Below are 144179 nucleotides of genomic sequence, written 5' to 3'. Positions count from 1 at the left end.
ACCTGGAATATACTACCTCTGGCTAACTCCTATTTACCCATTAGACACTAACTTATATATCTCTTACGAATGAGGGCTGTGGCAACCACAGAAGTACATTACCCAGATTGCCTTCAGGAGGACCAGCAGAAAGCAGAGTTGATGGACAGCCCCAGGTCTCCTGCCACCTTGGATTCACTGCCTTGTCTGTGATAAGAACATGCCTCTGCCTCTTTGGAGCTGCCATTGCATTCACAGTGAGACAATGCTTCCTCCAGGCTGTTCCCAGCCAGTGACTCAGCATGTCAGGGGTAATGGTGCTGGTGCTTTCCTGTCCAGTGCAAGATTCCAGTCTTGGGCATCTTTCCTCGGGGACTCCCCATTGGCCTAGCCAAGACTTTCTCAGCACTGTGCTGCGATCTGAGGCTCTCCCTACCCAGTCCTTCCTCTCTGATCTTCTTTCACATGTCTTAGACCCATGGTGTTGTCTGGAGTCCTTCCCTGCCTACTTATGCCTCCTTCCTCTTTTTCGTTCACAAATATTTCCCCTCCAACATCTCTTGCACATCTAATCATGTTTTAGTGTCTTTTTTTTTTTTTTCAAGTTAGTCTTGCTCTGTCACCCAGGCTGGAGTGCAGTGGCATGATCTCCACTCACTGCAACCTCTGCCTCCTGGGTTTAAGCAATTCTTCTGCCTCAGCCTCCTGAGTAGCTAGGATTACAGGAGCCCACCACAGTGCCCAGCTAATTTTTGTATTTTTAGTAGAGACAGGGTTTCACCATGCTGGCCAGGCTGGTCTCAAACTCCTGACCTCGTGATCCACCAGCCTCGGCCTCCCAAAGTGCTGGGATTACAGGCATGAGCCACCGCACCCAGCCTAGTGTCTTTTTTTTTTTTTTTTAAGAGAATCCAAGCCAAACAGGTTTTCTCTGACCATGCTATCTGTTCCCATCATTTAGTAGGACATCATTAAATGTCTTTCACAAATTGGTCATTCTCTAACTGTGACATCTTGGTGTCTGATTTCTCTCTATATCCTGTGTGCATAGCCGTGACCTTGCACTGATGTGAAAAGCTTATTAAATCAAAATAGAATCCTGGTTGGAGCTTCCAAGGGGGCCCAACGGCCATTGCTTTCTCACCTGTCTGTGATCATGAAGGCCTGTCCAGACGTCAGCTGGGATGCCGGGAACACAGCTGTTCACGAGGTCATATACAAAGACATTCTCCTCCCAGCTGCGAATTTAAGAAACATAGTAGCTGATTCCTCATGGCCTCTTTTCATAGGATGGAGTCAAAAATTGAAAGCAATCCATATTTACCTTCCTGGACCAAAGTAAATAGAGGATATGATCCAATCCGGCCTCCATTTTTCATTAAGTCACCCATATGTGGCCGGTCCTACATGGGCATCTCTGGATTTGAACTATGCCAGTTCAAAGAAGGACTCAGTACTGCTACTCATCCCTAAAAATTTAAATCCATCTCAAAAACACTAGCAAATGAGGTGGATTATATTGAAGATATGATGAAGAGAAAACAAAAGGAGTTTACATTGCATTGCACACATCACATAAATAAATGAAAATTTCCACTAGTCATTCCTGTTCTCTCTCAGAGGCCCTCCTTACACTGCCCATTTATAATATATCCCCTTCGCTCCTAGTCTTTTTTCACATACCATCTCCAAAATCTCTGTTTTCCTGGGAAACTCAGCTCTAGGCTTCAACTTGCATTTCCCACTTAGCAAAACAAAGCCCCTCAGTTAACAGCCCATCATCCTTAGAAGTCATGGGTGTCTTTTGGGGGGATTCTTATCCTCTATTTCAAAGAGCTTATCAAATAATTCACCCAACAAAAGGAATCAGTGGGGGACCCTGGTGACAGTCCACTGCAAAAAACAACAAAGAAGTAGAGATGGATGGATAGATTGATGAATGAATGGATGGATGAGTGGATAGATAGACAGACAAATGGATGAATGGGTAGGTGGATAGGTGGTTGAATGGGAGGATGAATGGATACATGGATGGATAGATGAATAGATAGACTGATAAACAGAGAGGTAGAGAAATGAACACAATTATTTTCATCCTATCATTCAAATGTTTCTTGAGCATTGACTTCATTCCAGGTACTGTGCTGAGTGTCTTACGTGCATGAACTCATTTCATTCTCACAACAACCAGGCACTGGGGCAAATACTACTGGTTGTCTATCCCATAGCCATTCCTAATCCCTTACCCCATTGCCTTCATTATGACCCAGAAAAGCCAAATTTTGTTTTCCTATCTCCCTTTGCAGCTAACATTGGCCATATGACCAAGCATGCCGGTTAGATTTAAGGCAATGTTTGTGGGGACATCTTGGAAATATTTTTCTCCATGATGAAAGGAGGGAGCTATGTGGAGAAGACCCGAGTTTCTAGCACTGCCCTTTCTCCTTAGGTTGTAGCCATGTCGGGACACAAAACTTGGAGCTGCTGCATTGAAGATGCTGAAGGAAAGCCAAGACAACTGCTCATCCAGGGCCCATATCAACGAGCCTGAAACAAGTTGTTTGTAGAGGTTAGAAGAATGGGCAAGAGATGTGACAGCAAATGTGAGCACACTTCACTCAAATCATTCACAGGCCCAGATGACAGATCCCACTGAAAAAAATGATTCCCACTATTGGCTTCCACACGGCACTAAAAGGTGAACTTTAGTATGTCAAAGAAATCAATACAGAATGATAATAATCAGCCATAGGCCTAATACTTCACTTCAAAACACAGCCATGTTGATGTACCTTTTGTGTTGCAACAACATGTATCTGCTCCCATCAGCTTCAATAATTCACTTCAAAACAGGGCTATGTTGAGGTACCCTTTATGTTGCAACAAGGTGTATCTGCTCCCATCAGCTTCTTCCAAATGACTGCTCTCTGAAGGCTCCCACCTTATCTAAAATACCCACCATTAGAAGATTTCTTTTTTCTTGAGGCATTAGTAGTAAATCCAAGCACTCATATTTACTCTCCTTAGTTTTGTGTTAGTGAAGTGGAATTGATTGCCAATCAATTCCAGATTAGAAGCACTTAGAATTCTGGCACTCAGAATTTGTCTTAACACAGTGCTCCAGCCAGTCACATGCAAAGAGTTACTTAACATACACTCTTGGAGGAAAGGAAAGAGAGGAAGGAAAGTGGAAGAGTGAGACAAGCCTTGCTCACTCTCAGAAAGATGAACTGATATGGAATATTAAAAAAAAACTGGCATCCTCGAGGCAGAATTATAGTTTATTATACCTAATAATAATAATAACTCCTACTGCTGGGCATGGAGTTATCCAAGTGCTGTATAAGAACTTTAGAGGCATGATCACCTTTAATGCCTCACAAGTTTAAAAGATCAGTATGAGGCCAGGCACGGTGGCTCATACCTGTAATCCCAGCATTTTAGGAGGCCGAGGCAGGCAGATCATGAGGTCAAGAGATCGAGACCTTCCTGGCCAATATGGTGAAACTCCGTCTCTGCTAAAAATACCAAAAAAAAAAGAAATAGCTGGGCATGGTGTCATGCGCTTGTAGTCCCAGCTACTCAGGAGGCTGAGGCAGGGGAATCACTTGAACCCAGGAGGCAGAGGTTGCAGTGAGCTGAGATCGCGCCACTGCACTCCAGCCTGGCAACAGGGCAAGACTCTGTCTAAATAAATAAATAAATAAATAAATAAAGATCAGTGTGATTATTGCTATTTCCAAGTTGAGAATTCTTTGGCTTAGAGTTTAATTGATTTGGTCAAGATCGTGCAGGTAGGAAGTGATGGAGCTGGGACTAGAGTCTAGAACTGCCTGACTCAAATGCCCTTAATCAATGCTGATACTGTCCCCCACAGTTTTCTTCATTTTGAACATCTGCTGCCCTCATTCCCTACATTTCCCAATCTTTCAAGATCCTGATCCAGGACCAGTACTTCCAGGAAAGCTTCCATGACTATCTTCTATCCAATCCTTGACCACCTGTAGCCCAAAGTTCCTGTTCCCCCAGGGGCTGGCTGGTTAGTTTGGTTCTCCATGTTCAAGGTCCTTCTGATGCAATTGAGGTTGCAAGTACAATGAGGGCTGTCTAGAGAAAAGCCTTGATTTGGAATCACTTTTGCATTCGCTTTTTATTGAATATATCTCATTTTCCTCTACAGGCTAGGGATTCTTTGAGAACTGATGTCTTCTGTCTTTACAAGTGCCAATCCTGTACTGTGCTGTGCTCTCATAGCAGATTTGATCCCTGAAGAATGCCTTTCGTAGAGCTCCATGTTAGCTGGCTTTCAGTTAATGGGAGGCACTTATGAGTCTTTGGCGGATGGGTAGGAGGGAGAAACCAGAGTATTTCTTTCCCCCTCTGCTTGGGAGTCTCTGGCAGGGGCTGCCTATCCTCCATGGCTCCAACTCCCATAGGACTGGCCTGTCCTCCAGCTCAGGCATGGAATTGGCTTTCTGCTCCTATGTATCTCTAGTTTGCCTTACTACTCCCTTTTCAGTTCTGAGCTTCCATCACTTGCCTATATTATCTGTTTTAGACACCTGTAGTGGTTCTTGTTTTCCTGGCTGGACCCTGACTGTCTCAGTATATCCCTCAGCCCCACTGAAAATACACTGGTTGTTCAATACATCTGTTAGAGGAAGAGATGAGTGGATTCACGATGCATTTGGAAACTAAGATAAAGTACTCCTTCTCTTTTTTTTTTTTTTTTTTTTTTTTGAGATAGGATCTCGCTCTGTCACCTAGACTGGAGTGCAGTGGCCTGAACATGTCTGACTGCAGCCTCAACCTCTCAGGCTCAAGTGATCCTCCCACCTTCGCCTACCGAGTAGCTGGGACTACAGGTGTGCTCACCATGTCAGGCTAATTTTTTGTTTTTTGTAGCAATGGGGTCTTGCTGTGTTGCCTGTGCAGGTCTTGAACTTCTGGACTCAAGCAATCTTCCCATCTTAGCCTCCCAAAGGGTTGGGATTACAGGCATGAGACACTGTACCTGACCCCTTTTTTTTTTTTTTTTTTATTTATTTATTCATTTATTTTTTTGAGACAGAGTCTCACTCTGTCGCCCAGGCTGGAGTATAGTGGTGCGATCTTGGCTCACTGCAACCTCTGCCTCCTGGGTTCAAGCGATTCTCCTACCCTAGCCTCCCGAGCAGCTGGGATTACAGGTGCCCTCCACTGTGCCTGGCTAATTTTTGTATTTTTAGTAGAGACGGGGTTTCGCCATGTTAGCCAGACTGGTCTCGAACTCCTGACCTCAGGTGATCTGCCCGCCTAGGCCTCCCAAAGTGTTGGGATTACAGGCGTGAGCCAACACACCTGGCCCCCTTTCCTTATTCTTAACAAAAGTCAGCGGCTCTACACATAAAAAACCAACCCCCTTTCTAAAGTAGTTTCTGAGATTCTTGAAGAACAGAGATAAGATTGTGATTTGTAGCTTGGGTGCCAATGGAACACATCACACCTGGCCTGAGAACACTCACAAATCAGCAGGGAAGTCAGATGCAAAAAAGGTAGCGAAGCTGTGATAAAGGGAGTGTGCCAGGAGAGCTGGGTAATGAGTGTAATTAGGGAGTCAGAAGTGACCTCAGTGAAGAGATGTTGTCAGAGCTGTCTTGAAGATTGAGGAGGTATTTACCTGGAGGAGAAGATAGGGATGGAATTCCCAGCAGGGGGAATATAATGCCCAAGAGTATGGAGAAGTAAAAGAGCTGGACCAAACTGGAGAACTCTGAGATGGTCATTGTGGCTGGGGCTTCGGAGACAGAGGAATGTGGAAGGAGGTCTTGGAGGGTGGGCTATGGAATCTGAATCCACGCGTTCAAAACTGGTTTCTCCCACTTAAGAGCGGTGTCATGTTGAGCAAGTTACTTACCTTTTCAGAGCCTCAACTGCCTAATCTGTAAAATGAAGATACCTATGTAATATGGTTTGAGGGAGTTTTAATGTCATGATGTACATGAAACATGTAGCAAATAAGTGTCAGTTATGATTTCTCATATTCCTTACATCATATTCTTTATATATGTAGTATATCAGTTGTATCACAGGATACAAAACAGAGGACAGCACAAGACTGGCACTTATAAAGGTAGATCTTCCGGCATGCTATTTGCTACCCCTGCTGAATGCTTTGCCTTCTATAGCCAAGGATGGTTTCAATGAGAAATTAGGTTGGATAAAAAGTAGCTTCAATTGGCCAGGCACTCGGCTTATGCCTATAATCCCAGTACTTTGGGAGTGTAAGAGGGAGAATCACTTGAGCTCAGGAGTTCAAGAGTGGCCTGGGCAACATAGTAAGACTCCATCTCCATTTTTTTCAAATAGTTTCAATTACCAAAGAGAAATGCCAGTTGGAAATACCATTCTCCACCCCATTTCCCAAGGGGGTGCTTAGTTGAACTATGGGGGACTGGGGATCCCACTTACCTGTGGATGGAGGCCAGCTTGGCGGACTTCCTGCCCACAGAGAACTCAGAGCAGTAGAGGTCAGCCTCGGCCCAGGTCTTATTGAGAGGGAAGAATCGATAGCAGTGGCCTTTGAACTCCATCCAGAACAGGGGGCACAGGGAAGGCAGGGGCGGCTCTGGCAGGGCTGGGGGCAGAAAGGAAACAGACTGGGAGGAAGGTTGGCAGTGCTGACATTGTTTCCATAGCTTAGTACCTATTTTCTTTTCTTTATAATCTTTTAATTTTTTTTAAGAGACAGGGTCTCGTTCTATTGCCCAGGCTGAAGTGCAGTGGTTTGATCATAGCTCATTGCAGCCTCCAACTCTCAGCTCAAGTCATACTCCCACCTCAGCCTCCTGAGTAGCTGGGACCACAGGTGCGCACCACCATGCTTGCCTAATTTTTTAATTTTTGTTTTGTTTTGTTTTTGTAGAGATGAGGTCTTACTATGTTGACCAGGCTGGTCTTGAACTCCAGGGCTCAAGTGATCCTCCCGCTTCAGCCTCCCAAAGTGCTGGGATTGCAGGCATGAGCCACCGAGCCCTGCCTGTACATACATTTTTTTTTTTTTTTTTTTTTGAGATTGAGTTTTTGCTCATGTTGCCCAGGCTGGAGTGCAATGGTGTGATCTCGGCTCATCGCAACCTCCGCCTCCTGGGTTCAAGCGATTCTCCTGCCTCAGCCTGCCGAGTAGCTGGGATTACAGGCATGTGCCCGGCTAATTTTGTATTTTCAGTAGAGACGGGGTTTCTCCATGTTGGTCAGGCTAGTCTCGAACTCTCAACCTCAAGTGATCTGCCCGCCTCAGCCTCCCAAAATGTTAGGATTACAGGCGTGAGCCACCGCACCCGGCCGCCTGTACATACTTTTAAGAATGAAAGTAAAATATGTCCCATTATGATGTATGCAATTCTATGCTTGAGGTCCAAAAAACATATACATACCTACGTTTTACTAAATTATAAAAATAATATGTGCACATCATAGAACACCTGGAAAATGTGAATGCTTTGATACATTTTTTTCTCATGTCACATTTGTATGCAGTGATGTTTTAATGTAATGTGATTATATGGTACTCTACATACCAGTCGATATTCTGATTTTTAAAAATTAAAGAGTATAAGCATTTCCCCCATGTCATTATACATTTTTGTAAACATTGTTTTAAATAGCTCTTGAATCCTCTACTGAGTGGCTCTCCTAGAGTTTATTTAATCATTCTCTTATTTTTAGATAATTAGATAGCTTCTCTATTTTTTAAACTATTACAAATAATTCTGAGATGAGCAGCTTTGTGCATAAAGCTTTTTTGGCATTTCTGCTGATTTTCTGAGAAGAGATTTTTAAGGCTTTAATACAATTTGCTAAATTGTCTCCTGAAAGCAATTTATCCTCCCACGGTAATGTCTCAGAGTGCCCATCTCACTTTGCCCTTGCCGGAGCTCAGTGTTATCACTTTCATGGCAGTCTGCAAATTTTATAAGCAAAAAAAGGGTATCTTTTTCAATTTGCAATGCTGGACTATCTGGCAAGACTGCACATTTTCCCACACGTTTATAGCCAAGCTATAGCCAAGACTATTTATATCTTTGCCCATCGAACTCCTGGAGTTCAGGATTTGTTCTTAACTCTAAAAAGAAACAAATTTTTAAAAACCCCATGTTTGAGACAGTAAAGTTCTCTCAAGTCTCAGCCCCTCTGAAAGCTTCTTAAGAGATACTTTTTTTGGAAACCACGACTCAGGATGACTGGCAAGAGGAGACAGGCAGGCTGAGAACCTTTCTCATACTAGGTTGGATGGATTATCCATGAAGACAGCCAGTGGGCAGGGGTGGAATCTGTTAGACTGGGGTTGAGAAGCCTGGGTCCTACCCCCAGCTCTGTATCTGACCTGCTGTGAGACGCTGGCTCATTCTTTCCCATCTTGACCTTCAAACTAGATGATCACTGGGGTCCCTTTTGTAGCCATCCACTCAAGGGTGGATGAAGGTCACCCTTTAGTGGAATCTTTGCCTTCAAGCCACTATAGTGGTTGGCTGAGCTCATGGAGTAATAAAGTAGTGAACAGCATTCATTGAGCATTTGTTATAGTTTCCCTGTATGCCAAGCAAATACAGGGAAACTGAGGCTAAGGCAGGTTGAGTAACTCGCCCAAGATCATCCTGTAGGTAAGTGGCATAGTAAGGATTTGAACCTAGGCTTCCCAACTCCCAAGTTTTTGCTCATAAAGTTGGCATGATGCTTCATGATGGGAAATTAGCGGGTCTAAGAATAGTTCATGGTCTTTACAGCACCTACTTCGTGGAGTTACTGGATCAACTGTTTGGGCCAAATAAAGTCACCAAGTACTTGGGATATATGGATTGTGTAATGTACGGTTATTAATGATTAGCTCAGGGTTTTATAACCAAAACTGATGGGCTGCAGGGATCCAGTGAATTTCCCAAAATCAAATGTAAAATCAAAAGTGTGTGTGTGCCTCTGTGCATTTCTCTGGGGAAAGAAAGGGACAGTTGCTTTTATCAAGATAGCTGTGCTAGGCAGGCAGGTTCCAGGCCATGCTTCTCAGGGCTGGTCAGTACCACTGGGCTTTCCCCTTTGACCAGAACAGCCTCTCCCTGACCCCAGCAGCTGTGCTGACCAGGGGTACCTCCCTACCCACCCTGGTCAATCCTGGCCAACTCTCTTTCAATGTATGCCAGTATCCAGACTGGAGCCTGTTGGTGCAGAATTTGCTTTCTTAATCCTCTTCTATATGGCAAAAGGAAGGAGCTCTGCTGGGGGAGGTAAGTGGGCACAGCACCTTGGCCTGTCCCCACCCTTTTCTGGGACTCAGGTTCCTCCTTTCTTGATGGAGAGCATTGGTCTAGGAGACATCATCTTGATGCGTTAAAGCGCCAATGGCCAAGAGAGTTGATGGACCCTTTGTAACGCTGGGTGTTGCTGAGCTCTTTGCAGGGACTTTTGAGCACTGCCTACAACACAAAAAGGCTCCACTGAATCGCTGCCTGGGGACACTTTTTCAGCAGTTTCTCCCTTAGCATGGATGAGAAGCAGCAAATCATTTCTACCAGCAAATCATTTCTACCTTCTTTCCACTCAGTAACCAAGGACACTCATCCGTGAGAACTTGGCTAAGTTTGTCCAGGAGTGACTGGGATGACTCAGTTTTTGCTGGTGATAAGCCACTTTTCTCACTCCCACCTGTCCTAAAATTACTTGGCACCCTACATACTCATATTAGAGATGAAAGTAGGGTGACCAAGCCATCCCAGTGTGACCAGGACCATCCCAGTTTTAAAATCAAGAGTCCTGGCTGGGTGTGGTGGCTCACGCCTGTAATACCAATACATTGGGAGGCTGAGGTGGGTGGACTGCTTGAGTCCAGGAGTTCGAGACTAGACTGGGCAACATGGTAAAACCCCGTCTCTATAAAAAATACAAAAATTAGCTGAGAGTGGTGGAGTGTGCCTGTAGTCCTAGCTACTCTGAGGTGGGAAGATCAATTGAGTATGGAAGGTCAAAATTGCAATGAGCCATGATCATGCCACTGCACTCCATCCAGCCTGGACGATAGAACAAGACCCTGACTCAACACAACAACAACAACAACAACAAAACCCTGAGAGTCCCACATCCTGGGCACTCCTACAGTTCCCAGCAAACTGAAATTGGTTGGTCACTCTCAAGCAGTGAGGGGGAATTTTATCCCTGCCGCTTGCCAGAAGACATTGGACAATGTCTGGAGACATTTTTGGTTATCACCACTGGAAGTGGTGGTGCTAATGGCATCTAATGGGTAGAGGCCAGTAATGCTGCTAAACATCCTACCTATATTGAACAACTCCCCACAACAAAGAATGATCCAACCGGAAATGTCAGTAGTGCCAGGACTGAGAAACCCTGCCCCAGATGGAAGGCAGGACTCCAAAAATGTAAAATAACCCCACAGCACAGCAACACAAAACATCACAGCAAACATTCACATTTCTTAGCCTGTTCCTATTTTCTTTAACAAAAATTAAGACACAGCCCCCGCAACTAATGAGAAGTATAGTGTGGGCTATTTCTCTAATTTTAGAGTTAAAATGTATTACTAATCCTAGCCCATGGCTTAAAAGCATTGAAGACATTGCTTTAACATTGTGTTTAAATTTAACGACATGGACCTCACTAAAGAAGTCTGCAGAAGGGAAGTCTAGCACTTTCTCCCCTGAGTTTAGAATGAGGTAAACTTCTTTGTCATCTCTCTCCGACTGTAGGAGGATTTTTTTCCCCTGTTTTCCCTTCCACTGAAGATGAAACTCTTCATGAGTTTCTGCATGAAGAAAGGGTTCGAGTTTCAATTCCCTGCTTCAGATAGCTCTGACTTCACCTCCTACCCCGTGTGGGTGTTAAAACCCCAGTCCAAGCATTACGGAGGCTGATGCCCTACTTAGGGCTCTGGAGCAATATGCTTGCTTTGCTCTCTATCTCTATCTTGGTTTCTGGCCCCTGGGCACCCCCCTCACTTCCTTAGAAGTCCAGTCTAATTTTAGCAGGATGTTTGCAGATGTTCATGTGACCTTTCTTCACGGCGGTAGTGGGAAGAGCTTGTAGTCTCAAATTCACCATATTGTGTAATCTGGACGTCTCCGCTCTCTTTCTCTCCTACCTCTTTTTTTTTTTTTAAATAAATTTTTTATTTTGGAATAAATTTAGACTTACAGAAAAGTTGTCAGAGAGTACAATGATGGTTACCAGAAGCCAGGAAGGGTAGTTAGTGGGGAAGGCAGGGGAAAAGTGCGGGTGGTTAATGGGTACAAAAATATGGTTAGATAGAATGAATAAGATCTAGTATTTGATACCACAACAGGGTGACTACAGTCAACAATACTTTATTATACATTTAACAAAAACTAAAAGAATATAATTGGAGTGTTTGTAACGCAAAGAAATGATAAATGCCTGAGGTGATGGACACCTCATTTACCTTGATGTGATTATTACACGCTGTATGCCTGTATCAAAATATCTCATGTACCCCATAAATATATACACCTACTATAGCCCATAAAAATTAAAAATTAGGCTGGTCGCAGTGGCTCACACCTGTAATCTCAACACTTTGGGAGGCCAAGATGGGAAGATCGCTTGAGCCCAGAAGTTTGAGACCAGCCTGGGCAACATAGTGAGACCCTGTCTCTTACCAAAAATTAGCCAGATGTGGTGGCATGTACTTGTAGTCCCAGCTACTTGGGAGGCTGAGGTGGGAGGATCGCTTGAAACCAAGAGGTCAAGACTTCAGTGAGCCGGGATTGCACCACTGCACTCCAGCCTGGGTGACAGAGCAAGACCCTGTCTCAAAAAAAAAAAAAAAAAAAAAAAAAATTAAAAAGTACCAAAGATAGTGTGTGGAGAGAGTTCCTGTATACCTTTCACCCAGTTTCCCCTGATGTTAACATATTAAAAAGCTAAGAAAGGAACATGGCTACAACATGATTACCTAAACTCCAGACGTTACTCAGTGTTTTCCTTTTTTGTGCTCAGATCCAACTTGGGATGTCTGTTACGTTGACTCTACCTGCATGTTTTATTTGACATAAACTACTCTATCTAGGATTGGCTGGGATCAGACAAAATTGACAAGAATTGGCTGGAATTGCTCAGAATTTCTTAGCATTGTTGGATAATTTGCCAAAAATAATCTCTTTTTTCCCCTCTTTACAACCAATTTTCAAGTCATGTCTATTCCATCTCCTAAACACATCTCTAATTCAGTTCGTTCTTTCTTCCCCTTCCGCATTCTTTTTGACCTTTTCCATGAAGACCTTCTCAACACCTTTTAGCTGTTCTTCCTGCTTTGTCTCACCTCCCAGGTCCAGAGGCATCCTTCCTCCTTGGAACAGCCTGACCTCACTTCCCTGAAACCCTGTAGGTGTTCCCTTTGCCTTTGGGAACTGCTTGCCCCTAGCTTATTCTGTCATTCAGCCCCTCCTTACTCTGTGCTCCAGGTTTGCCCACACTTTTGCCATTTCTCAAAGACATGTTCAGACCTTTGCAGACGATTCCCTTGACCTGACTTCAGCCAATTCTGTTTCTCCTTTGAGTCTCTGCTGCACAGTGACTTATTCAGGGAAGATGAGGCAGGAGCCTCTGATGAATGCTTTTAGAGCCCCTTGCACCTCAACATTCACACATTCTTCCTCTATCCCCATCAGCATCTGTTGTGATGATTCCTCTTCCTCTGGTGCCTTGGCACGTAGTAGGTGCACAATGACTAGGCTTGAATGCATAAATACATGTAGGGAATCAAACACCACTTCTTGAGGGCAGCCTCTTGGGAAAATGGTGAGAAGGCTATGTGCATAACTCATGCCTTTGAAACCAGGAGTCTTGACACTGCGATGGCATTCCTGGAGATTTTTAACCAAGTCCTGAAAGCAGAGGTTGCCAGATCCTGGTTTTGCATATTGTTTAGGACAATGATTGCTACGAAGGCCAACCTCAGCATCCCCTGGGACCTTCAGACTCCCAGGCCCCACCCCAGGCCTTCCAAATCAGAGTCTGTATTTTCACAAGAGCCCCAGGTGATTCTTGTGCATGTGAAAATCTGGGAAGCCCTGGTCTACAGTGTGCCAGACTGAAAGATGGAGCCTGTAGAATTACTCATTCATTCATTCATTCATTCTCTCACTGAACAGAGCCTGGCAAAGAGGAATTAATAATTAATTAAATGAAAGGAACTGAGTGGAGTGAGAAGGGGAAAAGGGTCCTTGGTCTTAAAGACTGTGGATATTTCAAAAAGAACCCCTGCCTCCAACCCTGTCTGCTCCTCCCAGAGTGGAAAACAAGTTCCTTGAGCCATTTACACCCCGCCTCCCCATTCTGGTCCTTTAGGTTTTCTCCACTGAGTAAATGGTGGTTATGGATGCCAGGGGTGAAACATACCAGAAAATGGGGCCGTGACAGGTCACTGCTCAATTACTCCCCTTTCCAACAGGGCAGGCAAAGGCCTTTAATTGGGAGGGCCTGGGAGGTGGAAAAGAGTGCTGGCTTGCACCGAGATGATCATTAACTCCAGCCTGCATGGCATTTCCCCCTCCTCCTTTACCTCTTGGGTTTAAGGAATTGGGAATAGAAGGCCTTTCATCAGCCTGACCCCAAGCCAGCCTCTGCTAATCTGTCTCTTGTGAAGGGATTTCTTTAGCTTTATAGCTTGACAGTCAGGTAACCATGGCAACACAACAACCAGTGCCAACTCTGACTCAGCATTCACTGTGTGCCAGGCATTGTGTTAAATGCTTGATACAGAAAAATGCACTCAATCTTCACACATCCTACTAGGTAGGTGCCACTATCACCCCCACTTCACAGATGAAGAAACCAAAGCACAGAAAGGTTGGCCAACTTGCCCAAGATCGCACAGCTCCCAGCTAGGATTTGAAGCCAGCTGTCTACCCCCAAACCTAGAGAGTCCTACTGCATTTAAGCCCATTTCCTTTTGCTCCAATCTTGATGGTCTGGTCCTTCATTAATTCCTTTATCCATTCAACAAGTACTATTTGAGCACCTAGTTGGTCTCAGGCAGTAGGTTACAAGCTGAAGATACTGTGTGGTATACTACACAGATGTGCCTTCTGACTTCATGAGCCTTACGGTCTATGAAGACCAAACTAAGAAAAATAAGCACAGGCCAGGTGCAGTGGCTCATGCCTGTAATCCCAGCACTTTGGGAGGCAAAGGCAGGAGGATCATTTGAGGCCAGGAGTTTGAGACCAGCCTGGGCAGTATAGCAAGACTCCACCTTTACAAAAACACTTTTTTTTAAATTAGCCATATGTGGTGGCACATGCCTGTAGTCCCAGCTACTCAAGAGACTGAAGAGGGAGCATCACTGAGCCCAGGAGTTCCAGGCTGCAGCAAGCTATGACCATACCATTGTACTCCAGCCTGGGCAACAGAGCAAGACCTTGTCTCTAAAAAAAAGAAAGAAAAAGAAAAACAAGTGCAAAAATAAAGATGCCATTAACATGTAATTTGTGGATGTGTAACATGCCAGCAAAAACTTCAGGGAGCAGCCCCCTCAATTATTTTAGAAACTGGCTGTTTGCCCCTTTCTCTCCCTAGTTGAATTGGTGGCTGCCCTGTCCCCATCTTCAAGGATCCCACAGGTGATTATGACAAGGCATCATGAGTTCCCTTCCTGGATGGGGGAAAAGAGGGTGTTGCCACAGGAACACCTAAAAGTGGAACATAACCCAGACCTGGAGATCTGGGAGGCTTCTTAGAGGAGGTGCTGTCTCAACTGAGACCCGGAGGATGAACAAGAGTTAGAGAAAGCGTGTTCCGGTGGGAGGGCACAGTGTGTGCAGAGGTCTGGAGGTGTGAGAGAGAATGGAACGTTGGAGAATTAGAAATGGTTTAGCACGGCTGGGAACTTGAGAAGGAGAGGAGGGAAGAGATGAGACTGGTGGTGGGGGAGGGGAAGTGGAGGGAGAGAGGCAGAGGGGAGGGGATGCACAAAGGGGCTGTTGCTCTGGAAACCAGGAGGCCAAACCACATGGTCTTTTCCTTCAATTAGCAGCACCAGAGGCCCCCAGGGTCCCACAGCTGGGGTGGGGGGTCAATGCCTTTGGGAGTTCTGAGCTTGTTAGGAAAAGAAAACACATCAGTGGAACTCAGGGCTCCCCCCCAACCCCCACTCTTTTTAAAGGAATAAATTGTCACCTTCCTACTCAATCTGGCTGCTGGCTCCCCTGGCCCCAATTCAGCCACCCACGAATGCGCTACCCTGCTGCCTCCTGCCCAGATCAGTCTTGGGACCCAGCCAGGAGGGGCGGTGGAGAGGTTCAGGGGCCACATTTGTCCACCCGGTCCCCATACTAGGCCCCAGACACTCCCAGGGGGATGGAAGAAAGTGTCTCACAGACTCCAGGAAGGTGGCTGCTGCATTCTGAGGACTCGGTCACCCTCACTGCCCTCCTGCTGTCCTACGGGTTCCACTGCCTCCTTCACAGTGAGCCCTGGCTCTGGGAAGTGGAACTGGTAGCCCCAGGTCTCTCCTGTCTAAGCTTTGCTGCCCCTTCTGTGAGCCACTCTTGAGGCCACATGAAACAGAGAAAAAAGCATTAGACAATTTCTTACATTGCTAATAATAGCAGCCATTCGTTGGGTGTTTAGTATGTGACTCCTTGAGATCAGCCTAGGAGGGAGTATCGGTATCATCCCCATTTTACAGATGAAGAGACTAAGGCTCAGAAAGGGTAAGTCACTTACTGTCTTGGCTCAAAAGTGGCGGAGCAATGATTGAGACTCTATTGAGACTTGAGTCTGACAGATTCAGAAACTCCTGGACAGACTAGCGCCTCTAAAAGATATCTTCTTTCTGGTCTTAGTTTTCTCATTTGTGAAATAAATCTATTAAGCACCAAATGTAACAATTAATTAAGCAAATAAGTCGATGTTTCCTGGGTACCTATTTGGCTTGAGGTCTGTGTCCTTAGGTTGCTCTCACTCTGGAAGGAAGAACATGCACATGGCAGAGTCATCACATACTAAGTATTCTGGAAGTATGTACAAAGTGCTTGCTCCGTGACCATAGAGGAGGAGTGGGAACTGGATAGAATGTCCAAGGGACACTTTAGGATCCGGGCTGCTCTAGGAGGTAGGAACACTGTCGCCTATGTCTCTACGCTCCAACTTCAGAGCCTGGACTCTGGAGTCAGATGGTCCTAGTGGGAAACTCATCTCTTTGTGCCTCAGTTTTCTCATCTGTACAATGGGCATGATCATAGTGCCTACTTCACAGAAAAGCCAGTTCCAGCTCAGAGGTAGAGATTCTAGTAAGTATTAGATATTATTACAGTAGAAACAGTCTGGGTCACAGAACCTTCCCAGAGCTGAGAGTGCAATGCCAGGCTCTTGGATGGGTGAGGAAGAGGCTACATAACTTGACTCATTCCCCTTCTATGCTTCCGAAGCCCTGCAGAAGCAGATCCTGAGCTTCAAAACACTGCTATAAATTTCCTTTGCTACAGAGAGTTCTTGGGCTCAGGAGTCAGGGAAAGGAAACTTTTTGATGGTTGAAGACGAATAATAAATGTTTACGTAGCTCTTACTGGGTGCCAGACACTGTTCTGAGGACTTTACACTCATTAATCCACTTAAACAATGAGATCAAAGGCAGGTTCAGAGAAAAGGTTTTGGGAAAAGGATTTAGTCTGTCTAAATCCTCCCAAGTCTCTAAGAGGTGTCTAAAAAGTTTTTTTTTTTTTCCCTCCAAAACATAGGGGATGGCCGAGTTGTGCTATTTGCCTATATTTGCATATGCAGGGGGTGGGTGATGAAAGGTCTGGAGTAGTGGGATGAATGACCCATTACCTGTGCCCTGTTATGCATTGTACCTAAAGGCTGGGGGTACACAGAAGAAGATGAAAAACCAAGCCCATTCTCAATAAGGAGGACCTTGGAGGTGCATGTATTCTCATGATCTGCCGGGGCCCAGAGACCCCTAAATCCTCCCTGCAACATGCCAACATGCATGCTCCTGCCCACATGCACCATAAACTCATACACATTCCCTCTGTGTTGAAATCACTTTCCTCTAGAGAATCTATCTGCATAGGCTGAAACTGGGCTTTCCGTAGCGCTGGGAGCCTGGGAAGCAGTAGAACTGCCACTTGGACAGTGATGACTATGGTTGGCTCAATTGGCCTCTGTAGCCTCAGTTTCCATAGCCGTAATATGGAAAGGTTGGGATGAGTGGATTTCTAAGACCCATCCTGCCAATTCCAAACTCTGAGCTCTCCCAGGTAGCTGAGATTGACACAATCTCAGTTCCCTTATCTACAGAGTAGGCATGAGGCTTGGGGACTGATGTTCAGAAGTTGCTTTCAATGTTGAAGACTTTTGTCAGAACAGAAAACTGTCTCCTGGCCAATTCAGGCATAACGTCAACAACCACAGTGACAAACATAGTAATGGTAATAACTCATTTTTCAAATGCTTACTATGTGCTAAGCACTTCACCCGCATGAGCTCATTGAGGATCTCTAAAACCCTTGATAGGGACCCTTGTTATCCCCACTTGGGGCTCAGAGAGGTGAGGAAACTTGAGTCTCAGAGAGGTCCCATGGGCACAAGCTAGTGAAGGACAGAAAACACCCTTAGTTACTCCCACTTTCAAACTCAGTTTTGGCCCCTTCCCACTTTTGCTGGCAGAAAGGCAAGATCTTGGGATATACAAGGTGCAGTCTGCAAGGATATTTTGTTCAACTTCTTTCCTACTTGCCTATTGTACTGGTGAGGAAACTGAGGTCCGACAGTAAGGATGCAGGTCACTGTTATGAATGGAATGTTTGTGCCTTTCCTCTTCCCTGCCCCCAATTCATATGTTAAAGCTCTAACTCCCAATGTGATGGTATTGGGAGGTGGGACCTTTGGGAAGTGATTAGATTTAGATGGGATCCCATCCTCATGATGGGATTAGTGCCCTTATAAGAGGAAGAGACCAGAGCTTTCTCTTACTCTGCCATGTGAGGATACAGTGAGAAGGTGGCCATCTGCAAGCCAGGAAGAGAGTCCTCACCAGGAATAAAATCTGCTGGCATCCTGATCTTGAACTTCCCAGCCTCCAGAACTGTGAGAAATAAATGTTTGTTGCTTAAGCTCCCCAGTCTGTGATATTTTGCTCTGGCAACCTGAGCTGATGAATATACTCAGAGAGTTTAGGACAGAACTGAAACCCCTTGCCCAAATGAGCTAAGACTATCCCTTATTGTTACCATTAGGGATGCTAGATTTAAAAAAAAAAAAAAAAAGAAAGAAAGAAAAAGCAGAAGGATACCTGGTTAAATTTGATTTCAGGTAAACAAACAGATAATTTTTAGTATAAATATGTCCCATGTAATATTTGGGGCATGCTTACACTAAAAAATAATTTATTAATATTCATTTACTGGTATTTTATCTGAAAACCCTATCAACCCACTGTTTAAATTCACCCTAACACTATCACAACCCAATAATTTGGCCTTATGAGAATCTCCATCTAGGTATTTCATTATTAGTTTTACTTGAATGGGGGTTTAAAAATGATATCTCTGCCACTGCTATGATAAGTAAATCCATATATGAACATAAACAAGCCTGAAAAGAACCTGGTAGAGGTGACAGTCAAGACTTTTGGCCACCAAATTATAGGATTCAGAACTCTTCTCATCCAGATGAGGGTCCCCCAGTATCAGTAACCCAGCCTTCCTATTGCAAAGTGGAAGAAATTGAGCTCATCTGAAGACCCTCATCCTCCATATGGGACACTGGGAGGCCACATGCCCAAGGCTGACAGGTTCTCATCCCTGGGGATGTCCCACAAGGCTGGGTGTTGCTGGGCTAGGCCTCCAGGGAGGCCATTAGAGGGACAAGTGTCCCTCCCTACACACCTAACCTCTGGTGGCACAGCAGCGGCTCTGAAAGCTCCCTGGGAAGGCTGTCACAGCCAAGGTGGGATTGGGGCCCAGATGCCAAATCCCTCACAAAACTACCATGTTCAGACCTTCCTGTAGTGCCAGACACTGTGCAAAGCACTTTCCCCATGTTATCTTATCTGCCTTGCACAGTAGCCCAAAGAGAATGCCATTGTGACCCAACTTTCTAGAAGAAGCTGAGGCTCAGAGAGATTGAGAAACTTCCTCTATGTCACACAGCTTGTAAAACTGCAAAACTGGGATTCAAACCCAGGACTTTTTGTGTCTGGGCCTAGAAGAGTGCCCATGACAAAGCTGGTAGGGGGAAAGCTGGCAGGAGACTCGGGTCAGGGCACCCCAACCCCCCAACAGAAGCTGCCGGGCCTCACCGATAGAATAAGTTCCTGAGAGTGTACTCCTCTCCAGCTGCTCCCAGCCCTGGTCCCTGCACTTACCTGGGCTGATATTGATGTCTGTTTGTGGAAAGGCCTGTGCAGAGTGGAGGGTCAGGAAGGCTGCAGCCCACAGTGTCCACCTTTGCATCCTGAGCTCCTAGAAAGCAACCTCCCAGCCTGAGTGGAGGAGAGAGGCTCTTTGGCTGGAGCTTGAGTCCAGGATTGCTCTCCTAGGGTCAGATGGAGCCTGGCAGGAGCTGGGACAGACTGGATGGACTCCAGTCCCCTCCTCTTTTCTTCCTTTTCTCCTCCCTCCTCTTCACACTGCTGGAGACAGCTCAGAATGACAGCTGAAAGCAAAGCAGCCCTAGGCCAGCCCCCCCTCAAAGAACCAAGAGACATTTTAGCTCCCAGTCTTGCCTCTGAACCAAGACAAAGTTTAGCTCTCAGTCTTGTCTCTGAGTCACGCCGTGGCCTTGGGTGTGCACTTCTCTGAGACTCAGTTTCCTCCTCTGTAAAATGGGATGGTAACGAAACTCACATTCCAGCCTGTCACAGGAGACAAAGCATCTCACCTCCCTCAGAGTAAATATGTACTGGAAGGTAAAAATATTGTAAGTCAGCATTGAGTGCAGAGGTCTCCTGGGCCATGGATGTTATTTGTTTGGTCTGCAGTGTTTTAAATTCTAAAAAATTTGTTGAGGTATAAAACCAAGAGATGTTAGGTATAAGTCCGGATTTCTGCCTTCTACTGGAAAATCGGAAGATCTAACAAAACATAGCCCTCATTTCTACAGGGCAACAATTGCGTGGAGCTGAGAAAGAGCGTCTCCTTCAGCCAGGCTCTTTGAGCTTCAGTTCACCAAGGTCTCCACCCCATGGGTCTGATCCTGACAGCATCCACCGCTGAGGAAGCACCAGGAAGCCTGTGTGAGTCAGCCTCCTTTCCTCTCCCTTCACCTCTCAGGGTATCTCAGGGTTACTCCGGGGGTTAAAGGAGGCATCTGTAGAAGATTCAACAGAGTGTTGCACAGAATAAGTGCTCCACAAAGAGGTGAAAGTGTCGTCACTAGTGCGTAGCTCTATTGTGTGGCTTGTTCAGAATTCAATGTTTAAAAACCCCTAGTGTTTTCATTGGGATCTCACCGCACTTTTGGAGAATCAATATTTCTAAAAACCAGAGTCTTTCCCCCCACTCTCTGTGTCCTTAGGCAAGTCACTTTGCCTCTCCGAACCTCAGTTTCCTCCTGTGTAAAATGGGGGATAAGTAGAGTACCTACCTCACAAGGATTAAATGAAGTAATTTGTTTCTAAAACTTGGCATAGATGCTGGCAAGTAGTAGGTGCTCAATAAATGACAGCAACATTTGCTATTGTTGTCATAGATCTAGTGCAAGGCTTTCCTTGGCATCACCCACATCCTCTGCCCCTGCACGCCCTCATTCCTCTCCAGAAATGCTCTGCCAGGTGCCCTGACACCTCATGTGGCTGGCACCCACAGGGAGGACTGGAATGTGTCCGTTTGGCTTCCAAGTCTTTCTGGAACACCTGCTGCTGTGCTTGTGAGGAATAACTTAACTTGTGCCCACACAGCTTGCCTTGCCTGCTGGCACCGGAGCTGAAAGTCTGCCAAGGTCTGACTCAGAATATGAGCACAGCTCGGGCTCAGTTTCAACCTACAGGATGCCTCCTTGGGTAGATCTGTTGCCTCAAAACTAGTGTACTGGTGCATATCCCAGAGCATGCACACTTACTTATTTATAAATGGGATATATTTATTACATGTTTATAAGTGATGTGCAGGTACAACTCACTGTACTAATATATTATTTCTGGTATAAAACACATACACCCACATTGGACATTATTAAACGTTGATAAAAGATATAAATGTGGAAGAAAGTTTGGATATTTTCTCCCTACTCCCTATCATCTTGTGAGCTGAAATTTGGGGGCTCCTGCTGTCATGTTCCTGGGTGCTGCTTGGAATTTAAAAGTGTCTATCTTAGTGTTTTGTGCTGCTATACTAGAACACCTGAGACTGGTAATTTACAATGAACAGAATTTATTGGTTCACAGTTCTAGAGACTGGGAAGGCCAAGATCAAGGTGTTGGCATCTGGTGAGGGCTTTCTTGCTGAGTCATCATATGGTGGAAGGTGAGAGGGTGAAAGAGAGACGAGACACAGAGAGAGAGAGAGCTTTTTAAAGAGGGGATGAACCCACTCCTGCCATACCTGAGCTACTCTTGTGATAACATCTTTGATCCATGTATGAGGGAAGAGCTCTCATAACTCAGACACCTCTTAAAAGTCCTGTAACCTCATCGGACCAGTCTAGTCCAACTTTTACGTAACAAACTTGTGTGTTGTTTTTCATTTGCCATGGACCCTCAGATTGAAGGTCACATAACCTGAGCACGCCCAGATGAACCAAGTGTGCAACCACAGGGGGAACCTAAGTGCTCAGACTGAGGAGCAGGGACTGAATTCAGAAGCAGACACTACATGGCAGGATCCAGAATCCAATCGGACTGAGCTCTGACGTTACCCCATGGCAGGATCCAATCAGGTCATGCCTCCCCACATCACCTCATTGCAAGATCCAATCAGATCATGCCTCATTACCCTATGCTTATAAAACCTGACCCAAACCCCAGCTTGGGGAGACAGATTTGAGCCTTTCCTCCTGTCTCCTTGCCAGCTGACTAGCAATAAAGCTTTTCTCTTCTTAAAAGCCAGTGCCATGATATTGGCCTCTGTGCACATTGGGTAGCAAGCCCATTGATTGCTCAGTACCAGTCCCGCCTCCCAATATCATCACAATGACAATTAAATTTCAACTTGAGTTTTGGAGGGGACAGACATTCAAACCATAGCGATATCTCTCTGAGTGTGGACACATTAAGTGGGGAGGAGAAGAGTGGTCCAAAGCAGGCCACTAGAAATCCTTCTAAAAAGTGGAGAATCCTTTGATTTGGCAAATAAACCTCTGAAATTATCTGTGTTGTATTTTGACACCTGAAGGTTTTTATAAATCAGTTCATGTACCCTCTCTGAATGGAGACACACAAGATATTTGTTACTTGCTCAAACACAAGTATGGTCCATGGACCAGCAGCACGGGGATCTCCTGGGAGCACATTAGAAATGCAGAATCTCAGGCCCCCCAAAACCTGCTGAATCAATTCTGCTCCCCAGATGGATTGTGTGTATATTAAAGTTTATGAAACACTGCTCTAGCCAGGGTAGGGAACTTTTTCTATAAAGAACCAGACAGGCCAGGCACAGTGGCTTATGCTTATATTCTAGCACTTTGGGGTGCTGAGGTGGGAGGATCGCTTGAGGCCAGGAGTTTGAGGCCATCCTGGGCAACATGGTGAGACCCCATCTCTACTTAAAAAATAAAATCTTAGCCAGGTGTGGTGGTGCACACCTGTAGTCCTAGCTACTTGGGAGGCTGAGGCAGGGGGTTTGCTTAGGCCCAGGAGTTTGAGGCTGCAGTGAGCCAAGATCGTGACTGCACTTTAGTCTGGGTGACAGTGAGACTCTGCCAAAAAAAAAAAGAGGTAGACAGTAAATATTTCAGGACTTGTGGGCTACACAGCCTCTGTCACAACTACTCAACTCTGCCAGAAATACAGGACTGGACCAGGCAGTGTGCCAATAAAACTTTATTTACAAAAATAGGCAAGGGGCCAGATTTGGCCCACGGGCTGTCACTTGCCAATCCCTGTTCTAGACCTCAAGCTTCCTGGCCAGAAAGTAGACAATTTCTTCACTTAACAAATATGATCTTTGCTGTCATTTGGAGGTTGTAGGCATCTCTTTGTTACACCGTATGTATTTTCTGGCTTCTTCAAGTTGTATTTATTGAGTGGTGGCCTATCTCTCCTCTCCCCCAATACATACACTGTGTTCATGGCATCTTGAAGTTCCATGAAGATTCTCCCTCTCTCTCTCGTTTATCTCTCTCCCTCTATCTGTCTATCTATTTAATCTCTATTATCTATTTATCTGTCAATCATCTACCTCCCCTAATTTATTAGCTTTTAAAAAATGTCATTTATCAATTAAACAAAATCCCCTACCCCTTCACCACAATTATAAAAGAGGCAATAGATGCCAGTTCATTTCATGGCTTTCAATTCAGATGCATTGTTGTTCAGACTCCAGACCTGTTGCTGTGTGATTATATGCTGATTATTTAACCCCTCTAATCCTTAGTTTTCTCAACTGCAAAATGGGAAGAAATCAATACTTCCCTCATACAAGTGCTTAGAAAAATGTTTGTCGCATGATAAGCATTCCATATATGTTAGCTACCTTTAGATCACTTCAGAACCTTCAAAAATACTGTATAGGAAAGTATCAAGTTGATGCGATGGTTAATTTTAGGTGTCAACTTGACTGGATTGAGGGGTGCCTCAATCCCGGAGGTAGCATTGTTTCTGAATGTGTCTGGGAGGGCATTGCCAGAGGAGATTGACATGGGAGTCGGTGGACTGAGAGAGGGAGACTTGCTCTCAGTGTGGGAGGACACCATACAACTGGCTGGGAGCCAGGTGGAAAAAATGATCAGAAGGAGGGGGATTGGTCCTCTCTCTGCTCTCCCTCTTCCTTCCAGAGTGGGACCCTTTTTCTCTTTTTGCCTTTGGACATCAGATTCCAGGTTCAGCTTTGGGATTCTAGGGATTGCACCAGTGGCCTTTGGGGGCTCTTGAGTCTGACTGGAGGCTGCTCTGCTGGCTTCCCTGGTTATGAGGTTTTGGACTTGGGCTGAGCCACACTCCCAGCTTTGAGCCACACTCCAGCTTCTCTGGTTCTCCAGCTTGTAGTTGGCCTATCCTGAGACTTCACTTCTGACTGTGTTTGCCAATTCCTCCTCAATAAATCCCCTTCCATCTATCCTACTGGCTGTCTCTCTGGAGAACCCTAATATATATATATATATGTATTTTAGATGGAGTCTTGTTCTGTTGCCCAGGCTGGAGTGCAATGGTGCAATCTCAGCTCACTGCAACCTCTGCCTCCCAGGTTCAAGCGATTCTCCTGCCGCAGCCTCCCAAGTAGCTGGGACTACAGGTGCCTGCCACCACGCCCGGTTGATTTTTTTTTTGTATTTTTAGTAGAGATGGAGTCTCACCATGCTGGCCAGGCTGCTCGCAAACTCCTGACCTCATGATCCACCCGTCTCGGCCTCCCAAAGTGCTGGGATTACAGGCCTATGCCACCACGCCCAACCATTTAGAGAAACAATTTTAAGAATGAATTTCCTTACTTGGTTTTGGGGTTTCTGGAATTGGCTCTGTAATCTGATTAAACCCCAAAATGCTAAAGATTCTACTTCTCATAGTACGGAGAGCATTGAGAGTCCATGGCGTGAACTGTTAATAGGGATACACAAAATAAATTCACTTGATACTCCTAGTTCACTACTAAGAAGAAGCAAGGAATTTAGTGACCCTGTGCATGATACTTTTGAGCATCTGTAGAAAGCCAAGACATAGAATGATGTGGGTTAGTTGCTCCTAACATCTGTAGACAAAGTGATAAAAGAAAAGAATGAGGACAGGGACTCAATTTCTCAGCTCTAGATGCACACAATTAGCCTGGAAGCTTCTGAGTGTGCCCTGAAGCGGAATCTTCTCTCCTGTATAGTCATAGGATTGAAAATGCTGAAAATCAAACACAAGCCCTCATCCTGCAATTGGCTGACTTACATTGAAAGGTAAACTCAGCCCCTCAGGGTGTCTACCGTTAAGGTGAGGGCATTGATTAGGAAAGAATGGGCCCTGTAAATTGGGAGGGATGTGTGGGAGGAATCTGATGAGGCTGGGACACTGAACTCCTATTTTATTTTATTTTTTTTTTTTTTAAGAGACAGGGTCTTGGACAGGCATGGTGGCTCACGCCTGTAATCCCAGCACTTTGGGAGGCTGAGTGGGGCGGATCACTGAAGGTCAGGAGTTTGAGACCAGCCTGTCCAACATGGTGAAACCCCATCTCTACTAAAAAATACAAAAATTGGCCAGGCAGGGTGGCTCACACCTGTAATCCCAGCACTTTGGGAGGCCGAGGTGGGTGGATCATGAGGTCAGGAGATCGAGACCATCCTGGCTAACACAGGGAAACCCCATCTCTACTAAAAATACAAAAAACTAGCTGTGCGTGGTGGCTAGCACCTGTAATCCCAGCTACTCGGGAGGCTGAGTCAGGAGAATGGCATGAACCTGAGAGGCGGAGCTTGCAGTGAGCCGAGATCGCGCCACTGCACTTCAGGCTGGGTGACAGAGCCAGACTCCGTCTCAAAAAAAAAAAAAAAAACACCAAAATTAGCCAGGCATGGTGGCTGGTACCTGTAATCTCAGCAACTCGGGAGGCTGAGGCAGGAGAATTGCTTGTGCCTGGGAGGTGGAGGTTGCAGAAAGCTGAGATGGCACCACTGCACTCCAGCCTGGGCGACCCAGCAAGACTCCATCTCAAAAAGAGAGACAGGGTCTTGCTCTGTTGCTCAGGCTGGAATGCCGTGGCACAATCATAGCTTACTGCACTGAGCTCTTAAATTCTGATGAGTCTTGTTTCCCAAGTGAAGTGGCCTCGCTGTCTGCAGTGGTATAGGTCTTATACCACTTATAGGTCTTATAAGTTAATCCCCCTTGTCTAGGGGGATTAAACCCTGCACTGCTTGAGGAAACAGAAGTGGCCTCCTCCGAGGCAGTTACCAGGCAAGACAATGCTGATTCTCCTCTGGACCTAGCTCCACCACCCCTTTTTACTTCTAGACCGATAACCTGTCTCTAATCCCAGCAGGCCCATAAAAGTGTGACCCACGAGAAGGTACGCTACACACCAAAAGAACTACATGAGTTTTCTAATTTATACATGCAGAAATCTGGAGAACATGTGTGGGAAAGGATATTCAGGGTGTGGGATAATGGTGGAAGGAACAGAAAGTTAGATCAGGCCTATGTTGGGCTTAGTGAGCCTAACATAGGCTCACTAAGCAGAGAGTCTGCATTATTGTTGCAGCTTGGGGAGTTAGAAAAGATGTTAATAGTTTGGTTGCTTGACTGGTTGGCTGAAACATGGATCAAAAGATGGCCCACCATGATGGAGCTGGAGATGCCTGATCTCCCCTGGTTTAGTGCAAGAAGAGATTTAAAGGTTTAGGGAGATTTGGATGATAGAGTAGATTTGTCACACACTCACACTGGGAGGGACCAGAAAATATGCCTTTGACTAATGCTTGAGAAATGGATTTGTGAGGGGAACACTAGCATCCTTGAAGAGCTCTGTGATTGTTCTTCTCTGTAGGCCAGACTTTATAGTGGGAACTGCAGTCACTCAACTGGAAAACTTAAATGCAATGGGAATAATTGATTCTGGGGTGGCAGGAGCCAAGTGGCAGCACTAACCATCAAAGGCAAGATGGGCGTGGTTACCATAATGGATCACAAAGGCGAAGCAACAACCAGAATAGTTGGCCTCCTGTTGACCTATGGCACTGGCTAATTAATCATGGTGTTCCTGTTGGCATTGGTTAATTAATCATGGTGATCCTAGAAGTGAAATAGATGGGAAGCCTACCACATTCTTTTATTTGTTTAATTATTTTCATTTTTAAAATTTTAATTTTTTTAGCTATTAAAAAAATTTTTTTAAGAGACAGGATCTTGTTTTATCATCCAGGCTGGGGTGCAGAGGTACAATCACAGTTCACTGCAGGCTTGATCTCCTGGGCTCAAGTGGGCCTCCCTCCTCAGCCTCCCAAGTAGCTAGCACTACAGATGTGTGTTACCTTGTCTGGCCCTGGAAGTCTACTACATTCTTACTTCATCTGTGTAAGCAGAAAACTTTCAGGTCAAGTGAATAAAAGTAATTTAAATCATAAAAACAGAGAATCATGGTCCCTCAATCAATTTCCAGACTTGAGTCAGCCTACAGACCCAGAACCCCTTGAAAGAAGGGGAGGCTGAGTCTCCCTGAGGAAGAACCCTGGTATGCTACTGAAGATTTATGCTGTTAATCTTTTCCCCATCCTTCCCCAAAGGGACCTATGGCCTTTTACTATAGGTAACTGTGCACTGGGGAAAGGGAAATAATCAGACCTTTGGGGACTACAACACTGGCTCTAACTGACATTGATTCCAGGAGACCCAACAAGGGCACTGTGACCCTCCAGTCAAAGTAGGGGCTTTTGGAAGTGTGAAAGAAAAATAAAATCTAAGGACCCCAAACTCACTATGCCAAAGAGAAAAGTTAAGCTTGGGAATTGAGTGATGCAAAAACTGCCTTTCTTTTGTTCCTAACCAGATAGCTATAACTTCACATGCTTATATTATCTTATGTAAAATGTAGATCTACTGAGTGTGAGATGAATACATAATTGACTTTTCCCCTCACTCATTCCTTTTCACATGTAAAATGTGGATTCACTGAGCACTGGTCAGAGCTTCACAAGAATGTGACCACTCCCTTCACTGTGTATCTTCCCCCTCCTTTTTTCTTTCCTCCTTCCCCTCCTGCCCCCTCTTTTCCCTTTAAATATTGAAGTCCTCAAAATTGTCTTGGGAAAAAGCACAGGCTGTAGATTCTACTCTAACTTGTGTCTCTTTTTCCCAGGCAGATCCTCAACCTTAGCAAAATAAACCTCTAAATTGGTTGAGATCTGTCTCACACACTTTTTGGTTTACAGAGGTCAGGTGATTAGTGGAGCTTTAGCTCAGGTCCAACTTACAGTGGGTCCAGTGGGTCCTGGAACCTATCCCATGGTTATTAAACATTCCCTGGTTCCAGAATGCTTAATTGAAATAGACATACTTAGCAGCTGGCAGAATCCCCACATGGACCCCCTTGTGGAGAGAGAACTATTATGGAAAGGCCAAATGGAAGCCATTGAGCTGCCTCTATATAGAAAAATAGTAAATCAAAAACAATATTGCATCCCTGGAGGGATTGCAGAGATTAGTGCCATCACCAAGGACTTGAAAGACACAGGGGTGGTGATTCTCCATTCAGTGTTCAGTTTGGATGGAGAACACATCTCCATTCAACTCTCTTATTTGGCTGGTGCAGAAGACAGATACATCTTGGAGAATGACAGTAGATTATCATAAGCTTAGCCAACTGGTGACTCCAATTGCAGCTGCTGTACCAGATGTGGCTTCATTGCTTGAGCAAATTGACACATCTCCTGATACCTAGTATGCAACTATTGACCTGGCAAACACGTTTTTTACCATATCTGTCCATAGGATCCACCGTAGTTTGCTTTCAGCTGACAAGGCCAGCAATATACCTTTACTGTCCACCCTCAGGGATACATCAGTTCTCCAGCCCTATATCATAATTTTGTTTGCAGGGATTTTGACTGCCTTTCCCTTTTACAAAGTATCACGTTGGTCCATTACATTGATGACATTATGCTGATTGGACATAGTGAGAAGTACTGACCACTCTGAATTTATTGGTAAGATATTTGTATGACAGTGGGTGGAATATAAATTCAACTAAAATTCAGGAACCTTCTACATCAGTGAAATTTCTAGGAATCCTGTGGTGAGGGGCCTGTTGAGATACTCCTTGTAAGGTGAAGGATAAGTTGTTGCATTTGGCCTTTTCTACAACCAAGAAATAGGCATGATGCCTTGTGGGCCTATTTGGATTTTGAAGGCAACACAGTCCTCATTTGGCTGTGTTACTTTGCCCATTCACTGAGTGACCCAAAAAGCTGTTGGTTCTTAGTGGGGCTCAAAACAGGAGAAGGCCTGGTAACAGGTCCAGACTCCTGTTAAAGCTGCTCTGCCACTTGGGTCTTATGATCCAGCAGATCTAGTGGTGCCTAAGGTGTCAGTGGCAGATGGGGATGCTGTTTGGAGTTTGGAGCAAGGCCCTGCATCATCCACAGATAACTCCTCTCCTGTTGAAAGACGGCTCTTGGCCTGATACTTGGCCTTAGTAGAAACTGAACACTTGACTATGGGTCACCAAGCTCTCATGCCACTTGAGCTGCCCATCATGAATTAGGTGTTATCTGATCCACCAAGCCATAAAGTTGGACATGCACAGCAGCACTCCCTCATCAAATGGAAGTGTTATGTATGTGATCAGGCCTTAGCAGGTCCTGAAGGCACAAGTACATTACAAGAAGAAGTGGACCAGATGCCCATGCTCCCCACTCCTGCTACACTATCTTCTCTCTCCCAGCCTGCACCTTTGGGCTCATGGGGAGTACCCTATGATCAGATGACAAGAAAAGAGAAGGTTGGGGTTGGTTTACAGATGTTTCTGCATAATATGCAGGCATCACCCAGAAGTGGACAGCTGCAGCAGTACAGTCAGTTTCTGGGACATTTCTGATGGATAATGGTGAAGGGACATCTTCTCAATTGGCACAACCTTGGGCAGTGCACCTGGTGCCCAATCATGTGCCACATGATTGGAAAATTGGTAACAAAGAAATTTGGGAATGAGGTATGTGAATAGACCTCTCCGAGTGGGCAAAAAATGTGAGAGTATTTGTGTCCCAGGTGAATACTTACCAAAAGGTGGCCTCAGCAGAGGGGTGTTTTAATAATCACGTCAATAGGATGACCTGTTCTGTGAATACCAGGCAGCCTCTTTCCCCAGCCACCCCATCATTGCCCAATGGGCTCATGAACAAAGTGGCCATGGTGGCAGGGATGGAGTTTATGCATGGATTCAGCAACATGGACTTCCACTCACCAAGGCTGACCTGGCTACAGTGGCCACTGCTGAGTCCTCAATCAGCCAGCAGCAGAACCCAGCACTGAGAACCCAATATGGCACCATTCCTTGGGGTGATCAGCTGACTACCTGGTGGCAGTTTGACTACATTGGACCACTTCCATCATGGAAGAGGCAGCATTTTGTCCTTACTGGAATAGACACTGACTCTGAATATGGATTTGCCTTCCCTCCATGCAATGCTTCTGACAAAACTAGCACACATGGACTTACAGAATGCTGTGTCCACCATCATGGTATTCCACACAACATTGCTTCTGACCAAGGAACTCACTTTACACCCAAAGAAGTGTGGCAGTGGGCTCATGCTCATGGAATTCACTGATCTTACCATCTTCTCTACCATCCTGAAGCAGCTGGTTTGACGGAACAGTGGAATGGTCTTTTGAAATCACAGCCAGCTAGTTAACAATACTTTATAGGGGTGGGGCAAGGTTCTCCAGAAGGTACTGAATCAGATATGGTGTTGTTCCTCTGGTAGCTAGTATTCACGGGTCCAGGAATCAAGGAGTGAGCCTAGGAGTAGCTCAACTCACTATTACTCCTAGTGACCCACTAGCAATTTTTTTTTTTGTTTTGCTTCCTGTTCCACGACATTATGTTCTGCTGCCCTAGAGATCTTAGTTCCAGAGGGAAGAATGCTTCTACCAGGAGACACAATGGTGATTCTATTGACCTGAAAGTTAAGACTGCCACCTGGCCACTTTGGGCTGCTCATGCCTCTGAGTCTACAAGCTAAGAAGGGAGTTATGGTGTTGGGTAGGGTGACTGATTGGACTACCAAGGGGAAACTGGATACTACTCTACAATGGAGAAAAGGAAAAATATGTCTGGAACACAGGAGATCCCATAGAGTGTCTTGTTAATGCCTTGGAATCAAGGACAATGGGAAACTACAATAACCCAATCTAGGCAGAACTATGAATGGCCCAGACCCTTCAGAAATGAAAGTTTGGGTCACCATGCTCCATTGAAAACCATGAGCAGGCTGAGTGCAGTGGCTCACACCTATAACCCAGCATTTTGGGAGGCCGAGGTGGAAGGATTGCTTGAGTCCAGGAGTTCAAGACCAGCCTGGGCAACAGAGGGAGACCCTGTCTCTATAAAAACAAAACAAAAACAAAAACGAAAAAATCATGACCAGCTGAGGTGTTTGCTGAAAGCAAAGGGAATACAGAATGGGTAGTAGAAGGTAGTTATGAACATCAATTATGACCTGCACCAGTTACAGAAATGAGGATTATAATTATATGAGCCTTTCCTCCCTACTTGGTTAAGAAACCATTATATATACAGGGCATCTCTCAATCCCTTGTGCATATATATACATATATTAAGCATACATCTTAGTTTTCTCTTCTGCCTTATTCTTTTATCATGTAACATAAGATTTATCAACTTTATTTTTGTTTATTTTTGAGACAGAGTCTCGCTCTGTTGCCCAGACTGGAGCACAATGGCACCATCTCGGCTCATTGCAACCTCCACCTCCCGGGTTCAAGCAATTCTCCTGCCTCAGCCTCCCGAGTAGCTGGGACTACAGGGATGCGCCACCATGCCTGGCTAATTTTTGCATTTTTTAGTAGAGACAGGGCTTCGCTATGTTGGCCGGGCTGGTCTCAAACTCCTGGCCTCAAGTGATCAGTCCACCTCAGCCTCCCAAAGTGCTGGGATCACAGGCGTGAGCCACCACACCCAGCTAGATTTATCAACTTTACATCAGCATTTAAGCATTGTTAATTTTACATCCTAGTATTTCAGTTATGGAATATTAGGAGAAGAGTAAACATCACTTAAGAACTTTACCTCCTCTTCCGGGGGTGGGATTCGTACATTTTTGGTTGTACTTTGGATAGCTGTATCATGTTAGGTGTAATTATGAACTTGTAATTGTCTTTATTTGGAAATTAAGTATGGTTTAAGAAGACATGCAGAAGTACCACAATGACAAGGGGTAGGCTTATGATGGTTAATTTTAGGTGTCATCTTGACTGGATTGAGGATTCCTAGACAGCTGGGGAAGCATTGTTTCTGGGTATGTCTTGGGGGGGTCGTTTACAGAGAAGATTGATGTGTGAGTCAGTGGGCTGAGAGAAGGAGACACCTTCAGTGTGGTGGATGCCATCCAATTGGCTGGTGGTCTGGCTGGAACAAAAGGGCAGAAGGGGGATTGGCCCTTTCTGATCTCTCTCTCCTTTCCAGAGTGGGACACTTTCCCTCTTTTTGCCTTTAAAGGGACATCAGAATCCAGGTTCTTCGGTTTTTGGACTCCAGGACTTGCACCAGCATCCTTCAGGGGCCTCTTGGATCTAATTGGGGGCTGCACTGTTGGCTTCCCTGCTTATGAGGCTTTGGACTTGGACTGAGCCACACTCCCAGCTTTGAGCCATGCTCCCAGTTCTCCAGCTCTCCAGCTTGCAGTTGGCCTATCCTGAGATTTCTCTGCCTCTGTGATCATGTGAGTCAATCCCCCCTAATTAAATCCCCTTCCATATTTCCCACTGGTACTGTCTCTCCAAGAGCCCTGACTAATACAGTTAGGTAGCAAAATAACGACCCCAAGGACCGCTGCTGCCAACCTGTAGGGCATTGCCATCCAGTCTTTTTTCTAGGCCTAAGTTTTCAGTTTTTACCTACAAATCATCCCAGAATTATTTTTAAATGGTATTTTTGATCATAAAAAGGGCAGATATCCCACTGCCAGTGGATGACAGTCCACCCAGAAAGGAAAGGAAAGGAATTTCCTTGCAGTGATTCCCAGCTTTCTGGGACTGAAATATCAGTACCCAGGAAATAGCTATTCCCAGCGCCCTGGGACCCATCCTATGTGAGCAGAGCTGGGCAGGGGTCATTAGCTTCTGCCAAGTCCAAGGTGTGGGCTGGAATCCTGGGGTGCCCTGGAGTCAGCCGTGAGCTCTGAGTCACTGCCAAGGAGGGAAAGGGGGATGTTGCTTCACCCAGGAAGATGAGCGGACTCTTGGAGGGTCCTGGGAAAGTAGAAGTGGGTTTAAAAATCCCCAACCCAGCTTTTTTCCTTTGAACTCAAGTTCCCATTCCAAAGAGGGTGTTTAAGTGGCCTGTGTATCTCTTTTCCCACCTCCTACCTGAAGAGGAGGAGGATGCCCACAACAGGGCACCTTGGGCGCAGGTTTCTACAGAAACTCAGTCCTTCCTTCACCTTTCAACACACCGCTCTTGTCTCCTGACGAGCTCTATTCCTGGAAAGATGAAAGGCTCTGATCTGTCAACCACTGTTACCTCTGATCATCCAGCAAACACTGCCTGATGTGTGCCAGCAATCATCACCATCACGCGGTGTGCCAAGGGTTATGGTAAAACTTTGCAGGCAAAACAACAACAACAACAACAAAACAACAACACAACTAAATAAACAAACTCTCTGCAGGCATTTTCCCAGCTAATCAACCCTAAGGGGTAACAACTGTCACCCTATTTCCGGACATGGTGATGTGTGCCTGTAGTTCCAGCTACTTGGGGAGCTGAGGCAGGAGGATCGATTGAGCCCAGGAGTTCGAGACCAGATTGGGTAACATAGTGAGATCTTGTCTCAAAATAAGAAAAAAAAAAAAAAAAGAATTGTCACCCTATTTTTAGATGACACAGCCCAGCGGAGTGTTTAGCTACACTGGCTCTGACTTAGTTTACTAGGGCTGCCTTAATAAAGTGCCATAGACTGGGGCTTAAACAACAGAAATTCATCATCTCACAGTTCTGGAGGCTGGAAGTCTGAGATTGAGGTGTCAACAGGGTCGGTTCCTTCGGAGGGCAGAGAGGGAAGATTTGTTCCAGTCCTCTCTCCTTGGCTTGTAGATGGCTTTCTTCTCCCTGTCTCTTCATATCTTCTTCCTCTGTGTCTGTCTCTGCATTCAAATTTCCTCTTCTTTTTTCTTTCTTTTTTTGAGACGGAGTCTCACTCTGTTGCCCAGGCTGTCACGATCTCAGCTCACTGCAACCTTTGCCTCCTGGGTTCAAGTGATTCTCCTGCCTCAGCCTCCCAAGTAGCTGGGATTACTAGCATGTGCCACCATGCCTGGCTAATTTTTTGTATTTTTAGTAAAGGCGGGGTTTCACCATGTTGGCCAGGCTGGTCTCAAACTCCTGACCTCAAATGATCTTCCTGCCTCAGCCTCCCAAAGTGCTGGGATTACAGGCATGAGCCATCGCGCCTGGCCAAATTTCCTCTTCTTGTAAGGACTCCAGTCATATCAGATGAGGGCTCACCTCATGACCTCACTTCAACCTGATCACCTTTTAAAGACCCTCTCTCCAAATAAGGCCACATTCTGAGGTTAGGACTCCAGCAAATCACCAACCCATAACAGGGTAGGCAGCTGGGCCCGGGCTGGCTTTTTATCTCTATTGCAGTTACTTGACACTTAAACTTATTTTTTTTAAATTATTATTATACTTTAAGTTTTAGGGTACATGTGCACAATGTGCAGGTTAGTTACGTATGTATACATGTGCCATGCTGGTGTGCTGCACCCATTAACTCGTCATTTAGCATTAGGTATATCTCCTAATGCTATCCCTCCCCCCTCCCCCCACCCCACAACAGTCCCCAGAGTGTGATGTTCCCCTTCATGTGTCCATGTGTTCTCATTGTTCAATTCCCATCTATGAGTGAGAACATGCGGTGTTTGGTTTTTTGTCCTTGCGATAGTTTACTGAGGATGATGATTTCCAATTTCATCCACGTCCCTACAAAGGACATGAACTCATCATTTTTTACGGTTGCATAGTATTCCACGGTGTATATATGCCACATTTTCTTAATCCAGTCTATCATTGTTGGACATTTGGACTTACTAAATCTTGACTTCCAGCTGGGCACAGTGGCTCATGCCTGTAATTTCAGCACTTACCGGAGGCCAAGGCAGAAGGATCACTTGAGCTCAGCAATTCAAGGCCAGCCTGTACAATATAATGAGAGCTCTTTGCTACAAAAAATCAAGAAGTTAGCCAGGCCTATGATCCCAGCTACTTGGGGGGCTGAGGTGGGAGGATTGCTTGAGCCCAGTGCTGTGAGCCGTGATCCCACCACTGCACTCCAACCAGACGGAGCAAGGCCTTGCCTCAAAAAACAAACAAACAAACAAACAAACAAAACTTGGCCTCCCATTTGTAAAAGGAGATTAACATCTCTTCTACACCTCTGAAGGTTGCTGCATGAGGCTTAAATGTGATGTTTGGCACCTCGTGTGGTGCTAGTCAGCCCTCTTGTTATTACTAATGAAGGTGGCAAATGCTGGGGATGCCCTGCCTCATATCCCTCAGTCCACCTGGCTCCCCTGTGGCTGTAGGGAGCTGTGTTGTGCACATACACAGCTGACCTCATCAAGCACATGTGCCTCTTCCTCTGCCCAGAGATTTCTCTGGTGTTATGGGAGCTTATACAGACCACGCTGGACAATTCTGAAGTCCCAAACATTTAATGCTTTCAGGGCAGCCCTCAAGCCATGAGGAGAGACAAGGGTCAGTAATTAAATACTCCAGCTTCTGCATAATGATAATTCTTTAGTGTTTCTCTACAGGGGTCCTCAGTATGACTGAGCTCACAGTACTAATTCATGAAGACTTTTGCTTTTCTCACTTCCCTTATGCTTCACTTATGCTTTCTGGGGTTGTCTGCACCCAAGTCCTCATGTCAAGGTCTGTTTTTGAAGCACCCTGAGACAACGAGGAAATTGAGGCTCAGAAGACTTATGTGGTTTGTGCCCCAGTACACAGTTAAGGAGTGGTGGGCCTGGGATTTGAACTATGGTTTCTTGGGCCCAAAGCCCTTGGGCGTGCGTCATCACCAATGACTCCACCTCTAGTTCTAAATGCTTATTATGTACCTGTCTTCACTCATTTTGTTTGTTCTTTTATGCTTTTATCTTCTACTGTAAACCACAGTAATGAAGCCATTTCATAGAGAAGGAAAACACTTCTCCTTTTCTTTTCTGAGAACTTAACTGATAGCATTTGGATGTTGTTTCCCCTCCAAATCTCATATTGAAATGTGATCTCCAATGTCGGAGGTGGGGCCTGGTGGGAGGCATTTGGGTAATGGGGGTAGATCCCTCATGAACGGCTTGGTGATGAGTGAGTTCTCACTCTATTAGAGCTGGTTGTTTAAATGAGCCTGGCACCTGCTTCTCTTTCTCTCTCACTTCCTCTCTTGCCATGTGACACGCCTGTTCACCCTTTCCCCTCTACCATGATTGTAAGCTTCCTGAGGCCTCAACAGAAGCCACACAGATGCCAGCACTATGCTTCCTGTATAGCCTGCAGAACCATGAGCCAAATAAACCTCTTTATGAGTTACCCAGTCTCAGGTACTCCTTTACAGCAATGCAAAATGGATGAATACATCAACCTAACCCAGCCTTCCTGTTTCTCCCCCTTGACCTCCACAACACTTCCACTCCAGAATGGGAGACACCATGAGGTTCTCTCTGCAATACCCAATGTAGCCTGAGGCATGAAGCCATTTTAGCCCATGGAGCAGTTACCTGGGTCATGCCCTTAGCAGGGTTTGGCCAATAAAAAGCTAAATAAGCTGTGAATCTTGCCCTGAGGAAGTGAAAAGTTTTATAGAGAAGAGCAAAACCGGAATAATTGGCATTAGTACACTGCTCAAGTCAGACAGACATATTGCAAATACTCAACATTCTTGACCCCCAAAATCTATCAGTATAATAAATATCATTGTTTTGAGGCGGGGTGCAGTGGCTCATGCCTGTAATTCCAGCACTTTGGGAGGCTGAGGCAGGCAGATCACTTGAGGCCAGGAGTTCAATTCCAGCCTGGCCAACATGGTGAAACCCTGTCTCTACTAAAAATACAAAAATTAGCCAGGCATGGTGGTGCACACCTGTAATCCCAGCCACTCGGGAGGCTGAGGCAGGAGAATTGCTTGAATGCAGGAGGCAGAGGTTTCAGTGAGCAGAGACTGCACCACTGCACTCCAGCCTGGACAACAGAGTGAGACTTTGTCTCAAAAAAAAAAAAAAAATCATTGTTTTGACTTGTTCAGTATGGTTTGTTACACAGCAGTACTAGCTGCAATGCCCTCCCAACTTCTATGTCCTGTGTTCATGAAGAAAGAGATAACTCGAATGCATGGCACAAATAAATAATCTTTAATTTCAATAAATAGCTCCCCATCACACCAGACATTATGCTGTGGAAAAAGATACAGAAGCATCCAACAGAGAGAGAGGAAAGGGAGAGAGAGAAAGAGAGAGAGAGAGATCTATTCTAACTACACTAATTCCTTAGCATGAGAGATATGACATTGGTTCACAGACAAACACAGAAAGATCCTCAGAGTATGATTAAGGAAGAAGATCATCATGGATGGGGTGTGATGGCCATTTTAATCCATGTATCAGGTCTTTGTATGTCTTTCGTGGGTCACAATCACCATGATTCGGTCAAGAAATGTTACTTTTGCTCTATCATATCCTATTTACTTTACACAAACACACACACACACACACACACACACACACACTACTGTTACCCAAAGTGGGATCTCTGGCAGACAGGAGGACACTGGTTGGACTCTCACTGGACAGGAGAGGCAGACAGAAGGCAGTGCTCAGGGCTGAGGTCCTGGCCCATCGCCATGCTCTCCAAGAGGACACATAGGTACACACGTGTTCGCCTGTGAGGGCACATGCACGAGGACATACACATATATACCCACAGGGAGTTCCCTGGGATGAGCTAACACAAGGACAATTCCGTTAAGCCAGGAGAGGCTTCTGACACTGGAATAGTTTTGGTTGCCATTTGGTTTCTCCAAATGGTCCATAATCTAGTTATCACATTTACTAAGGAGAAGACAAAGATACTTACACCTTTGGAGAAAGGTATCAGGTTTGAAGAACCCCAGGGAACAGCAGCCTGTTCAGAAGTTACCCAGTGGGTGTGTGTTTTGGAAGTTGGGGGTGGTCAAGTCTCCCACACACTGGCCAAACTCTTGGTAAATTTAGTCTTGATGGAGGTTGGCACCCTTTGGGAGGTCCTTTCTCTGGCCTGAGGGTTGAAAGTGCATTTTGGGGCAGGAGTATTGACAAGAGCAGGCACTGCCAATAAGTCCCACGGCAGAGCCCACTGAGCTTGTGATCTATGGATGGGGCTTCCGGAAAGTTCCTAGGCCTCACTCACTGAGGGCAGCCGTTTTGTGATCAATAGCCAGCTTCCTCTCAGTTCTGAGAGGATTTGGGGTGTCTGTGTGTCTGTGTGTGTGGACGTGTGTAGACATGTTGCAAGTGTGTATGCAGGTGTGGATGTAATAGTATGTGACACATTTTTTTCCGTCTTTTTTTTTCAAAAAAACAAATGAAAGCTGCCTTCCCTGCAGCCCTCAGGTCACCTCCAGGGAGGCAGGAGACACGCGGTCACACTCAGCTCGTGACCTCAGGCTATGCCACTGCTCCACAGCTGTGCGGTGCGTGTTGAGCATGCGCCTCCAGTGGTTGGACTCAGAGGGGCCTGAAGAGTACTGGCCAATGACGATCCTCCCGATGAAGTCGTTGCTGCTCTTCATGTTGTGGCCGAAAACTAGGGAGCCAGAGGGTCGAGGGCAGGAGGGAGGCAAGAGGAAGGAGGGGAACAGAACAGGAAGGCAGGGAGAAGACAGAGGCCATTAGTCTACACATTTGTCAACTGCAAACATGGGTGTCATCGTTTAGGACACGTTGTCTTTTTCCTTTTCTTGGTGAGAACTCCATCTCCCTCATCTCATCCTCCTGTCAGTCTCTGCAACAGCTGCACCTGGTTTCCTGCCATCCCATGCCAGCCAGATTCTTACCTCTCAGCCTTGGCACTGGCTGTTCCTTCTGCCAGATAGCTGCACCACCTGCAGTATGCAGCCTTAAACGTATGTCCCACTGCATCACCACACTGCATATAGAGCTCTGTAAGTGGATAGTTCTAGTGGAACAGTGAGCCTGTCAATGTAGTGCAGTTGAGCAATTAAACAAGGGTTTCTCAATCATGGAACTGTTGACATTATGGGCGGGATAATCCTTTCCCGTAACTGTCCTGTGCTTTGTAGGATGTTTAGCAGCATCCCCGGTACCTACCTACTAGAAGCTGGTAGCAGCTCTCTCTACAGCTGTGACAACCCAAAATGTCTTCGGACAGGGCCAAATGTCCCCTGGGGAGGCCAATGCATTCCAAATGGGAACCACTAGGTTAAGCCATGGGCCATGGGACCAAATATCCTGGGGGTGAATCCTGGCTCTATCATTTGACCAAGCTCTGGGACTCTGAGGCAGGCAAAGTAACCTCTCTGAGCCTCAGTTTCTTTATTAGTTAAACAGGAATTTTAATAGTGCTTCTCTCATAGGTCAATGTGCAATTTCTATGAAATAATGTGTGTAAAGCTCTCAGCACACAGTGCCAAGCAAGTGGTAAGAGCTCAACAAATGTTATACTGCTATTTCGATCCTAAATTTCTGTCTGTTGACCTTTTATAAAAGAGACTTCATGTCTCCTCTGTTCCATCAAATGGTGAAAGTTTGCTGAGAGTAATGGCTATGGCAATTTCTTCCACTCCTTGTTGTGCTGCATGTCTCTTTGAAAGGCTTCTCTGTTAATCCCAACTTCAGCTTCATTTGTGTCTTTCAAGCCTAATGAGATGGTTAACTTGATTTATCTTCCCGGCCAAGTTCCGCCTAATTCTTGATCTGTGTGTGGGTAGTCCAGGCATGCCATCTCACTAATGGGAAAGCAGGCTATGCCTGTGTTATAAATGAAGGGCTACAGAATGGGAAATATCACAGATTCACCCAGCGTGAGCCGAGCAAAGGCGGGCTAGATCCCAGGAGGGATGCTGAATATCATATAAACCGACTAAAATATGCAGCCAAAAACAGAGCTTGAATGCTAACGAGCCTCTGTTCTCCCCTGTGGGTTTCACACCACGAATTCCAAATGATGAAAATGAGGGAGAAAAAGAAAAATGGAAAAATAAAAACAAAAACTCCATCCATCGTCCAAAAGCCAAAAAGACTTAAGGAAAACTAGGCTACGTGAAATAATGTCATCTTCATCAAGAGGGATGGGTACCTGTCAGCTCTGTGGAGAAAAATTGGACCATGTATATTTTTTGTACATTTGGTAACATGCTCAGTATGTATACGTGGACCTCATTTACATGCAAATTACTTACAAAGAGAAATAATAGGAATGGAAGCTTTGCTTTATAAATGAAATTGCTAAGGAGCTCTCTGCATTTGAAAAAAATAATTGAACAGTTAACACTCAAGGCTTTTAGGAATGACACTTAGTGGGCAGTGTAAGGTTTGATCTCACCAAATGAGGAGAAGTTACCAGAGTCCCCTTCCCTGTGAGCCTCAAATCTAAAATAAGATACTATTATGAGACCACTTCAGGCCCCATTTAGTTTTCTTCTTTGGGGGAAAAATGTTCTATCTTTTTCTTTCTCTCCAAAGCTCAAGAATGACAATGCAGAAACTCCCCTTCTAAATGGGTATGGGTTCTACTTCTCTGTGAAAGGGATTTAAGAAAGGAAATTCTGACCGGACATGGTGGCTCACATCTGTAATCCCAGCACTTTGGGAGGCTGAGGCGGGTGGATCACTTCAGGCCAGGAGTCTGAGACTAGTCTGGGCAACATGGAGAAACCCCGCCTTTACTAAAAAATACAAAAAATCAGCCAGACATGGCGGTGTGTGCCTGTAGTCCCAGCTACTCAGGAGGCTGAGGTAGGAGGATCACCTGAGTCCAGGGAAGTCAAGGCTGCAGTGATGGTGCCACTGCACTGGCTCTAGCCTGGGTAGCAAAGTGACCTTGCTTGTCTCAAAAAAAAAAAAAAAAGGGGGGGGGGGGAGGAAATCTCAGTCTCAAGTACTCTCATGTGCCACTGGTGGAAAAGCAAATTTTGGGGTGGTTCACAGCATCTGTTCAAAATAAATATGTCATAACTCATGACTCAGCAATTTCACTTCTAGGAATTGATCTCATAGAATTTTCTGCACAAATGGACAAAAATACACATACAAGGATATTTTATATAGCAGGAATGGGCAAACTAGAGCCTCCCAGTCAAATGTGGACTACTACCTGTTTTTGTAAATAAAGTTTTATTGGAACACAGTCAAACCCATTTGTTTACATAATGCTGCTTTTGTGCAAAAAGGGCAGAGTTGATGTCTCAGTCCATTCGGGCTGCTGTAACAAAATGCCATAAACTGGGTGGCTTATAAACAACAAAAACTTATTGCTCACAGTTCTGGAGGCTGGGAAGTTCAAGATCAAGACACTGGCAAATTCGGTGTCTGGTGAGAAGCTGCTTCCTCATAGGTGGTATCTTCTCACTGAGTCCCCACATGGTGGAAGGGACAGGCTAGTTCTCTGGAGCATCTTTTATAAGGGCACTAATCCCAATTATGAGGGCTCCAACCCAAAGGTCCCACCTCCTAATGCCATCACTTTGTGGGTTAGGAATTCAACATATAAATTTGGCAGGGTGGGGAACAACTATTCAGACCACAGCAGCTAAATAATTTGGAGGCCATGTGGCTCTCAAAGCCTCACATATCTGCTATCTGTCTGGTTCATCCATGTTGTAGTGTTACTTTTTATGGCCAGCTAACATTCCATTGTATGGATATGCCATGTTTTGCTTATCTGTTCATCAGATGATGGACATTTGGGTTGTTTCCACCGTTTGACTATTATTATGGATAATGCTACTGTAAACACTGATGTCCAAGTTTTTTTTTTCTTTTTTTTTTTTTTTTTTGAGTTGTAATTTCACTCTTGTCACCCAGGCTGGGATGCAGTGGTGCAATCTCGGCTCACTGCAACCTCCGCCTCCTGGGCTCAAGTGATTCTCCTGCCTCAGACTCCCAAGTAGCTGGTATTACAGGTGCCCACCACCATGCCTGGCTAATTTTTGTATTTTTAGTAGAGACAGGGTTTTGCCATGTTGGGCAGGCTGGTCTTGAACTCCTGACCTCAGGTGATCCACCCACCTTGGCCTTCCAAAATGCTGAGATTATAGGCATAAGCCACCATGGTTGGCCTATGTACCAAGTTTTTAAGGTCATACATTATGATCCATTTATATGAAATGTCCAGAATAGGCAGGTCTTTAGAGACAGAAATTACCATTAGTGGTTATCAAGGATAGAGGAAAGAGGGAATGGGGAGTGATAGCTAATTGTCATAGAGCTCTTTTTGGGGGTGATAAAAATGTTCTGGAATTAGATAGTGGTGTTGGTTGCACAACCTTGAAAATATACTAAAAAGCACTGAATCATATACACCAAAAGGGTGAGTTTTAAGTTATGTGAATTTTATCTCAATTAAACAAATTGCCAAAAGGGAATACGAAAAAAAAAAAAGATTATCTGGCTCCTTATAGAAAAGTTTGCTGACCCCTGCACCAGGGCATTGTTTATAAGAATGAAAAACTGGAAATGGCAAGACTGTCCCTAAGGGAGTATAGCTGGGGCTGTTGGTACCCTGCCTACCCCTCAGCCAACCTTGGAGGCTACTCATGGTTTCTATAGATAGTGTCCTGCCTCAAGCACCTGCAGCTTCCTGCCTGAGCCATGCCAGCTTGTCTGTGCTAACTGTGATTTATGGTGAGGACCTTGGGCCACTCAACATTAGCTTGACCTCTGCAGGAGCTGGAGACTAGGCTCAGCTACCCAGATGGTCAGACATGACTATACGACCGACCTCCTCTAACTATGCTGGACACCAAGGCTCAGGTGAGCCTCCTTGGGTGGCAATACCCTGAGTGTGTTGTCGCACATCCTTGCAAGGAGAATTAGGCACTGCTCATATAACCTCAGTTGAGGAGAACAACCGGAAGCTTACATCTGGTCTCTCTTGGACTCTTTCCTATGACAAAGAGGACTCTTTCCCCTTTCTTAGTTTGCTGGGCTGCTATAACAAATTACCATAAACAGGGAGGCTTATAAACAACAGGAATTTATTTCCTAATGATTCCAGAAGCTAGGAAGTCCAAGATCAAGGTACCAGCAGATTCGGTGTCTGATGAGAGCTTGCTGTCCTTCATAGGTGGTGCCTTCTCATGCAATGGAAGCAGCAAGGCAGTTCTCTTGGGTTTCTCTTATAAGGGCACCAACCCCATTCATGAGGACAGAGCCTTCAGGGTCTAATCACCTCCCACATGGGGATTAGGATTCAACATAAGAATTTTGGGGGAACAAAACATTCAGACCATAGCAGCAATCTTTCACTTTGCTGATTTTGGTCTGTATGCTTTTTCTGTAATAAACTGTAACCATAAGAATAACAGTTTTTCCAAGTTCTGTGGTGAATCACTGGACCTGAGGGTGATTTTGAAGACCCCCTATGCTGCAGATATCCACTCGCCAAACATCCTTGATTTGTTTTCCTCCTTTTCCTGTCTCATTTGCCATTCCCTTATTCAAGCTTCCTGAGGTCACCTCCTAGTAGCCTGCTTGAGCTCAAGTCACTAAGTTCGTCTTTGGGAGGTACCTAGAATAAGACTGGAGGAAACGAATTTAATAACTTCTGAGATAATAATGCCACGGAAATCCATGTTGCCATTAAAAATGAGACAGACTTATCTATATGAAATGGAAAAATCTCCAACACATATTGCTAGGAGAAAAAAGCACATTACAAAACAGTATATGTAAGCACAATCTTTTTGTTAAAAAGAATGTTAATATACGTAAAGAAAACAATATGGATGTGCACCACACCGTTCAGAGTGGCTCTGTCTGGGAAGGGGGAAACAGGAAAATGTCCACTTTCTGTATTACGTAAGTATGTACAGTTTGAACTTCTTACAGCAAGTACATATTATTTTGGAAAGAAAACAAAGGAAAAATAAGTCACCGTTAGAGAATCCACATCTAAACCACCAGAAAGGATGAAAACTAAAAGGAAGTCTAATAGTCTACGCTCCTCATCCCAATTTGTAAAGTAACTTGGCTGGTGAATCACTTGGCCCTTGAAAGGTGGGAGCGCTTGAGTGATTCAGCCTTTCTGATGGGAGGCAGTTCCTGCCATGGCCATCTGAGTTAATTAGCAGGCACTGGAACTTGTAAATCACTTGGTAAAGTTGTGGCAATCTTAACAGTCTTAAAAAAATTTTAAATGCAAATTATAACAAAGTGAAGCTGAAGATAACTAATGACTTCTATTAGAAAAGTTGCCTGGGAGAATATCAAGATTGCCATCACTGTAAATTCTAAGTGTGTTGGAGAAAATAGAGAATTAAAACTATGTCAGGGGCCAGGTGCAGTGGCTCACACCTATAATCCCAGCACCTGGGGAGGCCAAGGTGGGAGGATCTCTTGAGCCCAGGAGTTCGAGACCAGCTTGGGCAACACAGCAAGACCCTCTTTCTACAAATTTTTTTTTTAAAGACTAGACATGTAGAATCCAAAAAGGGGCTTAGGGACAGTGGGTCAGATACCCCAGCCCTCTCCATGTTATAGGTAAGGAAACCAAGTCACATAGCTAATTGGTGATAAAATTTTCAGTATTTGAATAACCTGTGAATGAAGCCAATTCCTTATAACCACATTCCTAAATTCCTTCTCTTTAGAAACATCCATAACTAAAAATTTTGTTGTAAAGTACCTCCACCAAATATTTCTACTGATGGTTATGGGGGACTCTTTTAAATGTAGTCACTAATATATTTCTGGATATTGTAAGCCAAAAATACAATTCTAAGCCCCCTAACCATCTGAATGGGCCCCTTCTCTTGGTCAAGGGCATTCCAAAGGTGACCTGAAAAGCTAGTTCAGGCTGTGATGGGAAGGGGAAGTCAGACATGCCACCATTAACATCAAGACAGATCTTAAGACTGATAGAACTAATTCTTTTTTTTTTTTCCTTTTTTTTTTTTTTTTTTTTTTTGAGACAAAGTCTCACTCTGTTACCCAGTTGCAGTGGCATGATCTCAGGTCACTGCAACCTCTGCCTCCCAGGCTCAAGTGATCCTTCTACCTCAGCTTCCCAACTAGCTGGGACCACAGGTGCACACCACTATGCCTGGCTTTTTTTTTTTTTTGGTATTTTCTGTAGAGATGGGGTTTCACCATGTTGCTCAGGCTGGTCTCTAACTCCTGAGCTCAAGTGATCTTCCCGCCTTGGCCTCTCAAAGTGCCGGGATTACAGGTGTGAGCCATTGCACCCAGCCAGAAGAGACTCTTTAAGTCTGGTAAGAAACATTTACCATCTATTCTCTCTGAAGCCTGCTACCTAGAGGCTTTATCTGCATGATAAAATCTTGGTGTCCACAAACCTTTATTGTAATTTAGACATTGATTTCAGGTCTTTAGATAATAACCAATTGCCGGTCTTTGAATCCACCTAAGACCTGGAAGTCACCCCACACACTCCCCAGTCTCTGTTTCCAGCTGTCCCATCTTTCTGGACTGAACCAATGTACCTCTTACATGTATGGATTGATGTCTTATGTCTCCCTAAAATGTATAAAACCAAGTTGTAGCCTGACCACCTTGGGTGCATGTCCTCAGGACCTCCTGAGGCTGTTTCATGCACAGGTCCGTAACCTTGGAAAACAAACTCCTAAACTGATTGCAACTTGTCTCAGATACTTTTTGGTTTACAAAATGTACACACTATAAGTGTACCCTAGTCATCTGGAAGCAATTTCTCAACAACCTGTACAATCTGTAGTGTGGCAAGAAAAAAAAAAAAAAAAAACCCATCAAAACACTCAGAATTGATGTCACAAGTCTATGTACAAAATCCATGAAGAGGGCTTTCTCTAAGAACCTATTTAATGCTCATGGATTTAGACATAATTCAAATAAACTCAGTCATCTGGTTTTCCCATCTGGAGTAACTTAATATAGTGGATTGTGAGTACCAGACAGATAGAAGAACTCAAAAAACTACAATAGAATGGAACCATTTGGTGAAGAGGCAAATAACATTTTCCTCCTTCACAGGGCTGGGGGCTATTCACAGTGTGATCATTTATTTTTATAATTATGATCATGAATCCATTAGAATGTTCTGCTGAATGGATCAAAAGAAGTATGGGAATTTTGGTATCAAACACAGTTAAAAAATGTTAAGCCTTGTTTAAAGCTTACGGGGAAAGGGATCAGTAAGTGGAAACTTTACTCTCACAAAATGCTTTTAGTTCTCCTCCTCCAATGACTATAGAGTGACACCTTGCACAGTACCTTGCTCTAATGTTTTCTCTTCCGATTTCGCTGAATCTCCAGCACCCTAAGGCTACCCTCTGGGGACAGGCAAGTACCCGGAAGTCCAGTTCCCTTCTTCAGACAATGCATGGACACACCCTGCCTATTCCACTTTTAGGAATTTGAGACCCAACTTACCTGTAGAGTTATCAACATATCTATTTCCACCGTATCACAGCAATTCAAGTTGGGGAAATACAACGAGGAAACGAAAGTGTGGTGGGAGGCACCCACCAGGGCTCAAAAGTCAGGCTTTGAGGGAGCCCGGGATAAAGATCAGTTTATTAAGCACCTACTGTGTATTAGGGCCAGGGCTAAGCACGTCAGTGGATTGACTCATTTAATCATCACATCCAGCCTCCAGAGGAGAGTTTCTTACCCTTGATACTGCTGACATTATGGGCCAGATCATTCTGTGTTTTGCGGTGCTGTCCTAGGCACTCTAAAACGTTTGGTAGCACCTATCATCTCACACTAAATATCAGTAGCAATTCCTCCATCTCCCCTGTTTCTGTTATTTTATTTTATTTTATTTTATTTTTGAGACGGAGTCTTGCCCTGTCGCCCAGGCTGGAGTGCAGTGGTGTGATCTCAGCTCACTGCAACCTCCGCCTCCCGGGTTGTGATTCTTCTCCCTCAGCCTCCTGAGTAGCTGGGACTACAGGTATGCACCACCATGCCTGGCTAATTTTTGTATTTTTTAGTAGAGACGCGGTTTCACCATGTTGGCCAGGCTGGCCTCGAACACCTGACCTCAGGTGATTCGCCTGCCTCAGCCTCCTGATGTGCTGGGGTTACAGGCGTGAGCCACCGTGCCTGGCCTCCTCTATCTCCCTTGTGACTGCCAAAAGTATCTCTAGACATTGCCAGATGTACCCTGGGGACACAATTGCCACCCTTCCCGCCCCCCACCTCCCACATTTGAGGAGTGCTTTAAGGAAGTTGCTTTCACTGGCTCATTTTACAGTTGAGGAGAGTGAGTTCTAGAGGGTGAAAGGAGATCACTCACTGCTCCAGTCAAAACCTAAGTACCCTGAATGAGTCAGGGACAAGTTGAGGCTTTCACCTGTTGATATTTGCTGTGAAAACGAATTTGTTCTTCACCGTAGGAGCTAAATTCTTTGGTCGCTAATTTAGTTTGCCAAGGCAGACGGTTCTGGAAGGGAAGCTGGATGACTTAGAATGTGGGTGTAATAAACACTGCAAATTAAAAGAAAAAAAAAAAAGCATCTTTACCGATGGGAGCAGACTCAACAGCTTCTCATTTTGCATATTTGGTTCACAAGGTAATAAAGGACTCTCATTTGTGCCCTAGGCTCTCACTGCTCCCGTATGCAACTCTGAGTCTGATAGCACAGTGCAGGGACACCCCCAGATTATGGCTGGCACCCCAAAACCTCATCACTGTACCCTGCGATCTACCTCTTTGATGCTGGGTTAAGATGTCCCCCTATTTCTGAAAAGAAAAAATGCACAAAGCCAGCAAGACCACCCTGGGCTGTTTCATAGTCCTGCCTACTTCCTCATCCCCGAGGGGTCCCCACAATTCATCATCAGGTTGTTTATGAGTTAGCTTAACTGTTGGAGCAGACATAACGCAGTCTACACAGGCCTGCTTCTTCCCCTTTTCTTTCTTCCTACAGGGCAGCGCTGACACACTGCAACACAGGTGGTCCTCATTCTCTTTCCAACTTTTGCAAAACCTCTTCTCACTGGAGCACTCTCTTTTTTTTCTTCTTTCAGAAACCTAGAAGCTTTTTCAGGTTTTTTTTGTTTTGTTTTGTTTTGTTTTCAAAACAAGGTACATCATATCCCTTCCCTGGGCCTCAGTTTCCCCCTTTATACAATGAGCGGGTATATGTAGATTTTGAGTTCTTTTTTAGCTATGACATTTCTTTGGTTCTACGAAGTTTCATCCATGACTTAACGGTGATGTTTTTCAAGCTTTTCTGGCTCACTTCGTGATTCACAGCAGCTGCTGGGACAGAACTTTTTTTCATGTTTTTCCTTCCAACAGTCATAATGACCATTCAGTTAACTTTATTATAATAATTAAAAATCAGTAACAGCAAATCTTGATGTCTGTGTACTAGGAACTGAGAAAAGCACTTTATATATGTTGTTGTTTTTCTTTTTTAAACTTAAATCTATATCACAGCCCTATTTTTATTGCCATTTTGCAGATGGGGAATTTGAGGCTCGGAGAAGTTAAGAGGTTGAGTGCTCAAAGCCACCCAGCCAGCACGAGGCACAGTAGAAATTGAAACTCAAAGTCCAGCCTAATTTCTTCCTTTATCTCAAAAAGAAGAGGCCGAGCACAGTGGCGTATGCCTGTAATCCCAGCACTTCAGAGGCCAAGGTGGGAGGATCGCTTGAGCCCAGGAATTCAAGACCAGCCTGGGCTACATAATGAGACTGTCTCCATAAAAAAATTTAAAAAGTAGCTGGGCATATTGGTGCACACCTGTAGTCCCAGCTACTTGGGAGGCTGAGGCGGGAGGACTGCTTGAGCCCGGGAGGTTGAGATTGCAGTGAGGCATGATCACGCCACTGCACTCCAGCCTGGTCGAAAGAGTAAGACCCTGCCTCAAAAATAATAATAATAATAATAGTCTCACCCATTTCCTACTTCCCTTGACCCTCTCATGTGATAAGGGCCAGTTTGGGTAATAGAGATCTATGGTACATGTGTGTATGTGTGTGTCTTTGAAGAGGGGTTAAAACCTCAACCCGCATGTAAGGGAAAAGGCCAACAGTCAGAATGGCCCTGGAAAGTCCCATGAAAATCCTCATAAAGGCGCCATGTTGGGGCCCTTCTCGCCATCTCTCTAGGGTCCAGCACGGTCAGGATTGGCTCTGACTTTTGAATGAGCGGCTGCCTGTTCAGTCAAGCAGCAGATAAGGAAGGAAGATGTCCTATATTAAAGACTGTTGATATGAAAAATACAATGATAGTACCCAACAGTTCTATAGTGCTTATCACATACCATCCCTGTCCTGTGGATTTCAGTACACAAATTTAATCTGCACAACAAATCTATGAGGTTTGTACTATGATTACCTCTATTTTATTATTTCCTTGAGCCTAGAGGGCACATACTGACAGCATGATGCATCGTCCTGGGAACTGACCTAGACCAGCCTTGAGCAGGCCCTGGAAATAGGCTTGGGCTGTTTGGGTGGGAAATTCTGGGATCCCAGTATTTGGAGATGATCTAGAAAGGAAGATGCAGGCTCCTTGATGCCTGGACTCCTCACTCCATAAATTTCTTGCCTCCTCCCATTTACAGCATGAGGCCCAAGGTAGAAGCCCTCTTTGTCCTGGTCTGCAGGCAATATTGGCTTAGAACGAATTATTTAATTTTTATTTTAAGAGAGTACAGTGGAGTGCAGTGGCATGGCATGATTATAGCTAACTGCAGCCTCAACCTCCTGGGCTCAAGTGATCCTCCTGGCTCAGGTTCCTGAGTAGCTGGGACTACAGAGGCACCTCACCATGCCCAGCTAATTAATTTTTTTTTTTTTAGACTAGGGTCTCGCTGTGTTGTCCAGGCTGATCTCAGATTCCTGGCTTCAAGCAATCTTACTCTCCTCAACCTCCCAAAGTGTTGGATTACAGATGTGAGCCACTGTGCCCGGCCTGAATTTTTTAATGCAGTTGTTTTCAACAGGGGCCAATTTTACCCCACAATCTGGAGGCATTTTTTATTGTCATGTCTCGGAGGGAGGGGTGCTGCTGGCCTCTAGAGGGTAGAGCTCAGGGATGCTGCTCACTATCCTACAATGCACAGGACAGGCCCTACAGTGAAGAATATTCCAGCCCCAAATATCAGTGTAAGTGTGGAGGTAGAAAACCTCTGCCTTAAGGGAAAAGCAGCGACGATGGGAGTTCCCTTCATTAAAACCGAAGCCTCCCTCTCCCAACCAAAGGAAAGCCATTGGGACTCAAAAGACTATGGCAGATCCACAGGGTAAAGGAGCTGGGAGACTCAGGAGCAGGTGGGAGGAAAGTCACCTCCACTGAGCTAGACAGAGCTTGGGAGCTCAGCACAGAAAAAAATCTAGAGCGAATTTAAGGGGAGAGAAACGGGGGAGTGGAGGAGAAACTTCTGAGAAATGTTGCTTTGGCTTATGAATGAGATCTCTTTCTCCTTCCTCAACAGATGAAAGTCAAGGTTGAAATTTCTTTTAAAATTCCTTTGGGGCTGTGGGACCCCTTTCTTTATGCCTCAGTGTGGAGCCTGCAGTGAAGATGACATATGGGTTGAAGAATCACTTTCAGATCCACGTGTGAATCACACTGACTAGAAGGAAGCACACTTTATAGCGACACTAAAGGTGTCACTATAAAGCAACGTGCTTGTTTTGACACGAACAACCAAAAATGTATACATCTGACTGAGGGTCCTCTCTACATTTGTTTCAGAGATGCTGGCATCGCTTGGGGGAAGATGTACACTGCAAACTGTCTACAGAGCTAGTTACAATATTTCATCTATGTCATGAAATGTACACTGCAAACTGTCTACAAGCTAGTTACAATATTTCATCTATGTCATGAGCTTTGGGGATGAGGTAAGGCCTGGCCTGCAGAAGGTCTGGAATCAAATTCCAGGTTCACCATGAGCACCTGAGCAAGTGTGGTGATATCATTAGAATGGTATGTTGTGATCTTCCAATTTCATTTTTGTCTTTAGGGGATAATAAATCAGATCTTCCCCCCTCAGTGCCCAGCTTTACCCCCAAGAGATTCTGTTGATTGGTTTGGGGTTGGGGGCCTGGGTGGCAGTGGTTTTCAAATGCTCCCCAAGTGAATCTCATGTGCAGTCAGGTTAGATGCAGAATCAAAATATGAGTTGACTGGTGGCTTAGCTGGGTGGTAGAAAGGGGCCTGATCCTACTATTTCCTCTTCTTGATTTAAAACCCTCTGATCATAACTGTGCAGGCTTTGTCCCTGCAAGGTGAAGCCTGTCCAGCAGGCTCACTCAGGGAGTTGCAGAGGGTGGTGCCTATGGTGGGCAGGCAGGTCCCAGAAAGAAGAGGAGAGCAAGAAGACCTTTAACAACTTAGTCCCATCCCACAGAGATTGGGACCTCTACATGCACACTCATTATGTTCTCCATTACGTAAGTCACCTCTTCCCTGGAAAGAACAAATAAAGAATTGAAAGAGGGCTGGGTGCGGTGGTTCACCCCTGTAATCCCACCACTTTGGAAGGCCAAGGCAGGTGGATCCCCTGAAGTCAGGAGTTTGAGACCAGCCTGGTCAACATGGTGAAACCCCATCTCTACTAAAAATACAAAAAATTAGCCAGGCATGGTGGTGGGTGCCTGTAATCCTAGTTACTCAGGAGGCTGAGACAGGAGAACCTCTTGAACCCAGGAGGCAGAGGTTACACTGAGCCAAGATCACGCCACTGTACTCCAGCCTGGGCAACAAGAGTGAAACTCCGTCTCAAGAAGAAAAAAAAAGGAATTGAAAGAGAGTCCAGAGGTGTTACTCTAGGGCCGGGGTAGACACACTTTTTCTCTTTCTTTTCTTTTCTTAAGAAGCGGGGTCTTGCTCCATTGCCCAGGCTGGAGTGCAGTGACATGATCATAGCTCACTGCAATCTCAAACTCCCAGGCTCAATCTAGAGTTCCCAATCTCTGTGGGACGGGACTAAGTTGTTAAAGTTCTTCTTGCTCTCCTCTTCTTTCTGGGACCTGCCTGCCTCAGCCTCCCAAGGAGCTGGGACTACAGGCACACACAACCACACCTGGCTAATTAAAAACTATTTAATTTTTTTTTTTATATTCAGGGTCTCACTTTGTTGCCCAGGCTCATCTTGAACTCCTGAGCTCATGCTGTCCTCCCACCTCAGCCTCCCAAAGTCTTGGGTTTACAAGCATGAGCCACCATACCAGGCCAACATACTTTTTCTATAAAGGGCCAGAGAGTAAATATTTTAGGCTTTGAGGGCTACCTATGGCCTCTATTGGAAGCATTCAACTTTGCTACACTAGCAGAAAGCAGCCACAAACAGTATGTTGATGAATGCACATGGCTGTATTCCAATAAAACTTTATTTACAAAATCAGGGAGTGGGCTGTAGTTTGCTGACCTCTGGTCTGTCTAAAGCAGTGGTTCCCAAAGTCTGGTCTCCACACCAGCAGTAGCAGCATCACCTGGAAACCCATTAGAAATGCGAATTCTCAAGCCCACTCAGCTATACCAAATCAGAAACTCTTGGGCAGGGGCTCAGCAGTCTGTTTTAACAAATCTCTGGGTGATTCTGATGCACGCTGGAGTTTAGCAGGACTACACATAACCACCTAGGGAGCTTTTTAGACTACAGTGATGGGGGAGGGAATCTTCCTGGCCAGTTGACACAATCTCTGGAGGTGGCACCCAAACATCCATCCCAGCTTTTTGAAGTTTTCCCAGTGATCCTAATGTGTAGCCGGGTTTGAGATTCACTGGCTTAGGGTAAGTGCCTCATGCAAACATTAAGTTGAGGAATAGAATCGTCTTCAAAACATTCAAAGAAATCAGCCTCATTTCTTTAGAATGAGGCTTCATTTCTAATTTTTTAAAAGTGCTGCTGAGCTTAATCTAGATGAACGCTTCAGCTTTCCATGACCTCAAGTTATTTAAAAAAAATCTATCTATCTATATATCTATATCTATCTATCAATCTATCTATCTATCTATCTATCTATCTATATGTCTCAGCCACACACGGTGGCTCACTCCTGGAATCCCAGCACTTTGGGAGGCCAAGGCGGGTGGATCACTTGAGCTCAAGAGTTCGAGACCAGCCTGGGCAATATGGTGAAACCCCGTTTCTACTAAAAACACGAAAATTAGCTGGGCGTGGTTGTGTGCACCTGTAGTTCCAGCTACTTGGGAGGCTGGGGTGGGAGACTTGCTTGAGCCTGGGAGACAGAGGTTGCAGTGAGCCAAGGTGGCGGCACTGCACTCCAGCCTGGGTGACAGAGTGAGACCTTGTCTCAAAACAAACAAACAAAAACATATATGTTTCATTTCAAAGGATGAAGAATTCTGCCACATTTACGTTTTATTTCAATGTGGGGCAGGCTCTTGAGGTAATTTCAAAAAGATGTCTCAAACATGGTTTTTTTGTTTTGTTTTGTTTTGAGACAGTCTTGCTCGGTTGCCCAGGCTGGAGTGCAGTGGCACGATCTCAGCTCACTGCAACTTCTGCCTCCTGGGTTCAAGCGAGCACATCCAGCTAATTTTTCTATTTTTAGTAGAGACGGGGTTTTGCCATGTTAGCCAGGCTGCTCTCGAACTCCTGACCTCAAATGATCTGCCTGCCTCGGCCTCCCAAAGTGCTGGGATTACAGGTGTGAGCCCCTACACTCAGCTCAAACGTGTTTTGAATAGCGGTAACATCCCTTAAAGATCAGTAGGCCACATGTAGAGGCCCTGTGGCCCTGTGTATGCGCAATCCCATTCCACCCTCACAGCAGCCTAGGAAGAAGGTTGTGAGATGCTCCCATTTTCCTGAGAAATTGATGGAGGCTCAGGGTGTAAGTACAATGAGCAGAATTGTCCAAAAGAGGCTCTGGGAGCTTAGGCGAAACATCTGGACCACGAACTGTCTGGGACCAGCTTTCCTCCCACCCTGGGGACTTCCTCCCCTGGGAAGAGGAAGCTGTCATTTCCCATGGGCCCTAAGATCTCTGGTCACTGGTGCTAACCCACCTGCGCCACTGACAAGGCTGCCTGCTCATCCTTGTGCTATAAAATGGCGGGATGGTGGGCGCAAAGTCCTGGCCCTAGAACTCAGACGCACACCACAGACCTGCAGCATCTCTCCAAAGGATGGTGGTTACGGAGAGGGAATTCAAGCCTCTTCCTTTCTTGCCAGTGCCTGTCCTATAGGCCTTTTCCTTATTCCCCAACAGAGTCTATTCCTTAACCTATACTGTGGGTTAATGTGGCATGTGTCTGGAATCCTCGCGCAAGACAAGGTGTCAAATCCCAGTGACGGGAGGAGGCCCACCTGGGACCCAGCCTGTGATCCAGTGGTAGAGCAGGATTTGAATTCGGGTCCTGATGACCTTTTATGAGTGAGTTCCAACTCCTAACCTCAGCTCTTGGCATATGCGGCATCCCAAATTATGCTCTGAAAGAAATGCCACTTGTTTTGATGGGCAAATTCTAGCATGTTTTAAAAATCACCCTATTACTAGAATGGATATGTAAATTGTGGTATAGTGACACTCTGAAACACTATTATCCCCAAAATGTGAATAGAAAAATGACAACTACACACAATGACACAAACTTCACAAAGAAAATGCTGAATGAAAAAAGGGGTGTGATCCCATTTACATAAAGGTCAAAAAGAGGCAAAATGAATATATGGCAGGAAAGGTCAGGATGGTGGCTGCCCTGGGGGAGGGGGAAGTAACTGACATGGGCTATGAGGGAATTTCTGAGAATGTTTCTGGTTCTTAATCTGAGTACCAGTCACATGGGAGTGTTAATTTTGTATAAATTCATGAATTGATGCACCGTTCTGTATGTGTGTTGGACTTCAACAAAAAGTCACCTTAAAAAAGAACTAATGGGGCCAGGCATGGTGGCTCACGCCTGTAATCCCAACACTGTGGGAGGCTGAGGCAAGAGGATCACTTGAGCCCAGGAGTTCAGGACCAGCCCTGGGAAAATAGCAAGACCTTTACAAAAAAGAATTAAAAATTAGCTGGATGTAGTGGCGTGCCCGTGGAGTCCCAGCTATTTGGGAAAGATCGCTTGAGTCTGGGAGGTTGAGGCTGCAGTGAGCCACGATGGCACACACACACACACACACACACGCACACAAAACCATGTTTGAGACATCTTTTTGAAATTACCTCGAGAGCCTGCCCCACATTGACATGGGATTAACATCAGCAACTGACTTTGAAATGCATGATAAAAATATGAGTTGAGAGAGTTGGATAGATGTGTGATAAAGCAAACAGCAAAATGTTCACTGCACTCCAACCTGGGCAATGGAGCAAGACCCTGCTTCTTAAGAAAAGAAAAGAAAGAGAAAAAGTATGTCTACCCTGGCCCTAGACTAACACCTCTGGACTCTCTTTTAATTCTTTTTTTTTCTTCTTCTTGAGATGGAGTTTCACTCTTGTTGCCCAGGCTGGAGTACAATGGCATGATCTCGGCTCATTGCAACCTCCGCCTCCTGGGTTCAAGAGATTCCCCTGTCTCCAGCCTGGGCAATAGAGTGAGACCCTGTCACCAAACACACACACACACACACACACACACACACACACACACGCACACAAAACCATGTTTGAGACATTTTTTGAAATTACCCCGAGAGCCTGCCCCACATTGAAATGGGATTAACATCAGCAACTGACTTTGAAATGCTTGATAAAAATATGAGTTGAGAGAGAGAGTTGGATAGATGTGTGATAAGGCAAACAGCAAAATGTTCATTACAGAATCTGATGGGTAGGAATATGAGTGTTCATGGGACAATTCTTTCAATATGTTAAAAAATTTTTAAATAAAATGTTAAACCAAAGCCTTTAAAATAAAAGCAACCAGACACACAAACAACTCAATCATCCTACTTTTATTGCCTTTACTTGCTTCTTTATGCCATGGAAATGTTCATTTCCAGGTGAGGGTATCCAAGGACTGATACCATGAGCTGGGTGACTACTCAGTTCGCAGGCTGATATGGGGATGTTGGATCCTAGAGCAAAAAAAGGACTTGGTGAATCTGCTGGGGACAAGGGAGTGAGCAAGACAAGACCACCTGGATGAAAGTATGGAGCCCCCAGTGACTCCAGGTTATCCCGATGACTCCAATAACAGACCACACATGGCCAGAAACACCAACCAGGGCCTGAACCAAAGAGTCTGGAACCTTCATATTTTGTCTACCCAAAACACCAAACAAAGGTTCAATGGTCCTTTGTACCAATGAGCACACTGGATCCTGCTCAGAGCCCTCTCCTGCCTTTAATGCCTTCCACCTTCCACATGAAAAGCACTTGGAAAGATGTTCCATACCAACAGTCATCAGAAAATGCAAATTAAACCCACATCCACTTGTTTCATTAAAAAAAAAAATCCCTGCGGTCTTATTAAAGTCTTATTTACACAGAATAAAATCCATCCAATTCGAAGTATCTAATTTGATGAATTTTAATCACTGCCTATGATTGTGTAAGTACCACCATAGATAATCAAGATATAGCTCTTTCCCCAAAGAAAGTTCCTTCTTCTTGTCCCTTTCCACTCCATACCCTCCCTGGCTCGAGTTGGCTGGACACAGAGTAGTACCTTGTCTGCTGCTTTCTTTCACCATAGTTTATTTACTTACTTACTTACTTATTTATTTATTTTTGAGATGGAGTCTCACTCTGTCGCCCAGGCTGGAGTGCCGTGGCGCGATCTCAGCTCACTGCAAGCTCCGCATCCTGGGTTCACACCATTCTCCTGCCTCAGCCTCCTGAGTAGCTGGGGCTACAGTCGCCTGCCACCACGCCTGGCTAATTTTTTGTATTTTTAGTAGAGACGGGGTTTCACCATGTTAGCCAGGATGGTCTCGATCTCCTGACCTTGTGATCCACCTGCCTTGGCCTCCCAAAGTGCTGGTATTACAGGCGTGAGATACCACACTGGCCTCTTTTACCATAGTTTTGCCTTTAGTAGAAGTCCATAAAAATGGAATCATACAGTATATAGTCATTTGCATTCACTTAGCGTAATGTTTTTGAGATTCGGCCACGTGTATGTGTACTAATATGTCCTTCCTTTTTACTGCTGAGTAATATTCTTTTTTTTTTTTTTTTTTTTGAGGCAGAGTCTTACTCTGTCACCCACGCTGGAGTCCAGTGGTGTGATCTCAGCTCACTGTACCCTCCGCCTCCCAGATTCAAGTGATTCTCATGCCTCAGCCTCCGAAGTACCTAGGATTACAGGCATCCACCACCATGCCTAGCTAATTTTTTGTATTTTTAGTAGAGACAGGGTTTCGCCATGTTGGCCATGCTGGTCTCAAACTCCTGACCTCAAGTGATCCATCCACCTCAGCCTCCCAAAGTGTGGGGATTACAAGCGTGAGCCACCATGCCCGGCCCAGTAGTATTCTAATGTATGAATGTTTCGTAATTTGTTTATCCATTCATCAGTTGATGGACATTTGGATCATTTCCACTTTTTTGGTGATTACAAATAATGCTTCTGGGAACATCTGCATACATGACTTTTTTTGTAGACATATGTTTTTATTTCTCTTGGGTAAATACTTAGGAGTATAATTCATGGGTTGGATGGTAAATATGTATTTACCCTTATAAGCCACGTTCATAACTGTTTTCAAAGTGGCTGTAGCATCTTGCATTCCCACCAGAAATGCATGAGAGTTCCAGTTGCTTCATATTCTCACCAACACGTCTTCTTTTCCATCTTTTAAACTTAACTGTACTAGTGGGTGTGCAGTGGTAACGTATTGTGGTTTAAATTTGCATTTCTGTTGACTGATGAAGAGCAGCATCTTTTCATACGCTTCTTTGCCATCCGTGTATTCTCTTTTTGTGCAGCGTGCCTTTTCAAACATTTTGCCCATTTTTACTGGGGTGTGGACTGTCTTATTGAGTTACAAGAGCTCTTTATATAGTCCACATATGGGCTCTTTGTTGGATATATGTTTTGCCAAAAATTTCTTTCTGGTCGTGGCTTGGCTTTTTATTTTCTTGACTATGTCTTTTGAAGAACAAACGTTTTCAATCTTAGTGAAGTCCATTTATCACTTTTTCACTCATTGCAAAAATAATAATCCACACACTGGATTTTGGAAGGCAGTAACCTTTAGAACTGCTTTGTCTATGCCAACTATAGAATAAAACTAAAGTCAAATCTGAGATTATTACATAATTAAAAATAAAGATGCTTTTTAAAGGTAAAGAGGGATGACAAAAAATGTCACCTCATGGTTGTTCAGAACTTAACAATTTTCAAAGCTTGCTTATGTCATTCTTACAAGAATCTTCTGCGGGGCAAGGAGTTGGGACCTCCCTGAGCTAAAACATTTTCCCAAGTCATCTGTCTCGATTGGATGCTTCAAGAAGACACAACAAAGTAAAAATTGTGCCACTGGCTGGTTGCAGTGGCTCATGCCTGTAATCCCAGAAGCACTTTGGGAGGCCGGGGCAGGAGGGTTGCTTGGGGCAAGGTGCCATTTTTTAAAAAATTGCAAATTTGACGATATCTATCAAAATTGACCAACATGTATGCTTTGACCCAGCCATCCCGCTGCTAGGATTTAGGTCACAGTACATTTGGACACATCAGCAGAGATATATGTGAGGATGCTCACTCTAACAATGTTTCTAAGCACAGAAAAAGTGATTAACCTCAATGTTTACCAACAGGAGACCTACCAAATAGATTACTCTTCAGCTAATCAACTGAATGGGGTATCATGTGGCCATAATAATGAGAGGGCTTTATACTTTTCCACCTCAATCACTTGATCTCTTTGCTCTTTCTCCTGCCAGCGCCTTTGTGCTGCTGTTCCCTCTGGCTGGAATGCTCTTCCCACAAACATCCACATGGCATATCTCTGATCTCCTAAAAGGCTAGGATCAAAGGTCACCTTCCCCCTGGCCACTCTTTAATAACTGCACCCTCACCCCATCCATCACGACCCCTTTTCTCTGCTTCCGTTTTCTCATTTGGATTTAATATCACCTCTTAACTGCAAAATTCAGTTATTTGTTTTGTTTATTGCCTGTCTTCCCACATTAAAGCATTAGCCTGCTGAACCTGGGATTTTTGTCTAATTTGCTCACTGTCATAGCCGCAGTGCCTGGCTCATAAGAGGGACTCATGAATATTTGTTAAATGAATAAATAGGTGCCAATTTGGAAAACTGTCTAAGATGTATGAAGTGAGACGAGCAAGTGGCAGTAAAACATATACATTTTGGATGCCAACAAAAGAGAGTAGAGATATAGACATACACATACACAGAAGTGCACATATACACGCACACACATACATATACGTACCACGCACACACATATGTATACGTATATACACATGTTAGTGCATACATTCCTGGAAAGAGCCTAGATGTTAAAAGTAGTTAGCTCTAAGTAGGGGAAATTAAGGACTTTTACTTTTTGTTTTATTTCTCCCCATTTACGATTGCACATAATATATGTGTGTGTAATTTCTAGATATTTGAATAATATATAAGTGATATTCATTTTTACATATTCATATTGCAAATATTCATTAATGGGTATCAATTTATTAATATTCATTATTAATATATTGATGGCTAATATTTATAGAAATAGTACATACAATATACACATATAAATATATAAATTATAGGCCAGATATGGTGGCTCACATCTGCAATCCCAGCACTTTAGGAGGCTGAGGAGGGCAGAACCTGAGGCCAACAGTTCGAGACCAGCCTGGCCAACATGGTGAAACCCTGATTCTACTAAAAATACAAAAAATAGCTGGGCTTGCTGGTGGGCACCTGTAATCCCAGCTAGTTGGGATGCCTCTTGAACCCAGGAGGCAGAGGTTGCAGTGAGCCAAGATTGCACCACTGGACTCCAGCCCGGATGACAGAGTGAGACTCTGTCTCAAAAAAATAAATAATATAGAAAATATAGGAATTATATCTAAATAATAATATGCATACATGCATATGCATATATATGCACATATATATGTACATATAGTATGGGAAAATTATATCTTTTATAACAGTAATACTAAAAAGCCATCAGTACTGCCCCTTCCCATGTAACCCCTTCACGTCACCGCATTCAGATGATATTCTGCTCATCTTCCCAAGAGGGCTCCCCACTCCCTCTCAAGCTGGGCTGAGCTGCAGTCCATCTGCCCAGGCCCTGCCACCTGGGGGACGGGGCTTGTTTGCAGAGCAAGATATTTCTGTTTGCCTAAGTTTTTATGGGTGGAGACAGGGAAGCCATTTGAAAAATCTGCACAGATGAGCATGGACTCACTCAGCATGCTCTGGCTCTGAGCTCTTCACACTCAGGCGGTTAAAGAGAAGCCACTGGGAATGATGAGAGGTTAAAATGCCATAAGGAGAGTAAACAAGCCTCAAACAGGTGCAGAACAGGTGCTGACTGGCTCTGAGCCCAGGCAAACCTGCCCTTCTCAGCGCCTGGTGGAGATCACCACCTCACCCCAAAAACCTCAGGGGACCCACAGAATCCCAGCATTCTAGCTCAGGGTTTCTTAACTTTGGCACCATAGGTATTTGGGGCTGGATGATTTTCTGTTGTGAGGGGCTATGTGTTCACTGTAAGATACTTAGCAGCATCCCTGGCCACTACCCACTAGATGCCAGTAGCATCCCTGAGCTGTGACAATAAAAATGCCTCTAGACATTGCCGAACGTCCTCTGGGGGGACAATGTCACCCCAGGTTGAGAACCACTGGTTTAACTGCTTTCATAAGTCAGCAGGTGACCCGGGCTCTCCAGCCAAAAGCTTTTCCAGGCTCTTGCCAGCCTGGAATTTGGTGGCATGAGATTCCCCCACTGTTGACCCTGACCATAAACTCAGAGGCCACAGGTGCTCAGGAAGGTCGTGGAGCAAGCATGTTGAGGGCATGGACTGGCTCTTCTATTTGCCTCCTTGGGTATCTGAGCAGAGATGGCTGTGTGGTCACCAAAGCTTTTTTACTCTCTCCCTCAACATGTAGCTGGACTACATTTCCCAGCCTCTCCTGCAGAGTTTCAGCCAGTAGAATATGAACAGAATTGGAAGTGGAAGTGACGTACATTACTTCTAGGCTTGGCCCATGAACACTTCCCATGCAGTCCTCAACTCCCTCTCCTCCCCAACCACCAGCTAGAGCTGAAACCCCCCAAGGCCAGAGAAGATGGCACAGCCATGAGATGGAAAGCACCTGGGCCGCTGAATCACCACATGGAAGGTCACTCATGACAGGATCCTCGAAGGACCATGGTGCAAGAAAGAAATTAGATTCTGGTCCAGGCTGGGTGGCTCATGCCTGTAATCTCAGCACTTTGGGAGGCTGAGATGGGAAAATTGCCTGAGGCCAGGAGTTCAAGACCAGCTTGGGCAAAATAGTGAGACCCCATCTCTACGAAAAATTTTTTAAAATGGCAGGCACGGTGGCACACACCTGTAGTCCCAGCTACTCAGGAGACGGAGGCAGGAGGATCACTTGAGCCCAGGAGTTGAAGGCTGCAGTGAGCTATGATCGTGCCACTGCATTCCAGCCTGGGCGACAGAGCAAGACCCTGTCTCAAAAAATAATAATAATAAAGAAAAGAAAAGAAATAAGCTTCTGTGGTGTCAAGCCACAAAACCTTGGCAGCTGATCTGTTACAGCAGCTAGCCATACCTTAACTGATACAGTGACTTCTAGCTTTGTAGTGAGTCATATGAGATCTCTGAGCTTCAGTTTCTTTCCCTGTAAAATGGGATAACATCAGAACTTACCTCGTCTGGTTGTTGTGAGATCAGTTGAGACAGTGCTTATAAAGTACTTGGGACAGCACTTGGAGGATTCTAAGACTTTAATAAATGTTGGCTATTTTTATTATAAGAGTTACCACTAAATTCCTGCCCCTTGTCCAAGTTAGGAGCTCTTCCCATGATATCTTTTGTGCCTTCTTTTCCAAGCCACACTTAATAACTTGGAAAAGTATGACTTGCCCTAGTCCTCAAGTGCCTTAGGAACTTATTGAGACTTAGAGGTGCTTCTTGTAATGAGGCTGGGGCCCTTATTTTATCACGAGGTTGTCTGGGCATATCTTTTTTTTTTTTTTTTTAAGATGGAGTTTTTTCGCTCTTGTTGCCCAGGCTGGAGTGCAATGGCGTGATCTCAGCTCACCGCAACCTCTGCCTCCCAGGTTCAAGTGATTCTCCTGCCTCAGCCTCCCGAGTAGTTGGGATTACAGGCATGCACCACCACACCTGGCTAATTTTCTATTTTTAGTAGAGAAAGGGCTTCTCCATGTTGGTCAGGCTGGTCAGCTGGTCTCGAACTCCCAACCTCAGGTGATCTGCCCACCTCGGCTACCCAAAGTGCTGGGATTATAGGCATGAGCCACCGCGCCCAGCCAGACGAGGCATATCTTAACTGTCCTGGCTTCTCCTTACCAGAGAGGCCACCAAAAAGGCAAGGGTGACCTTGCACAAGGATGGAAGAGGAACCCACCCACAAATCATCCAAAGGCTGCCTCCCCTCTGCTTCTCTAGCCCAAATACAATTAAGCAGAATAAGATCCCAAAGCAGACATCTAAGGGGAACTTTGGCGGCCACATCAGCAGATACTCTCCCTGGTTTCTAGACCAGTCACTCAAGATCCTCAAGGAAGTGAACAACAGGCTCCAAAGAGCCTCCTGTGGCCAGTGTGGGCATCTGCTCATGAAGACAGAGGTGAAGATCTTTTGCCCACTGCCCGCCCTACTGACCCTTCACCCACCTGTTTGCTTTGTTTTGCTTGGTAAATAATGCCCTTGCCTATGGCTGTTTCTAAAAATAATTTCCATGATAAGCCAACTACATTCTGTCCTGCTCTAATGCAGGGCATGGGGGGAGGCAGAAACCCAGAGAAGCAGTTTTCGTGTCGACTCACAAATAGGAAGAGAGAGAAAATTACACCCACTGAGCATCTGCTGTGTGCTAAGTCCTTGCATGCATGTCATCTCACCCAGTTCTTCATGGAGCCAGGAGCCACATCTCTTCTTCAGTTCTGTTTCCTCCATGCCTATCAGCCTTAGGCACACTATGGGTGTTCAATAAACACTCACCATCTAAGGCTGGGTGTGGTGGCTCACGCCTGTAATCCTAGGACTTTGGGAGGCCAAGACGGGCAGATTGCTTGAGCCCAGGAGTTCAAGACCAGCTTGGGCAACATGGCGAAACCCCATCTCTACAAAAAAAAGTACAAAAACTAGCCGGGCATGGTGGCACACACCTATAGTCCCAGCTACTCAGGAGGCTGAGGTGAGAGGATCACTTGAGCCTAGGGAGGTCGAGGCTGCAGTGAGCTCAGATTGTGCCACTGCACTCCAGCCTGGGCAACAGAGTGAGACCCCCATCTCAAAAAAAATTTCTTTAATTAAAAAAAAAATGTATCATCTAAGTTCCTTGCTATAGTCTCTGCGAATTGCTCAGACCTCTTTGCCTAATTCACTCCATGCATTCACTATGTTTTGGACACTCTGGCTTTCTTTCTCTTCTTTGAACAAAATAAGCTCATTCCTGCCCCAGGGCCTTTGCACAATTCCCTCTGCCTAGAATGCTCCTTTCCTCCATCCTTGCACTGCTGGCCCTTTCTCAGCTTATATATCAAATTTAGAGTAATTTTCCTGGCCTTCTCTGTTGGCTTGCTCCACTATTATTTAGCTGTTTGTTTATTTATCATTTATTTCACCCCAACTAGAATGTCAAGGTCATGAAAGGATGGATTTTTTCTGTTTTTCTGTGTTTCTTCAGCAACTAATGCAACACCTCAACAAAGCAGGGGCTAAACACTTGAGACATATAACCCAGTAACTGAGAGCTCAGATTCTAGTCCAGATGACCGGGGTTTGAATCCTGGCTCCAGGATCCTAGGTAAGCTACTTCCCACCCTATTGTTGCCCCACTTTCCTCTTCCATAAAATGGCAATAATGACTCCTATTGATGGTAGTGAAGGGCCATCCGGAGCAGCCACTGCCATTGCTCTGGCAGTGGTGGTGGGGGGCGGGTGTGGGGAACAGGCAGTGGTGGCAGGAGAGACTGCAGGAGTGGCAGCAGTGGTGGTGGGACCCCTGTATCCTGTGTCCCTGTGCCCCACGTGCCCAAGGCAGCCAACTGTGCTGTCCCCACCCTTGCATGACTGGATGGGACCCACTCCCAGGCCCAGAGCCTCTGTGACTCCCGACCCTGGCATGCATCACCTCTCTCTGACCCTGCAGTAGCTGTGGGGAGGGTGCAGGAAGGAGGTGGACGGTCCTCAGAGCCTGTCCCCAGGAACCTCCACTGGAGCCTGCTGCCCTAGGGGCCGCTGCAATGGGACTGGGCTGAGCCATCTACCAGCGGGACAGCAGTGCGGTCAGGCATGGAGGAGTGGGCAGAGAGGGACCCAGCAAGGACCTGGGGCCCCGCCCCAGGCTGCCAGGAGGTGCGGCCAGGGCTGCACGCTCCAGCATGCTCCACAGAGTGGGTGGGAGCAGTCACAAGCGGGAGCCCTGCCTCTTCCAAAATGGCAGGGAGGGAGCTTCCTGGGTGCAGCCGCAGCCACCTAGCACAGCTGCAGACCCAGGCATCTACACATTCTCGGGGGCCCAGGAAAGCTCCCTTCCCTCCCCACCCCCAATTCCCCATCCTGCCTTTGCTGCCTGGCTCCTCCCTGCTTTCAGCACCCACTCCTATCTCGGAGCAAAGTCAGAACTGAGCCTAGGTGCTGTGGCCCCCTGGCCGGGTGTGCACATGCTTGGGGCAGTGCTGACATGACAGCCCCCTGATGCCTTGGCCCCCTCCAGACTTTGGGTGCCAGCAAGCATGAGAGGGAGGCCCAGGAGGGGCTGAGGACAGTCCACCACTGTCTCAAAATTAAGACCCTGCATGAACAGCCTGAGCGCCATGAGCAGCCTGGCATGAGCAGCAGGAGACAGACAGGCTTCTGGGCAGAAGAGGGCTGGTCCCTGGTGAAGCCCCACCTTCAAACCAGGGAGGGCCTGAAGCCTGGGGGCCAGGCCACCAGTCCCATGGACTAGAGTGGAAACTTTTGGTGCTTTTCCCTGGGCACACCCATGGCTGCCCATGGACCAATCAGCATACACTTCCTCCCCTCTGAGGCCCATAAAAACCCTGGACTCAGCCAGACTCAGGGTAGAGAACAGAGAGATGATGGGTAGACTACAGGCTGACCAGCTGCTGACAGCTGGACACTTGGATGACCTGCCTAGCAGAGAGAAGCTACCATCTCTGCTGAAAGCTGAACACTTGTTGGGACACCCTGGCTACAGAGAGGAGCTACCTGTTACAGGTCCCCTCTGAGCTGTTGTATTGCTCAATAAAGCTCCTCTTCGTCTTGCTCACCCTCCACTTGTCTGCGTACCTCATTCTTCCTGGATGCAGGACAAGAACTCAGGGCCTGCCAAATGGCAGGGCTAAAAGAGCTGTAACACAAACAGGGCTGAAACACGCCCCTTGTTTGCCACACTACAGGCAACAAGAAGGAGAGAAGAAAGAAGGAGAGGAGAGCTGCAGCCCTTCAGAGGGCCCAGGCCCGGGAGCTCCCCAAGCCAGGTTTGTGACTTCCCCTGTGGGGCCCTGTGGTTCCTGGTGTCTCCAAGCTTCTGTTCACCACTGTGTTCCCCGGTGCCAGCCATTGAAGCTGTTTGTGGTGACCCTGGTCCAGCCGCAGCCTCGCAGTGAGCTGGCACCCATGCTGGCACCTGGAACTGCCCGCCCCACTGCAGCAGCTGGTGTGCCTGACTGCACACAGTGGCTGAACCCCATGCTCACTTGCTGACATAACCCTCACTACTCTGGTCCAGTCTCTTCACAGGCATGGGATCCAGCCTGGTAGCATGAGCCGAGTGCAGGCTGCCATGATGAGTGGGCCCAGTGGGTCTGGGCAAAACTCAGACAAAGGCGCCACCAGGCACAGTGGTTTCCAGCCAGAAAAGCAACACCCTCAGTGATCTCGTAACACTATGTCATAGCGTTTCCATGCAGATTAAATGAGTTAATTCATTTGAAATACTTGGAGCAGTGCCTGGCACACAGGAAGCACTATTTAAGTGTTTGCCGTTATTACCGTCAAATACTGCATGAACAACCCTGAGACAGATTTTATATGCATCTGATAGAAGAAAAATAGAGGCCGAAAGAGATTAAAAGGTTCTGCTCAAAATGATACAGCACTAAACTCTGGGAGTCTGGTTTTCTGATTTCTAAGCCAAAGCTATTTCCACTACAGCATGTTTCCTCAAAATGTAGGCAGACAGGTGACACTAGAAGCTGTGCCCTGCAGGCCCTGGCATTTTAAAATTTTATTATACATATATTTTAAATGTTTAATTAATTAATTAATTAATTTTGAGACAGAGTCTTGCTCTGTTGTCCAGGCTGGAGTGCAGTGGTATGATTATAGCTCACTGCAGCCTCCAACTCCTGTGATCCTCCCACTTTGGCCTCCTGAGTAGCTGGGACTACAGCCACACACCACCATATGTCCAGCTAATTTTTTTCATTTATTTTTTGTAGAGATGGTGTCTTTCTGTGTTGCCCAGACTGGTCTTAAACTCCTGGCCCCAAGCAATCCTCCTGCCCCGGCCTTCCAAAGTGCTAGGATTACAGGTATAAGCCATGGCACCTGGCCATGCCCTGGCATTTTAAAAGTTAAGCATTCTGCTGACTGACAGCTCTGGGTTGGGAAAGTCAGAATGAGATGATGGATAGAAGGGATGTCTGAAAGCATACTCTTGGTTTCTGATTTGATTTCGTGCATAAGTCTTCATCTCGAACCTACCCAGGTGCTGGCCTTGGCTTCTGAGCATAAGATTGCATCTTGCCACCACCGAGGCACAAAGCAAGCCTGAAATCTGGCCTCTGCTGGACCCCTTGTATAGCTCAGGCCCTGCAGGCACATATGTGGTTGGATAAACCCTCAGCTCCCCGATGCTGTCCACCATGGGGATCTGCCTGGAGCAAGGTTCCATCCAAAGGCACCAGAGTCATTAAACAGCCATTCAAGTGGAATAAAAATCCTCAGGAGCCCTGGCAGCTGGCCTGGTCTTCAAAGGCTGCCATTGGAACCCATAATGGATGTGTACGATCCAGCCAAGTTCTACCACCTGGTGGATGTTGGCAGACTCAAAGAGCTCTCAGGAGGAGAAGCTGAGGTCAGAGTGCTACTGGGGGCTCTGCCAGGAGAACCCCAGGGTGAGAGGTCAGGTCTATGCTTTCATCTCCTGACTGCCCGGCTAGAGTTCTGGCCTCTGCCCACATCCAGGTTCAACACCACAATCAACTGAGCCCTTGCTTTATGCCAAGCACTGCACTGAGCCCATTTACGCATCATTTCCTTTTGTCCCCACAATAGCCTGTGAGGTGGGAACTGAGATCTACAGACAAGAAATCCTGATTCAGAAGAGATAAGTAACTTGGCCAAGATAGGGAATGGTCCTTTACATCTGATCCATCAGCATGTTCTGCTGATCCTACCTCCAGCATTATAGTCCAGTGAGTGACTTCTCTGAAACCCTTCTGCCACCTCTCCAGTCCAAGCTGACATTAACACAGTGGTCTTCCAAATGATTCTCCTCTCAACAGCTGGAAGGATATTTTTCAAACATCTAAGCCACATCTCTTCCCTGGTCAACATCCTCCAAAGACGTCTCAATGTACTTAGAAAAAACCACCAACTTCTTATCCTACAGGCTCTACTTGATCTCCCCCACTTATATTTCCCCCAACCCTGCTCTGGCCATATTGGGGTGACACGGGAGAACAGAGGAAGGGTCTCCTAGCTATTCAAAGTAATGCAGGGCAGATGAGCCCCAAAGTAGGGCTTAGTCCACGAGGGTTCCAGGCTTTGCCCGGGAAAGAATTAAAGGGTGAGCTGGTGGTAGGGTAGAGGAAAACAGCTTTATTGAAGCAGCAGTGTGACAGCTCTGTGACTGCTCCTGCAGAGCAGTGCTACCCCACAGGCAGTGTGCTGAGTAGCAGCTCAGGGCAGTTTTGTAATCATATTTATACCTACGTTTAATTACATGTAGATTAAAGGGTGGATTATGCAGAAATTTCTAGGAAAAGAGCGGTAACTTTTGGGTTGTCGGGTCATTGCCGTGGAAAGGGACAGTAACTCCCAGGTGTTGCCATGGCAATGGTAAACTGACATGGTGCACTGTTGGGCGTGTCTTACGGAAAGCTGTTTTCCCCCATCCCTGTTTTAGCTAGCCCTTAATTTGGTACAGTGTCCAAGTCCCACCTCCTGCCTCAAAAGTGTGGGTCTCAGACCAGCACAGGTGTCACCTGGAACTTATTAGAATGCAGATGCTCAGGTGCCTCCTCAGGTTTATGGAATCAGAAACTGCATTTTAACAAGACCCCCAGTTGATTCACAGGAACATCAATGTCATGGTTAAGAGTGAGTGAAAAGGGCTTTGGAACCAAGCAGCTTTAAGTTGGAAGCTCAGCTCAACCACTCACCAGCTGGATGACTTTGCACGGTTGCTAGTTACTACCTAAACAGTGAAAAAGTAATCTTACCCAAAAAGAGGCCTAGCCTTTGTCTTTGGCTCTTAGGGGCTGATCTCTAGGTCCCTGGAATGTTCTGCCTAAGAAGAGTATCTTTGTTTGCCTAGGGGCTTTGACTCTTGGCTAGCTTAGCAATGTGATTTATGATGGGGGCTCTAGGATCACATAGTATCAATTCAGACTTATGGAGAAACTGATCATGAAAGGTCTTACCCAGACCTCTGGGAGGGGATAGAGACTGAAGATCAGCTACCGGAGCAGTATGTGATTGAGGCTCAGTGAAAACTCTGGATGCCAAAGGCGTGGCAAGCTTTCCTGGCTGGCTATACTGTGTGCATTGTCACACACAATGACTGAGTAGAGGTAATGCTATCTGTGACTCACAAGGCAGACAGATGACTAGAGTCTCAGAGTTTGACCCCTCCTGGACTCTGAACTATGCATCTCCTCCCTTGGCTGATTTTAATTTGCACCCTTTTGCTATAATAAAACTGTAGTCATAAGTAGCACTTTCCTGAGTTCTAGTAGTCTTTCTAGCAAATTATTGAACCTGAGGAAGGTTATAGGGGCCCTGAAATTGTAACCAACTGGTCTGAAGGGAGGTGGTCCTAGAGACCTCAGAACTTACAGCTGGTATCTGAAGTGAGGGCAGTTTTGGGTGAACTGTTCTCTCACTCTGCAGTTGGCTATACTCATTGCACTTCCCGCCCCTAAGCTTCGAGTTTCCCCAGCTGAAAAATTATCATAAAATAGATCATAACTTACATGTTTGTTGAAAGATTAAATGAGAAAATCAACACACAGGTGGTTCATGATAAATAGAAGTATTACTGTCCCCATTGTTCACACAAGAAAAAAACCAAGGTTCAGCATGGTAAAGCAACTTGCCCACAATCACACAGAAGCCAGCTCTGGCTGACTTTGACCCTGGTGCCACATAGCTTCCTCATGAATTGCTAATGTTTTCTGAGAAGGGAAGAACAAGAGCAGTTTGGTTAAGCCAGGAGCCCAACAATCTGGTAAGGAACTCGGGGTTGTCTGGGGTGAGTCGCCTGCCTCCATGCCAATGCTCCCCACTGTTTTTTCTTCTTTCCTTCTCGGATTCATGTGACATAAATGTTCTGGAATCCATGTGACATGAACATTAAACTTTTTGATATTTCTCCATAGGTCTTCCCACACTCTTCTTTCCCCCTGATTTTTTTCATTCTCTGTTGCATAATTTCTCTGTTGAGCCCACTAACACCTTCCTCTGTCACCTCCATTCTGCTATTGAGTCCATCCAGTGAATATTTCATTTCAGTGATTGTACTTTTTCAGTTCTAAAATTTCCACGTAATTCTAATATCTTCTATTTCTCTGTTGATCTGCTGACATTTTGACATTTTCTACCTTATCATTCTTTTCAAGAGGGTTCACCCTTACTTCTTGGAGGATGGTTATAATAGCTGCTTCAAAGTCTTCGTCTGATAATTCCAATATCTGGGCCATCTTGTGATTGGCATCTGTTGATTACACTTTCTCTAAGAATTTGCCAGATTTTGGTAATTCTTCATAAATCAAGTCATTTTGGGTTGTATTCTGGACATTTTTAATATTATGAGACTCTAGGTCTTGCTCAAATCCTATTGAATATGTTGAGTTTTTAAGAAATTGACATGGAAAAGTTCAGGCTACAAGTTCTATCCTGCCTTCTGTTTGCTGTTATTTTGATGTTAGTTCAGTTTTCAAAGGCTTTGCAATGCTATTCGTATCTGCCCCTCAGATGTGTCCCCAAGGGACCTAGGTGGTGAGCCACCCTATAGTTTGGTTTTCAGTGTCTTTAGTAGACTGTTTAGAATAATATCCACCCGTGTAACTCGGAGATGAGTCCAGTAGTACATACACAGTTTTATGGAATCCATTCTTAAGTTCTTCCCCTCTATAATACTCCCCATACTGTAGCTCCCAGGGGCTCACTTTTGAGGTCCTCTGGCTTTAATCCCTTCACTCTGCAGCTCACTTCCCATGACTGGTCTGGCACTAAGTGCCTACTGCCAGGTCTTGCTCTGACCTATCTCCCCATACTGCCAATCCCAAGGAACTTCAGGGAGCACAAATGCCTGGTTCTGCATCTGGGTTGGCACAGATTTGGTGTCAATTCCTGGCTCCCAGACATCATACCACTGGCAGCTTTGGAGTGATGGTGAACAGGTGAGGGAGATGCTGAGGCAACAACCACAGGCTGCTGGGCTGAGCCATTAAATGCCTCCAAAGCACCAGGTTTTCAACTCTTTCACAGACTGCAATGATTAAAACAGCAGATATAATTTTCCAAGTGGCCACTTCTGGATGGGCCCACAGGCTGATTTGCCTTTAACCCCCGTAATAAGAATGATTGCTACATTTTACATAAAAGTAAGCTGGAGCTCAGAGAGGCAGTGTCGCTTGCTTGAGGTCACACAGCTGATTTATCATGGGGCCAAGATTCAAACTCAAGTATGTGTAATTCCACGCCCTGCTCTTCTATGGCAGGGTCTGTCAATTATCATCATCATCATCAATCATATTTCGCATTTATTGAACACTAACTGTACAAGGCACTTTCTAAAGCTTTTTATATAAAATAGTGAGATTTTCAGCATCAAAAGAAAGGTAAAAATAAATATATAAAATAAAAATTGAGATTGGAAGCTCATAACAAAGGAGAAACCTGAGATCCATCAAAAGAATAGTTTGCCCAATGTCCATACATTTGCTAGTTGGTAATGGTGAATTTCTTTCTTTCTTTTCTTTTTCTTTTTTTTTTTTTTTTGAGACAGGGTCTCATACTGTCCCCCAGGCTGGAGTGCAGTGGTGTGATCATAGTTTACTGCAGCCTTGGACTCCTGGGTTCAAGTGATCCTCCCAACTCAGCCTCCTGAGTAGCTGGGACTACAGGCACACACCACCATGCCCGGGTAATTTTTTAAATTTTTGTGGAGATAAGATCTCGCTATGTTGCCCAGGTTGGTCTTGAACTCCTAGCCTCAAGCAATCCTCCTGCCTAGGCCTCCCATAGTGCTGGGATTATAGGTATGAGGTGTGAACCACTGTGAATGGCCAAAAGGTGAAATTTGAACCAAACTGTAGCCCACTCCAATCCATACTCTGAATAGCCATGCAACCCTCTCTCTAGGAGGCAGAGCTGAGCCTGGTGCTCACTAAGTCAGGCTAGAAGGGGAAAAGACAGAGGCTGCTGCATGGCTGCAGAGAGAACGTATGTCATGGGTGGGCTGTGGCCAGGGTGGGGCTGTGGGGAAGCATCTGTGCCCTGGAACAGGCCCACACATCTCTCCATCCCAAGGGAATTTCAGGCTCTCTCAGAATGCTCTGCCCCACTCATAATTCCTTCCTCTTCTCTTCTCTGCTGGAGACCCTCTGCCTCTCCACTGTCCTGCTTCCCAAACTCCAACACTTTTTATTTTTAGTTTAATTTTATTTTTTGAGACAGAGTGTCACTCTGTTGCCCAGGTTGGAGTGCAGTGGCATGATCCTAGCTCACTGCAGTCTTGACCTCCTGGACTCAAGTGATCCTCCCACCTCAGCCTCCTGAGTAGCTGGGACGACAGATATGCACCACTATGCCTAGCTAATTTTTATTTATTTATTTATTTTTAGAAATGGGATCTTGCTATGTGCCCAGGCTGGTGTTGAACTCTTGTACTCAAGTGATTCTCCTGCCTCGGACTCCCAAAGTACTGGGATTATACATATGAGTCACCGTGCCTGGCCCCCAACCCCTTTAAAGAACATCCTCCAGTACCCATTTGACCTGGGGTCTTTCCAAGCAAGAGGCTGGCATGCTGCCCTCCAGCCCTTCCATCCATTCCCCACCGCGCCTTCCCACCCATCTCATCTCACCAGCAGATTCAATTAGCCGATTTGATGCTACAGCTGCAGAAAGCCAAGCAATTATGAAACACAGACCAGGTGCCTTGGCACTCACTCCCACAGAGGGGCCTGGGAGGCCTCCAGACAGACAGCAGGGCGGGAGGGAGGCAGAACAGTAGAGGCAAAGATTGGCCAACTGAGCCTGCACAAGAGAGCCACCTGGGAGCTTTGAAGAATACAGATGCCTTCCAAAACCCCAAAAAACCCAGACGCCTGGGTTGATTCAGTTTATCTGTTCTGGGAACTGGGCATCAGAATTTTTTTAAAGTCCCTGAGTAATACTAATGTGCAGACAGGGTTAGGGAGTCAAATGATGTGCAGGGTTAGGGACAAGAGCTAGAGAGTTTGTTTATTTATTTATTTATTTATTTATTTATTTATTTATTGAGACAGGGACTGGCTCCGTCACCTAGACTGGAGTGCGGTGCCACAATCTCAGGTCACGGCAACCTCCACCTCCCAAGGCTCAAGCGATCCTCCCACATAAGCCTCCCGAGTAGCTGGGACTACAGGCATGCACCACCATGACAAGCTAATTTTTCTATTTTTAGTAGAGATGGAGTTTTGCCATGCTGCCCAGGCTGGTCTCAAACTCCTGGACTCAAACGATCCGCCCCCTTCAGCCTCTCAAAGTGCTGGGATTAGAGGTGTGAGCCACTGCACCGGGCCAAGGATTTAATTCTTATTAATGCACTGGCGCAATTAATCATCACTCACCCCGATGCCCTTCCTGGGTCTGTTGTTTCCCAAAATGTGGTCTGCAGCCCCACAGCATTGGCATCACCTGGGAACTGTTAGAAATGCAGAATTCCAGGCCCACCTTGGCCTCCTGAGTTACTGAGTCAGAATTTGCATTTTAACAAATCCCTGGGTGATGCAGATGCATATGAAAATAGAGACGCCACATTCTGTAGTCTTAGAGAGACACCAAGGGTTGGCAAAAATTGAGGCATGTCTGTCATTGCCTTGTTTCTTTTCTGTGTATTCCGTAGCTGTCCTGCACTGGTTATTATTGATGAGGCCCCTCTAAGCCTATGCCCTGGTCAATTCCTGCAGCAGGCAGCAGGTTGTGGGGTCTTTCATGCCAACCCCTGGCAGTTTTAGCTCCCAGGTTGAAATATGACGTCAGCCTCAATTTCTCTTCTGGGGCTGGAGCCCGGCCGACCTCTCTGCATCCCCTGCAATCCTCTCTGCTGATTAATGCCTCCTCGTCCTTCAGCTCCCAGCTCACGTGTCAACTCCTCTCATGCCACAGACTGGGTCAGACACTCTGAAATGTGCCCTGCATCTCTCCTTCAGAGCCCTTAGACCAATTTACAATTCAATCATTATTGGTGTGGCATTTAATTAATGTCCGTCTGCCTCTACTAGAATTAAGCTCCATGAGAACACAGGCCGTGAATGTCTGGTTCTCTGTCGCATACATAACATCTAGCACGGTGCCAGGTACGTAGTAGGTGCTCCAAAAATTTAATCAGTAAGGACAGACACACGGTCAGCTCCTGCCCCAGGGAGCTGGTCCCACCCCCTCCCACCTCAGCCATAACAGGTGGCCAGCAAGCAGCAGTTCCTCCACCTGCCTTCCCCCAGGCTTTGGGAATGCTTCCTAAGCCAAGGGCCTCTTGATCAAGTTTGCCAAGGAAACAAGACGTTTTTTCTTTTCTTTTCTTTTCTTTTTTTTTTTTTTTTGAGATGGAGTTTTACTCTTGTCACCCAGGCTGGAGTGCTATGGCATGATCTTAGACTCTCGAGTAGCTGGGATAACAGGCACCCGCCACCATGCCCAGCTAATTTTTGTATTTTTAGTAGAAACGGGGTTACACCATGTTGGCCAGGCTAGTCCCGAACTTCTGACCTCAGGAGATCCACCCGCCTTGGCCTCCCACAGTGTTGGAATTACAGGCATGAGCCACTGTGCCCAGCATACAGAGGGTTTTGAGTGCCTTTCAGAAGGACAAGAAACCCTGGCCACTTAGGGGAAACTAAGGGAGGGAGAAGGCTAGAGGCTCAACACATGACATTTGGTTCTTTCAAATTTAGGGATTTCTCCAAAACTTTACCTCCAAGAAGACAGATGGCCTTTCTCTAACATCGAGAGGGAAGACAATACCCTACCCAGGTAATTCTGCAAAATAATTTTTTCCTTCCCTCTTTGGGTGTTCCACAGAATCTCAGACTCAATGTAGACAACATAGATAAACTATATTATTTATTTATGTATATATATGTAGCTTTCTTCAGATAAGCTCAAGGTAGCATCTAGCTGCATAAATTGGATGTCTTTCAAGTAATAATAATAACATCTCATATTTAAAGAGGACTTTCTCTGAGCCAAGCATTGCTCTAAGCCTTTATGTCTATTTACCCATTTGGACTTTGCAATAATTCATTGAAGTAAGTACCATTATCCCCATTTTACAGGTGAGGAAGCTGAGGCAAAGAGAGGCCAAGCAAAGTGCCAAGATTACACAGCAAGTAAGTCACAAATATGAACCCAAACTAAGGGTCTGGTTCCTAACTATTATGGCTAACTATTCCCTCAAAGTGGCAATGAAAGAACATTCTTTTCTCAAGGAAAGGAACAGTATTCCAGGTTCCAGCATCAGCATCCAGGTACTTCTCTGAATTGCTCAGGATCTCCCGGGCTGAAGCTTCATTTATTTATTTTTTCTTTCCTTCTAATTATAGGAAAATACGTGTTACATAAAAGTAACCATTTTTAGGTATACAGTTCAGTGGCATTAATATATTCACAGTGTTATGTAAGCATCACAACCATCCATCTCCATAATTTTTTTTTTTAAGAGTTTTACTCTTGGTGCCCAGGCCGGAGTGCAATGGCTTGATCTCGGCTCATTGCAACCTCTGCCTCCCAGGTTCAAGTGATTCTCCTACCTCAGCCTCCCGAGTAGCTGGAATTACAGGTGCCCACCACCATGCTTGGCTAATTTTTGTATTTTTGTAGAGATGGGGTTTCACCATATTGGGCAGGCTGGTCTCAAACTCCTGACCTCAGGTGATCCACCCACTTCAGCCTCCCAAAGTGCTGGGATTACAGGAACGGGCCACCACGCCTGGCCTCCAGAACTTTTTTTATCTTCCCCAAATGAAAGTCTGCACCCATTAAATAATAACTCCCCATCCTTTCCTTCCCCCAGTCCCTGATAATCTCTATTCTACTTTCTGTCTATGAATTTGACTACTCTAGGTATTTCACATAAATGAAATGATACAGCATTTGTCCTCTCATATCTGGCTTGTTTCACTTAGCATAATGTCTCCCAGCTTCATCCATGTTGTAGCATGCGTCAGAATTTCCTTCCTATTCAAGACTGAGTAATATTCCATTGTATGTATGCACCACTTTGTTTACCCATTTATCTGTCGATGCATGTTCAGGTTGCTTCTACTTGTTGGTGGTTGTAAGGAAAGCTGCTATGAACGCAGGTGTACAAATAACAGTTTGAGTCCCTGCTTTCAATTCTTTTGGGTATATACCTACAAGTGCAATTACTAGATCACATAGTAATTCTATTTTTAACTTTTAGAAGATTTGCCATCAAGCTGCATTTCTTTTTTCTGCCTTTCTGATATGGTTTGCATCTGTGTCCCCACCCAAATCTCATGTGAAATTGCAAACACTAATGTTGGAGGTGGGGCCTGGTGGGAGGTGATGGATCATAAGAGTGGATTTCTCATGAATGGTTTAGCATCGTCTCCCTTGGTACTATATAGTGAGTGAGTTCTCCTGAGATCTGCTTGTTTAGAAGTGTGTGGCACCTCCCCCTTCACTCTCTTCCTCCTGCTCTGGCCATGTAAGGTGCACGATCCCTCTTTCCCTTCCTCCATGATTGTACGTTTCCTGAGGCCTCCTGGGAAGCCAAGCAGATGCCAGCCTCATGCTTCCTGTACAGCCTGAGGAACCATGAGCCAATTAAACTCTTTTCTTTATAAATTACCCAGTCTTAGGTATTTCATTGTAACAATGCGAGAACGGACTAATATGCTTTCTTTCCTTCTTTTTCCCAACATCCAGTAAAAGCCCAATTACCTCAGTGGCCAGCTCCACTTTACTTTGGTTCAGTAAACCTTCCTGAATTTCCTGGAAGCCCTCTGGGCTGTGTGTTGCTATCTTGGGCGGTGAAAAGCAATTTTACCCCTCTTTTCATTTTTTATTTTTAAACTTCAGCTGCAGAAACCACCTGATTGAAAATTGCAAACGAATCCTCCTCCCACACAGGAAAACAAGTGTTCAGAAAGTCCAGCTTACCGGCTAATTACAGGCTTTTACCAGGGATTCACGGCAAATGGTAAATTGCAGATCAACCTTACTTTTGTTATGAAGTGTTTGGAAACATGCTAATAGGCTGGGTTTTGGATCCTCGGCCTAGAGATGACAGCTCTTTCTCTCAGTGGACAAATAAAGCAGGTTAGAACCTTATGAATTTGAGTTCAGGAGAACTGTAGCTTTGCTGAGATACATACTGGCTTAAGTCACCTTTCTCATATTATTCCAGCCAGTACCCTTTATGTAAAATGCCACCCTAGCTGGGATTTCCACTCACAGCTGTGGTTCGGAACAATGAATGAGCAACAGAAATATCTGGGGTATTTTTAAAAAATAGCTACTTATAGATGCTCAGTGCCTCAGCCTAGTCCAGTTGCTTTAGAGTCTCTGCGGAATGCAGTGCAGCCATTGGTAGCATTTTAAAGCTCCCAGGCAATTCTAAGGTACAGCCAGCGTTGAGAATCCCTGATTTAAGGGGGCGGGCAGGCAATGCTTCCTTCACCAGAAAGAATATTTTCAACGAGCTTTTAACCAGAGGAGCATGAACTTCCAAGTCAGGGGCCCAAAACTTACAGGACAGAAGCGGGTCTTCTGTGAATGGAGAGTACAGGACTTGCCTGATGGCATCAGCTGACCACTGACCCAGCTGACAGTTGCCACCTGAAGTGCTGTGGGTTTAATAAAAGATGTATGCGGGGGGGAGTGTGGTGTGACTACCCTTCTAGTTTGAGCCTTATGAGGTAACCATATGGAATTCAAGGAATTCAAAAAAACCTCTGCAACTATATGCAAAATTTCCCATATTTCCATGTATTTTTCTGGAGTTCTAATCACAATCCCTGAAGCTCTGTCATACCCCCCACCCCCAGAATAAATAACCTCAGCTTTTATCATACTACATCATGCAACAGTATCTAATGCAGTTATTACAAATAAAAAGTTAAATCCATTTGTATTTATATTGATCTGAAGGCAACGAACACATTCATTGTTAATTAAACCAAAGCAAGTGTCAGTGTGGTATCCATGGAATGTCCTGGTAAGCTCCGCCAGGGCAGGGATTAGGTCTGTTTTGTTCACTGCTCTATTCCCAGAACTTGGAAGCACTGCCTGGCACAGAAGGTGTTTAATACACACTTGTTGAATTCATAAATAATGTTTTAAAGGAACAGAACCCTCTGTATGTGGATATTGTTTGTGTGAACAAGGAAAAAAGTGTGGAATGATACACAGCAGAACATTAAAGGCATGACTTCAGGGAGAAGGAACTGGAAAGGGGAAGGCATTAAAGGAAGACATTAGGCCAGGCGTGGTGGCTCATGCCTGTAATCCCAGCACTTTGGGAGGCCGAGGTGGGCAGATTGCTTGAGGTCAGGAGTTTGAGACTGGCCTGGCCAACATGGTAAAACCCCATCTCTACAAAAAATACAAAAAATTATCCAGGCATGGTGGCATGCACCTATAATCCCAAGTACTGAGGAGGCTGAGGCATGAGAATTGCTTGAGCCTGGGAGGCAGAGCTTGCAGTGAGCCGAGATCATGCCACTGCACTCCAGCTGGGCGACAGAATGAGACTGTCTCAAAATAAAAAAGCTGGGGGAAGGATTCCACAGCAAGAAAACACTCTGAAATAAACAAAACTGCATGAGGGAGTGAGAAGGTGGTGGCTGCCCCATGGGCGTGGGAGAAAAAAGGAAAACATTAAACTTTCCCTTTAATAATAGTTAACAGTTCTAGAGTGCTTACTATGGGCGGCACAGTGCTCAGCACCGTGTGTTTATTGATCTCACTGAACGCACATAACAATCCTGTGAAGTGTCCTGTATTGTTATCCCCATTTTACAGCTGAGAAAACCTAAGCACACAGATCTTGCCCAGGGTCACCAAAGTAGGTGAGTGGTAAAGCCAGGACCCAGACACCAGCTCCCCAGCACAGGCACATAACCCCTGTTCTCCTCTGATTCTCTGTCCTTACACATCTTTTCATGGTGTCACTCATTATAACACGTGTGTGCTACATTTATCATAAAATGTTAAGTAAAATATGAAGTGTCAGGGCTTTCCATGGGGGCTCTCAGTTTCCCCTGGGGTCCTCTCCTTATCTAAGCTTACAACAGGAGGTCCCTTATTCTCAGCAGGGACTTGGGAAAAGAGACTTCATTTTTTATCTGTGTCTTGGTTTAATATACAGTAGTTCCCACTGCCTGCCTGTCCACCATTTAAGGAGTCAGGGGTGACGGTCTTCTGTGTTGGCCTGAAACCTAGGAGAGAGTGAGGCCCTTGTCTATTTGTAACTCCATCTGGACAGCAGCCATCACAGACTGCATTAGAAGGGATCATTATATCTGCATATGGCAGGCATCCCCTGATTCAATGCAGACTCTATGGGTGACAGGCCTTGAGAAAGCCCAGAACCAACCTGCTTCGAAGGGGTCTCAGAGGATAGACATTTGCAATCTTGGTGAGAAGGAGCAATAAGTTTATATAGGGGAAATCTTGTATGCAAGGGTTTTTCAGCCATGGATTGATTTCTTGGGAGACCTGGAGCCCAGGGTTCTAGACAAGATCTAACCAGAGGAGAGTTTCCAGTTACCCTGGAGAAGGATGTCTCAAAGGATGATGTCAGATCCCCAATGCTAGCCCTACCTGGGTGCTTGAGGAAATATAGATCCCTTGATATGTGGAGCTAGCAAGACCAGAGCTTGAATCCTGATTCTATCAGCTTGAGACTTTGTGTAGGTTGTTTAGGTTTTAAGCCTCAGTCCCTAGATCTGTAAGTTGAGGATGAAGATATCAACTTGACAGGGTGGGTTATGGTGAATGTTAGCAATGATATAGGGAAGTACATACTGTAATTAGAACACAAGAAATAATAACCATCACTCCTACTAACTCTATCCCTGTTGTGGTGAGTAGCTTCTAAGATGACTCCCAGTGGTTCCCACCTCCCACTCTTCATACCCTTGTGTAATCCCTTCCTCTTGAGTGTGGGCTGGACCTAGTGAATTGCTTCTAGTGAATAGAATATAATGAAAGTAATAGTATGCCATTTCCAGTATTAGATTACAAAAAGACTCTTCCTTGCCATTCTTGCTCCCTCACTTGACCACTCTGATGAAAGTCATGTTGTGAGTTGTTCTATGGTGAAGCCCATGTGGCAAGGAATTGAGGAAGGTCACTGGCCAACAACCAGGAAGGAACTGAGGTCCCCAGTTCAACAGGCTGCAGGGAACTAAACCGTGCTGAAAACTGTGAGTGAGCTTGAAAAGAGATCCTCCCCCAGTTGAGCCTTCAGATGAGACTGCAGCCTCAGCCAATACCTTGATTGCAGCCTTGTCAGAGATATTCAGACAGAACTATACAGCAAAGCTTTGTATGCTTGAATTTCTGACCCACAGGGACTATGAGATATAAATGTTTGTTGTTTCAAGCTACTAAATTTTGGGGTGACTTATTATGCTGCAATAAATAACTAATATACCCTGGAAATAACACATTAGATTACACCCTGGAAAAATGGACTAAATTCTACCAGACAGTAGCACATGAAGCCTCTACTTAAATACTATATCCTCTGGGAAGACTTTAAAAATCCCTTTCTCTGAGTTAGGTGACCCTGTTTTTTCATATGCTTCTCTATTTGACTGCAGGGAACTTGAATCATCACCACCATAATCATCAAAACTAACACATAGTGAGTACTTATTATGTACCAAGTATATTCCAAAATCGTAAGTCATTTATTGTTCACAACAAACCTATGCCACACGTACTATTATTGTTCACATTTTGTAGATGAGGAAACTGAAGCTCAGAGGAGTTAAGTAACTTGCCAAAGACCTCAGTTATTATGTGGCAGTCTGAGGAAATTTGGCTCAAGTCCACATTTCTAACAATTATACTATAGAGCTGTATGAGTCCTGCCACAGTTCATAGATGTTAAGTGGGTTCAAACCCAGGTAGTTGAATGCCAGACATTAAGTTCTCAAATGTAACTCTCTCTAGATGCCTTCTGGCTCTAGGACAGTAAGTTTAACATGCCTCACCTGGAGTTCATCAGGTTTTGGAATGCTACCTACCTGTAAACACTAGGCTGGCGTTTTCCAGTTCTTCTTGGGGAACTTTGAAGCTGAAGGATTCATTGTAGAAAGGATCAATTGTGCCTCTTAAGAAGGATGTCTTCTTGGTTTTCACAAGTTTGAGTCCATGCACCAGCTGGATTTTCACAAAGGGGTCTGAAAATTAGACACAGCATCATAGAATGTTGGAGATCATGAAACCTAATCTGTCCAGTCATTCTGCCATTCAGCCTCCCATCCATCTGTCTTTTTATTCCTCCATTCTTCTATCCATCCACCCATTCAACTTTTCATTCATCTCATAGTCCATCCATTCATCCACCTGTTTATCCATCCATCCATCTTTCCATCCATCTGTCAGTTCACTGATCCATTCATCATCTAACCATACTTTTATCTATCCATTTTCTATCCATCCAATTTCTCATCTATTTGACAGTTCAACCATCCATCCATCTATTATCCATCCATTTTCCCATCCATCTGCTTATCCCCTTCCTTCTTCCTTTGGCCATCTAATGTTTGTTGAGCTCCTCCCATATATCAGCATTGTGTTCATTTTACAGATGAGAAAACTGAGGACTCAAGATGAGAAATCAGTTTTTAAAGATCTTGCTGGTGGACACAGAACCAGACTTAGAGCCTGCCCTGGATTTCTGTCTGTGGAAACCCATTATCATTTCAGTGAGCCCATAGCCCATATACAGGCGAATAGAGATGGCAGAATTATAATTCATTTTTAGATCATTTTACAGTTTACAAAGGGATTCATGTACATTATCTAATTTAATATTTGTTTAAACAACTTATCAAGATGAATACTGTTATTATGTCAGTTTTTGAAATTGAGAAATTGAGGCACATAGTGGTTAAGTAACTTCCCTAAAGCCACATCATTTGCAAGCCACATCATTTGACTCTTAAACCCTTAATGATTTTATCATACTGACTCTCCCATTGTGGTGAGTCTGAAACTCTTCAGTCTTAATACCATTGCCTCCACTGGCCCTTTCTAAGCCTCTGTTTTTATAATGTGGCTTTTGAGAATGCAAGGTGTCTTCTAGCTGTCATCTTATTGCAAAAGTAATTTATTTTAGCTACCGCACTTAGAGAAGAGAATAATTCCACCACCGAGATGAACAGATCCCTGTGACTACAGCTGCTTTCACAGTAATATCCTTTGCTGTCATGGGAGAAGCAACATACAGATGGAATGGAATCTGTTCCATTCCATTAAAAGTCATGTTTGAATGGTTTTTGCTATAATATACACACCTTAAATACAAGTCTTTTCAGAGTTGGAATTCATAAAGATTTATGGCACACATGAAATGAGCTGGCAAAAAACCTCAGGGTGTGTCCTCCACGCTCATTGATTAGAATGGTTAATCACTGCACACTATCGCCACCTGCAGGATGGCGTCTCCATTGCAGGAATAGCATTCGGAAAGGCCAAGTCACTTCCTTGGGTTCAAAGAGGATTTAAGTTTCCTGTAGTTATCACAACCAGTCTCAGTCAACTCCCCAATTCCAATAGGGTTACTAAGATGGCATCATTTACCTGCCTCATCCTGAGATGAGTAATGCTCATCCAGGATACAGAAAAAGAAAACTGGGTCCCCCACACAAACACAGATGCCCCATTAATAAAGTGAGAGAAGGGGGGAATCACACGGTACCTGAACCTTGGCTCACATCTGTCTGAAGAAGTTGCTTGGCTCGAATGACATCAACATTCAGTCTGCCAGCACTTGGGAGATAATTCAGTGACAGAAGCAGCTCCCCCAGCTCCACTTCATTCTGTAGAGAAAGGAAATGATCAGGAAGTTGCCTTCTCCTTTTATTCCTTTTGCACCAACCATACAAGAAATTGATTGCAGCAGCTCACAAACAGGTTGCTGTGCGTGTATTAGTTGACAGCGGGAGCCTCTGTGTGTGACTTCTTTTCATCTCTGCCTCCAATTATTGTGGTCCATCTATCTCTGAGTTTTTTCCGCTCTTAGATCACTCAACAGCAACAACAATAACAACAAAAGCAGCAATCATAAAAAAAAAATGCTTCACTGCCATGTACTATGCTAAGCGCTTTACATGTAATGACTAATGAGTCTGTGAGGTATTAGTATTAACTCTGTTTAACAGATGAGGAAACCGAGGTTCACAGGGTTAAATAACATGTCCAAAGCCACAGCAAGAAAGTGGTAGAGCTGGTACTTAGACCCAGGGAGGCCGATTTGATTCCAGATACTCTGACTGCTGTTATTCTGCCATTCAATAGGATACCTGGGAGGTAGAATGCCCTGCAGAGGAACTATCTGAGTGAGAAATCAGTTCTTAACCTGGAATCCCCAACAGATCCCACGCTTCTAACCTCACAATAGCAACACTCAGCACAGTGACATCCCTTGTTGAAGAGTACCCATCCCCTTGATGTCCGCTGTATCACACTGCGGAAAATTCCCATGAACACCTAAGTGCATGACTCCATACTGCCAAAAATACCTAGAAAACAGGAGGCCTCCCGCTTCTCTGTCCCCTTTTAAAAAAAAGTATCGTAGAAAATTTCAGCCATATACAAAACAATAGACTAGCATAACAAATCTCCATCTATCCATCACAAAATTGTAACAATTATCGACATTTTGCCAAATGGCGTTTCACCTATATCCTGACTTGTGAAACGTTTTAGCTGAATATTTTAAACTAAGCCCTCGATATGGTGTCATTGTACCTGTATATCCTTCAGAATGCATCTTTAACTGATGAGGACATTAAAACAAGCATTTTAGTATAGGAAACTTCCAGTCATATTCAAAACCAGACAGAAGAGTATACCCCACCATCTTCATAGCCAAACATCATTCAGCTTCAAAAATTCTCATCCCATGGTGAATATCCCTTCACTTACACCTGCATTCAACTCCCCATATTCCTCTGAAGTAACTCCCAGTCATTATATTATTTGTAATATTTCAATATGTATCTTTAAAGGGTAAGATCTCTATCTATCTATCTATCTGTCTCATCTATCTATAATCTAACCATCTATTATCTATCAATCATCTATTTATCTATGTCTATTATCTATCTTTATCATCTATCTATCTTTCATCTGTATCTTTTTTGATGTCAGTCATTTCAGCAAATTAATGCCAAATGCCTAGCACAATACCCAGCAGCTCTAGAACAATGCCTAGCACATAGTAGATACTCAATAAACATCTGCTGACAGGGTGAACAGTCAAACCAAAAGATTCCTGTACTGAGTGAGTTAGTCCCCAAACAAGAAACAATCTTGCACGTTAACTCAGAAGTTGCTAACAAACAGTCTGCAGGTGTGTTTTGTTTGCCCCACATCACATTTTAACTTATAATTACTTGTTAATTATTATACAATTCAAGAATCAAGCTATTTCACATTTAAACAAAAAAATCTGAATTTCTTGTCTTGCTTGAAAAACAGGAAGATCTGGTAACACCGGCATTCCCACCAGGCAAGTGGCAAAGATTCTTTACTTGACCAAACTTTAGTCAGGCTCCTAAACCTCCTAGGCCCATCAGTGCACCACCTTGTAAAATCCAGTTTCTGCAAAGAACTCTGCTAAGTCAGTTTGGTCAGGTTCCTCATTCTCTCTCTCTCTCTTTTTTTTTTTTTTTTTTTTTGAGACAAGGTCTCACCCTATCACTCAGTCTGGAACAATGGCATGATCACAGCTCCCTGCAACCTCAAATTCCTGGGCTCAAGGGATCCTACTACCTTAATATCCTGAATAACTGGGATTACAGGCATGTGCCACTATGCCTGGCTGATTTTTTTTTTAAGAGATGAGGTCTTCCTGTGTTACCCAGGCTGGTCTTGAAATCCTGGCCTCAAGTGATCCTCCTGCCTTAGCCTCCAAAACTGTTGGGATAACAGGTATGAGCCATCATGCCCAGACAGGTTCTTCATTCTTCATCATCCCTCAGGTAATGTCTGATCACCCTGGCCTGTCTCCAGCAAAAATCCTGCTAGGTTGATTTAGCCAGAGTCCCCCTTACTCCTCTGATGCTTCCTGTAAGTAATTTTTTAAAAAATCCCTGACCCCCCACTTTGCTCCATGGCTATAGATTCCCACTTGTCTATGCTGTATTTGAGGCTGAGCCCAGTCTTACTCTGTGACTGCAAAATCCCATTACTGTGGTCCCTGTACATATCATGATGGTCCTCAATAAAGTCTGCCTTGCCATACTTTAAGAAGTGTCACTGAGGGCGGGGCACAGTGGCTCACGCCTGTAACCCAGCCCTTTGGGAGGCCAAGGTGGGTGGATCATCTGAGGTCAGGAATTCAAGACCAACCTGGCCAACATGGTGAAACCCCGTCTCTAGTAAAAATACAAAAATTAGTCGGACATGGTGGCATGCACCTGTGATCCCAGCTACTTGGGAGGCTGAGGCAGATCACTTGAATCCAGGAGGCAGAGGTTGCAGTGAGCTGAGATCATACCACTGAACTACAGCCTGGGTGCCAGAGCAAGAAATCCATCTCAAAAAAAAAAAAGAAAGAAAGAAATGTCATTAAATAATTTTCTTTAACCCAACATCTGGCCACAGATCAGTGCAGTGCTTCTTTAGATGGGACCTGCCCCCTTCACATCATACCTCATCTGTCCACTTCCGCCCCTTTACATTCCTGCTGCCCTGCCCTGGGTATCCAAGTATGGAGATTTTCAAAATAGAAATGGTCAACTGAGTGTCTTGAGTAATAAAAGAAGTTCAGCCCCTTTTGCACTGTTGCTAGGGGTTTCCTGCTGCTTCTCAAGGGCTTGGAAGATGCAGTGCCTTTAGGGCATGACCCTGCTGATACATCTACTCTAGTATGAGCAATGCTGAGGATTCTCAGGAGCCCAGGCCATCCAGGTCCTCCTGCACTTTGCTCCTCCCAGGTTTATAAGTCACAGTGATATTCCTTTTATTAAAAACAACAACAACAACAAAACAAACAACAAAAAAAAACAGTTTACTATATACCAGGACTAGGGATACATCAGTGAGACCCGTCCCTGACTTTATGGAACATACACTCCTGTGGGGGGGATGGACAGCATACAGATTTTAAAAAATACACCAATGAGATAATTTCAGGTAATGCTAAGTATTAGGAAGAAAAATATAGCAGAGTGAGAGAAAGGAAGAACCTTTCTTGGGTGATGGCAATATGCTATATCTTGATTGTGGTAGCAGTTACGTGTGCATTTGCCAAAAATCAACAAACAGTAAGTTGCACCTCAATACAGTTGATTGAAAGGGGGTGATTTGAAGTAAGCAAATGTGGCAAAATATTGGCAACTTATGACATCTGGGAGATGGACACATGGGTGTTTGTTTTATTATTGTATGTGGGAAATATTCCCATTAAAAACATAAAATAAATATGAAAAAGGAAAACAAGACAAATTAGGCTGTGTAAGAGAATGGATGGGGTTCACGTGGGAGCTGCCCTTTCAGTCGGTGGATGGGGTAGGGTTTCTCTGAGAGGCGAGGTTTGAAGAGGAATGAGGGAGGAAAGAGGGATAGGGACTCATGGGGCAGAGGGAACAACAAGTGCAAGGTCTGGGATGGTGGGAGGGAGGAATAAACCCAGCATCACTCAGTCGGTGTGTTCAAAGGAACAAAGAGAAGGCCAGTGTGGGCAGAATGAATGGATTCTAGAGACGCCTACAGGAACCAAGGCAAGCTGCCCAGTGGTTGATCCCAGGGGCTCTGCCCAATCCTGGCAGTCTTCACAGAATTGGAAGGAGGAGGTGAGGCCATCTTCTGGGCCCTCAATACCTAAAAGCCCCTCAAGCCCCCTCTGCAGCCTTCAAGTGTGGATAGAATTATTCCTTCCCTTCCCTGGGGCCATTGATCAAACCTTCAACAAGGCACTTCCTGAAGTCATCCTTTTTCTAAGAAGGCTGAGTGTTTTTCATCTTAAGAAAGCAAAGCTCTTTTATTCCTTCTTCCCTTTGCAGATACAAGCTCGCTGTACTCTCTACCCATCCCATCCTCCATACACAGTGTGCACAACAGGGATTTCAGGTTATACTTTTCCAGGGAACCATTCCCATTGATCCGGCCACTGTTTCTGTCTGCCTTATCTGGGGAGTGATCAATTTGTAACACTGTTGTCTGGAGTCACGGGAGCAGTTGATAGAAAGTAAAAAAGAGGGCTAATTGTGCAATAGCAAAGGATTCATTGATTCATTTAACAAACGCTCATGTAACAGGTACTAGGTCCAAGCACTTGGGGATGTCACGATCATGATTGTTACAGCAAACCTTTATGGAGAAATCACCATAGTCCAGGCACCGTTCTAGGCACTAAAGCTGAATCGCATTTCTTTTCCTTAACAACTCCAGAGGCTTCTGTCTTGCAGATGAAAGAATTCAAGCTTAGAGAGCTTGAGCTGCATGACTTGCTCAAGATCATATATCATAAACAAAAAGAACAAGGTTCAAACTCAGCCCATGGTTAACTCTTACACAAGCTTTCTGGTGATTAAGCAGCAATCCCAGACATCAAGCAACTCACTATCTATTGGTGGAGAGCAGGGAAGATATAAAAACAAATCAAAATTCCAGGGGCTGCACACCCAGTAGGATGGCTATAATAAACACACACACACAAAACCATAAGAAGTGTTGGCCAGGATGTGGTAAACAAGAACCCTGTATACTGCTGGTGGTAATAAAAACTGGTGCAGCTGCTTTGGTAAACAGGTTGGTGTATGACCCAGCAGTTCTATTCCTAGGTATATACCTAAGAGAACAGGAAACATGTCCACATGAAAACTTGTACGCAGATGTTCATAGCAGCACTATTCACAATAGCCAAAAGTGGAAGCAGCCTAAATGTCCATCAACAGATAGATAAACAAAATATCACCTATCTATGCAATGGCAGGTTATTCATTCATAAAAACAATGAAGCATTGATACAATGTAGACAAACCTCAAAAAAGTGAAAGAAGCCAGACACAAAAAATCACATATTGTACAATTCCATTGATAAAATGTCCAGAATAGGTAAATCCATAGAGATAGAAAGTAGATGAGTGATTGCTAGGATCTGGGAGATGGGGGAAATATGGAGTGACTGCTTAATGGATACAGGGTCTCCTTAGGGTGATGGGAATGTTCTGGAATTAGAGGTAATGGTTGCACACCACTGAGAATTTACTAAATGCCACTGAATTGTATATTTAAAATGATTACATTTATACTATGTGATTTCACCTCAATTAAGAAATAATTGCAAACATATGAAAAAAAGCTCATCATCACTGGTTATTAGAGAAATGCAAATCAAAACCACAATGAGATATCATCTTACGCCAGTTAGAATGGTGATCATTAAAAAGTCAGGAAACAGCAGATGCTGGAGAGGATGTGAAGAAATAGCAATGCTTTTACACTGTTAGTAGGAGTGTAAATTAGTTCAATCTTGTGGAAGACAGTGTGGAGATTCCTCAAGGATCTAGAGCGAGAAATACCATTTGACCCAGCAATCCCATTACTGGGTATATATCCAAGGATTATAAATCATTCTACTATAAAGACACATGCACCCGTATGTTTATTGTGGCACTATTCACAATAGCAAGGACTTGGAACCAACCCCAATGCCCATCAATGATAGACAGAATAAAGAAAATGTAGCACATATACACCATGGAATACTATACAGCCATAAAAAAGGATGAGTTCATGTCTTTGCAGGGACATGGATGAAGCTGGAAACCATCATTCTCAGCAAACTAACACAGGAACAGAAAACACCGCATGTTCTCAGTCATAAGTGGGAGTTGAACAATGAGAACACATGGACACAGGGAGGGGAATATCACATACCAGAGTCTGTTGGGGGTTGGGGGGCTAAGGGAGGGATAGCATGAGGAGAAATACCTAATGTAGATGACAGGTTGATGGGTGCAGCAAACCACCATGGCATGTGTATACCTATGTAACAAACCTGCACGTTCTGCACAGGTACCCCAGAACTTAAAGTATAATACAAAAAAAAAGAAATAATTGTAGGGCTGAAGTATTAATCAGCCATATAAATGAAACCCAAGACAGACTGAAGCACAATCTATTCTTGGGAGGGGCGTGGTCAAGGAAGTTTTCATGGAGGAGGAGGCATTCGAGTTAAGCCTTGATAAGTAGGATTTAGTCCAGCAAATATTGCAGGGAAGGGTGCCCCATACAGATGGAACAGAATGAGGGAAGCCTTCACTAAAGCCCCAATACTCTTTGTTGTGTTCTGATCCTGAATTTATCAATATTATTATATATATATTATTATATAAAAGTTGATATGGTTTGGCTGTGTCCCCACCCAAATCTCATCTTGAATTCCCACATGTAGTGGGAGGGGCCTGGTGGGAGGTAATTGAATCATAGAGGCAAGTCTTTCCCATGTCGTTCCCATGATAGTGAATAAGTCTCATGAGATCTGATGGTCCTAAAAAGAGGGGTTTCCCTGCACAAGTTCTCTCTGTTTGCCTGCTGCCATCCATGTAAGACGTGACTTGCTCTCCTTGCCTTCTGCCATGATTGCAAGGCTTCCCCAGCCACATGGAATTGTAAGTCTAATTAAAACTCCTTCTTTTGTAAATTGCCTAGTCTCAGGTATGTCTTTATCAGCAGCATGAAAACAGACTAATACAAGGGCCAAGTAACTTATTATTAATAATAAAGTTGGCTGGGTACAGTAGCTCATGTCTGTAATCCCAGCACTTTGGGAGGCCAAGGCTGGAGGATTGCTTGAAGCCAGGAGTTCAAGACCAGCCTGGAAAACATGGTAACATGCCCCACATTGCTAAAAAAAAATTAAAAAATTAGCCAGCTGTGGTGGTGAGTGCCTGTGGTCCCAGCTATGTAAGAGGCAAAGGTAGGAGGATTGCATGAGCCCAGGGGTTTGAGGCTGCAGTGAGCTATGATAGAGCCTGGGCAACTGAGAAAGACCCCGTCTCAAAAATAAGTAAATAAAATAAAGCAGCCAAAGATGGTTAATAATTTGGATGTTTGAGATAAATTAGTGAGGATTCTCCTTAGAAACAACATCACCTTCACCCATTTAGATTCCCGGTTTGTTGTTGTTGTTAAGTGTTGAAGACAATACTGGTTTCTCCCTTAGAACAGGTGTGTGCTCTTGGCCACTTAGGAGTGGATGATGCCCTCCCCATTTCTACATCAAATAAATTTTAAAAAAAGAGAAATATAATTTTTGGCAAGAATTTGATATTTCAGAAATAGCACTGCAGTGCCCGTTGAGAAATCAGAACATTGCTGAGATTTACATTTGAGAATTATTGCAGCAGTCCTTTTTGTCTGGGCACAGTGGCTCATGCATGTAATCCCAGCACTTTGGGAGGCCAAGGCAGGCAGATCACTTGAGGTCGGGAGTTTGAGACCAGCCTGGCCAACATGGTGAAACCCCATCTCTACTAAAAATACAAAAAGTAGCTGGGTGTGGGGTGGACGCCTATAATCCCAGTTGCTCAGGAGGCTGAGGTGGGAGAATCCCTTGACCCAGGAGGCGGAAGTTTCAGTGAGCCGAGATTGCACCACTGCACACCAGCCTTGGCAACAGAGCAAGACTCTGTTTCAAAAAAAAAAAAGAGAATTATTATTATCTTGAATGACATATGGTGAACAGCTCCATAATTTTCAGGGCTTGGGGGCCTCAAAGCCTTATCCTAACCCAGCCCTGGAGGAAAAGGAGAGTTGCCATCACACTCAGGGTCTCTGGCCCAGAATATGTTGTACGTATGAATAACATCGTTCACTCGGGCATCATAAATGTCAGCTCTAACAATCTAGGGACAAAAATGTCCCTGGGGGGTTCCTGGAGCCAGTATCTTCTCAGTCCTTCTTCCCTAGAAGTATCAGATGCTACATCTAAAAGCTGATGAGGGCCAAGCATGGTGGCTCATGCCTATAATCCAAGAGCTTTAGGAGGTCAAAGTGGGAAGATCAATTGAGCCCAGGAGTTCAGAGCTGCAGTGAATGTTGGTGGTGCCACTGCACTCCAGCCTGGGCAACAGAGCAACACTTGGTCTCTAATTTAAAACAAAACAAAAAAAGCTGACCAGGAGCCAGCTGATAAGGAGCTTAGAATGTAGGAACAGAAAGCAGGACCATCTAGTCCAGCAGCTCCTCAACTTGCCCCACTTAGGAAGATCATGAAATTAATGGTGATCTTTACAGACATCCATTAGGTGCTGGGACATCCAACTTGCATCAACCTGGGGTAATTTTGTCCTCTCTGCTGCCACCTCCAGGGACATTTGGCAATATCTGGAGATGTTTAGTTGTCATAACTGGGGAATAGGGTAGGGTCTGCTACTGGCATCTAGCGGGTAGAGAGAGACCAGGGATGCTGCCAAACATCCTACAAGGTACAAGACAGCCCCCCTCAATAAGGAATGGTCTGGCCCAAAATATCATCAGTGCCAAAGGTGAGAAATCCTGAACTAAGCCTATAAATCTTGGGCTGATTCAGATTTTTTAAATACATAACTGTACCCTGAACAAAATTTTAACAGGAACTGAAGACTTGGAACTTTTGGTATAAGAACAGTTCGTCAGGTGCTGTGGCTTGAGCCTCTAATCCCAACTACTCGGGAGGCTGAGGTGGGAAGATGGGTTGAAGCCAGGAGTTTGAGGCCAGCCTGGACAACAAAGCAAAACCTTCCCATCTTCCATTTCTAAAATTCTTTTATTTTTATTTTTTAATTAGCTGAGCATGGTGGCATGCATCTGTGGTCCCAGATACTCAGGAAGCTGAGCCAGGAGGAATGCTTGAAGCCAAGAGTTTGAGGCTGTCAGATGCGAGAAGCTCCTCTTCAAAGGTTTAGCTTGTTTAGTTTCCTTGTTCTTTGTTCTCTACTTTCAAGGCCAAACTTCCTTGCTCTCTGTACCTCCCTGTCTTGGTTTCAGTAAACAACTCTTCCACTGGTCCTTATCTACAGAGCCGACATCTACTACCCACTCTGTAAATTACCCCTCCTGTCACAACGGCTCTTCCCACCAAAACTGTCCTTCCCGCCAGTGTAACCGCATTCCTGCACTTTTCAAGTTAGCCAACCAGGTTCAGCTTAGATTGTATGGTCCAACTCCAACCAGTGGAGGCAGGACACAGTAGCAGGGACAAGCCACATTAGGGATAAAAACCCCTTCCCTCCTTTGTTCAGTGCACTCTCGTGATGACTAGACCTGTGAGAAACACCCTCCTACTGAAGTAAATTTTGCCTTACTGAGAAATCCTTTGTTTTAGTGCTCATTTTCTTTGCGACATCGAGCATTTGTTTCTAACAAGTCTTTAATAAGCTATGACTGAACTCCTGCACTCTAGCCTGGGTGGCACAGCAAGACCCTGTCTCTTAAGAAGAAAGAAAAGTCTATTCACCGCCTCCACTGAGTTTGTGTTCAGTACCCTCTGGATCTGAAGAGGTCAAAGCACCAGCTACAAGCCAGAGCCCAGAAAGATCCAATTAAGATTTCCTTCCTTCTGCTTTCTCCTTAAGCCATTCTTCTTCACCGCAAAGTGGACATCCAAGCACCAAATACAAAAATCCTCCTAGGAAGTCGGTTCAGCCCTCCCAAGGAAAATGGATTGCTTGTTCTGGTAGGATCTCCAACTCTATGAAGTCTTCCTTATCCTAATTTAGTGAGATAAGGTTGAAATGTCAGAGCTGAAATAATTTAGACCAATACTCTGGTTTTCTAAAAGAAAACGAAACCATGCCATTACCTCACTTCCGTGTTTATTTCTTATTTTATTTATTTATTTATTTATTTATTTATTTATTTATTATGACAGGAATCTCGCTCTGTGGTTCAAGTTGGAGTGCACTGGCACAATCTTGGCTCACTGTAGCCTCTGCCTCCTGGGTTTAAGTGATTCTTGTGCCTCAGCCTCCTGAGTAGCTGAGATTACAGGCATGAGCCACCATGCCCAGCTAATTTTTGTATTTTTAGTAGAGATGGGGTTTCACCATGTTGGCCAGGCTGGTCTCGAACTCCTGACCTCAAGTGATCTGCCCACCTTGGCCTCCCAAAGCGCTGGGATTACAGGCATGAGCCACGATACCCAGCCTCACTTCCCTGTTTAAAACCCTCCATCGCTCAGAATAAAATTCAAAGTGCTTAGCCTAGTCAACAACAGGGTTTGTCAGCCTCAGCACCATTGCCACTTTGGGCTGGAGCATTCTGTGTTGTGGGAGCTGTCCTGTGCATTGCAGGAAGTTTAGCAGCATCCCTGGCCTCTACCCACTGGATGCCAGTGGCATCACCTCTCTCCCCAGTTGTAAAGTCTCAAAATGTCTCCAGACATCGTCAAATGTCCACTGAGGGCAAAAATCACCCAGTTGAGAACTAATGGTCTCTAAAATAATTTATCTACGGGATTGAAATGATTTGATCCGAATGATTTGATCCCTGCCTACCTCTGAGACTTCACTCACCAACCGCCTCTGCCTTCTCTCTATTCTTTAAAAATATAAGATCATTGGCCAGGCACGGTGGCTCATGCCTGTAATCCCAGCATTTTGGAAGGGTGAGGTGGGCAGATCATGAGGTCAGGAGATCGAGACCATCCTGGCTAACACAGTGAAACCAAGTCTCTACTAAAAATACAAAAAAATTAGCTGGGCTTGGTGGCGGGCGCCTGTAGTCCCAGCTACTCGGGAGGCTGAGACAGGAGAATGGCGTGAACCCAGGAGGTGGAGCGGAGCTTGCAGTGAGCTGAGATCTCGCCACTGCACTCCAGCCTCGGCGACAGAGCAAGACTCCATCTCAAAACAAACAAACAAAAAAATACAAGATCATACCTGCCCCAAGGCTTGAACTTGCTATTCCCTGGGAATCTCAACTCAACAGTCACCTCCTCATCTAAGCTTTCCATTAACACTCAGTTGAAAACAGCCCTCTGCCTCCATCACTTTCCATCACACCACCTTGTTCATTTCCTTCATGGTACTTGGTCCTTACCTTTTTCTCTATAAAGGCAAAGAAAGTGCCCATGTGTCCACTACTATATTCACAGCACCAGAAACAAATCCAAGATCAAGCAGTGCAGCCCCCAACACACAGGATGAGCTGCTGCCACACCATGGGCCAAGAGGGGTTGTCAGCACGATGTTCCGCCCCCTGTCCTATCTAACCCCCAGAGAATCGAAGCCAAGACAGGAGAAGGAACTGGGTGACAGGCCCACTTCTATCTCGTCCCTTGTGGAAGCGATGTCACAAATAAACAGGCCTCATTTCCTTTCTTGTAAGAGCCCGATGCGCTTAATTTGGTCGAACCACGTGGAGTGGGCTAGGGAGAACCAAAATAGACCATCTGTAAATTACTCAGATGAATCCAGCAGCCAGCTTGGGCAAATGTGGCTCGGCTCTCTCCTCTCTACCCAGACAAAAATTCTCTCTCCCTGCAGCCTTTCAACACAGTTAATTTCTAATCAATAAAAAGGAAATCAAAGAAAATCATCTGGGACAAAAGACATTTTCTGGAGAAAGCAAGAGCCCAGCTCTCCTCCTGACAGGTTTGCTTTGAACTCCTCTATGGTCCTTTTGCCCTCTCTCACCTAGCAAAGGGTTTCAAATGTGTGCACACTACTTTTAATGAAGCCCAAACACAGCTGCTCTGTGCCCCCTTATGCCTTTGCTCTCGCGGGTTGGATAAAGTCTATTGTCTCTTAATCTGCTTCACAAACAACATTAAAATAGAAATGGATTTTTTAAAAAGCAAACTCCAACCGCAATGCCAGCGCTTTACACATTTCATCAAATGCTTTCCTTTCTTTTTTTTTCTTCGCTTCACTTTTTTTTCCCAGTCTTTGTCAATACCTCAACCCTGTATTTGCATAGCTTCATTGACAATACAGTCACATTCTGAAATACCGTTTAAGAAAAAAAAAAAAAGGGTATTTTTTTTAAAAAAAGAAAAAATACCCTTTTTTAAAAAAAATACCCTTAGATCAGAGGGGAGAGGATGAAGAGAAGTGGGTTAAAGGGTACAAACATACAGTTAGCGAGAAGAAAAAATTCAATGTTTGGGGCTGGGCACGGTGACTCACGCCTGTAATCCAAGCACTTCGGGAGGCTGAGGTGGCAGGATCACTTGAGGCCAGGAGTTCAGGATTCCTGCCTCAAGCAAGACTCCATCTCAATTAAAAAATAATAATAATAAATATTTGATAGTAGAGTAGGGTGACTATATTTAACAAAAATGTATTGTACTAGAGTGATAGAAGCCGTAAATACCGTGACTTGATCACTATGCATTATATATGTAACAAAATTTCACATGTACCTCATAAATTTGTAGTAATAAAAATAAAATAATAAAATATAATAAAACTAAAAGAACTACACACACATTTTCCATGTGACTATCTAGACATTATAAGTGTCATTATAAATGTTCACATACAACATTCCATTAGGCTGAAATACTGTAACTTATATTAACCATTTTCCTATTGCTAGATACTTAGGGTTTTTTTGGTTGTTGTTGTTTTGTTTTGTTTTGTTTTGAGACAGAATCTCGCTCTGTCGCCCAGGCTGGAGTGCAGTGGCGCGATCTCAGCTCACTGCAAGCTCCGCCTCCTGGGTTCACGCCATTCTCCTGCCTTAGCCTCCTGAGTAGTTGGGACTATAGGCACCCGCCACCACACCTGGCTAATTTTTTGTATTTTTAGTAGAGACTTGGTTTCACTGTGTTAGCCAGGATGGTCTCGATCTCCTGACCTCGTGATCTGCCCGCCTCAGCCTCCCAAAGTGCTGAGATTACAGGTGTGGGCCACCGCGCCCAGCCGATACTTAGGGTTTTTTTTGTTTTCGTTTTTGTTTTTTGAGACAGAGTCTCGCTCCATTGCTCAGGCTGGAGTGCAGTGGTGCGATCTTGGCTCACTGAAGCCTCTACTTCCTGGGCTCAAGTGATCCTCCTACCTCAGCCTCCCAAGCAGCTGGGACTACAGGCCCGAACCACCATGCCCAGCTGTTTTTTGTAGTTTTTGTAGAGATGGGGTTTTGCCATGTTGCCCAGGCTGGTCTTGAAACCCCGGGCTCAAGCAATCCACCCACCTCGGCCTCCCAAAGTGCTAGGATTACAGGTGTGAACCACCACGCCCAGCCATTTAGGTTATTTTTAATAATCTAAACTGGGCACCTAGGTATTTTTCTTATTTTATTTATTTAAATTTTAATTTTTTTTAGAGACAAGATCTTACTCTGTTGTCCAAGCTGGAGCGCAGTGGCACAATTACAGCTCACTGCAGCCTCAAAGTCCTGGGCTCAAGCAATCCTCCTGCCACAGCCTCCTGTGTAGCTGGGACTACAGATGTGCACCATCATACTTGAGCTAATTTTTAAATTTTTTGTAAAGATGGAGTCTCACTAGGTTGCCTAAGCTGGTCTCAAACTCCTGACCTCAAGTAATCCTCCCATCTTGGCTTCCCAAAGTGCTGGGATTACAAGTGGGAGCCCTCGTGTCCAGCCTATTTTTCTTTTTTTATATTACGTCCTTCTAATAAAACCCAGGAGTGGGATCACTGGCTCAAGGAATATCAAGACATTTGTCTGCCACTCTATAAACTGCTGGACTGCTTGCCAAAAGGACTGCACTAATGTCACAGCCAGCAGCAGAGGGGAGCACAGACGTCTCCCGACAAGCTTACCAGGACTAGGTATTAACCTTTCAACAAGCGGATGTGGGGATAGTGTGACTGCTAAAATATATGCACCTAAGATGGCACTGTATTTTTTGTTTGCATTTCTTTGAATATCTAGACATATATTGATATAACTGCATTTCCTTTTTTGTGCAGAAATGTTGACTTCCTTTTTTTTTTGATATGGAGTCTCACTCTGCTGTCCAGGCTGGAGTGCAGTGGTGCGATCTCGGCTCAATGCAAGCTGCGCCTCCCGGGTTCCTGCCATTCTCCTGCCTCAGCCTCCTGAGTGGCTGGGACTACAGGCGCCCGCCACCGCGCCTGGCTAATTTCTTTTTTTTTTTTTTTTTTGCATTTTTTAGTAGAGACGGGGTTTCACCATGTTAGCCAGGATGGTCTCAATCTCCTGACCTTGGGAGGCCCGCCTCGGCCTCCCAAAGTGCTGGGATTACAGGCGTGAGCCACAGCGCCCGGCCGAAATGTTGACTTTCTATGTGAGTGCAATGCCCTTCTTCCCTAAGCCCCCAGTGAGGCTGACAAGCTACATTTCACAGTGGATTATATTGGTCTGTTATTGTGAGGCTTTTCATTAGTCTCATCTGACAGGTATCTTGTGGGTTTAATCTGGGTTTCCCTGACTGCTAAAGAGGTGAGCACCTTGTTGTGTTATCAGCTACTCATGCTTTCTCATCTATGAAAACCCTGCTCATTTCTTTTTGATCATTGTGTATTTGTCTTTCTGTTATTAATTTCTAGAAGGGCCTTTAAGTATTATGGATACGATTATTCAGCAGTTATGTATTTTTATGGGTTGAATTATTTCTCTCCCCAAAATTCATATTTAAGTTCCAACCCCCAGGATCTCTGAATGCGACCTTATTTAGAAATAGTGTCCTGGCAGGTGCGGTGGCTCGCGCCTGTAATTCCACCACTTTAAGAGGCTGAGGCAAGCAGATCATTTGAGGTCAGAAGTTCGAAACCAGCCTGACTAGCATGGTGAAAACTCCATCTCTACTAAAAATACAAAAAATTAGCCAGGCATGGTGGTGGGTGTCTGTAGTCCCAGCTCCTCAGCAGGCTGAGGGAGGAGAATGACTTGAACCCGAAAGGCAAAGGTTGCAGTGAGCCGAGATCGTACCACTGCACTCCAGCCTGGGTGACAGCACAACACTCTGTCTCAAAAAAAAAAAAAAAGAAGGTCCTTGTAGAAGTGATTAAATAAGATAAGGTTATACTGGAGTAGGATAGGCCTTAATCCAATGACTGATATCCTGATGAAAAGAGGACATTTAGACTTGCACACAGGGAGAACACCACGTGAAGATGAAGGCAGAGATCTATAAGCCAAAAGACACTAAATATTACCAGCCAGCCACCAGACGCTGTGACAGAGGCCTGGAACAGATAATAACCTTGCCAACACCTTCCTGACATGATTTGGCTCTTTGTCCCCACCCATATCTCATGTGGAACTTTAATCCCCACATGTCAGGGGAGGGACCTGGTAGGAGGTGATTGGATTGTGGGATGGATTTCCCCATGCTGTTCTCATAACAGTGAGTGAGTTCTCATGAGATCTGACAGTTTAAAAATGTGTGGCACTTCCCCTCTCACTCTCCTGCTGCCATGTAAGCCGTGCTTTGCTTCTCCTTTGCCTTCCACCATGATTGTAAGTTTCCTGGGGCCTCCCCAGCCATGCGGAACTGTGAGTCAACGGGACTTCTTTTCTTAGTAGATTGCCCAGTCTCAGGTGGTTCTTTATAGCAGTGTGAAGGACTAATACACCTCTAATAATTGCAGAGAGTAAATTTACGTTCTTCAAGCCATCAGTTTGTGGCATTTTGTTACAACAGCCCTAGAAAACTAATACATGTGTATAGCAAACATATCCTCCCAGTCTGTGGCTTGCCTTTTAATTCTTTTTACTATGTTTCCTGATAAGCAGAAGTTCATCATTTTAATGTAGTAGAATGCATCCCTCTTTTCCTTCATTGGTTCATACTTTATTTTCTTTTTAAAGAGGTGCTTTGCTATACTAAGGTCATAAAGATCTTTATTTCCTTACAAAACTTGAAGTTTGGCCATTCATCAGTTCCTGACCATCAGGATTTGATTTCGGTCTGTGTTGTGAGGTAAGGCTCCATTTTCTTTCTTTTTTTTTTTTTTTTTCCTGTTTTGTTACAGACGGGGTCTCACTGTGTCACCCACGCTGGAGTGCAGTGGTGTGATCACAGCTCACAGCCTTGAACTCCTGGCCTCGAGTGATCCTCTTGCCCTGGCCTCCCAAAGGATTACAGGTATGAGCCACTGTGCCTGGCCCCATTTTCATTTTTGAGGGAGTGGCCACCTTGTTCCCTATCTTTCTGCTCCACGAAGCTGTTAGCTCATTGAGGGTACTGACCTTACATAACTTTCCCCCAGTGTTGGAGGTGAGGCCTGGTAGGAAGTGATTGGACCATGGAGGTGTATTTCCCCCTTTGGTGCTGTTCTCACGATAGAGTTCTCAGGAGATCTGGTTGTTTAAAAGTGTATGGCACCTCCCCATCCTCTGTCTCTTCCTCCTGCTCCGGCCATGTGAGACATCTCATTCCCCTCTTGCCTTCTGCCATGATTGTAAGTTTCCTGAGGCCTCCCCAGCCATGCTTCCTGTACAGCCTAAAGAACTGTGAGTCAATTAAACCTCTTCTTTATAAATTACCCAGTCTCAGGTATTTCTTATAGCAGTGTGAGAACAGACTAATACACCTGTAAATATGACTGTCTTAGTCCATTTTGCATTGTGATAAAAGAATAGCTGAGGCTGGGTAATTTATAAAGAAAAGAGGATTAAGTGGCTTGTGGCCCTGCAGGCTGTACAAGAAGCATGGCACCAGCATCTCCTCTGCTTCCGGTGAGGGTCTCCGGCTGCTTCCACTTTTGTCAGAAGGGGAAAGGGAGCTGTCATGTGCAGAGATCACAGGGCACGAGAGGAAGCAAGAGAGATGGGGAAGGCACCAGGTTCTTTTAAACAACCAGCTCTTGTGCAGAACTAACAGAGCAAGAACTCATTTATTACCATGAGGATGGCACCTAGTCAGTCATGAGGGATCCACCCCCATGACCCAATACCTCCAATTAAGTCCCATCTCCAACATTGGGGATCACATTTCAACATCAGGTTTGGCAGAGGAAACACATCCAAACTACAGCAATGGGGGTCCACAGTCCTTATTTGAAAATAGGGGTTTTGCAGATGTAATTGAGTCAAGATGAGGTCATACAGGAGTAGGGTGGACCCTATATCCCATAGGACTGGATTTATGAAATGGGGAGAAGAAACATGGACTAAGACACACAGGGGAGAATGCCAGGTGAGGACAGAGGTGGAGGCTGGAGGGATGCAGCTCTCAGCCAAGGAACACCAGGATTGCTGGCAGCCATCAGAAGTCACAGGAGAGGCCTGAGGTGGTTTCTCCTGTAGAGATCTGCAAGGAATCAACTCAGCTGACACCCTGAATTTGAACTATGAGCCTCCAGAGTTGTGAGGGAATAAATTCCTGTTGTTTTAAGGCACCCAGTGTGTGTTACAGTGGCCCCAGAAAACTAACACACTGGTGGATTAAGACAAAAGACAAAGAGTCACAGACCTCCATTGCAATCCCAGCTCTCCCACATACACTGAGTGTGTAACCTTAGCCATGCCGCTGAACCTCTCTGAGCCTCATTCCTTTCCTCCTAAGAAAAGGAGGACACATACCATATACCCCACGAAGTTCTAGTGGAGGAGGCTGATCTTTCTTGAAATTCTTCCGTTGGTTCACATGACACTGTCCACTCCTGCTTTTCCTCTTACCTTCTAGCTTCTATTTCTTGGTCTCCACAGTTCTTGTTTCTTCTCTCCTGCCCTTAAATGTAGTTTGTAGTTTTCCCCAGAATTCAACTCCCAGTCACCTTTTCTTTACTTTATATGGTGTTTTTGGCAATTTTCTTGACACCTGTCATTTCTACTATCACGTTGACTATGTTCCCCAGACATACTTTCTTATGAGTTCTAGTCCTGCCTACGCCTTCTTTTTTTCTCTTTCTCCTTTCCTTTCTTCCTTCCCTTCCATAAATATTTATTAAACATGTATTATGTACCACTAGGGAACAAGACAGAAAAAATCCCCCTCCTTCTGGAGTTCACATTAAAGTGGAAGAAACATAATAAGGAAATTAATATGTAATGTCTGATAGCAGTTAAGTGCTAGGAAGAAAAACAAAGCTGGCATCGGGGATAGAAAGTGATAGGGCTGCTCTTTAAAAGGAAAGTCAAGGGGTTGGGTGCAGTGGCTCACGCCCATAATCCCAGCACTTTGGGAGGCCGAGGCAGGTGGATCACTTGAGGTCAGGAGTTCAAGGCCAACATGGTAAAACGCTGCCTCTACTAAAGATACAAAAAGTAGCTGGGTGTGGTGGTACATGCCTGTAGTCCCAGATACTCAGGAGGCTGAGGCACAAGAATCACTTGAACCTGGGAGGCAGAGGTTGCAGTGAGCTGAGATCACGCCACCGTACTCTGGCCTGGGTGACAGAGTGAGACCTTGTCTCAAAAGAAAAAAAAAAAAAAAAGTCAAGGAAAGCCTCTCTGAGATGGTGACCTGAGTGAAGAAAGGAGGGAGCCATGAAGGTATGTGGGGGGAGAGCATTCCAGGGAGAGACATGGCTAGTGCAAAGGCCCTGAGGTAGGGCCATGCTAGGTGTACCTGAGATGCCCAGCAAAGCTGATGTGGCCGAAGCAGAGTTCAGGAGGCCACTGACCAGGGAAATAAAGTTGGAGGGAGATACAGGGGCTGAGTCTCGTTTAGATTTTATGTTGAATGAGACAGGAAGCCATTAGAAGGTCAGATGCAGGAGTAAGACATGAACTGACATTTATTTTACTGTATTCCCCTGGCTGCTGGGTTGAGAAATGCAATGCAAAGGAATGAAGCAGGGAGACTCGTGAGGGGCGTCCTAACACTGCAGGTGAGAAGTGAAGTGGCCTGGACCTGGTTGTAGGAGTAGACGGGTTTGAAGGGGTTGGTGGGGCTGGCCTGATTTGCTGATGAGTGTAGGCTATGACTCCTGGGTTTTGGGATAAATACGGGTGTCACTGATGGATATGGGGAACACTGGTGGAGGAGCAATTTGGGGCAAAATCAACAGTCCAGGGTAGGAGTGAGACATCAGCCAGTCACTCCAGCAGGCGGCAAACCTAAGTTCAGTGTTTCCAAAACTGCCCTCAACAACAGAGCCACTGGGGATGCTTGTAAATACAGATTCCTGGGGCCTCCCAGAGCCTACTTGATCGGATTCTTCAGGGGAGGGGTCTGGGAATCAGAATGTTTCACAAGTGCCCCGGAAATACTGACAACATAGGTGTTTCAAGCCATGGCATCGGATGAAATCACTCAGGGATCTTTAGTTAAGTCCACTGGAAGCCTCCTCAGGGGTGCTCATCCTCAACACCCTGTACCCCAAACTTAGCTCATCAGCACCACCCCTGCCCCATCCTTGCCTGCTCCCCCTACCTCACTGTCCAGCCCAGCAGGCCCCTCAACCTCGAAAGCTGAGTGAGGCTCTACAGACCTCCCTCACCCTCTGCCCTCGTGTCATTTCCAACTCCAAAATATCCTCCAAGCACCCCATGCCTGTCCAAAATCACTCCTGGATCCCTCCCCCACCACATCTAAGGTCACCTTGCCCTGTTCTCAAACATCCTCAAATAGGCGGTTCTCAAGGGGGTGATTGTGCCCTGCAGGGGGCATGTGGCAATGTCTGGAGATATTTTGGGTGGTGACAAGTCGGGGAGAGGGAGTTACTAGCATCTAATGGGTGGGGCCAGGGGTGCTGCTAAATCTCCAACAATCCACAGGACGGCATCTACAACACAGAACGGTCCAGCCCAAGGTGTGACGAGTGCCAAAGCTGAGAATCCCTGCTCTAGGTCCACCTCGTGCTCTGCTCCAGAAACAGCAACCCCAAATTCAAATCTGACCAGGGCCTTCCCTATTTTTTGTCTTGTAACGGCTCCCATCCCCCTCAGGATAAGTGCTAAGATCCATGGCCTGGTCTGAGGCTTTTCATTCCCCAGCTTCCGCTTCCCTCAATCTTATGTTGCATCATTGCCCACACGGTAAAATTATGTGCCAGGTAAACAGAACATTCCAGACTATCCACCAACCCCCATCCCATGCCCAGCCCACCCACAGCAGGGCAGGTGCCGCTGCCATGTGCTTTCCTGTGAGCCTGAGACTTAACCTCTTGCAGTGAACGCGTGGCTGTTTATTCTACCAGCAGAAGCTCCACCCTGCGCCAGGCAAAGGTGCTGCATTGGGCACAGAGCCGTGACTGAGTCCCTGCAGCAGAGGGAACCACTCAGGATTCTAGGTTCTAACTGTGGCCTTCAGCCTAGACTGCGAGCCCTTCACTTATCACTTTATCCCAAGACCCAGGCCAGAGCCGACATATGGGCAACCCCCTAACATGCTGACTAAATAAACAAATAATAACCACAGCGGAGACATCGACCAAGCACTTCTGTACCACACTTGGGGCTGAGCACCTTGCTTCTTATCACATTATGTCATTCAGTTCTCAAAGGGCCCTTCGATGATGGTGCATGCTCAAGCGATTCTCCTACTTCAGCCTGCTGAGTAGCTGGGACTACAGGCATGCGCCACCATGCCCAGCTATTTTTTTTGTATTGTTAGTAGAGACGGGGTTTCACCATGTTGGCTAGGCTGGTCTTGAGCTCCTGACCTCAACTGATCCAGCCTCCTCGGCCTCCCTAACTGCTGGGAATACAGGCGTGAGCCACTGCGCCTGGCCAAGTGCTTTCCTTTATTTTCCCCTTTAATCTTCACAGCAACCCTATGGGAGAGTTACTATTATTATCCTCATCATATATGAGAGTAAAGGGATCTTTCATGCCTGAAAGGTCCAGGCATGTGCTGACGTCACATTGTAAGCAGGTGGCAGAGCCAGGGTATGAATAGAAAATACATATTTGATCTTTGTCCCCAGTTCCTGGCAAAGACCTTCCAAAACCCCTGAACACTTATAGAGGTCGAGGTGGAGGGATAGCTTGAGCTCACAAGCTTGAGACCAGCCTGGGCAACCCCATCTCTACAAAAGATAGAAAAAAATTAGCAAGGCATGGTGGTGCACACCTGTAGTCCCAGCTATTCGGGAGGCTGAGGTGGGAGGATTGCTTGAACCTGGAGGTCCAGGCTGCAGTGAGCCATCAATGCGCCACTGCACTCCAGCCTAGGTGACAGAGCAAGACCCTGTCTCAAATGAAAATAAAAATAAAATGCCTGGAATCTCCAGAATGATCAGAGTGTCTTTTGTATGCTAATGAGATGACCGGATGGGACTGGTCTTCAGAAAGATCAAAGCATGATTAAAAGGTTAGAACTTTCAGCTGCACTCTCAGACCTCCAGGGAGGGGAGGGGCTGGAGGTTGATTTCTGTCACCAATGACCAATGGTTTAATCCATCCTGCCCATATAATGGTATCTCCATAAAAACCCTAAATGAAGGGATTCAGAAAGCTTCTAGGTTAGTGAATACATCAAGGTGCTGGGAGGGTGCTGTGCCCGTTGAGGGCGTGAAAGCTCCACACACAACCCCTTGCCTTGCCCTATGCATCCTTTCTACTTGGCTGTTCCTAAGTTGTGTCATTTATAATAAACTGGTCATAGTAAGTAAAGTGCTTTCCTGAGTTCTGTGAGCCTTTCTAGCAAATTATTGAACTTGAGGAGGGGGTCGTGGGAACTCTCAATTTATAGCCAGGTCAGTCAGAGGTACAGGTGGCACCCTGGGGCTTTTGACTGGTATCTGAAGCAGAGGCAATCTTATGGGACTGAGACCTTAACCTGTGGGGTCTGCACTAACTCCAGGTATTTAGTGTCCATATGAATTGAATTGAAGGAAACCAAGTTGTTGTCCAGAGAAATGGAGAAGTGGTTGGTATGAGGAAAAAAACCCCACAAACTTGGTGTCAGAAGTGTGAGTAAAAACAGTTTACAAGGTGTGAACATAAAGAAACTAATTCCAGATCCTGAACTCTTGAAAACTATGCTTTTTGGCTTTTACTCCCACTTTTCCCACTGAAAATTGAGGCTCAGAGAAGTCAAGTAACTTCCCCAATGTCACACAGTGAGTATCCCCTGGAACACTAATGCCTGGACTAAGCAAGTGCTCAGTAAGTATCTGTTGAATGAATGAAGGTGTAAGTGGTCAAGTCAGGGTTGGAACTTGGGTCTGTCAGATTTTAAAGCCCACCTCCTTACCCACTATACTGGCACACCATAAGAATCTAATAGATCTATTGGTCTTTTTTTTTTTTTTTTTTAAGCAGGGGCATCCCTTGTAGCTACTTTCCTTTCTTATGTCTGCTGCCCTTAGAAGTCCTCCCTATTATTGAAAATGGCACCTTCTCTCAGTCTTTGGTTTTGGGGGGCCACAGAAGAGGTATCTTTGGCTTCTATTTATTTAGCACTCCTCCCCTCCCCACTTTTTCCAGTGTCAGAAGCTCTTTTGCTGTGATTTGGGTGGGGCTGACACTGGGCATTTGTACAGGAGTCAGCTGGTGGTCACTGATTCTAACCATCTACTGTGTAAGAGTCTATCTGATGACAAGGTTTGAGTCCCTGAATTCAGCTGTGCCTGAAGCTCAGGGAACTCCTGGGGTTCTCAGTTCCCTAAGTACCTCTTCCCCTGTCCCCCATGAAGGAAGCCTGAGTTGGGGCTGTGTCCTTGGTGGCCCAAAGGGTCCTGACACATCACACAAATCTCAGGAGGCAAGTCCTTCCATGCTGCAGATAAACAGGCCTCCATGACCACCTTGGTGCCACCCAGAAGCCAATTTCCTCTCTCACACAGGCTCTATGTGCAGGTGATGTGGTCCCCTGGACTGTCCAGCAGTAGCTGGGGCCTCAGTGGGACCTGGTGCTGAAGCAAACCTCTACTGTTGGCCTCAAGAACACTGAGGGACCATTGAGAGAGCCCTGGGTGGTGGGGAGTCGGAGCTGCCCCCCAGCTGGTCCCCCCACTGAAATGTGCAGCCTTTATTCCAGTGATGCTGACGAGCTGATCTGACCTTCTGCCTCCACACATCACCTCTCGGTTGCCCAGTTTAATTCCCTAAGGAAGGTCACAGGGTCACCAGCGTGGACAGAAGCTCTTTTGAAACTAAACCCTCAATCTCACCTCTCCTCTTCTCTTCTTTCTCTCAACACTGGGTTTACACACATCTTGAGGCCAACACCAGCTGTAGTAAAAGTCGAGATCAAACACCTAGCCACACCATCTAGACATATCTGATGACTGCACCTGCCCTGGACACCCTGCCCAAGGGGGCAACCCACTGGATTCTCTATCACCTAGAAATAAAACTTGAATGAAGAGAAATGAAGAGGGAGTGACCTCAGTCCATGGATCCAAGTCAATTAATCTGATCCTTCTAAGGCTTGCTGTCAGTAGAGGAACCCCTTGCCTCTTATGGCTGCTGCACACTTGAATATGGCTAGTACAAATTGAGATGTGCTGTGAGTGTAAAAGAGGCAATGGATTCAACCATTTAGTGTGAAAAATGAATGTAAAATTTCACACCAATAATATTTTACTTTGATGACTTGTGGAAATGATAACACTTTGGATGTATCGGGTTCCATAAAATAATATTACAGTAAATTTCACCTATTTCTTTTTAGTTTGTAAAATGTGTTTCCTAGGAATTTAAAGTTATGGTCATGTATATGGGCCCATGTATATGGCATAATATTAATATGCAGCCCATGTTGTATTTGTTGGGCTGCACTGCTCTAGAGAGAAGTCCATGGAGACCTAGTCTAGAGAGTCCCAGAGCTACCCTGAGGCCTTGATGATTCACTTCTTTTGATACTATAAACTGCTCCACTACCCTTTCAATACCACCCTCTCTTTCTCCCAGAGAGTCTGACATGAGTCCTGGCTCTGCCATTTACTAACTGGATGACTGTGGGCAAGTTTCCGAACTCCCTGGCCTCAGTTTTCTTATCTGTACAATGGGGATAGTAAGGACCCCAAGCATATAGTTGTTGTGAGAATTAAATGGGTTAATACATGTGAAGGGCTTACAGCCCAGATTTAATAAATGAGCCTATCATCATCTTATTCATCATTTCCTTAAGCTGCCAAAGTCAGTTTTTCTGCTGCTTGAAATGTAAAGACCTTTTTCTTACAGCCCCATTAGTTTTCTCATTCATAGATATCAATATCATCCTTTTTTGTTTGTTTGTTTGTTTTCTTGAGACAGGGTGTCTTGCTCTGTCACTCAGGTTGGAAGTGCAGTGGTGCAATCATATCTCACTGCAGCCTTGAACTCCTGGGCTCAGGGGATCTACCTGCCTCAGCCCCTCAAGTAACTAGGACTATAGGTGTGCGCCAACATGCCTGGTTAATTTTTTGTTTTGTAGAGAAGGAGTCCTGATTTGTTGCCCAGGCTGGTCTTGAATTCCTGGCCTCAAGCATCCTCCTGCCTTGGCCTCCCAAAGAGCTGGGTTTACAGGTGTGAGCCACTGTGCCCAGCCTAATATGATAGATATTGAGGGCCATGACTGTTTTTCAAAGGCAACTTCAGGTAATAAGAATATTGAGCTCAGAAGTCACCCTGTTTAAGTTCATGTCCAACCTCCACCATTCCGTGAATAACCTCAGATGAGTCACTCATTGACCAGGACCTCAGTTTCCTCCTATGTAGAATGAAGGATGGTCACCATACCTCACAGGCTTGAGTGAGTCTGCAGTGGGGCCACATATAGAAAACACTTTGCACAGTGTCAGGAAACAGGACACATCTGACAAATGCTCGTACTTATTACACTACGATGAGAGTCTCAAGGGCAGGGACCAGGCTCTCACTCATGTTTGTAGCCCTGGAACCTGCCATACATATGTGGTCAATCAATGTTGACAGCCCTTGGAAACATTCAGCTTCTCCTTCTCTGAACAAAGCCCTTCATGTTCTCTCTGGAGCTTACCACCAGAAACGTGGGCCACCCACCCACTGACCACTCAGAGCTCATAGCCTCATCTTCTCAATCCCGGATGAAGTTGATGAATTGCTTGGATGACAATTATTACTTTATTCTCCTCAATCAAACTGAGTTGAAATTTCTTGGCTAGGAAGACTTCAATGTAATTATCATGGTAATGACTGACATTGACATTTATTTAGTGTTACCAGTAGGAAGTTCACATTAATTGAGGCCTTGCCTCACGCCACAGGCATTATCAGATGACAGCCTAACTATGGCCCTTGATGTTGGGGTTGTTATTCTTGCCATTTTCCAACAAGCTGAGCCTCAGTGAGAAAGGGCAACAGTTAACACAGCCTCCTCATGTTCAATGGAACACAGCCTCATCCATTCACTAACTTCATGGCCTTGGGTAAGTTACTCAAACTTTCTGTGCCTGAGTTTCTTTAACTGTAAAATGGGAATAATAATAGCCCCTGGGTGGAAATGAAAGCCCTTAGAACAGTAATTGATCCATGGTAAGTACTCAGGGAGAGCTAGCAATGATTATTATCAATGACATTGAGTAATTACTCAAGGTCACACTGCTGGAAGTGGTTGGGCTGGCTCTGACCTGAAAATTAAAGGACACTAGGTCTGTGCTTTTGACCACGATATGGCACCACTGTAAACATGTGCCAGGCTCTCTGATCTTCATGCTTCATAAAGACTAAGTCTGACTGCCCACAATAACCCTTTGAAGTAAGTACTACTGCAATCACTGTTGTGATGGTAAATCTTTAGTTCTCGGGGTGGGGTGGGCAGAGGTTCTAACTTATGACACTGGTCAATTTCATATACAATAGCTGGTCTCCAGCTATTAATGTGGTGATGTTAACCAGCTTGCAAAATTCCTGAAAACTTAACAATTGGCTCTGGGAGCCAGCACACCACAGGATCCCCATTTACAGACAAGGAAATTGAGGCTTAGAGATGACAAGTAACTCACCTGAGCCTACACCTCTAGTGGATGGCAAAGCCAAGACTTGAAGCCAAGTCTGTATGACTCCAGGGTCTATGCTCTTAGCCATCAAGAGATCACCTCCCTTGTGGGGTAAAGAAGTTAGTACAGTGTACCAACACTGTACAGTACAGTACAGCAAGACCTCCTGCCTGAAAGCCATGTGACATTGGACAAGTCATTCAACCTCTCTGTGCTGCAGTTCTCTAGTCTATATAACAGGAAAGTTGGTCCAAATCACCTCTGGTTCCTCTTCTAGTTCATTTTATAACTAGGAATCAAAAGTCCATGTTGAGGCCAGTCACGGTGGTTCATGCCTATAATCCTCGCACTTTGGGAGGCCAAGGCAGGTGGATTGCTTGAGCTAGAAGCTCAAGACCAGCCTGAGCAACATGGCTGAGCAAATTAGGCAGGCATGGTGGCTCACGACTGTGATCCCAGCTACTCAGGAGGCTGAGGCAGGAGGATTGCTTGAGCCAAGGAGGGAGAAGCTGCAGTGAACTGTTACTGCACCACTGCACTCCATTCTGGGCAACAGAGTGAGACCCTGTCTCAAAAAAAGAAATAATAACAAACAAACAAAACAAAGCAAAACAAAACAAAAACCTGTCCTCTTTCTTTAGAGGCCCTGTCTCTAAAAAAACAAATCAAAACAAACAAAAAATTGCATGTTGATATCTAAAATGCAAAATCAATTTCTATTTAAGGAGGAAGAAAACACGAAGGACCGCATGAAAAGAAACTTCTAGTTAATGGCTGCTTTGTAAGACGCTGGCCTGGGCCCAGCTCTGGCTGCACAACATTGCCAAAACACTGCTGTTCATCAGAACCTGAGCAGGAAACAATTTTAACATACACACAAAGGCCAGGACTCTACAGAGAGGGTCAAGGCTGACAGCAGCTCAGGGCAAGTTAAAGAGGGATTTCTCATTAAGAAACCTGGCATTTGCCTTGTCAAGAGCCTTGGCTGGTAAGGTACCAGGTGGTGAGTGATCTCAAAATACAAAATGCAGTAAGGTGTCTCTGTTTACCAGGCGGTTTTTGGCAGCTGACAAGGTAGGCTGGGGGCGTTTATAACTCCAGGCAGTTTCCAAGTACCGGGTCCAATGAGCACATAACTCTGAGCACCTCAAATTATCAAGTATTTTGGCTTAAAAAAATGTCCCAGAGAAACTATTCTGGATGACATTACAATGGTGGACCCATGTCATTTTACATTTGTCCAAACCCACAGAATGCACAACGCCAAGAGCATCCTAATGTAAATTATGGATTTGGGGTAATAATGATGTGTCAGTGTAGGTTTATGAGTTGTAATAAATTTACCATTCTGGCGGGAGATGCTGATAACAAAGGAGATTACATATGTGTGGAGGCAGGGTGTATATGGGAAACCTTTGTCCCTTCCTCTCAATTTTCCTATAAACCTAAGACCACCCTAAAAAACAAAGTCATTTAAAAAAAAAAAAAGAATTCTTCAGCTGGGTGCTGGTGGCTCACATCTGTAATCCCAGCACTTCAGGAGGCCAAGGCGGGTGGATCACATGAGGTCAGGAGTTCGAGACCAGCCCGGCCAACATGGTGAAACCTTGTCTCTACTAAAAATACAAAAATTATCCAGGTGTGGTGGTGCATGCCTGTAATCCCAGCTACTCAGGAGGCTGAGGCAGGAGAAATGCTTGAAATCAGGAGGCGGCGGTTGCAGTGAGCTGAAATCATGCCATTGTACTCCAGCCTGGGCAACAGAGCAAGACTCTGTCTTTAAAAAAAAAAAAAAAATTCTTCTATCTACTCTCTGCCTGGGGCATGGTTATGACCAAAGTAATATAAATTGAAATGCAAATCAGATTCTAAGCCAATTCCTTCTGGTTTCAATCTCAAATGTGCCTCAATCTCCCCTCTTCTTGGTACCTTCCCTCCTCGGGTCCCTCCCTGTGACCTTCTGGCACCTGGGTTCCCAATCACCAATTATTCAGCACATATAGCATGACTCCATCTCTTTTTGAGTCTCTTTGGTTTTCGTGGGTTTTTTCTTTTGAGACAGGGTCTGGCTCTGTCACCCAGGCTGGAGTGCAATGTTGCCATCATAGCTCACTGCAGCCTCCACCTCCCATGCTCAAGCAATCCTCCCACCTCAGCCTCCCGAGTTGCTGCAACTGTGGATGCGCATCACCACATCAGGCTAATTTTTAAATTTTGTATAGAGATGGGGATCTCACTTTTTTTCTCTGGGCTGGTCTTGAACTCCTGACTCACATAATCCCCCCACCTTGGCCTCCCAAAGTGCTAGGATTACAGGGGTGAGATGGAGTCTCGCTCGTTCACCCCGGCTGGAGTGCAATGGTGCAATCTCGGCTCACTGTAACCTCCACCTCTCGGGTTCAAGCGATTCTCCTGCTTCAGCCTCCCGAGTAGCTAGGTAGGATTGCAGGCACCCACCACCATGCCCAGCTAATTTTTGTATTTTTAGTAAAGATGAGGTTTCACCATGTTGGCCAGGCTGTTCTCGAACTCCTGACCTCAGGTGATCTGCCTGCCTCAGCCTCTCAAAGTGCTGGGATTACAGGTGTGAGCCACCATGCCTGCCCCCACTCTCCAATCTCTTTAAAAAAAAAAAAAAAAAGGTTTGGTTTGTTTTGTTTTGTTTTGATTTAAAAAAAAAAAAAGGTTAAATAAATAAATGAAAGAAGCAGTGCCATGGAGTAGAGTGGCTGAGAGTACAGCCTCTGCAGCTGGATGACATGGGTTCAAGTCCCAGTTCTGTGGCTTGGATGGGTTGCTTAATGCATGTCTCAGTTTCTTCATCTATAAAATGGGGTGATTATAATAGTTCACACAATAAAAGCACTTAGCAGAATGCCCAGCGCACAGTGAGTGCTGTGTGAGAGCTTGCCACCATCACTATCCTCACAATGCTCCCCCATTTCCCCATGCAGTAAGAATTATTATCCCTAATGTACAGCCTAGGAGTTAGACCCAAGTTCACACAGCTGGGAAATGGTGAAGCTGGAACTTTTAACCAGATCAGTCTAACTCAAAAGCGCATGCTCTTTACACAATATTTGTTCAATTCAGAAGACATCTATTGAGTTCCTTCCAAGTGCCAAAGATACCAAGACTAGAACCCTTTCATTTGGCTGGGCGTGATGGCTCACATCTGCAATCTCAGGACTTTGGGAGGCCAAGGCAGGAGGATTATTTGAGGTCAGGAGTTCGAGACCAGCCTGGGCAACATAGCAAGACTCCGTCACTACAAAAAATAATTTAAAAATTAGCTGGGCATGGTAATTCACACCTGTGGTCCCAGCTCCTCAGAAGGCTGAGGTGGGAGGATCGCTTGAGCCCAGGAGTTTGAGGCTGCAGTGATCATGATCTCACCACTGCACTCCAGCCTTGGTGACAGCGTGAGACCCTGTCTCTAATACATAAATAAATAAAGATACCAACACGAAATAACAACAAATGCTGATGTCTATGGGGTATTTACTCTGCCCCAGGGTCTGGCCAAACCTTTTCCTGTGCATCAGCAGGATGCCGAGTGAGGGTGTTTCCTGTTGACCCCAGAAGGCACTGCCCTGGCCCAAGGTGAAGACCAAGGAGAAGTATCCAGGGGCCAGCAACATCTGGGACACAACATCTCTCTCTGCGATTTGTAAGAGGCAGAGAGGCAGTTCTGCAGCGTTCACAATCCTCCTTACTCCCAGTATCTACATCCCAGTAAAAGGGATGAGGGGAGAGGGAGCATTGGCTGAGTGGAGACAGCTATAGATTTTCCTTGTCATCCGTTCCCCCAAAGCTCAGAGAGAGACATGGCTGCCAAGACAGTCACTTGCAAAGATTGGGCACCTCTATAAGAAGGGAGGACTGGCATCTTTTTCTTTACAGGTTTCCGCTTAGCCAATGTTCTTATTCATCAGCATTGTGCCTTCCTGATCAGAGGAAAGGGGAAATGAAGACAGATGGCAAGCAGGGAGAAGGGGAAGCATGGAAGATGCTGCATTCTGAGCCCTGAGGGTGGCAAGAGAAAGTGTAGCAATGCTAAAGGTGCCCACCACAGCACCTAGCCCCAACCAGAACAGACTTCGTTGACTGCCTACTGTCAGCCCTACATCTCCGCTTAGGTCTCTCTGGCCAGTGGAGTCTTTCCTACTTGTGCCCACAAGGCAAGTTGGAGGTGGGAATTAAGAACTTTTGGGAGCATCCTGCAACCCATGCCAGATGGGAACTGGGTGAATAAATACCCCAGCTCCCTCACCCCTGGGGCAGGCTACACTGAGTTCCCCAGTAGGATTAAGCTCTGGTTGCCCACAGTGGTGAGACACTTTATTGGTCTCATTTTCTCCCTTCTCTTCTGGTGTTTCTCAGCATTACTTCCTAAAGAAAATGCATGCACTCAAATCTTTGTCTTTAGAGGAACCCAACCTAGGACAACAGATGACTTTCCCAGGTGTCAGCAGACCCTGGAGAAGACAGCTTGGTTAGTGCCCACATGCACAGACTCTGCTTCCTAAGCCACAATGCTCTGAATTCTAGACATCAAAGGTCTAAAAGGTTTTCATTTGGACAGTGCAAATCTCAGGTTGAAGCAATGTTCGGAAACATAAATATCCAGCATTCCAGTGTGCAAATATCACTTTTGACTAAACATATTTTCTTCTTCCAGGCCCAAATCAAACATTCCTCTTCAGTGGGCAATCTGGCTTTGTAATGTAAGATACTGCATCCTGACATGACTCAGAACTCTTCTACATGAATGCCTAAGAGCACTTTAGCTTGAATCTACTCCTTCCCAGAATGGCTCCATAAAATATCATCTTAGTGGCAGCCCTGTATTGGGTGCACCCTGCACACCGGCCACTGAAGCAGCTGGGCACAGCACTTGCCACGCCGGCTTATGAAATTATCACAACATCCAACCCCTAAGCGGCAGAGCCAAGTTTTAGATGCAAGTCTGTCCAGCTCAAATGTCCGAACCCTTTCCACCTTCCACCTTTCACTTTTCACCTTTCACCTTCCACCAGCCACCCAGTGTTTCTCGGAATGAGGTCCAGAGTATACCTACATTAGAATCTCCCAGTGCATTGGCTCAAGTGCAGATTCATGGGCCTCTCACCCAAGATGTGGGAAATCAAATTAGGGAAGCTGAGGTCTGGAGCCTCCACAGTCACAGCTCCCAGGTGATTCTGACGCTTGTTAAAGTAAGAGAACAATCACAGTAGTAGAAACCCACCTGACCACCCCCTGCCAACCCCGCACTGTTTGATATTCCTTGTTTATAGTTTCCTCAAAGGCTGCTTCTGGGCATCAAAGACTCTGCTTTCAAATTGCATCCTCTGTCACCACCACCTTACACGGGGTCCAGATCATCACCACCTCTCACCTAAAAGACCACAGCAATTTTTCCTAACTGGCACCGGTACTTCTTGTCTTTTGCTCCTCAACATTTTCTTGTGAACGTTCTCTCTCTCCCTTTTTCCTGTAGAAACAGGGTCTCTTCATGTTGCCCAGGCTGGTCTCGAACTTCTGACCTCAAGCAATCCTCCCACTTGGCTTCCCAAAGTGTTGGGATTTTAGGCATGAGCCACCACACCCAGTCTACATTTCTTTATTTTTCTTTGAGACAGGGTCTCGCTCTGCCACCCAGACTGGAGTACAGTGGCGCGATCTTGGCTCACTGCAGCCTCTGCCTCCCGGATTCAAGCGATTCTCATGCCTCAGCTTCCCGAGTAGCCAGGACTACAGGCATGCACCACCACACCCAGCTAATTTTTGTACTATAAAGTAGAGATGGGGTTTCACCATGTTGGCCAGGCTGATCTTGAACTCCTGGCCTCAAGTGATCCTCCCTCCTAAGTCTCTCAAGGTGCTGGAATTACAGATGTGAGGCACCACGCCTGGCCATGGCTTACACTCTCAACACTTTCAAATACAGAGAGGCTTAAAGAATTGTACAGTGCAGCCGCGCGGTGGCTCACACCTGTAATCCCAACACTTTGGGAGCCAAGGTGGGCAGATCACGAATTCAGAAGATTGAGACCATCCTGGCTAACATGGTGAAACCCCATCTCTACTAAAAATACAAAAAATTAGCTGGGTGTGGTGACGGGCGCCTGTAGTCCCAGCTACTTGAGAGGCTGGGGCAGGAGAATCGCTTGAACCCAAGAGGCAGAGGTTGCAGTGAGCTGAGATCATGCCGCTACACTCCAGTCTGGCGACAAAATGAGACACAGTCTCAAAAAAACAAAACAAAACAAAACAAAACAAAAGAACTGTACAGTGCACACTCTTAGATACATCCCCTAGATTCTACAATGAACAGTTACTGATATTAACAATGCTATAATTATATTTAAAATATGCTCTATTTGCTTCTTCCCTATCCATCTATCACTCTATCTTTTTTGAACGCATTTCAAAATAAGTGGCTGACATTGGTACACTTACTTCCTCACTGTCTTAGTCCATTCAGGCTGCTGTAACAAAAATACTATCAACTGGGTGGCTTGAAAACAATAGAAATTTATTTCTCACCCTTCTGGAGGCTGGGAAGTCCAAGATCAAGCCACCAGCTGATTTCATGTCTGCTGAGGACCATTCCTCATAGATGGGACCTTTTGGTTTTGCCCCACATGGAGAAAGGGGCAAGGCAACTCTCTGGAGCCTCTTTACAAGGGCGCTAATCCCACTGATAATGGCTCTGCCCTCATGGCCTAACCACCTCTCCAAAGGCTGTCTGAATACCATCCCCTCAGGGTTAGGATTTCAACATACAAATTTAGGAAAACTTCAGAGCATGGCACCCATACACATTTCGGCATATCATTAACCAGAGTTCAGTGTTTGTTTATGGTGGAGTTTTTTTTTTTAGATTAAACTTATATACAGTGAAATGCACAAACTTTAGGAATACTGGATGAGCCTTGTCAAATGGATACAACTGTGTATCCTTCCTAATGCTCAGAAAGGTTCCCGCATGGCCACAGGGTATCTAATCTCTCCACTGCCCTTGTTCTTCCTTCCCCAAACCACATGAACTCAAGAGAAAATGAACCACCTACATCGTGGATATTTTTACGGCTTAAAAAAACACACACACAGTTGGTCAAAAAGCCATCTGTACACCCATGTTCATAGCAGTATTATTTATAATAGCCAAACGGTGGAGGCAACCCAAGTGTCCATTAAAGGATGAATGAATCAGCAAAATATCACACACACACACACACACACACACACACACACACAGGAATATTATTCAGTTCAGCCTTTAAAAGGAAGGAAATTCTGACTCATGCTACAACACAGATGAACCTTGAAGACATTATCCTGAGTGAAACAAGCCAGCTACAAGAAAAATAATCTATGACTCTACTTATATGAGGTACCTAGAATTGTCAAATTCATAGAAAGTAGAATGACGGTTGTCAGGGGCTGGGGGGAGAGGGAGATGGGGAGTTATTGATTAATGGGTGTAGGGTTTCAGTTTTGCAAGAGTTCTGGAGTGGGATGGTGGTGATGGTTGCACAACAATGTGAATGTACTTAATGCCACTGAACTGTACAGGCAAAAATGGTTAAGACAGTAAATTTCATGGTGTGTGTATTTTCCCACAATTAAAACTAATAATTTTTTTTTTAATTTCGAGACGGAGTTTCACTCTTGCTGCCCAGGCCAGAGTGCAATGGCACGATATCAGCTCACTGCTACCTCCACCTCCCACGTTCAAGCATTTCTCCTGCCTCAGCCTTCCAAGTAGCTGGGATTACAGGTGCCCGCCACCACACTTCACTAATTTTTGTATTTTTAGTAGAGACGGGGTTTCACCATGTTGGCTAATAATTTTTTAAAAGAGTTGAGCCTACACAGATTTCAATGGCTTTCAATCCATTCCAATGAGCAGAATTTCTCTAAATAGCCAGTGTAATTTCATGTCTATGTCAGTCCCCTTGTCCTACTCACTGTATGGTCTTATTTTCATTATCTTCCGGCCAACCTTATCACTGAGACCCCAAAAACGCCATAGCTCCATTAGCTGCCAGTTTCCTGAATGCCAAGATCAAAGATGCAGTCAGATGGGATGTTGCAAGACAGATGGGATGTTCTGCCCTGAACCAGGAGGTGCCTATATGCTGGTCCCACAAGCCACCCATTCATCTTCCACATGGGTTTTCCAAGAAGAAAGTATAACTAGACACTAAGCGTTAGCCCAACTCCACACACCATTAGAATAGGCTAAAAATAAGAAATTGAATAGTTTTGTTTTATACACTATTACACAACTGCCTCCTCTGCTTTCCATTCCACTGACCAACCAACCAATTTGGTGAAGGCAGATGTCAGCTTCTAACAAAAATCAGCAATCAGGGCAGTTATACTGGCTCACGTCTTTAATCTCAGCACTTGAGGCCCCCAAGGCAGGAGGATCGCTGAACCCAGTGGTTTAAGACCAACCTGGGCAAAATAATGAGATTCTATCTCTACAAAAAATAAAAAATTATCTGAGCATGTTGGTGTACACTTGTGGTACCACATGGTCCCAGCCACTTGAAAGGCTGAGGTAGGAGGATTGCTTGATCCCAGGAGTTCAAGGCTGCATTGAGCCATGATTACACCACTGCACTCCATCCTGGGTGACAGAGCAAGACCCTGTCTCAAAAAAAAAGACAGGTTGAGGTCCTAACCCACAGTATCTCAGAATGGGACCTTATCTGGAAATTGGGTCATTGTATATGTTGTTATTTAAATTAAGATGAGGTCACACTGGAGTAGGGTGGGTCCTAATTCAATATGACTGGTGTCCGGTGTCCTTATAAGAAGAGAAAAGACATGGCTCACGCCTGTAATCCCGGGACTTTGGGAGGCCGAAGCAGGTGGATCATGAGGTCAGGGTATCGAGACCATCCTGGCTAACACGGTGAAACCCCGTCTCTACTAAAATTACAAAAAAATTAGCCGGGCGTGGTGGTGGGCACCTGTAGTCCCAGCTACTCGGGAGGCTGAGGCAGGAGAATGGCGTGAACCCAGGGGGCGGAGCTTGCTGTGAGCCGAGATCGCACCACTGCACTCCAGCCTGGGCGACAGAGCAAGACTCGTCTCAAAAAAAAAGAAGAGAAGAGACACAGACACACACAGGGCAAAAATGGCCGTGTGACGGTGGAGCAGGGATTAGAGCAATGCAGCTCCAGCTGAGGAATTCCAAGGACTGCCTGCAACCACCGCGAGGAAGGAGCAAGGAAGGCTTCCCCTCCAGGTTTCAGAGGGAACATGACTCTGCTAATGCCTTGATCTGGGACTCCTTGCCTCCAGGCCTGTGAGACAATAAATTTTTGTTGCTTTAAGCCACTCAATTTGTAGTGCTCTGTTATGGCAGCCCTGGCAACAAATCTACATCCAAATCCCCATCTCCGGCTCTGCTTCTAGGGAACCCGGCCAAAGACAACCAGCTTGTTTTTTTCTTTCTTTCTTTCTTTCTTTTGTTTGCAGAACTTAATTTTTTTTTAACTTTTATTTTAAGTCAGGAGTACAAGTGCAGGTTTGTTACCTAGGTAAACTTGTGTCATCGGGTTTGTTGTATAGATTATTTCATCACCCAGGTATTAAGCCTAGTACCCATTAGTTGTTTTTCCCGATCCTCTCCCTCCTCCCACCCTCCATTCTCTGAAAGGCCCCACTGTGTGTTGTTTCCCTCTCTGTGTCCATGCGTTCTCAGCATTTAACTCCCACTTACAAGTGGGAACACGGAGTATTTGGTTTTCAATTCCTGTGTTAGTTTTCTGAGGATAATGGCCTCCAGCTCCATCCATGTTCTTGCAAAGGATATGATCTTGTTCTTTTTCATGACTGCATAGTATTCCATGGTATATGTGTACCACATTTTCTTTATCCAGTCTATCACTGATGGACATTTAGGTGGATTCCATACCTTTGCTATTGTGAATAGTGCTGCAATGAACATAACACATGCATTGTGTCTTTATAATAGAACAATTTATATTCCTTTGGATATATGCCCAGTAATGAGATTGCTGGGTGGAAAGGTATTTCTGTCTTTAGGTCTTTGAGGAATTGCGACACTGTCTTCCACTATGGCTGAACTAATTTACACTCCCACCAACAGTGTATAAGTGTTCCTTTTTCTCCACAACCTCACCAGCATCTGTTATTTTGGACTTTTTAATAGTAGCCATTCTGACTGGTGTGAGATGGTATCTCATTGCGGTGTTGATTTGCATTTCTCTAATGATCAGTGATGAGCTTTTTTTCATATGATTGTTGGCAGCATGTAAGACAACCGGCTTTTCCACTCAAAGAGCATAAATTCCAGAGTAAGCATTAGCTGGACAATAGGAGCATATTCTTCCCTCAGTCAGAGTCTCCAGTGCCTCTCTTTGTGTGAGCTTCTTGCCTCGCTAGTATGAGTCTGGTATTCAAAGTGAAATACTCATATAGCATGACCTTCCTAGTGGATTCCATCATTTAAAACTTCTGCCTGAAATACATTTGCTTCCCAAATGTGAGCAAATACATCCTGATCCACTCCAACGGTGCAAGACCTACTATATTGGAGTTAGTGAGAGATGGTACCTCAGTCTTCAATATGGTGCCCATTTTCAAGGCCAATTTTGATCATTCTTAATAAAATGAGTCTTGGCAGGGCTCAGTAGCTCATGCCGATAATCCCAGCAAACTTTAGGAGGCCGAGGTGAGAGGATCGCTTGAGACTAGGAGTTGGAGACCAGCCTAGGCAACATAGCGAAATCACCATCTCTGCAAAATATATTTTTTAAAAAACTAACTAGGTGCAGTGGCATACAACTGTAGTCCTAGCTACTCAGGAGGCTGAGGTGGGAGGATCTCTTGAGCCCAGGAGTTTGGGGCTGCAGTGAGCTGTGATTGCACCACTGCATTCCAGCCTGGGTGACCGAGCAAGACCCTGTTTCTAAAAATAAAAAATAAAAAATAATAATTTTTAAAAATCAAATGAGTTCTGATTGCCCATTTATTACCGCATGCAGCACACTGCATTATGGCTTGCTATTTACCAAACTGTCTTTCCCACTAGACTGGAAGTTTCCTGCTGCTAGGAATGGTATGGTATTCATTTTTGTTACTCCAACTAGAAATGCCGGGCACATAATAGGACCTCAAGAAAAACAGAATGAAGAAATGAGCAGATCAGAGAAGAAAAAACAAAGAATAATAAAGAGGGGAGAAGAGAAGGAAAACAAGTATCTTAAGGGTCCAGATGATGCTTCCAAAAATTATTTTGAACAGTACCAAGAAAACACTCATCATCATCAGGAATGAGAGACAGAAGGCATTTACAGCCAGGATTTAAGAGTCAAACCTACAATTAAAGGCATTAACAGCACTACTTGGCTGATAATAGCACCAGCAAGGCTGGAAGCCCGAGTGTGACAGACCAGAGTGTAAATCAGATGAGCAACTAGAGCAGTTGACCTGCCTGCAATATTTCAACTTTATACACACTTTTGTTATTTTATTTTTTTAGAGACAAGGCCTCACTCTATTGACCAGGCTGGAGTGCATTAGCGCAATCATAGCTCACTGCAGCCTCAAACTCCTGGGCTCAAGCAATCCTCCTGCCTCAGCCTCCCGAGTAGCTGGGACTACAGGCACATGCCACCATGCCTGGCTAATTTTTTCTTTTTTTTTTATGTTTCGTAGAAATAGGGTGTCACTATGTTGCCCAGGCTGGTTTGAACTCTTGGGCTCAAGCCATCCTCCCACCTCAACCTCCCAAAGTGCTGGGATTACAGGTGTGAGCCATTGCACTCAGCCCTATACACATGAATACTTTTAATTCATAGAGGCACCGAAAGGTCCCCATGAAACTAAGGCACGGCCTGCAGCTCTATTAAGGGTGAGGAGCCAGCCCTTGTCTGGGAGAAACCTGCTCCCGCAGTGACATGAAACAGGCCCAGCTGTCCCTCTTCAGATGGAAAGGAGACGGCAGCCCTGAGATTAACTCAGCTCAGGAGACGCCAGCTCCTCTGCCGCAAGATGGCTCAGCATCAGGAGTGAATGGGAACACTCCCCGCCTCTTGTCTGCCCAATTAGATATTCACCAGGTGTGATTACCGCTTAGTGCACTGGAAGGTGACACATTACAGGCTCACTCTGAATGGGTTCACAATAGAAGACGTCTTCTCCTGACAACTGGACCTGCCACTGTGGAGTGCTCGCCACCTGCCAGGCCCTCACTGCGAGGTGGTGTTACTACCTCCACTTCACCTGAAGTGAGGTGAGGGAGCAGAGGGGCCCAGCAACAGCTAGGCAGTGGGAGGAAGGTTGCAGATTGGACCCGAGGCCATTTTCTCTGCATGTCACCAAATGGCTCCTCATGGAAAGGCAGCTTTTTTTTTTTTTTTAAAGTGCAGGGTCTCACTGTGTCACCCAGGCTGGAGTGAGCTGGAGTGAGCACAGTGGCTCGATCATAGCTCACTGCAGCCTCAAACTCTGGGCTCAAGAGATCCTCCTGCCTCAGCCTCCCAAGTAGCTAGAATTACAGATGTGCACCACCATGCCTAGCTAATTTTTAAATTGTCTTTTGTAGAGACGGGGTCTCACTGTGTTGCCCAGGCTGGTCTTGAATGCCTAGACTCAAGTGACTCTCCTGCCTCAGCCTCCCAAAGTGCTGGGATTACAGGCGTAAGCCACTGCACCTGGCCTGGAAGGCAACTGTTATTGACCTCATGGTGGCCAAAGCCCCCTCCCGTTTCTCCATCTCCCGTCCCTGTCCTACAACAGCCATCCCACAGGACAGGGAGAGAAGGAAGGGAAGAGGGGTGGAGGGGAGGGAGGAAGGAGGGGAAGGAGGGAGAAAGGGAGGGAAGAGGGAAGCGGGGAAGGAAGGGAGGGAGGGAGCGAAGAGAGAAGTGGGAAGGGAGGGAGGGAGGAAGAAGGAGTGGCTGGGTCTTTTCCTTTCCTTGGGCTCCCCACATCCTTCTACCCACAATGGGTAGACAGTTATCCTCTAATATGCAGGAATGCCCAACAGCCGACTGGAGACACAGCCTGGTCCGTGGGTGGCTTCCCAAGCAGCCAACCACATTTCCCTGGGCTGGACAGGGGGAAGGAAGCCAATCTAACAGTTGGCCTGAAAAACATCCATGCATCATCCTGTTTTCCAGCCTTCACTTTTTCCCCAAAAAATCAATTTCTGAAAGTCAAAATGATTGATAGCTTTATACCCTGTGCAATCATTCTCCTTATTAAATAACTCAGCATCAATGATTTAAAAAAGGCTTCCAGAGTGGTGGTGGTTACATGAATCTATACATGTGATAAATTTTCACAGAATGACACACACGAGTGATGCACGTAAAAACTAGGGAAATCTTGAGGTCAGGAGATCTTGAGACCATCCTGGATAACACGGTAAACCTCGTCTCTATTAAAAAAAAAAAAAAATTAGCGGGGCATGGTGGCGGGCGCCTATAGTCCCAGCTACTCAGGAGGCTGAGGCAGGAGAATGGCATGAACCTGGGAGGCGGAGCTTGCAGTAAGCCAAGATCACGCCACGGCGCTCCAGCCTGGGTGACAGAGCGAGACTCCGTCTCAAAAAAAAAAAAACTAGTGAAATCTAAGTAAGCTCTAGGTTAGTTAGCAATGTCTATTTCCTGGTTTTGTAAGACGCTGTCATGCTGGATCAAGAGGACACTGGAACTCTCTGCTATTTTTGCCACCTCTTGTGAGTCAAAAATTATTTCAAAATAAAAAGTTTTAAAAATCCAAAAAAGCCTTTTAAACAGTAAAATAAAATAAAAATAATCACTTTTTTAAAAAGCTTCCAGGAGGAAACACCAAAAACCCATCCCTTACCTGAGAACTGGGAATCAGCGCCTTCCACCAGTGACCGCCCTTGACCAGGTCAACTTCACACAAAGGCACAGAAACTTTCCCAATGACACAGTGGCGGGAGAACTTATCAAAGTCCACCACGGTCAGGAGCAGGGTCCTCCTCTGGGCCTCCAGGAAGGGGATCTCGAAGGTGTAGCGCTCCTCAAACACGGGCTTCTGGGTCTTGCGTTTGACCCCGGTCTGCTTTGAGTTCTTCTGGTCCGGCAGGAGACAGATCTTGACGTAGGGGTTGGAGTGCGCCATGTCCTGGCGCGAGCCGTCGTGGGAGATGGGAGGTGGCAGGTCCCTGGCCTCGATCACGCGCACGGTGAGGTGGTTGTGCAGCAGGTCGTACTGAGTGCTGAAGTGCAGCATGCCCAGCTGGTACTTGGACAGGATCTCCTCGTCTGTCAGAGAGTCCACGTCGTCGTTGTTGGAGTCGAGGGAGTACAGGTGGGGTTCGAACTTCCTGAAATAGTCGTCGGGGGTATAGGTCCGTCTGAGCACCGAAGGCTGGATGGGCTCCTTCTTGGCGCTGAGAACGCCAAACTCGATGGGTTTAATATCGATGAGTGGAGAGCTGGGACGTCTTGACTCAAGACCTGAGAGCCATCAGAAGTAACAATGAAGACAGCCACATATGGGGCAGACCTGGGCCACTTTGCAGGTAAGCAGATTCCTGCATTGTTTACTCTGCTTCAAAATGACCTTTGCCATCTTTCTCCACACTCTTAAATACTCACTGATTCTGTGACAGATAGTTTGGTGGCACTATTGTCACCTTGCCATCATCACAGCAGCTAAGTGCCAGGCACTACTCTAATGGACTGTGTACATTACATCATCTCATATGTGCAATCACAACCTTCACATCCCCTTGAATTATTAGATAATTACTATTATCTCCACTTTATAGATGAGGAAACAGAAGCTTTAAGTAACTTTCTGAAGGTCACACACTTGCAAGTGGAGGAGCCAGGGGTCAGGCTGGTCTAGCTGGCCCCAGAGTCTGGCTCTAACCATTATCCTATGATGTCTCCACTTTAAGAGAGTGAGCTCTGGGACCAGAGTGCCTGGGTGGAATTCCATCTCAGCCACTTACTCACTATTCATGTACTCATTACCAGTGAGCCATGTGACTCCGAGCATATTCTTTTGACTCCCTGGAACTCTGTTTTCCCATCAGTAAAATAGAGTCTATAATGGCACCTACCTCAGAGAATGTGGTGAAGATTCACTGAGCCAGGGCATGGAAAGGGCATGGCACAGAATGTGCCCGTAGCCACAGACCAATAAATGGCAACGACTGTAGTTCTTCAAGGTTCATATTCAAACCTCATCGCTTACGGGCCGCCTCTCTCCCTTCCATGAACCAGCAGAGTGCATTGATCTCAAGTTCGTTATTCCAACCTTTGCACATCCCTCTCTTCTAGCAATGAGCTCATGGCATTCTTGCTAATTGCCCAAACAGCTGTCTTTATGAGACATTTACCAGAGGCACGGGAGGTACTCTGACAGATGTATGCTAAATGGAGATAACCTGTGTTCAGAGCTGGGCATGAGACTTAGAAATTATCTAGGCCCACACTGTCCATAGAAAGATAACACAAGACAGAAATGCAAGCCACACATGTAACTTAAAATGTTCTGGCAGCCATGACTTTTAAAATATGCCAAAAAAAAAGGGCAAAATTCATTTAATTTTATTTATTTGTTTATTTTGAGACAGAGTCTTGCTCTGTCATCCAGGCTGGAGTGCAGTGGTGGATTTCGGCTCACTGCAACCTCCACCTTCCAGTTGCAAGTGATTCTCATGCCTCAGCCTCTCAAGTAGCTGGGACTACAGTTGTATACCACCACACCTGGCCCATTTTTGCATTTTTAGTAGAGATGGAGTTTCATTTTGTTGGCCAGGACTCCTGGCCTCAAGCGATCTGCCTGCCTCGGCCTCCCAAAGTGCTGGGATTACAGGCATGAGCCACCGTGCCCAGCCTGCAAAATTAATTTTAATATTTTATTTAACCCACTATATCCAATGTATACTCATTTCAACATGGAACCAATATAAAAATATTTTAGTGAGATACTTTAAATTCTCTCTCTCTTTTTTCTTTTTTTTTTTTTTGAGACAGAGTTTCATTTTTGTTGCCTGAGCTGGAGTGCAGTGGTGCAAACTCGGCTCACTGCAACCTCCACCTCCCAGGTTCAAGCAATTCTCCTGCCTCATCCTCCCAAGTAGCTGGTATTACAGGCATGTGCTACCATGCCCGTCTAATTTTGTATTTTTAGTAGAGACGGGGTTTCACCATGTTAGCCAGGCTGGTCTCGAACTCCTGAGCTCAGGTGATCCTCCCGCCTCAGCCTCTCAAAGTGCTGGGATTACAGGCATGAGCCACTGCGCCCAGCCTTTTTTTTTTCTCACTGTCTTGAAAGTCCAGTATGTATTTTGCACTTACAGAACATCAGTAAGATTCAGTCTCACACCATTTACATGCTCAATAGCTACGTGTGTCTAGTGATTGTTATACCAGACAGCACAGCTCTAGACCAGACCTCTCATTTTACAGACGGGAAGACTGAGGCCTAAAGAAATCCAGTGCTCCCTCTGTTTCACTACTTCATGCCTTTGAGCTCTTTTTTTTTTTTTTCCTACTTTTTTCTTTTCCCTCTATCCCCAGGAAAGGTTGGACACCAATTATCTCCACCTGAATGGATTTGTTTCATGCATTTGAAGCTTTTCCCTCTGTTTGGTGAATTTCAGACATCAGTTCACACAGACCAGAGATACTTTTGTGGAGCAGAAGGAGGTTGGGAGCCTCTGGGTGTTTGTCCTCCTTTTTCCTCCTCGCCCAAATCATGTCGTTTGGTAAAACACATATGCCACACAACACAGTGGACAAATTGGGTGGTCAAATTTGATGGCCACACATACATTTTGTTTAGGCTTAAAAGTAAGAATGTTTCACATAAAAAAAACCCAGATTGCCAACATCTCTTTACAAAGATCAGACAATACTGGGCCCCCAATCCCATACAGCTACCATCGGCCAGAGCTGAGTAGCAGACACCCTGTCTCCCTTTCAATGGGGCATTCGATTTTCAATTGACCGAAGTCCCCACCCTGCCCTAGTAACTCTCCAGACAGAGCGGCAGCTGCCATTTGTCACTGCACTCAGGCAATGTTTATCTCTATGCAACCTCTGCACTTGGCCACTGATGCAACCCGCCTAGCTCCCGAAGTCACCAGAATTGACAAGCCCTGCTATATAATATAGCCACACTCATCTTTCGGAATCTGAAATGATATACACTGACAATGTTAATCAATTCAGCCAATTCAATCAAACTTAAAATTAACAAAAGCAAAAATCAATCAAAATGATTTATTTTGATCAAACTCAGCAGCAATCAGGTGTGATGCCCTCCTCTGTCACACCGTCATTATCTCTCTCTCGCCCTGTCTCCTGGACTGTCATCCCACTCTGCCGCCCTCCCCCAGCAATAACACTGCCCTTCATGACTCTCCGTGGGAGAGTGTCTGGGAAAGCCAGCCAGGGCCCCCAGAAAGGTAAAGCAGAGATACTTACTCGAAATCCTCCGCGTCAGGCTGTATGTAGACTTGGATGTGTCTGAGGACGAGCGTCTTCCATCCGGGGAATTGGTCCGTGGGGTCAGCGGGACTTCGCTGGCCGTGTGGACAGAGTCACCATCCTTGTCACTGCTCCGGCTGGCCATCCTATAGGAAGGGAAGAGGTCTCAGTAGCTGTCCAGGGATCCCCGGGGACTGGCATCTTCTCTGTCCCTTGGGGGTTAAGACCCACGATGAAACCGCTCTCAGACTCATTTTATGCAACATGGAATAATGCAAATTTGAAACAGTGTGGTGTCCTTAAACTCTCAACAACGTCTTGCTTTTTGCACAAAATGTGAAATGATATGAAGAAATATTCCCCAATTTAGAACAATCTGTCAAGAACTTGCATAATTTCAAAGCTGGGGTTGGGCGGAGAGCTGTGTAAACTTAAGCTGTCGCCACGTGGGGGCGCCACTTTGGCTCAGTGCAGCCCGAGACCTGTCAATCTCTAGTCTGGAGTGAACCGTCTGGTTGTTTTATAGGCATCCAAACTTCTGCTTTTGGTTGCAAGTGTCCTGGTATTTCAACAGTCACTGTGTCTATAATTTAAGATCTTTTAAAAATATCCTATAACAATGTCACTCAAGGGTTCTTTGCGTGGCAGAAATGGCCCTGAAAATCAACAATTTCTGAACAGAAGTTTGATGTAAAGAAATAGCTATAAATTAGCAGCAGCCGTGACTCAATGTGCTCCCAATAAAGAACTGCTGAGAAATTGGGAAGGAGGAGGTAGGGGTGGATGGAGAAGGAAGACGATACAGGGTAGTCATTGAGAGAACCGCTGGGGCTGAACCCTGGCTGGGTGCTGGGGCAAGTCTCTTTCCCCTCCCGTACCTCCATTTCCCCATCTGTAAAGTGGAAATATTGACAGTACCCACATTATATGGTGGTTGTAAACACTGAATGAGTTAACACATATAAAATGCGTAGAGGCCGAGCATGGTGGCTCACACATATAATCCCAGCATTTTGGGAGGCCAAGGCAGGAGGATCCCTTGAGGCCAGGAGTTTGAGACCAGCCTGGGCAACACAGCAGGACCCATCTCTACTAAAAGTTGGCTGGGCATGGTGGCCCACAACTGTAATCCCAGCACTTTGGGAAGCTAAGGCAGCAGGATCACTTGAGCTCGAAAGTTTGAGATCAGCCTGGGCAACATGGCAGAGCTCTGTTTCTACAAAAAAATTTTTAAAATTAGCTGGGCATGGTGGTCTGTGTTTGTAGTCATAGTTACTTGGGAGGCTAAGGTGGGAGGACTGCTTGAGCCCAGGAGTTTGAGGCTGCAGTGGGCTATGATTGTGCCACTGTACTCCAGCCTGGTGACACAGCAAGAGACCCTGTCTCAAAAATAAATAAAATGCTTAGAACAGTGCTTGGTTGTGTAGTAAAAAGGTGCTCAATACATCTTGAAACATTTTTTATTGATTGATCAATCAATTCATTGATTTTTTTTAAGAAACAGCGTCTCACTATGTTGCCCAGGCTGGACTCGAACTCCTGGGCTCAAAGTGATCCTCCCACCCTCAGCCTCTTGAGTAGCTGGGACTATAGGTGCATGCCTCCATGCCCAGCTTAGTTGATATTATTACAGCTGGGGTGGCTTTAAGATCCCCCCCAATACTCATAAAGCTAGGTAAGGATGCTAGAGGGATGGGAAAGGAGGTAGAAAAACAGCTGGTGACGTCGTTTTGAGACTGATGCCGCTAATAACATGCCCCTAAGCCATAATGGCTGTAGATTTATGCCTTCCGAGGCTGCATCCCCCGCAACTTGACATTAAAGCCTATGGGAAAACTCATCTTGAAAAATGCAAGTTTTGAATGCTGTGAGGTCTTCAGACGCATCCTGTGCATGAGATGAGACTGATCTGATGTTCTTCAAAAGTGTTATCTGGAGCTAGGTGTGGTGGCTCATGCCTGTAATCCCAGGACTTTGGGAAGCTGAGGTGGGTGGATCACTTGAGGTCAGGGGTTCAAGACCAACCTGGCCGACATGGCGAAACCCCATCTCTATTAAAAGTACAAAAATTAACCTGACTTGGTGGCACGCACTTGTAGTCCCAGCTACTTGGGAGGCTGAGGCATGAGAATCACTTGAACCTGGGTGGGCACGGTGGCTCACGTCTGTAATCCCAGCATTTTGGGAGGCTGAGGCGGGTGGATCATGAGGTCAGGAGATTGAGACCATCCTAGCTAACACGGTGAAACCCCATCTCTACCAAAAAAAATACAAAAAATTAGCCAGGCGTGGTAGCAGGCACCTGTAGTCCCAGCTACTCGGGAGGCTGAGGCAAGAGAATGGTGTGAACCCGGGAGGCAGAGCTTGCAGTGAGCGAGATTGCACCACTGCACTCCAGCCTGGGTGACAGAGCTAGACTCCATCTCAAAAAAAAAAAAGGAGAATCACTTGAACCTTACCCAGTCTTGGGTATCCCTTTATCGCAACACAAAACAAACTAATACAGGTTGGGAGAAGGATGAATAACTAATTTGCACCACTGTTAAAAGGCAGAACCCCAGCTAAGCCAGTTATGCTAAACTCTAAACGGCACACACACCCAATCGCCAAGTGGGGCCTCTCTGAGAGGCCTGTAAGAGCTCTGCACATTGTAGGCATTCAACATGTGCTTGTTCGACAAACAATCAACCAACTTGACTTTAATTCACTCTTCAATGAGGGTCTTTCTGGCATTGCTTCAAAAGGCACCAGTCAGATTTTGCAGTTTTCCTAATCTTCACCAGCCCAGCCAGCCAAGAAAAGTTGGGGGCCCACAGGACATGAGCATATGTGACAATTAATGTTGTGTCCCCAAGATCACACGCAGAGCACACACAAAGGGCCAGCTCATCTGCCACGTGCCAGTCCACAGAGGCAAGTCCCATGGTTCTTGGCTCAAATGTTGCAGTAGGAACAGCACTGCAAAGCCCATACACTTGACATTTCTACTTCCTGTCTGTTTGATAATATGCAGCTGCCCACTTGGTAAATAAATCTGGGGAAAACACAAAGCTGTAAATTTACTTTCTGAATGATTTAGCCATCTTCCCTTTACAGATTTCTCTTACCGTTTTGCATTATGCTGAGTGTCAAAACTGTATTAAGCACTGCCCAGTGTTCAAAAGAGACCTCATTCATCCTGGGAAGCACAAAGGTCATGCACAGCTGTTCAGTCTGTAGACTGCACAACCCTAGGTGGTGCCATTCATAATGGCCACCATGTGAATGGCGCCACCTGGAGTTTTGCGGTGTATTGGCCCTGCTGGGAAAGTTCCAGTCCACTTCTCTACTAGTGGCAAAACCAAAAGAAGTGTCTTCCCAGAGGGTCCCAGCCCCCTTGCCCCTGCTTACACAAAGGGTCAGCAGCAGTCAAGGCAAAACACAACTGTCCTCCAGCTCAGCATGAGAACCTAGGCTGTGCATCTGTAACACTCAACATTTGGATATCTAGGGGGCAAACAGGTACCTGGCTGTGATATTCAACACCTATGAGGGGTCTCCGCTGGTATAGAAGAAAATCCAAATTCCTTACTCCGGCATTCAAGACCCCACTCAACCTGAGCTTGCAGGTTCCCCCAGCTCTTCCTAGATGTAGTTGTGGCCTGAATCCTACAGGTGTGTGTAGAGTTGAGATTTTTGGTGAAAGCAACTCATTAATCAAGCGATAATTCACAGCTGGGTGCCGTGGCTGTCATCTGTAATCCCAGTGCTTTGGGAGGCTGAGGTGGGAGGACTGCTTGAGGTCAGGAGTTTAAGACCAGCCTGGGCAACACAATGAGACCCCTATCTCTACAAGGGGTGATGTCTGCCCACCTCTCTAGTCAATTTCCTCCTCTCTAGTCACAACACCCCAATTGTCTATTACAGGGGTCTGCAAACTACAAAGCCAAATTCACTGCCTGATTTTGTAAATGAAGTGTTAATGAAACACAGACGTGCCCATTCATTTACTGTCTACAGCTGCTTTTGCATAACAATGGTAGAAATAAGTAGCTGCAACAGAGACCATATGGCCCATGAGGCTAATATATTTATTATTTGGTCCTTTAGAAGTTTGCCAACCCCTGGTCTAATAGTTTAGTTCATGTGTTTCTGGTGGAAATGACCATTTCCCTGGTTTCCTGGGTGGGCAGGTAACTGGCATGATTCTAGCACCATTTCCTCCAAGTGAAAGTTATTGGTACATAACCCAAGCCAGGCTAATAAGAGTCTTTCCTGGTTTGGTTTTGTTTGTTTGTTTTTTATGCAACGGCAACAGAATGCAAGTCTATTGCTGCCACATGGAGAAAACAAGCTTAACAATGAGGCCAATACAGAAGAAACAGAGAAAGAAAGAGAGAGAGAGAAAGGCTCCGATGACATGATTTCTGCTCCTGGATCCAGCTATGCCTGAAGCCATCATTCCTGATTCTTTCATAACAAGGCCTTATGCAGGACTGTCATATATGGAATGCAGGGTGTAAATGCACAACTCTAGGGGGCAACCTGACTTACATACCTGCCTTACCTCCTACATGAGACTGAAAATTCCCTGAGCATGGTCACAAGACCCTATCTAGCCCTGTGTATACCACAGCGCCTGGCACGCTGTACTTAAGAAATAACTACAAAAGGAACTGAGATTAACTTTTCAACTGATGATTGGCACTTTCAGGATGCAAGTTCTGCCTGTAGGATAGTCTGTTAGTCAACAACTTTTTCTGAGTGAACAAGAGAGGCAAAAATCCCTGCCCACATGGAGATAGCATTCTTGTGAGCATAGCTTTAAGGACATCAGATGGACTGAACTAACTTCTGCTACATAGACCAGTAGAATCCTTTTTTTTTTGGAAGTCTTGCTCTGTTGCTCAAACTGGAGTGCAGTAGCATGATTATAGCTCACTGCAGCCCTGACTTGCCAGGTTCAAACGATCCTTCCAACTCAGCCTCCCGAAGAACTGGGATTACAGATGAGAGCCACAGTACCCGGCTGTGAATTATCTCTTGATTAATGAGTTGCTTTCACCAAAAATCTCAACTCTACACACACCTGTAGGATTCAGGCCACAACTTATGAATAATGAATAATGGAAGAGTTCTTTAACATTGTGTTTATATCAGTTTAATTAATCTCTATTGATACCTAATACTGACAGAAATAAATGCTTATAAAACTTTTACTCTGTGCTAAGCATATTATATGCATATCTCATTTATTTATGTATGTATTTATTTTTGAGACAGGGTCTCATTCTTTCCCAGGCTGGAGTGCAGTGGCGCAATCACAGCTCACTGTAGCCTCAACCTCCTGGACTCAAGCGATCCTCCCACCTCAGCCTCCAGAGTAGCTGGGACCACAGGCACACATCACCACATCCAGCTAATTTTTTGATGTTTTGTTGACATGGGGCGTGGGGGGGGTCTCTCTATGTGGCCCAGGCTGGTCTCGAAATCCTGAGCTCAAGTGACCCACCTGCCCTCAGCCTCCCAAAATGCTGGGATTACAGGCATGAGCCACTGCGCCCAGCCAGAGTTACTTACATGTATAATCACCAACAAAGTATCAAGCATTCCTAACTACTTTTCCACATTCCAAATTCATTGACTCCCTTCAATAACTCTGAGACAAATACTATTCTTTTTATCATCCCATTTCACAGATGGGAAATCAAGGCACACAGATATCAAACCACTGCCCAGGGTCACAGAACTAGAAATACTAGTTGAGACCACAGAGCCTGGGTAGAGAACCATTTTGCTCTGGAAATATTTGATACTTGCTTCTAAGAAGAGAAAATGAGAGGCCTGAGGCATGAGCCCCCAACTTGGAGGGAAAGATGGGACACCAGAGACTTTTGGAATCTCAGGCCAAGGACTGAGCTGAAACAGCGCTGCCTCCTTCCACTCTGCCAGGCTCCAGCTGTGGGTCCTGGCCGCTGTCTGTCTCCCTCTCTGGGCCTGCCCCTCTGAATCATGATAAGCTCACTTGATGACTTCTTGATCCTTCCCAGCCCCGACCTTCTTGACTGTACCCAGGCTCTCTGACCATGTCCCTCTCTCAGTCATGGAGAGGTGGACCAGGCACGTGGCTGAGAAGCTTCAAAACTGCGTTCCCAAAATATCTGAGCGACTGGCAGATGGAGATGTTGTATGCAGGCGCGGGAGGAGAGCGAATTAGAAATAAAACGAAAGATGCCAGAGAGAACATAAACAGCGTTGGAGGACAGGATGGAGCCTGGAGGTGCTTTTCTGCTTCCCTGTTTCTGAAGTTCTTGTTCGGAGCAGCAAAAAGGCACTTGTTTGTTCATTCCGTCTACCCATCCATGCAACGGATATTTATCGAGCTTTTACTATGCGCAGGCCCTGGGCTGGGTGCTAGGGAATCTTGTCACGCTGACTTGGATGGAAACCCTCAGAATGCGGTCACCCCTGAAGAATATAGAGACTCACAGATCTCCTTTTCTGCTTGGAACAACACTCCACGTGACTAAAAATGCCCACACGCTTAGCATTACACGGTTCATATCTCAGAAGGCCCGATGTGCCACTAGGTGAACTAAAACCACACCACCAGCTGGTCTCGCCAGCTTGCCGAACAAAATGAGGGGTACAGAACATATTCCCAGTCTGCAGCAAAGTTGTCCCTGGAAACTCAGCCCGCTTCTCTTTCATGCCCCCAAATCCTCCCTCCCGTGGCCCAGACCCCCAACCCCCCTTCTCAGAAAAAAGGAAAAGTCTTGAAATTGATTTCAGAGAAGTTCAGAGCAGTTTTACTTACAGCCAGGGCGGGGTCTGAGCAGGGAAAGGTCCCAGAATTTCAACTTCATCCTCACTTGACTGGCAACAGCTGGACTCGTAGCACTTCTGACAGCAGTGCCGGCAGGTCCATCTGCACAGCAGCAGATCAGAGATTCTAGAAAGAAAACCCTGAGGCCATTGGGGGAGGTGGGCGGGGTAGGGAAGAGGAAGAGGAGAAACAACACCCAAAATTACAAGCAGCCGATCTTGGATGAGAAATAGACATTCAGGAGTTCTGGCTCTGCTGCTCAGCACTTAGAACAAAATGTTTTCCATTTCTATTTACCAACTGCAGGCACAAAGATAGCGAACATCAGCTCGCTGGAGCTGTTAGTAGCAAGCAAAACATTTGCAGGTATTTTCTTTTGTAGTTTATGTGAACGTCTTTCTTGACATGTGGGTGGTTTATACAACATCATAAGGGCTATACAATATGTTCGAAACACAATGAATATTACTGTGTCTTCTTGAGAGCAGGGGAAAAAATATTTTTAAAAAATCTCGGTGACATGAAACAGACAGAGATAATCAAACGGAATCAGTAGGGGTGGAGAGGGAAACTTGTCTTGTCAACTGGTGTCTTTTCAAAACCGGGATCTCCTTTCGGTAGAAAGGAATAGAAACTGTGCTGTTATTAACACCAGGTTATTGTTGAATATTCAATATCCCCACAGCCCCACATAAGACTCCAAAATGAAAGTCAGGCATTTCTTGATTAGAAACCAGACCAAACAAATCATCAAATGAACCCACCTCGTTTAATGGTTCCAACTGCCCTTTTAAGATCCGCGATGAAGCCAAGGGCGTAAGGGAACGAAGGGGTTAAAGAAAGAGAGACAAGACCAGTTTAGCAATATTCCAGCAACTCAAAAAAAATTTACAAAAAAAAAAAAAGCCCTGCATATTTCCACTTACCATCCTGGGAAGGGAGCTGACTTCCTAACATCCTAACAAGGTGTTGCTATTTTCAGGGCTGCTGGTAGCCTCCTGGTTAACCAACACCAAATAAATGGGAAACTTTAGCATTTCGATTTGATTTGCACCGTATGCTGTTATGAATCAGAGCGGGTGGATAGATAGTCATGCTATCCAATGCAGCCACACTTCAGAAGAGCAAACCTTCCTATACAGAAATAGCCATGAAGCCAACTCAAAAGGACATGATTAGCTAACATGCAGGCAGGCACACAGTGGATGTTACTTGGCTCCCCCGCCCTCCTGGAGGCCCTACCTTCCGATTCTGCTCCAATGGTGATGGTGGGGTGTTTCCTATCACCACCCACAAACAGAGGGAACTAAAAAGGAAGCCCTAATCTGGTCCTCTTGAGGAAGGAGGTCCTCCCTTCCTGTTGTGGCCCCACCCCGCCTCCCCATCTTCGTCTCTCAGTTTCTCAGGGCACAGACTCCCTCCTTCTCTTTAAGATGGTTTTCCAAATGGGCCAAGTAGACTAGATAGGTTAGAAGTACTGCATCCCAACCTCGGGCATGTCCCAGAGGTGAACTGAGGTGGGACTCAAACTCAGAACTTTGAGTCCCACTTTCAAGTCCCTTTGAAGAGGGAGAAAGTTATTATCTTTTTTCCGATTCTCCTTCAAGGAGGAGAAAGTCTCGATTTGGTACCACTACGTGTTAACATCTTTTACCACTTACCAATTTCCACCCTCCCCCGTCCCCTTTCTTTTAAACAAAGAAAGTAGATCTTGTCCAGAGCCTTGGAGACAGCCACGTCCACCTAGAATTCAATAATGTGGCATTATTCCCATTGCGTTTATTCTTCTAGTTGCCTTCTGCCATGTCACATGATCTTGGTTTCCTATGATATTAGTGACATAATGTTTCCTTTTCATATGATTTTTTTTAAAGTAAAAATAAAAATGAGCCCATTTATAGAAAAAAAATTAAGTTAATAATAGCATAGTTAGGGCTGGGCTCGGTGGCTGATGCCTATAATCACAGTACTTTGGAAGGCCAAGGCGGGTGGATCACCTGAGGTCAGGAGTTTGAGACCAGCCTGGCCAACATGGTGAAACCCCTTCTTTTCTAAAAATACAAAAAATTAGCCAGGCGTGGTGGCAGGCGCGTGTAATCCCAGCTGCTGGGGAGGCTGAGGCAGGAGAATCACTTGAACCTGGGAAGCAGAGGTTGCAGTGAGCCGAGATCGCACCACTGCACTCCAGCCTGGGCGACAGAGTGAGACTCTGTCTAAAATAATAATAATCATCATCATTATCATCATCATAGAACAGGTGGTACGTGGCTTGTGAAAAAATCAAAATCCTCGAAGTGGTAAGGGAATAACAACAGCTTGGGAAATAGTCAAAGGCACTTATCACAAAGTCTCTAAAGCCAAAACTCAAACCATACACAGAACAAGACCCAAAGGTGCTGAAGGGCCACGCAACAAACTGAGCCAGGAAGTACTAGAGTCCTAGTCTCACCATCGGCTGCTCATGTGACTTGGGCAAGTCAGGGGGCCTCTCTGAGCCGCGGTTACCTCTTCTTTAGTGAAAAGGCTACTCTATACCTCAAAGGTGCGCTGTTGAGGTGGGACAGGACACTGACTATGCAAATACTTGCGTGCGGTCCAGCTGAAAAATAAAATGCACCCTTTCTGTGATGAGAATCAGATGATTGTCAAGACCTGGTGGAACCCAGTAGGCACCGCGTATTGTCCCGGCAGGTACAGCAGGGCACAAAACAGCAAAATATTATACCCTCATAGGGCTTACATGAAAAAGTGCTTTAGAATGTTTAGGATAAAATGATACTTTTTCATAATAATCCACGACCATTTTCTGAATATAGGGAAGCATTTCCTAGACATGTGGTGGTCAAAAGAGGCCATTTATGAAACCAAAGTGAACAGAGACAAGGCCACCTCATGGCCCTGCTGAAAAACAGCCTCCCCAGCTTTCTCAAAGCCCAGGTGCAAGGTAAGTGTCAAGGAGCAGAGAGAAACCAAAGAAGATGAAAGAGGGTGCCCTGACGTTCCCAGGCATGCTGAATCTTTCTGGCATTGGGTCTCCTGGGCTCACATGTTTGACACCGATGGAAGAGAACCAATTCACACCAGAAAGAAAGAGGAAGAAAGACAACCCATGCATTCTAAACAGAGGTTGGCAAACTAAGGCTCGCAGATCAAAACCAGCCCCGCAGCCTGTTTTGCTACAGCCCTTGAGCTAAGAATAATTTGTACGTTTTTAAAAGGTTGAAAAAAAAAAAAGATGAATGCCTCTTGACTCGTGCAAAGTATACAAAATTCAAATTTTGGTGCTTGCAAATAAAGTTTTATTGGAACACAGCCACGCCCACTCATTTACTACTGTCTATAGTTTTGGTGCTATAGTCAGAGTGGAATAGTTGTGACAGAGACCATGTGAGCCTCCAAGAGAAAAAAAATAGTATCTGGCACTTTACAGGACAAAAAAGTTTAACACCTTGTTCTAGAAGGAAAACCAACGTCACTGGGTCATTGTCATATGAGATGCTTAACATATCTAACATATCTACCACAGTCCCCCCTTGAGATCCCACCTTGACCCCTAAGCAGCTGTGTGGCCTTGGGCAAGTCACTTAATTTCTCTGTGCTGAAGGCAGCCATTAAGAACCCCAGGAGCCGGTAATCGTGTTCATTTCTCACTAAATTGCGCACTCAGAGGAGCAGGAACTGTGCTGTTTTCCTCACTGTATCCCCAGTGCCAGCACTTAGTAGGCAGTCGCCCAAGTGTTTGTTGGGCGACTATTGAATAGCCCCTGGACAACATTCAGCACACAGTGGGTGGACAGTAATGTGACCTTCATTGAACTTGAAAAGAGAAACTGGTGATTCCACGAAAGGGAAGCCAATCCAGGGAATCTAAGGCAGGAGACGAATGGAAGAGGCTCCGCCAGGTGACACAGCACAGAGTTCCCGGCGGGCTGAAGCGTCTGAGGACACGATGAGGGGATATGTGACCCAGAGGGGAATGGGAGGACCAGCAGCACCCCCAGCTGTGGCTGAGGGGACAAGATGTGAGCCAAGATGCACCCTGGACGTGGGAGTCTGTAAGCTTCTCTGCCCAGCTCAGAGGCGCCAGCACCAGAAGCAAGCAGCTCAACGGGTCTCACTGCGGGTCTGCCTGCTTGACCTTGGCGCTGACCTGCGGTCACTTCCCTTCTCGCAGAGGAGAAAGGTCTTTTCATCAAGAAGCCCGGCCCACCCCTCCGCCCCCTCCCCCCAAAAAAGGCTGCTTAGAAATTATTTCAGAATTATTTCAGCCCAAGGATTCTTGGGGGACGTTTCTTCAAGGTGAAGAGGGTCCACATCTCCCAGATCCCAATGCAGCGGAGTAAAGTAACAGGCTCCCTTCTCTTCACCAGCGCGCCTCTGGCCTCCGGGTGTCCCCCACCCCTCAGCACCCAGTGCCCGGGAGAGACGACGTCCTTGTCCCTCCTGGTCGGAACAGCTGCCTCAGGCTCGCTCCGCCGGCCAATTAGCCGGAGCCGTCACCACGGCAACGGCAGCTGGCGGGCCGGGCGGCTGGCGCGCCCCGGGCCGCCCTCCCCACGGCCCCTCCCCTGGGGTGGGGTGCCAAGGAGAGGGAGGGGGCAGGGGAGAAGAAAAGTCCGCCCCACCCCCCATTCCCTCCCCAAGAGGCAAGGGCGCGCGTTGCAGAGTACACATAGGACCCTCCATCCCGCGGTTTGGGGGTCCCCAGTCTCTCCTCCCGGGGCGCACCCCTGTTGCTGCACAGGTTGCCCGCGCACGGGCACCCTTTTTCTCCAAGCAAGTTTGTGAGAGCCTAGCCGTGGGCCCTCTCTTCCGCGCGCTCCCAGCCGGAGGGGGCGCGGCACCCCCTACCCGCACCCCGGACCTTGCCCCCAGCCTCAGCCCTACCTGGATGTACGCCATTTTCGCCCGCGCGCACTCACTCCGGCCCGGGCATGGCGCCGCCACGGCCACTTTGCCCTCGCCAACAGCGGAGGGGGAAGAAAGCAAAGGGGGAAAGGAAGAAAAAGGCAGCCGGTGGCCCCAGACGTGACTGGCGTGGCTGATGAGCGGCGCCCGCCCCTCGGTCGGCCGCCCCGTCCTTGCCTTTCCCTGCGTTCCGGCTCTCGGAATCGGGGCCGCCTCCCCGGTTCGGAGAGATCGGGCGCCCAGGGCCCCCGCCTCGGCCTCCCTCGCTGTCCCGTGCTACCCCCCGAGGCGCTCCCCAGGCTGGAATAAGGCCGGGGCGCCTGGGCAAGGAGCCCGGGGCAGCTGCGGGGACTGCAGCGACCCCAGCGCAGGCGGGGCCGGAGACGCTGGGGCCCGAGCGCGCGGGAGGCGGGGGAGGGGATGGGGATGGGGAAGGGGGTGGGAGGGGGCGGTACACAGGTCAGCCCATCCTGCTGGCACGGGGGCTGGCACCTACCGAAAGCAGCGCCCCCGGGGCAGCCGTGGAGCCGAGGGGACACAGTGCAGCCTGCCATGAAGTCTGCAGCAGGGAGGGTCCTTCCCATCCAGCCCTCTCCCCAAACTGGGTTGGAAAAACTTTATTCCCGCCCCACCCGACGCGCCTAGCACGGTTGCGGTGAGGCTTGCAGAGGCTGCTTGGATGGGAACCTCAAGTTAAGGTGGGCGTAGGGCGTCCCAAACGGAGGTGCTGCGTCCAGGGCTGCAGGGGGCGCGCGGAGAGAGCGGAGCGCCCCTTTACCCTAAACCTGCCGGAGTTGCGCCCTGGACGCAACAGGTCTAGCGCGGGGCGGCCCGGCAGCGCCACCCAGCGTCGTGCCCGGCCTCGTGCGCTCCTCTGCCCACGGGCAGGCGGCCGCCAGCGAGCGTGCGCCCCGGGGCGTGTCCACCGCCGCCCTCCTGCCTGTCCTCGTGGCCGGGGCGCCCTGGACCCACAGGCCTCCATCAAACCTCCCAGCCCAAGGCCTCTGGCTCTCCACTCAGAGATTCGAGGTGGAACATTGCCCTCCGCTGGATTTCTTATTTTATTTTATTTTATTTTTGACACAGAGTGTCACTCTGTCACCCAGGCTGGAGTGCAGTGGGGTAATCTTGGCTCACGGCAACCTCCGCCTCCCAGGTTCAAGGGATTCTCGTGTCTCAGCCTCCCTAGTAGCTGGGACTACAGGCACATGCCACCACGCCCACTAATTTTTGTATTTTTAGTAGAGAAAGGGTTTCACCATGTGGGCCAGGCTGGTCTCGAACTCCTGGCCTCAAGTGATCTGCCTGCCTCGGCCTCCCAAAGTGCTGGGATTACGGGCGTGAGCCACTGCTCCGGGCCGGATTTCTTTATAATATGCCCAGTCACCTCCTGTTGCTGGACACCAGCTTATCAGCATTTTAATTTTAACCTCCCAGTGCCTCTTTTTCCTCAGTAAAAGCAGGAGAAAATCTCCACCCTGCCTATCCTCCAGGGCTGATTTGTGGGAATAAATGAGAAAATGAATATGGGAGTAACAAACAAAAGATGGATATTCAGATGCATATATTTTTTGTCTAAAAATCTAGCAGACCTATCCATTTTTTACTATGATATATTTAGTTTGTAGCATATAGCACGTAACGCATATTGAGTGCTTATGATTCTGCAGGCATACATGCCTCAACACTTCACAAGCATTATTTCATTTCAACCTGCAGTACCTTGATCACTTCTATCAGCTAGCACCTGTCCAGCCAGAGTAGGTACTCAGTAATTGTTTTTGTTGCCCTTATTCACTCTGCTTCCTGAGGGAGGTGCTATGATTATCTCCAATTTATGAGGGACTGCAGTCCAGACAGGTAAAGCCTCTATGAAGGCCTGACAGCTGGTAGCCCGGGGCACTGACCTTTGAACCCACAAGTCCAGCAGTGAACCCAAAGTGGCCACTTCTAACCACTTTGTGGTGTTTATCCACAATCTTTCTCCAGCACTGATGGCAAGCCGTGCCAGGTGGGGAGTGAGCCTCACAGAGGAGGATGCCTATTGGGACGGGTGCTCCTTGGGGGCACTTGAGGGAGTTGGAGGAATTTGCTAGGTGTTCCCATAAGTAAAAATAGTTAACCCTTTTTCACCTGAGGTCAGGAGTTCGAGACCAGCCTGGCCAACATGGCGAAACTCCGTCTCTACTAAAAATACAAAAATTAGCCGGGCATGGTGGCAGGTGCCTGTAATCCCAACTACTCAGGAGGGTGAGGCTAGGAGAATCACTTGAACCTGGGAGGCGGAGGTTGCAGTGAGCTGAGATCGTGCCACTGCACTCCAGCCTGGGTGACAGAACGAGATACCATCTCAAAAAAAAAAAAGAAAAAGTTAACCCTTTTTGAGGTCTGTGTGCCAGGCACTGTTTTCAGCCCTTTACACAAATTTCAATCTTTTAACTCTCTGATTACCATGAGGTAGGCACGAGTACTATCCCACTCTTTAGGTGAGAAAAAAAGAGGCATAAAGAGGTGAAGTTGGCCAGGCATAGTGGCTCATGCCTATAATCCCAGCACTTTGGGAGGCCAAAGTGGGTGGATCACTTGAGGCCAGGAGTTCAAAACCAGCCTGGCAACATGGTGAAACCCTACAAAAAGTTTCTCTACAAAAAAACATAAACTAGCCCGGCATTGGTGGCTCACACCTGTAGTCCCAGCTACTTGGGAGACTGAGGCTGGAGAATCGCTTGAGCCCAGGAGATTGAGGCTATAGTGAGCTGAGATCACACCACTGCACTCCAGCCTACATAACAGAGTAAGAACCCATCTCAAAAAAAAAAAAAAAAAGATGAAGTCATTTGCCCAAGGTGTGTCATGCCAGACCACTGTTAACTCCTTTAGGAATGGTACCACGTCCAGGAGGCCAAAAAAGAGACCTAGAGACAGTGAACGAGACATAGAGTTTATTGGGGGAACTTACATACAGGGACAATCCAGTGGCAGCTGGCTGGACAGGAGAACCTCTATTGTTTATATAAAAGCATGCAGTTTATGTAGCATTTTCACTTAGCACCCTCCACCTAGCAACTTCCTTTTGGCCCTTTAACCCAAAACAAAGGACCTCAATTGTTTATATAAAAAGCATGCAGTTTATATAGCATTTTTCCTTAGCACCCTGTATCTAAGCAACTTCCTTTTGGCCCTTTAACCAAGGGTTTTGGCTCTTTAACCCAAAACCACGGGCCTCAATTGCCTGTACAGCCCAGCAGGGGACCCAGACATCCTTCATACATAAGGAGTGAATCTCCAGGTTGGCCACTCCCAGATTCCTTAGCTCTGAGCTGTGAATACACATTCTTCTTAGACCATAGGGTCGTTCGCAGGGTAAGCTAAGTTCAATTATTGCCGTCAGATGTGTCTGCCCCGCAGGGTGTGTATGGCTTCCAGGAGCTGGGATTCCAACCTAAACCTGAATCCTTTCCCTAGCCCCTGCACCATGTCGCCTAATAATGCCTGATCTTGGAGGAGGGGGATGACCCCATCCCCAGAATTTTTTGGTACCTTAATCCCTTATGATCTGAAACTGTCCAAGAATACTAAGCACCTCTCTAGCAAAAGAAGAGGTTATTTAAAATGTGGATAATAGAACCTACCTCTGGTATTATGAAATGCTTTAAATGTATGCAAAGCACCTGGCAAAATAGGTGTTTGATAAATGCTTGTTGAATGAGCAAATGGGTTGCAACAACAGCTAACATGGACGCTTTCAACTCTCAGCCAACTGGTTGTTATGACTGAGTGCTAAGCCATTCACATTCGTTTTTGTTTGATCCCCACTGGAGCCTTACAATGTGGGTACTGTCGTGGTCCCCAGTTCACGGGTGATGAAACTGAAGTCCTGAGATGAGAAGCAAAGTGAGTTGCCCAAGGCAAACAGGTGACAAGAGACAGGGACAGGATAAAAATGCAGATCTGGTTAGCAATAAAGGCTCAACTCATCATGGCTGCACCATCGTCAGATGAAAGAATGGAGAAGAAATCAGTTTAAGTCCTTCATCAGCGGAGCGTCATTGAGTTCCAGGATCCCACTGCTTTGCAAGCCTCTCCTGCCTTTCACGGGGACCTGAAGTCCAGCTTTTCAATGTAACTTGGACTCAGATCAAGGCTGTGCCTGCAAAGCTGGCACCTTTACAGATCTCAATGAAGAAGGCCCCAATCAGGGAGGTAGACAAATGCATGGAATTCTGTGTGACCTGTGGTGTGATAAAGGGAGGCTCAGGGGACTGTGGGGTTACAGGTGAGGGGCCCCAACCTAGTGTGATGAAGGATCACAGAAGGTTTCCCGGAGGGGCTGACATTAAGCTGAGTCCCAAAGAACCAAAGATGGGGAGTGGGGCTTATTTGGAAGGTCCATGAACTTAGAAAGAAAAAAAGTTACATCGCCATTGCAACCAACCTCCTTCTGAAATTTAGTGTTTCCTTCCATCATGAATGCAGGCAACCAACCAAAACAAGCTTAGCACTTACTCAGGACTTTGTCACCAACAAAGATCATGTGTAGTCTACTTCACTACACTTGCACTAGTTGCAAATGACTTGAAATTTCGTTTATGTTCTTCACTGCTTGAAAATTACAAATAGTTATTAGGCACACTTCTAAATCAGTCTATTTAATGTGTTAACAAAGAAGCAAAGACATGACTGTATTTAAATTTGTTTAAATATTTTGATAACTGTATATCAGTGTTCATTATAATTTCATTATCAATCTATGTATTCTAGTCTATGTTTCTAAAAACATTATTCTGAGAGGGCTGTATAGGCTTTGATGGACTGCGCAGGGTTTAATGACACAGAAAGTAGTAAGAAAGCCCTGAAGGTAGCCTCTGCATTAGCTTTGAGTTGAGAATGGGAACTGGGGAGAGGCAGGTGCCAGGTGTGGCTCCACAGGTAGCAGATGCCAGATGTCAGGCGGCCTCCTAAGTTACCCCATGGAAAACCAGAGAGGATTGTGATCAGAAAGATTTTGGCAGGGCTGTGTGCATGTCTATCTGTCTGTCCACCTGGCTGTCTTTGGACATGGAGCAGACAAGCCTGGAGGCAGGGAGGCCAGTGAGGAGATGGTTGCAACAATCTAGGTGAGAAGTGATGCAAGTCTGAACCAAGATGATGGCAGTGAGCCAATGGCAGTACCAGAGTGAGAGGTGATGAGGTCATGGAAGGCAAGGAAGGCTAGAGAGATGCAGGTGTGCTGCAGGAGGAGGAGGGGTTTGTGTCTGGATATGTTGAGTCTCAGATATGTATTATCTAGGGTTCCTGGAAGAAGTTCAATACAATCCAACATGGGCAGAAAAGAATTTATGGGCTCATTAACTGGAAAGTCCAAGAGCAAATCCTGTGGGCATGGCTGGAAATACGGATGCAATTGAAGTCATAAGAGCTCACTCTCTCTATATATATCCCACCTCTTTACAGCATCTCTCTGAAAATCAGGGGTTTTTTTTCTTCCCAGAGTAGGTTTGCTTTACATGGCAGGAAAATGGCCACTAGTGATCTTAAATTTACATTCTTATAGTTTATGCTCCAAAAAGAAAAGACTTTTTTTTTTTTGAGATAGAGTCTTGCTCTGTTGCCCAGGCTGGAGTGCAGTGGCATGATCTCAGCTCACTGCAACCTCCACCTCCCAGGTTCAAGCAATTCTCCTGCCTTCACCTCCCAAGTAGCTGGGATTACAGGCTTGTGCCACCATGCCTGGCTAATTTTTGTATTTTCAGTACAGATGAGGTTTCACCATGTTGGGCAGGCTGGTCTCGAACTCCTGACCTCAGGTGATCTGCCCAGAGACTCCTTTTTTTTTTTTTTTTTTGAGACAGAGTCTCACTCTGTTGCCCGGGCTAGAGTGCAGTGATGCAATCATGGCTCACTGCCGCCTCCAACTCCTGGGCTCAGGCAATCCTTCTGCCTCAGCCTCCCGGGTAGCTGGGATTATAGGTGCATGCCACCACACCTGGCTAATTTAAAATTTTTATTTTGTAGTCATGGAGTCTCACTATGTTGCTCAGGCTGGTCTCAAACTCCTGGCCTCAAGCAATCCTCCCATCTTAGCCTCCCAAAGCACTGGGATTACAGGCATAAACCACTGTGCCTGGCAAGAAAAGAGATTTTTATATCAAATCTAATGGAAAACTTCAGGCCCTACTTAGGTCTCATGCCTACTGTTGTCCAGAGGACCCTGGACTCTGCTTCAGTCAGCCTGGACCAAGTGACCAGGTGGACAGGGATGTATGAGCACCATGAGCTGTGATCCCACAAGGGCTGCAGAGAGGGGAGGAGTTGGTTCTCTAAGAACAGCTGCTGGGAGACACAAACAAAAAACAAAAAAACAAAAAACATAGCCACGATGAGATCTCATTGGAACACTCAGGCGGAGATGTGCAATGGGAAGATTAGATGGTTCTGGAATT

At 45.7% G+C, this 144179-nt stretch overlaps 2 protein-coding genes across 6 annotated transcripts in view; both read right to left on the bottom strand.

Moving 5' to 3' along the window:
- Positions 1–19658, bottom strand: part of CLEC19A (C-type lectin domain containing 19A) — a 25303-nt gene extending 5645 nt beyond the window's left edge. The window contains exons 1-3 of the mRNA XM_003778573.4: positions 19355–19658; positions 6430–6595; positions 1124–1217 (exon numbers count right to left, since the gene is read on the bottom strand). Coding sequence (XP_003778621.1) covers positions 1124–1217; positions 6430–6595; positions 19355–19442 — 348 coding nt within the window. The 5' untranslated portion in view covers positions 19443–19658. The remainder of the gene's footprint in view (positions 1–1123; positions 1218–6429; positions 6596–19354) is intronic.
- Positions 19659–37187: 17529 nt separating this feature from the next.
- On the bottom strand, positions 37188–138143 carry SYT17 (synaptotagmin 17). 5 transcript variants are annotated; one of them, XM_024241372.3, is made up of 8 exons: positions 137716–138105; positions 133593–133615; positions 132820–132968; positions 126021–126169; positions 122416–123035; positions 82527–82647; positions 80848–81003; positions 37188–38639 (listed from the first exon to the last, which is right to left on the bottom strand). In XM_024241372.3, exons 4-8 carry the CDS (start codon positions 126166–126168, stop codon positions 38443–38445), a joined length of 1242 nt encoding a protein of 413 aa, XP_024097140.2. In that variant the 5' UTR covers position 126169; positions 132820–132968; positions 133593–133615; positions 137716–138105; the 3' UTR covers positions 37188–38442.
- Between the last annotated feature and the right edge of the window lie 6036 nt (positions 138144–144179).

The sequence above is a fragment of the Pongo abelii genome, chromosome 18 (genome assembly GCF_028885655.2).
Source record: "Pongo abelii isolate AG06213 chromosome 18, NHGRI_mPonAbe1-v2.0_pri, whole genome shotgun sequence".
Taxonomy (NCBI): Eukaryota; Metazoa; Chordata; class Mammalia; order Primates; family Hominidae; genus Pongo; species Pongo abelii.
Note: the sequence above shows the minus strand (reverse complement) of the source record. Positions and strands in the feature narration are given on the sequence as shown.

What these genes read in the sequence shown, in the direction of transcription:
- SYT17 (XM_054533144.2), bottom strand. An exon ending in CCTGACGCGGAGGATTTCGA is followed by an intron (nt 123,036 to 126,020) that starts GTAAGTATCTCT and finishes GATGGCTCTCAG; the next exon opens with GTCTTGAGTCAAGACGTCCC. An exon ending in CGCTGATTCCCAGTTCTCAG is followed by an intron (nt 82,648 to 122,415) that starts GTAAGGGATGGG and finishes CTTTCTCTACAG; the next exon opens with AATGAAGTGGAGCTGGGGGA.